The following is a 113,213-nucleotide window of genomic DNA, read 5'->3' as shown; positions in this document are numbered from 1 at the left end:
CCGTGGGCTCGGGTCTGTGATCCCGAGAGCCGGGCTCTGCCTCTGAGGGCGTGGTCGTGGGAAGCAGGGTGGGCGCAGGGAAGTGAGGTCGGGAATTATGGAACGAGAGGTGTGGGAGCTGTCACAAACGGAGGGGAGGGCAGAAAAGCCACGGTGGGTGGGCGGAACAGCTCAGCTCTGGTGGAATAACGCTGAGTCTGAGACGGGCCCCCAGCCAGGGACACGGGCGCGCGAGACGGGGCTGGCGGCGTGGGACCCAGGGACCCGGGCGCTGCGCAGTCTCCAGAACACTCCTCCCTGCCACAGAGTGGGACAAGGGGCCCCACCCAGGCGCGGCGTCCACACCCCACGGCCACGGCCACCGCCCAGACCCCACCGCGGGCGCTGCTCTCGCCGGGCTCTGAGCCTTGGGTTCGCTTGGTTTCCTGCAGCCCGGAATCCTGCCGCCACCAGAGGGCCTCCCAGCCCCGGTCTCAGCAGCCCCCGCGGCTGGAGCCAGCTCCCAGTGTCCCTGCTGTCCCACAGGCGGGCGCTCAGGGGTCCCTGGTGCCTCCCCACCTCCAACCCTGGGCCCGGCTGCCTCCCACCACCACCTCCATCGCACGGCCGAGGTTCTTCTGGGTTCCCGTGTCTCAGAGAAATCAGATGTGTGCAGCGGCCAGGGTGGGCCCTGGACAGAACAGGCAGAGGACAGGCGGGGGGCAGGAGGGGGGGCCGGGTGAGGGGCAGGGGCGGGGCCGGGGCACTCGTTCACCACCCACGGCTCCACACTTCCCACCAGCTCCTCCCCCGCTCTGATAGAAATGTGGAGAAGCAAGGTCATGGAGGGCGGTGTGCCCACGCTCCCTCGCTCCCTGGGACGCATGCTGGCCAAGCCCCGCCCCCTGGGTCCACAAAGCCAGGCTCCCTCAGGTCTGACCGATGGAGGCTGCCACACACCAGCTTCCCTGGGACTTTTTAAAATTTGTTTTACGTCTCCTTTTCCAGGGATTCTCAGTGATGCGGGAAATTAGGCAGTAAGCCCCTGGCGCCTCGCCCGGCCCCGCAGCCATCAGCGCCCGCGTTTGCTGCCTCGCTTCTCATCCTCGTGGGTCATGCCGGGTATTTTCCAGCGAACACTCGGAAGGAGCCGCTGCACCGCCAACACAGCCCCCCGTGCACCACGCTGGCTCCACAGGCGTAACGACCGGGCGTGGGGCATGACATGGTGACTCGGCCACACGGCGCGGCCAGGATCGGGGCTGCCAGTGGCCTCTCCATGGTGGGGTGGGGAAGGCAGCAGTGACACGAATGCCTGAAAGGGTGACGCTATGGGAAGAGCGAGCCCAGGGCTGCGGCGTCTGCCCGAGCCTGGAGCAGCCGAAGCTCCCACCTGCGTCTCCGTTAGAAACCACTCCCAAAAAGCCAACGTCCCTAGGATGCCGAGAGCAGAAGGCACGGCCAGCCCTGCCAGCCACAGGAGCCACCGCAGAGCTGGCGGCGCGAGGGCCCTGGGCCTGGGTGCTGCCCAGGACTGGCTCCTCCAGCGGTGTTCTCGGTGACGTGGGAGACCCCCTGCAGGACAGCCCCAGCTCCCTGCCAAAGGGCTCTAACCACGCACGCTACAGGGCTCCCGGATGAAGCTGGGACGTGGCCCTGAGCTGGGACCCGTGCAGGCAGCGTGGGTGCTGTGGGTCTCTGACCAGGTGCTCCGGCCACGAGCTGGGAGTGACCGGGACTCCAGGACAGGGGCTTGCGTGCAGCCAGGGCGGCACCGGGCAGCGGCTGTGTGGGCATTCCTGAGCTCCGTGGGGCTAACAGGAAAGCCCCCCTGCCACCTCTGTCGTCTGTAGCTGTCCCCATGTCCCTGCCAAGTACTCAAAACCCTCGTCACCCCTTAGCACCTGCACTTCCACTGGCGGCCCACGTTCCGTGCTCGGGGCAGCCCGTGGCCCTCCTGGCCTGGGCAGGGTCACCTTGGAAGACCCTCCCTCTGTGCCACAGTGACTGGCAGCACCACGAGACGAGCCCTGGACAGCCCTGCCCGGAGGCATAGGGGTCGCTGTGCCCAGGGGTCCCCCCGCCCCCGCTGTCAGCTGGGGTTCTTTTTTTAATCTTTTTTTTTTTTTTTTTTTTTTTTGGACAGGCAGAGTGGATAGTGAGAGAGAGAGAGAGAAAGGTCTTCCTTTTGCCGTTGGTTCACCCTCCAATGGCCGCTGCAGCCCATGCACCGTGCTGATCCGAAGGCAGGAGCCAGGTGCTTCTCCTGGTCTCCCATGGGGTGCAGGGCCCAAGCACTTGGGCCATCCTCCACTGCCTTCCCGGGCCACAGCAGAGAGCTGGCCTGGAAGAGGGGCAACCGGGACAGAATCCGGTGCCCCGACCGGGACTAGAACCCGGTGTGCCAGCGCCACAAGGCAGAGGATTAGCCTGGTAAGCCACAGCACCGGCTCAGCTGGGGTTCTAACAGGGCTGTGCCCCCCCCCCCGCTGTCGGCTGGGGTTCTAACAGGGCTGTGCCCCCCCCCCCGCTGTCGGCTGGGGTTCTAACAGGGCTGTGCCCCCCCCCCCGCTGTCGGCTGGGGTTCTAACAGGGCTGTGCACCCCCCCAGCTGTCGGCTGGGGTTCTAACAGGGCTGTGCACCCCCCCCAGCTGTCGGCTGGGGTTCTAATAGGGCTGTGCACCCCCCCCCCCCGCTGTCGGCTGGGGTTCTAACAGGGCTGTGCACCCCCCCCCCCCCCGCTGTCGGCTGGGGTTCTAACAGGGCTGTGCCCCCCCCCCCGCTGTCGGCTGGGGTTCTAACAGGGCTGTGCACCCCCCCCCCCCGCTGTCGGCTGGGGTTCTAATAGGGCTGTGCAACCCCCCCATCGGCTGGGGTTCTAACAGGGCTGTGCACCCCCCCCCCCGCTGTCGGCTGGGGTTCTAACAGGGCTGTGCACACCCCCCCCCCCCCGCTGTCGGCTGGGGTTCTAACAGGGCTGTGCCCCCCCCCGCTGTCGGCTGGGGTTCTAACAGGGCTGTGCACCCCCCCCCAGCTGTCGGCTGGGGTTCTAATAGGGCTGTGCACCCCCCCCCATCGGCTGGGGTTCTAACAGGGCTGTGCACCCCCCCCCCCGCTGTCGGCTGGGGTTCTAACAGGGCTGTGCACCCCCCCCCGCTGTCGGCTGGGGTTCTAACAGGGCTGTGCCCCCCCCCCCGCTGTCGGCTGGGGTTCTAACAGGGCTGTGCACCCCCCCCAGCTGTCGGCTGGGGTTCTAATAGGCCTGTGCGCCCCCCCCCCCGCTGTCGGCTGGGGTTCTAACAGGGCTGTGCCCCCCCCCGCTGTCGGCTGGGGTTCTAGCAGGCCTGTGCCCCCCCCCCCAGCTGTCGGCTGGGGTTCTAACAGGCCTGTGCGCCCCCACCCCGCTGTCGGCTGGGGTTCTAACAGGCCTGTGCCCCCCCCCCCCCCGCTGTCGGCTGGGGTTCTAACAGGGCTGTGCCGCCTGCCGTCGGAAGACGGTGGAGACAGAGCAGCTCTGGAGGAAGCTTCCCAAGCTCAGGGCCCGGCCGGGTTTGCACCGAGCAGCAGCGGAGCGGTGGGGGGGGGGGGAGGGGGGACCCGCGAGCCAGGACGGCCACAGACAGCTCAGCCAGGTGTGTCCCGAGCGTCTCACACCCACATCCTGAGGCAGGGTCAGAGAGACACACACACACAGGGAGGAGAGAGAGGGAGAAACAGAGAGAGGGAGAGAAAGAGAAAGAGGGAGAGACAGGGGAGAGAGATGCACAGAGAGAGACACACACACACAGAGGGGGAGAGGGAGAGACACAGAGACACAGAGAGAGAGAGACAGAGGGAGAGAGGGAGAGGTCCTCCCCCGGGGGCTCACTCCCCAGAGGGCCGCGGCACAGCTGGGGCTGGGCCAGAGGAGCCGATCTTGCCATTTCACTGTCACATTTTCTGCAGGGCCTGGGCACGCGCACGATCACATTAAGGAAGCGCCCTTGCTGTCTGGTTGCCGAGAGCCCCTTGTCTGTCAGTCACAGGATACGTTACATTTTCTGGGCTCTCTCCATCTATGGAGATAACTCAGTCATTTATTTAATGGTTATAAAATATTCACATTTTATCTGTTTTTAAAGACGATTTGTTTAGTTATTTATTTGAAAGAATGACGGAGAGAGATCTTCCATTCAGGAGTTTTTTTCCCAGATGGCCACAACAGCCAGGGCTGGGCCAGGAGCTCCGTCCAGGTCTCCCATGGGGGTGTGGGGGCCCCAGCACTTGAGGCACCAGCTGCCGCCCAGGTGCACCAGCAGGGAGCCGGGTGGGACGCCGAGCGGCTCAGACGGCCCCTCCCGTGTGCAGGGGTCCCCAGGGGCCGTCACTTTCAGGAACGTTTCAAATTTGCTGGCACAGAGTCGTTCAGAAAGCACTCGTGTGCGTGAGAGGGAGTGTGTCAGTGTGTGTGTGTCAGTGTGTGTGTGAGTGTGTGTATGTATGAGTGTCTCGAGTGTGTGTGTGCCAGGGTGAGTGTGTATGTGTGCATGTGAGTGTGTCAGCGTGTGTGAGTACGTGAGTGTATGGTGTGTGTATGTATGAGTGTCTCGGGTGTGTGTGTGCCGGGGTGAGTGTGTGAGTGCCGGGGTGTGAGTGTGTATGTGTGCATGTGAGTGTGTCAGCGTGTGTGAGTACGTGAGTGTATGGTGTGTGTATGTATGAGTGTCTCGGGTGTGTATGAGTGTGTGTATAAGTTTCTCTGGTGTGTGTGTGCTGGAGTGTGTGTGCTGGGGTGTGTGTGCGTGTGCATGTATGAGTGTGTGTATAAGTTTCTTGGGTGTGTGTGTGCGCCAGGGTGTGTGTGTGAGCATGTAGGTGTGTGTGCGCATGTAGGGGTGTGTGTGCTGGGGTGCGAGAGTACATGAGTGTATGGTGTGGTGTGTGTACGCATGAGTGTCTCAGGTGTGCATGTGAGTGTGAGTGTGTGTATGTTTCTCGGGTGTGTGTGTGTGTGCTGGGGTGTGTGAGGGTGTGCTGGGGTGTGTGAGTGTTAGTGTGTGTATGTTTCTCGGGTGTGTGTGTGCTGGGGTGTGTGTGTGTGCCGGGGTGTGTGTGTGCCGGGGTGTGTGTGAGTGTGTGTGCTGGTGTGTGTGTGCGCTGGTGTGTGTGTGAGTGTGTATGTGTGCGTGTGTGCTGGTGTGTGAGGGTGTGCTGGGGTGTGTGTGTGAGTGTGCCGGGGTGTGTGTGTGCTGGGGTGTGTGTGAGGGTGTGTGCATGTGTGCGTGTGTGCCGGGGTGTGTGAGTGTGTGCTGGGGTGTGTGTGAGGGTGTGTGCATGTGTGCGTGTGTGCTGGGGTGTGTGAGTGTGTGCTGGGGTGTGCATGCGTGTGCGTGTGGGACCCTCCCTTCCAGACACAGGCGCTCGGTGCGGTCGGCCCCCTCCTCCCCGTCTGTGCAGTGGGCTCTGAGTTCGCCCTCAGCCCCCGCCTGCTGCCCTGAGGTTTTGCGCTGTGACGTGTCCTCACCGTTCAGTTCCAAATGTGAGGAACTTGTGCTCTGGGGTGTCTCCCTGAGTCGGGGTCTGCAGGAATATTCCGCCCTGGGACGGGGGCTTTCTGTTCCCTCCGCCACGCTCAGAGGACTTCATCCGGTGTCGCCTTCGGGATCTGTTGCTGCTGCGCGGTCGGCTTGGCGAAATCCCAAATGTGCTGAGAAGTGAGCCTGTGGCAGGGCTGGGCCGAGGCTCCCGCTCCAGGCGCCCGGAAAACCCAGGAAAACGCGGTGAGAGAAAACCATGTGGTTTCTATTTTTTTGCACCGGGACGCGCTGATCTCTTTGTCTGTCTCCGTGAGCTCTGGGAAGTGCCCTCGGGCGCACCCGGCCAGGTTTGCTGGTTCTTAGAACGTTCCATGTCCCTACTGACATTTTTGTCTGCGTTACCTAGAATTAAGAAAGGCAGTGTGTTGCCATCACCTGCTGTGGGGCTGGCGCTGTGGCGCAGCGGGTTAATGCTCTAGCCTGCAGGGCAGGCATCCCATATGGGCACCAGTTTGAGACCCAGCTGCTCCACTTCTGCTCCAGCTCCCTGCTGTGGCCTGGGAAAGCAGTAAAAGATGCCCAAGTCCTTGCGCACCTGCACCCACTTGGGAGACCTGGAGGAAGCTCCTGGCTCCTGGCTTCAGATCAGCCCAGCTCCGGTCTTTGTAGCCATTTGGAGAGTGAACCAGCAATGGAAGACTTCTCTCTCTCTCCATCTCTCCCTCTCTCTGTAACTCTGCTTTCCAAATACACAAACCTTAAAAAAAAAATAGTCTGGATGCTGAAGTACAGACGGCCCAGACCCTGAGCAGGCTGTAGGGGTCGCCCGGGGTTCAGGACGAGTGTCCCCAGGTGACAGGCCGGCTCGCTCTGGGGAGGACCTGGGGCAGCGGATGGCAGAGCGGCCAGAGGTGGCCACGGCCTTGCTCTCCACCCAGCACCAGCAGCGGGAGTCTGAGGCCCCCTCTCCTGTGCTCCGAGCCTCTGCCTGCTGTTCCCAGCCCTGCAGGCACCCCGGGCCCTTCGGGGGTGGCCAACACCTACTGTGGGGGTCCCCGCCAGCCTGATCCCCGGGAGTGTGCCATGGTGTGGCGTCATCCGATCACCCATCCCCCAAAACTCAGGGCCGCCTCCGCAGGCCTCGGCAGGTCAGAGATGAGCGGGAAGCTGCTCACTGGGAGCGGCGCCGGCTCACAGCCCCAGGGTCCAACAGGGAACTCCACAGGGCAGAGAGCAAGACTCCAGGGGGAGGGGGAGCTCTGGGGAGGGCAGGAGACTGGGCCACGGGGTCACAGGGTATGAGGTCACGGGGTCACAGGGTCATGAGGTCATGGGGTTATGGGGTCACGGGGTCTGGAGAAGTCTTCACTCCCACAGTCATTTCCGCCGTTCCCCCCACCCCCGCTCTGAGTTCCGAGTCCGGGTGTCTTCCTGGTGGGAGGGGCAGCGGCTGGCCCCGGGCCTCGGGAGGCCGGAGCTGAGGTTCCTCCCCCGGACGAATCCGCCTCCCCCTAAGTGGCAGTGTGCCACGGCGCTCGCTGCTTAAAATGAACCGAAGTCAACCTTCCCGGGAATGGGGGGGCCGGGGTGTTCCTGCAGACAAGGGGTGCCCAGGCCCGGAGCCGCCCCAGGAGCGTGGGCGGGGCAGGGTCACAGGCCCCAGGCTGTGCCCTCTCACCGCCGCCAGGGCGGCTCCCCCACTTCTCAGACGGAGACCACGAGGCTCAGAGCACGGCTGCCCGGCTGAGCCCGCCCAGGGCGCCAGCTCCTGTCTCGGGCACCCTTCTCTCGGACCCGGGTCCTCACACAAATCCACCCGTGGGCCCTCCCAACTCAGACTCCGCCTGGTTTTCCAAAAGGGACTTCTCTGGGCTTTGCAGGGACGCGGGGACCTCGGCACTTGTGACCACCGCAGGGGGGCCACACTGACTCCCCCATGGGCTGTCCCACTGCCCCCGGCACCTTGTCATTGGCCGTCCCGGGTCAGCGCTGGGGTCCGCGGGGGCCTGTGGCTTGACGAGGGTCTTTCCCAGGCTGAAGCTGGGGAGGTGGCACTTTGCCAGCGCGGCCTGGAGGGGAGGCTGAAACGGCCGGGAGTCCCTGGATTAACTCCCCACTCGGGTTGACAAACATGGACTCCACGCCCCCGGAAGCTGTGGGGGTCACCGCAGTGACTTCGGGTGGCGTAAGCAGCTCTTTCCAGCGCGTTCTGTCTACGTCAGGCTGAGGAAGACCCAGTACCTGTGCCTGCTGCACACAGCTCCTGTGTCGCTGGCTCTGCAGCGGGAGGCACAGCAGTAACGGGTCCCAGGAGCGCTCGGCCGGGCCACAGCGCACCCACGGCTCCAGCCCTGTTCTCTGGATACACTATTCCGGCGCAGAGCGACGAACACTAAAACCTGCGCCAGTGCTGTAGCACGGTGGGTTAACCCATAGGGGCACTGGTTCGAGACTCGACTGCTCCACTTCCCATCCAGCTCTCTGCTATGACCTGGGAAAGCAGTAGAGGATGACCCAAATGCTTGGGCCCCTGCACCCCCCTGGGAGACCTGGAAGAAGCTCCTGGCTCCTGGCTTCAGATCAGCCCAGCTCCGGCCTTTGTGGCCATTTGAGGAGTGAACCAGCGGATGGAAGACCTCTCTCTCTCTCTCTCTCTCTCTCTCTCTCTGTAACTCTGTCTCTCAAGTAAATAAAATATATTTTTAAAAAACCTGAAAACATTGACCACGAAGCAGGAGCCCCCATCGGCGGTGGGCGCGTGTGTGCTTGGGTACCAGGTTGATTGAGAAGGGGTCAGAGGTCGTGAGCAGACATGGACGTGGCTGTGAAGTTGATGAAGCTGGTGGTGAACCACCTGGCGCCCAGCCTCCAGCAGCTCCGCAGCGGCTGTCCATCAGGAGCCATGCCAGCTGCACCTGTTCTTGCCCCCGCCCCGGCACCAGTGAGCGAGGCCTCTGAGTACTGGGAAAAGTAGACATTTTATTTCTTCATACACTGCATGTCTGACGCTCTCCCTAGAAAGTTCTACCCGGTTCTGCGCTCCGTCCACCCAGGCCTTCTCCTCGGGCCCTTCGGTCAGCACCGGCCATGAAGCTAAGCGCACAGAGGGGCGCCCCCAGCCTGCCCCCTTCCTCCTCCTCGCACAGGGTCTGTGCCTCTGCCTCAGGCACCTTCCCTACCCCTCACTTGGAGCCGGGGCTTCTCTGCGTCTCTCTCGGCGCTCGTCTGAGGCTGGATCACGGCATCACTCGGGGCCGGCAGACCCTGACTGCTGGCTGCCGGCCCTCAGCAGGGCACTGCACAGCCGGCTCTGGCTCAGGACCGAGCCGTCCTCACATGCCCATTCCCACTGAGCTTGAAGACCTGGCTCCCCACTCCTGGCTGCCGGTGACGGAAGCTGGCGCAGAACCCGGCTCCCACCTCTGTCACTGGTCAGGCGGTGGATAGGGGGTGTGTCCGTGTCCAGAGACAGGACCACGGAGGCTTGGTCCATCCTCTGCCTCTCACTTCACTCGCTCACTCCTCAAACAACAGCACCTGTGATGCACCCGGCAGACCCAGCCCCAGCCCTTGCGGAGTCCCGGTGCGGGAGGGGTCCCCCCGCCCCAGGTAGGCCCAGTTGTGCCAGCAGAGCAGGGCACACCCAGAAGGCAGTGCCAAGGAGACCATGGCTCTGCCCGGAAGCAGCCACACCCCCTCTGCCAAGCAATTCTTTTTTTTTTTTTTTTTGAAGATTTATTTTTTAAAAGAAAACTTCTGAGATTTTCCTTATCTCTCTTTTTAAAAAAAAAAAAAGATTTATTTATCTATTTGAAAGTCAGAGTTACACAGAGAGAGAAGGAGAGGCAGAAAGAGAGAGAAGTCTTTTATCCGCTGGTTCCCTCCCCGGTTGGCTATGTCGATCCGAAGCCAGGAGCCAGGAGCTTCCTCCAGGTCTCCCATGTGAGTGGCAGGAGCCCAAGCACCTGGGCCATCCTCTGCCGCACTCCCAGGCCACAGCAGAGCTGGGCTGGAAGAGGAGCAGCTGGCTCTGCAGACCGGGCCTTCACCCGCTGCGCCGCAGCGCCGGCCCCGGCACAACGCACTCCTGCTGGCACACCACCTGGCTGCTTCTCCTGCCCACCCCGGGCCTCAGGGTGCGGGGTCTTAAAAACACGGCCTCTCCCCTTTCAGCCAAGCTTCTGTCATCCGCATTTCCGTTTGGGGACAAGCCGTCAGTCACTGCCGCCCTGATTTGCACAGCTGACGTAGGGACAGCTGGATCGTGGCTGCCACTGAAGCATGAACTCGAGCTGTCTGCAGGGAGGCGCTGTCCCTGTGGGGTCCGCCCAGGCCTTGGGCAGCAGCTTGGTCATCTCCCCTTGCACTGAGGTGGTCAGCAGCCAAGGTTCCGCTGAGCTGTGTGGAGGGACCCCCATGGCAAGGAGGCTCCACCTCCCAGCTGCAGCCTCCACCCACAGCCACGAAGCCCCCGGCCCCTGGCTGGATCCTGAACCTGCAGCCATCAGCGGCTGGAGGCAGTCAGTGTTTGGGGGCGCACTTTTAAAATGCAGAGTCTCAGGTCCCCTCGCGGGGCCCCCACATCAGCATTCTCCCCTGATCCCCAGCAAACCCCTCCGGGCATTGAGCCCGCTCTGCAGGAGGAACCTCTGTGAGCTGAGGACCGGGCGCCCCAGCTCCCCGCACCCTGCTCCCCAGGGTTTGGAGCACCTTCCCGGGAGCATCTTGGCTCAGAAGAGAAGCCTGACTTTTTCTGGAAACCTTGAAACAATGTAGCTAATTTCACAGCAGTAGCTATCACTCTTTCCCAGCGAAACACAGTTGCGCAATTGCTTTTCCTGCCTACAAGTCTATAGGGTGACATTTCACATGCAACAGCCACCCCAGCCAGACAAGGCGCACCAGCCAAGTCTGCCGGTGCTGGGGATCTGGCCGGCATCTGCTGACAGTGGGTAGGCAGCCACTTCCTCTTAGACGTGGGATCCGTGAGCCAAACCCCCATTCAGGTGTCCTTAACACAAAGGCGAGACAGCAGCAGGACCCAGCCTCCCACCCCTAGCTCCGGGGGTCCCTGCCCGTCCCTCGGGACAGCTGGCCCCGAAAGACGCTAATCACCAGACTCAAGCGGTATTTGCTTCTCCAGTTGCCCAGTGTCACCCGGAGCGGCTCATTTCGGGGACTTCTGGGACCAGGCAGGGAATTCCAGGTGTGGAGCAGGAGTTAGCCACCGCCTGCAGGTACACGCCGAGACTTGTGGGCACCCACCTGGCCCCCATAAAAGTCCTCCCTAAAATCACAGCATCGCTGACCATCAAAGGAAGCTCACGGGCACCGCCCAGCCAGGAGCCTGGACACGAGCCGATCACGCGCCTCGCGGCCCCAGTCCCAGTCTCCAAAAACCTTCACCTCCAAGTCTCGGGGTGCCGGCTCCCCGCTCTGTGCTCTGCAATCGACACCCGCCTTCTCCCAGCCCCCGGCTTTGTTCTGTGCCTCGGGTGACTGGACCCAGGCTCCGGGGCTCCAGATTGACCCGGAGGGGTGGGGGGAGGCTCTCTGCTCCACGCCACTCGGGTCCCAGGGCCTGGGCTCCCACGGGCTGGCCTGGACACGGCCGACTCCTCGGTCTCACGCTTCCGCCTCCTGTACTGGGAGAGAGAAATCAGGGCGTCTGGACGGAGGCAGCCGCGCTCACCCCCGGCGAGTCCTGGGGTGGGAGTTCGGGGCCCCCCCGGCCGGGAGCCTCGCTGGCGGGTAGCACCCCCACCCACCTTCAGATCTGGCTCTCAGGCCAAGCTGGGCCACACCGGTGGGCAGTGCACAGATGGCCTGGGGGGGGCGGGGTTGAGAAGAGGAAGCTCCAGCCAGGCTCCCCTGCCAGCTGCACTCCCAGGGGCTGGGCCCGGCCCACAGCCTCTGCCCCCGGAAACCTGCTCCCCACCCTCCTCCTGGGTCAGTGGGGGGGGGGGTTCTTGCCCCTCTGCAGATTTCTCACATCATTTGCAGGCCACACTCAATGTCAGCTTAGAAATTAGTCTGCTGAGGCCGGCACGGTGGCACAGCGGGTAAAGCCGCTGCCTGCACTGCCGGCATCACACATGGGCACTGGTTCGAGTCCCGGCTGCTCCTCTTCCGATCCAGCTCTCTGCTATGGCCTGGGAAAGCAGTGGAGGATGGACCAAGTCCTTGGGTCCCTGCACCTATGTGGGAGACCTGGAAGAAGCACCTGGCTCCTGGCTTCAGATCGGCACAGCTCTGGCCATTGCAGCCATTTGGGGAGTGAACCAGCGGATGGAAGACCTCTCTCTCTCTCTCTCTCTCTCTCTCTTTCTCTGTAACTCTGACTTTCAAATAAATGAATAAATCCTTTTAAAAATGTATATATGCAGCTAAAAACGTTAGATGGTGGCTAACACAGAAGCCAAGGCCTCTCCAACGGAGCTGCAGCGATTCACCGCGGGGATAAATTTAGGCTGAACTTAAGGGAAGGAAGCAGGAATTATTCCCGTTCTCAAACCTGGTAAGGCGAAGATGGCTTCTTAAAGCTTCAGAACTGTGTTTCCTGCACTAAAGCCAAGGCTGGAAGCGCCAGAATCCTCACATGCAACGCGGAGGGGAACCGAGAGGATTCTGGGCCAGCGAGTCTCTGAGCGTCCAGGACCGGCCTGGTGTCCACCTTCCTCCCTCCCCGCCCCAGTGGTCAGCAGACCCGCCTCTTCCACGCTGAGCCCCTGCAGCACCCGTTCCTGGACTGCGGGGGCACGAGTGACGACGAGCCCCGAGCCCCCGGCCCCCGCCCCCGCCCCTGCCCCCTGCCCCCGCCCCCGCCCCCAGCCCCCGGCCCCCGGCCCCCAGCCCCCGGCCCCCTGCCCCGGGCAGCAGGCCAAGCACCAAAGAAGCTACAGAAGCCTTGTGGAGGTGACCTCCTGATCTTGGCCCAGCCACAGAGTCCAGGCCTCACCTCCAGGGAGTTGACCGCTAGGGCCAGAGATGCTCCTGGGGGCCCCAGGGGGGCCGATGCGCGGTGGGAGTGGCCAGGCAGGGACAGACCAGGGCAGCAGGCACAGAGGCCTCCCCATAAACTCTGCTTCCTGGCGGGCCCCAGGCTCCGCCCCCGGGCCAGCCCCGCAGCCACCAGGAAGCTCCGGGCATCAGAACTGGCCCTGGTCCTGCCCAGTCCCTCCCTCTCCCTGGCCATCCCAGCAGTCACCTCCCCTGCCCATAAGGCCCCCCTCCCACCCCAGACTCTGAGCAGCCTCCTCTCTCTCTCTCTCTCTCTCTCTCTCTCTCTCTCTCTCCCTCTGCCTCTCTGTAACTCTGACCCACGACTGATCCTTCCAGTCACCTGGCAAAGCCGGATTCCGGGAGATCCTTTAGACACTGCTGACATGGCGCAGGCAGGCAGCCAGTTAGGGCCCCTGAGCCGCAGGCGCCTGCAAGCCCCGCCCCCGTCCACGTGTAGTCTGATCTCCTACTTGTCGTTCAGAACACGCCTGTCCAGGGATTCACCTGTTTCCTCCAGGGCTTGAGGGAAGGCGCCGCAGAAATGTGCACATTGAGACCCGGGTGGGATGTAGTGGGGGCGTCATAACCCCCCCAGCTGGCTTTGCACCTGTAGAGGCACCACCTCTGACCTCAGACAAGGAGGGGCTGGGAGGAGCTCTCTCTGTTTCCACTCCCCCCTCCCTCTGGGCCCACCACCCTCTCATGACGGGTACTGCCCTGTGTGGGGCAACCTGCGATCCCATGTGCACGTGTGTGCACGTGTGTGCTCGTGTGTGCACATGCACGGGTACATGTATTATTGCACACGTATGTGTGTGCACACGTGTGGACATTTTCTCGCCTCTTGAATAACAGTGCCATTACGTGTGTCACACCCAGAATTCCTCCCTCTGCATGAGAGGGCCTGGAATGAGAAGTGGGCGGCACTGCCCCGAGGCACACCTCCGGAAGCTGCTCTCTCGTCTTGGGGCCGGTGCCCAGCGTTGCAGCCTTGGCGTCTCCGAGGCTCCGAGGGCCACTCCCCTGGGCCAGTGCAGGCAGCCTGTGGCCTCTGCTCCCTGCCTGCGGCCTGAGTCCTTTCCCTGGGAGGACACCTGCCCTTGATGACCAGTCCCCAGATCCCTCGTCAGGGAAGGGCCGGCTCACGGGTGCCACAGAACACCGCGGGGGGCTCGTGGCTCGTCCGGCTGCAGACACTGGCGCTGTCCTGGCGCTGGCCGAGCCCTCGGGACCTGACTCACCCCTCAGCTGACCCCCACAGCAGGGCCTTCGCTGGCCCACGCGCCCCACTTCCCGGGAGATCTTGGTTAGCGTTGGTGCTGGGCAGCGGCCGCGTGGCAGCAGCCAATCAAGTCTCGTGCCTGCGCCGCGCCTCTGTGATCAATCGCACGGTTCCTGGTTCCCACGTGCACAGCTCATCTCGGCTTCCTCTCGTCTGTCTGCGGCTCTGAGTCCAGAGCATCCCGGGAGCTGGCCTGGGGTCACTGAGACGGAGACCTCGGGGGAACGGCCCACCACCTGGGGCTAGTGTCCATCTGGGTCACCACGGCGGACGCCCTCCGAGCCGGCCATCCCCAGGGCCTGCCAGCCCGACGTCCCGCTGCCCACGCCTGCGTGTGCCCACGAGAGGAAGCCCCCGCGTGCGCCGCTGTGGCTCCCACGGGGCTCCTGCTGCTGTGGGCGGGGCAGAGGAGGGAACGCGGGAAACCGATGCCACCTGGAAACACAGCTGCTGTTGTGTTTGCCTGAAAACGGGCTCCGCCCTGACCTCACGGCAGCTTAATTAGAAATGACTGAAGAACACCACCTGGTGACGAAAATAATGCCACCCGGGAAATCCTCTCAGTTAAAAACGGGCTTAGCCAGAAGAAGTAGACTGGGGAGTGCTGAGTGACCTGTCCATCTCCCGGAAGAGCAGGTGTCCTGGGTTCAGGCCACGCCCACCCCCGCTGTCACCTCCTCAGAGCTGCCCTTGGCTCACGGTGCCCCCCGCCCCGCCCCCAGCCCAAAGCCACGCCCTCCAGGAGCCCACTTACAGAGTCTGTGAGGGTCTCATGAAATTGGGGCGCTGAGGGGGAGACGTGGCCTGGGCTGCCCCGAGCCAGAGCCCCTGACCCCCCCAGGACGTCTTTGAGGCAGAGGAGGCCTGGCATCTGACCGGCTCGGGGCGGGGGCGTCTGTCTCCCTCTCAGGTCTCCGGGTCCCAGCGCCCACCCGCCATGCCATCTCAGAGCCAGGGTCTCCCTCGCACCGGCTACTTCCCAGCAGCAGGGCCATCCTGGGCACTGTAGGCCTGTGTGCCTCTGGGCCACCCACTGGAGGCCAAGAGTGCCCCACACAGCCCTGACAGGTGCCCCAGGCTGAGAGACCAGGACAGGAGGAGGACGCGGCCGCCATCAGCGCCACACCCAGGCCCATCCGGGTCCTGGTACTGCTCTCTGGGGCCCCTCAGCTGCCGTGGCTCTCGGCCTCACGTCAGTCAGCTTCAGCCACTGCCAGAGCCGCGCCGGCCTCTCTCCCACACTGTGCTGTCCCCGGCTTCCACACCTGAGCCAGCAATAAGCCACTTTTCCCACGCTGACCCACGCCCACAGCCACGGCCAGGTGCTATGGCCATGCCTGACTGTGCAGCCTCCTCCCGGCCGCACGTGCGGGATCTCTCGCGGGATCTCCCTCTCCTGGGCCACTCCTGGGCCCAGCTGCCTTTGCTGCCAGGCTCCTGCAGGGAGCAGAGCTCAGCCGGGACCCTTGGGGAGGCGTGGTGCTTGGACAAGGAGGTTGACGAAGCCGTGGGCCGGTGCTGGGGCAGCCTGGCGGATGGCACTGGGCTTGGGCTTCATTGCTGAGGAGCTGGGACCACCCAGGCCACAGGGCCCCTGGCGACTGGAAGCAGCTGGCCACGTGCGAGACGCTGCTGACCCTCAGCCAGGGGGCTGCCAGCACCGCAGGGCGCTGACCACAGCCCCAGCCAAGACCCCCATTGCCCGAGCCAAACCAGCAGTCAGAGAAGGATCCTGCTGGGTGTCCATGAGGGTCAGGCTGGGTGGGCGAGGGGGCCAGAGAGGGGTCCTGTGCCTTTGTGGAGCCCGCCAGTCCCCAGGCCTTTCCACCGTCGTCGCTCTCTGCCCACCTGCCTGGAGGGCTTCCCAACCCTCCGCCGACAGGGTGGTCCCCACCCCTGGAAGGGCAGCCGGTGCAGGCTCACACGGGCACAGCGCCTGCGCAAAGCCAGGACCAGAGACTGTGTGCTCACTGCCTCCCCAACTCCAGGACCCAGTGCGCTGCTGCCGGCCCCGGATGCCATCTCACTCCACCCATTCGTGCAATGGTGCAGCCAGCAACCGTCCACCCACACGCACATAGATACAGAGATCCGTGCACCCAGCCACACAAACGCGTGTGCACAGAGATCCATGCCTCGCTCCACCCATGCATCCACGCACCCAGGCATCCTCCTGGGTCTCCCCATCCACCCGTCCGCCCCACCCCTGCATTGAAGACCCGGATGTGGTTTACAACATTAACCTCGTCTGTAACCCCCCGGCGACTGCTCTCAGAGGCTGCACGCAGAAAACACAGAGAGACGCTGAGACGTGGGTGCCGAGACTGAGAGCCCTGCCGCTCACGGGGTCAGCACAGACCTTGTCCCGCTGGGGCAGAGCAGCCGCGACGGCCACCAGGAGCCCTGCCTGCCTGTGGCCACTTCCCTTCCTTCTCCTCCGTTCAGGTGGAGTGTGGAGAACCCAGAGCAGCTTCCCCGGTCTTCATGCTGTTTATTTAAAGGCGGCCTCTTCCTCCCCCCGGGACAGAGCTGAGCGGATTCAGCCGTGACCCAGAAGGAGCCACGCCTGCAGAAGACCCAGCCAGGCTGCGGAAGGGTTGGGGTCCATCGGGTAACCGGCCGCTGCTGCCCTGGGTGAGAAGTCCCCCGTCTGTCCGGCTTCCCTGAGCCGTGCGATGCTGGTACTGTAACAACGTGCGATTGTGGGGTACATTAATCACCCACTGCACACACAGGCGATCTTCTGGGGAAGCCTTGCAAACCGCGCCGGGGGGCCCCGTGTCCCAGTTTCATGCCACCGTGCATTGCTGTCGGGGGGCCAGCGTATTCCACCCAGCCCTCAAAGGGACGCCAGCTGGCCCGTGGCAGCTCCTCTGAGTGACACACGCAGGCCGGTGTCACCGACCTCCACACCACATTCGGGGGGCTCTGGGCCACAGCCGTAGCTCACGGAGCAGGACAGCCCAAGCCGAGCGTAAGTGTGGCTCCAAGGTGTGCGGGTGCACGTCAGCGTGTGCACATGCAGAGGCCTGGAGGAAGCTCAGGGAATGAGAAGATAACTACCAGGGCTGGCGCCATGGTGTAGCGGGCAAGGCTGCCGCCTGCAGCTCCGCATCCCATATGGGTGCCGGTTCAAGTCCCGGCTGCTCCACTTCCGATCCAGCTCTCTGCTGTGGCCTGGGAGAGCAGTGGAAGATGGTCCAAGTGCTTGGGCCCTGCACCCATGTGGGAGACCCGGAGGAAGTTCCTGGTTTTGGATCAGCCCAGCTCTGGCCGTTGCGGCCAACTGGGGAGTGAACCAGCGCATAGAAGACCTCTCTCTCTCTCTCTCTCTCTCCCTGTAACTCTGCCTTTCAAATAAATGAAATAAATCTTTAAAAAGAATAAATACTTAAAATGCACCTGTTTATTTGAGAGGCAGAGGAATAGATGCTCCCTTCCGCTGGGGCCGACAGGGTGAGACTAGGGATGGGGGTCCCCGAGCAGCTCTCCCATGTGGGTGGCAGGGACCCAGCTCCTGGGCCACCCGCACAGCCTCCCGGGGTCTGTTTCCGCAGGAGCTGGAGCTAAGAGCACTGTTCGGTGCGTGGCTCCGGCACTGTTTGGGACCCAGCGTCTTCACTGTGGAGCAAACTCCCGCCCAGAGGTCGTGGCTACTGCGCCCCCTCTCCAGCTAAAGGAGGAATGGCTCGTTCTAAAGTCAGGGCAGGAGACAGACCAAGAGGAGCCTGGAACAGCTCAGAGAGCCGGAACGTAAGGAAGCTACAAAGGAAAGAAAAGGAAACCAAAACTGATAGCGACGGCGCCAAAGACACACAGACGCGGCGGGGAGGAGCTCCATGGCCACAACCACAGCGATCGAGCAGCCCTAGGCTCCAGCCCTGGGTCACAGTGGGTCCCCATGGGTCCATGCTGGCACCAATCAATGACAAGACACAGTGGGAGGACAGGCAGAGTCCCGCGCAGGGAGAAGCTCCCCACCCTGCAGTCCAGGCGCCCGGTGGACACGGGTGGTAGCACGTCCTGCAGCCAGGGTGTAGGACGTAGGTAGGACGAGGTCTTGTTCCCGGGGTCTTCCTTCCAAACAGTGACCCAGCGTCATCCCAGCTGAGCTGGCCAGATTTCCCAAAACTGTCGGTCCCTAGGAACCAGGTGGCAACACAGGAGCTTGGGTCCCTGCCGCCCACCCGGGACACCTGGCCACGTTCCTGGCTCCTGACTTCAGCCTGGGCCAGCCCCGGCCGTTGTGGGAATCTGGGGGAGGGAACCAGCAGGTGGAAGACCTGTGTGTGTGTGTGTGTGTGTCGGCCTCCTCCTGGCGGAAGTGACCACGCACAACACAGAGCAACAAGGAGAGGCTGAGGCAGCCGTGCAGAGCCCACGGCAGGCTGACATCCCAGAGAAACACGGTTACTGCGGCCTTGGATCTGGAGGTCGGCCTGGGACCAGGGTCCGGCCTCTGGGCAGGCTGGCCTGCTCACTGGCAGGGTCTGGGGCGGCGCAGGCCACCCCACGGGCGGAGGCTGGGAGCCCGTGTCTGTCTGCGTCTCCACGCACTTGAGGTCGCTCCCTCCTCGTAAGGCCCCCGGGACTCAGTCCAGCCGCCCCACTTCACACCTCCATCCAAGGTGGCCACGGCCAAAGGCCCCACGTCTCAATGCCGTCATCGCGCCACAGTTCCATCGCTCCATGAACTTTAACCTCCTGTCTGAGTGCAGTCCATGCCCTGCCTCTGTCTGCCGTGAGCACCAGGGACAGAGGCGTGGGGAGGTCAGGAGCTCCAGGCTCAGCCTCCGCAGCTGCTGTGTGAACCTGAACTTGACCTACAGTGAGCGTTTACTGTAAAAGGATGGGTCTTGAGGACCCCGTGACTCCCAGGTGTCACTGCGGGGGGATACCCGAGCACGGGGGTCAGGGCCGCAGGGACCCGGCGTGGCCCCCCGCAGGCTCTCTGGAAGGCCTGGGGCTGGCAGGCAGCAGGCTCCCCGCAATCCTGGCCGCGTGGACGGCGTCCATTGTGGGGGCAGCAGGGGACACACAGACAGGCGGGGCTGAGTCCCTGGATCTGCTCACGGCTGACCAGACTCCCGAGTTCCGGCCACCTCCACCGGCTCCGGGGACCTTCCGTGTGGGGGCCCGCGTGTGCGCCATCACACGGATGGAGACTTGCGCTGGGAATCCCTGAGATGAGCTCGGATCTGTGTTCTCCCACAGCACCGCCTTCCCCGTGTGCAGGAGTCGCACACACTCAATCTTTGTGCCTGGTTTATCGTGTGACAGAGACCCGCGTGCCCTAACATGACGCTGTAACGTGTGGCCAGTGCCGACCCCGCTCTGCCCCGGCGCCGGGAAGCGGGAGGCAGACGTTGGCCCTGGAACAGCCATGGCGACACCCACACGTGCCCCACATCCACAGTCACCGAGCCGCTGCTGTACAAAAGCCAGATAAATGGGGCCGGCCGGTCACCAGGGAGACGGCCGCGGAGAGTGGCTGGCCCACGTGGTGCCCCCGGGCGTGCTTGGCTGTGGGCCCCGGCGGGGCCGTGTCCAATCCGGAAGGCAGAAAGGGACAAGACCTGGGGTGTCTCGGTGCCTTGGTGTGGGGGAGGGGGTCCCCTTGAAAGGGCAGAGCTGCCCTGAGCACCCCCACAGACACACAGCCGGACGCCACGGGTCAGGGGCACAATGGCCGTCGCTGGCAGATCCCCGATGGGGAGCAGAGGTTTGGGGGGAGGGTTCACGGCACTCTGGAGGGGGCTCTCCAGCGTCCTTACACCTCCACTCCCCAGGGGGAGAGAATTGCGAGCGCCATGGCAACGGGGATCTGGCTCAGGCCGGCTCTCAGCCCCGCTCACGTGGGGGAGCAGGCACACAGCCGCGTGTGGGCTGAGGGCCTGGGGCTTCGCACACCCAGCACCAGGGAGTCTCATGAAGCCCCCGGCCCCCACCCCATGGAGGGGAAACCCGAGGCTTGGGGAGGTCCCGCAGGCTGTGTAGGGTCACCCAGCAGACAGCCTGAGCGGGGCCCCAGCAGCACCTGCCGCCGGCTCCCCGTGCACACAGCAGCTGCTGGGGTTCCTGTGCACCCGCCTCCCCGCTGGCTGCCCCACAGCCGCGCCCCAGCTGCCCCCTGGCCGGCCTCCCTGCCGCTGCCCCCCACCTGCAGGGCTCTCCTGGGAACCCGGTCTGTGCGGGAAAGCGCCGGCTCCTGCAGGCTGCCCCAGCGCCGCAGCCCGAGGGATTGCTCCGGTTTGTTTTCCATGTCCCCCCAGGATCTAGGTCCCTCTTAGTGGGTGGAGCTCAGCTGTCTCATCCCCTGGACAGCCTGGTGCTGACCTCTGCCAGCACCCGCGCTCGTCCCGGGGTGGGCGGTGTGTGACCGGTTCTTGCTGGTGTTTCTGTCCTCGCTCCATCCACCTGCACGGTCTCCCTCCCCCGCCGATGCCCAGCCTCAGGCTTACGGAATGATGGCTCAGGGCTGTGTGCGGTCCGCAGGCCCGGGGACTCCCACTGGCCGCTCCAGCCGGACTCGGCCATCACAGCTCACATGCCAGGCTTCCACCAGCCCCCCGACTCCGCCTACTGCCCCTCACCAAAATTCACAGCAGCAGCATCTTCGAAACCCTCCAGTCTCTTTGGCCACACTGGCCGAGGAACACAGTCCCCGTGCCCGGTCGGGATGAAGGGAGGGGCCTGGGGCATGCTGACGACTCTGGGCTGCCACTTCTGACCCAGCTCCCTGCTATGGCCTGGGACAGCAGCGGAGGACGGCCCAGTGCTGGGCCCTGCACCCGCGTGGGAGACCCGGGAGAAGCTCCAGGCTCCTGGCTTCGGATGGGCCCAGCTCTGGCTGTTGTGGCCAACTGGGGAGTGAACCATTGGATGGAAGACCTCTCTCTCTCTCTCTCGCTCTCTCTCTCTCTCCACTCTGACCCCTGCACCTGCCTTTCAAGTAAATAAAATAGATCTTTTTTTAAAAGTTCATGGAAATGCATATGAAAAACTCATGCATGGATTTCAGTTTTTCCGCACCATAACAGACTTATCCTTTAGTTGCACTTCCCATAAACGCTGTGAAGTGCGCTTGTGTGATCTGTCACTCATGCGGGGGCGGGACGTATTAGCTTGGCTTTGCAAGAGGCAACGGAAGGACCAGACCCTGCTGGGAGGGGCACTCGCCCCCTCCTTGGTCCACGTCAACCCTGGGCTCGGGGCTCTTCTGGGGAGGAGAGAGCGGGACTCCAGCAGGAAGCGTCTCCCTCCTTTGAAGAGGTGGACACTGAAGAAATTAGCCACAAATGCACAAGAGGCACGGACTGAGTTTCCGGCCCCTGACGCCAGCACCGGTGCCTTTAGAAAGCGCGCCCAGGGCTGGAAGGCACCCAGAATAAATGGGACGCGGCCGTGCTCTTCGGGAGCTTGCACCAAGCAGGAGCTACAGATCTGTGCCATGAGCCAGCAGCCCGGCCCGGGGCTGTGCCGGACCCAGCTGAGCGGCTGTCGCCTGGGTCCTTGGGTCAGCCTGCAGTGGCTCCCACAGTCACCCTGGGCTTCCGGGGTGCAGGAGAAGCTGAGAACAGAGCATCAGCACCCCAACAGGACCACAGCCTTCAGCTGGGCCCGGGGCTAGGGGCCACTGCTCTGGGTGACGGGGAGGAGACCGCTACAGAGCAAGGACTCGCTGGTGAGCGGGGCCAGAGGTCCTGGGCTGGGGCCAGAGGGCCTTCTCCAGGTGGGCCTGCCAGCCCGGCCCTGGGGACACACCGGGACGCTTGCTCCAGCGTCCTCTGTACCTGGGAATGACTTCCTCCTCTCTGCTCACCCTGGGCGGCAGGGAGGGCAGTCCACAGACAGGGTGGGGCTTGGGTTACTGTGCACCTATGTGACCTCGAGGCTCCCCAAGGGGACCAGCTGGGGGCCCTGAAGGGGGGCCAGCCCCCCGCAGGCCGGCACGTGAGCTCACGGTGGGAGTGTATCAGGGGCTAGCCCAGCTCTCCACACCACTGAGCGAGGGCCACCGGGGAGAGTGTCCGGCACACAGAGGTCAGCGGGGCCTCAGCGACCAGGTTAGCATTCCAGCAAGCCACGGCCCGGCTCAGAGGCAGGTGCAAGTGGCTGCAGCCGAGCCTAGCACCCGGTGCCTCCAGGACTCGACCCAGCCCAGGTCTGGAGGCTACAGTGCCAGCCAGCCCTGGAAACAGGTGAACCCAGGGTGTGGCTGGGGAAGGAGGCGCCCACGTCAGCAGGGGGCAGCACCTGTCCTCCCTGGGCGGCCAAGGGGCTTTCCTAGGATTGCCCTGTCAATGAGCTCAGGGCCAAAAGCTCTGCACTGGCCCCCACCCCACACGGGGTCACCCTCACGGACGGAGCCCGGCCCTCGCCCTGACAAGTGCAGGCTCAGAGGGGAAGACGAGAGCCCGGCCGCCCGGTCCTCCCGTCGCGGCCAGGCCCCGGCTGAGGGCTGTGCACGCCGTGCCCTGGGCCCAGTCTCCAAAGATGCTTCCCATCACTGCCGACCCCGCCCGGTCAGTGAAGAAGCCCGGGCTCAGAGGGACTTGGTAAACGGCCCAGGGTCACTCCGAGAGGCAGGGCCGCGGGGTCCCAGGGAAGAGCCCCCCCCGACCCCGGCACCACAGCCCTGGGTCTTCTGGGAAGAGCTGACAGTGACACCTCAGTGGGCCGTAAGTGACGAGATGAGCACGGGAGGAGAAAGGGGGACATTGCTCCTGGAAGAACCACAGAGAGTGGACAGAGAGTCTGCTGCCCGCAGGGTGCAGGGTGCAGGGCAGAGGCCCTGAGAGTGGAGGCCAGGAGGGCCACCAGGAGGGGACAGGAGGCCACCAGGAGGGGACAGGAGGCCGCCCGGGAGGGGACAGGAGGCCACCAGGAGGGGACAGGAGGCCACCAGGAGGGGACAGGAGGCCACCAGGGAGGGGGCAGGAGGCCACTGAGGGAGGGGGCAGGAGGCCAGGGTGAGCCATGCTCACGGGTCATGGGAACTCTTAATGTGCCACCTTTGGAAGTAAAGGGAAAAGCAGGAATGCTACCTGGGAGATCACTCAGGGTACAGGTGTGTCTCCCTGGGGGTCACACAGGGTACAGGTGTGTCTCCCTGGGAGGTCACACAGGGTACAGGTGTGTCTCCCTGGGGGTCACACAGGGTACAGGTGTGTCTCCCTGGGGGTCACACAGGGTACAGGTGTGTCTCCCTGGGGGTCACACAGGGTACAGGTGTGTCTCCCTGGGAGGTCACTCAGGGTACAGGTGCGTCACCCTGGGAGGTCACTCAGGGTACAGGTGTGTCTCCCTGGGAAGTCACACAGGGTACAGGTGTGTCTCCCTGGGGGTCACTCAGGGTACAGACGTGTCTCCCTGGGGGCCACTCAGGGTACAGGTGTGTCACCTGAGAGGTCACTCAGGGTACAGGTGTGTCTCCCTGGGGGTCACACAGAGTACAGGTGTGTCTCCCTGGGAGGTCACTCAGGGTACAGGTATGTCTCCCTGGGGGTCACACAGGGTACAGGTGTGTCTCCCTGGGGGTCACACAGGGTACAGGTGTGTCTCCCTGGGGGTCACACAGGGTACAGGTGTGTCTCCCTGGGAGGTCACACAGGGTACAGGTGTGTCTCCCTGGGGGTCACTCAGGGTACAGGTGTGTCTCCCTGGGGGTCACACAGGGTACAGGTGCGTCACCCTGGGAGGTCACACAGAGTACAGGTATGTCTCCCTGGGGGTCACACAGAGTACAGGTGTGTCTCCCTGGGAGGTCACTCAGGGTACAGGTGTGTCTCCCTGGGGGTCACACAGGGTACAGGTGTGTCTCCCTGGGGGTCACACAGGGTACAGGTGTGTCTCCCTGGGAGGTCACTCAGGGTACAGGTATGTCTCCCTGGGGGTCACACAGGGTACAGGTGTGTCTCCCTGGGGGTCACACAGGGTACAGGTATGTCTCCCTGGGGGTCACACAGGGTACAGGTGTGTCTCCCTGGGAGGTCACTCAGGGTACAGGTATGTCTCCCTGGGGGTCACACAGGGTACAGGTGTGTCTCCCTGGGAGGTCACTCAGGGTACAGGTATGTCTCCCTGGGGGTCACACAGGGTACAGGTGTGTCTCCCTGGGGGTCACACAGGGTACAGGTGTGTCTCCCTGGGGGTCACACAGGGTACAGGTGTGTCTCCCTGGGAGGTCACTCAGGGTACAGGTGCGGCACCCTGGGAGGTCACTCAGGGTACAGGTGTGTCACCTGGGAGGTCACACAGGGTCCAAGTGTGTCACCCTGGGAGGTCACGCAGGGTACAGGTGCGTCACCCTGGGAGGTCACTCAGGATACAGGTGTGTCACCCTGGGGGTCACTCAGGGTCCAGGTGTCTCACCCTGGGGGTCACTCAGGTACAGGTGTGTCTCCCTGGGGTCACTCAGGGTCCAGATGTGTCACCTGGAGCTCACGCAGGGCACGGGAAAGCCACTGGAATGGACTGAGAGAGCAGGAGAGCCCGGACCGGTCAGCTCCGGAAAGGCAGGACGTGGGTGCGGCCGGCCGGGCCCGCCCTCTGCACCAGCAGGTCCTCTCAGTCCACGGAACGGCCCGGCCACTCCGCCTCGCGAGGCCTGGACAGCTGCTGCCGTGTCAGCTTAGCCGTCCGTCACTCCCAATCCAGGCAACAGCCTCATGGAGCAACCATTTTTTTTTTTTTATTAAAAAACAAAGCAAAGCAAAACAAAAAAACAATGCCGGAGCCCGCTGCTGTGGACACGGCCGTTTGCTCCTCCTGCCCAAGCCAGCTCCTCTCTGCGGGTGACTCCAGCGCTGCAGCCTGGTGTGCAGAGGGCGGGGCAGGCCTCGCGCTGGCCCCGGGGGGAGTGTGGCCACGCCGTGAGTGCCGCATGGTTTCCGGTTCGTCCCCAAATGCATCTAAGCCCTTCCCGGAATGGGCATTCAGCCGGCGGTTAAGACACTTGTGTCCCAGGTCCCACATCTGCTTCGGGGTCTGAGCTCCATAACCCCAGCCCACCCACCCCCCCACCCCCGCCAAGGCACGCCCTGGGAGGCCAAGTCCCTGGGTTCCTGCCACCCACTGGGGGGACCCGGATGGAGTGCCTGGCTTCTGGCTCTGGCCTGGCCTGGAGCAGACCAGCGGATGGGAGTTGCTCTCTGTCTCTCTGTCTCCCTGTCTCTCTCTCTCTAACTGTTCCGCTCCCCCGGCCTCCGCGCTCTCGGCCTAGTTCCGGGTTTGGTGCCCTTCCAGCAAAGCCCTGCGATTCCATTAGCGGCCCTGAACTCAGAGATCTAGGTCACTTCTTTCCTTTTAATTTTCTGCTATAAATGACAGCCCATTAGTAAGCTGACAAGAAAGTCAGAGAAGCTACAGGCAAAGTCAAAAGTGGTCTGGTTCCTCGGACACGTAAAGCCGTATTATGAAGAAAGCACGAGGTTAAAGACATTGACTCCGAAAAAGCTTGTGAGATATGCAGCAAAGGGACACGTCCTCCTTTTTTGTTGTTAAGTTTACTTATTTATTTTGAAAGTCAGAGTTACAGAGAGGCAGAGAGAGAGGGAGAGAGAGAGAGAGAGAGAGAGAGGTCTTCCATCTGCTGTCCACTCTGAACTGGGCCGGGACGAAGCCAGGAGCCAGGAGCTTCTTCCGGGTCTCCCACGCAGGTGCAGGGGCCCAAGGACCTGGGCCATCTTCCACTGCTTTCCCAGGCCACAGCAGAGAGCTGGATCGGAAGTGGAGCAGCTGGGACTCAAACCGGCGCCCATATGGGATGCCGACCACCCCGGGCGGCTATGCCGCAACGCCAGCCCCTCCTGTCCTCTTCACAAAGGAGCTAGTAAGAGTCAGCAATGAGATATTTTAAATAGCATCGAGGCGAAAGAGACGCATCTCTGGGGAAACACTACCTGCCCTCCAACAGAGGTGCCCCGACTCACTTATAAACACAGAGCTGGAAATCAAAACAACTCACTTCCCTCGCGAGATGGGGAGAAATAGGATCCAGACTCTCGTGCTGTGCAAAGTGCAGCACAGGGGCTTCTCACTGTACGGTGTGGGAGCAAAGTCGCCTGCAGGCCCCTCAGCGAGCTCACAACCCCACGTGCGCCTTCCACGGTGCACGCAGAGAGTAAAGCACCCACGTTCACCCCCAGGCTTCCTCCCAGGAGCCAGAGCCGAGGGGCAGCAGTGGCTTGGGCTTCCGGTGCTGTTGCCGGGGAGACGCACGGTTCCCCTGGGGGAGCTGGCTTGCGACACAGGCGCACACACGTGGCTGCGGGAGAGGCCAGGGCAGGGCTGGCTCCACCTTCTGACCTGCTTGGGACTTTGGCTCTTCCGGTACGTTGTTGAAAAGGTTTACAACCGGCAGTAACTTCGTAATCACGCAATCGGTAAAAGGAGCCAGGCTGAGCGAGCGTGCACGGATCACAGCGCCCGGAGCGCCCGGGAGTCCCCTCCCTGTCACCAGAGCGAGGGCATGGCCCGACATCGGCTTTTGAGCTCGGCTGGTCTTCCCACGGAGCCGGGCATGGGGTGTCCACCAAAGCTTGCTCAGGGGTGCAGAGACGCCGACCCGCCAGCTCACCTGGCTCTGTCCCACGACACGGCCACGTCTACGGCGCGCCCTGCTTGTCTGACGGATTCTTTTCAGAAGAGGTGGCCCAGGAAGGATCCGGATTCTTTTCAGGAGCATCGTGCAAACCGCTGGTTAGATCTCAAACAGAACAGGCAGGGCGATGACCACTGACCTGGTGTGCAGGCCAGGCTGAGGCAGGAGCAGAAGGAGACTTCGTGCCAACCCGCTCTGTCCACACTGCACAGACCCACGCCTCCTCCTGGGCGCCGCCTGGGAGCTTCCCCCAGCGGCTCCCTCCCTGCCTGCTCACTGTAGCTCGGCTCTTTCTGGCTGCCAGCAAGAGACCCAATGTGGGCATCAGCCAGCACGGGCTCCCCACACCCACACACGGCCCCGGTCCTGCTTCCCGGCTCAGCTCCTCCACCCTCAGCTCCGCGACACCTCGCTCGGTGCAGCCGCTGCGGCACTCCGCGCTCCACGTGCAGGAAGCGCCCGTGCGCGCACTGGAAGGCACCAGACGAAGCTGCAGCCAGGGCCGGGCCTGCTCCCACTCCGGGAAGCCAGGGGCCTCCAGAGCCGGCTTCGCCTCCCTTCCCCCTTCCGGTCAGCTCCCTCATGACCGCCAGGCACAGTCACCAAGTTCCCAGAAGGCTGACTCCGTCCCAGGCTCCCCGGCCCACGGGCAGGGCCAGTCAACTTCTTGCATTTGTACCGATTCCACATCTCCAGTGGCCAGGCCAGGGAGCTTAGGATGCCCACTAGGGGACCCGCGGGCCATGTGGTGGACACAGAAGGGCGGCGGCTCCAGGATGAAGGTGCAAGGCTGGAGCCAGAGCAAGGCCACAGCCCGGGAGAAGAGGCCTGGAAGGAGGCATCGGCCCCCAGAAGGAAGACCCCACAGCCCCCCGCTGTGCACCTGCGTGGGCTGGGGGAGTCCTGTGGGTCACGTGACAGGGCTCAGGGGCACCCTGGTGGTGGCTCACACGTGCTGATGCCACGTTTCTCAGTGTCTGGGGGTGGGGGGGACAGAGCAAGGCGCTGGCCAGCCTCTTGCCGACCCCCAGGCTGGGTTTGGCACCATCGGCTCCTCTGCACCGCCGGCCCTCAGGAGCCAGCGCAGGCCTCACTGGTGCCCAGCTCACAGCCAGCAGGCCATGGCTCGTCTCCACTTCCGTCATCAGCCAAGCCCACCCCTCCTGCTGGCTCTACTTCCCTGGCTCATCCCCGCCCACTCCACCCCCAGGAACAGAGAGGGTTGCAGCCGCCCCCCCAGCTCCTGCCCCTTCAGTGGGACCCCTGACAGCCGGACCTGGGGCCGCCCCCGTGCAGGCTCCTATGTGCAGCCCCCACACAGAGCTCCTGCTGTCTCCCCAGCCCTCCCTGACCCTACGGCCCCTCTGGCCCCTCTGGCCCCTCTGGCCACTCCCTCCCTCCACCCCAGCCACGCCAGGGCCCACACCAGGCTGTGTCTTCCCTCGGTGACACCCAGGGACCCGTTCCTCAGCCCCACCGGGTCCTTCCCCAGGGAACCTGGGCCGGTACAGTCCGAGCCTCGCATCCCACACTGCACCTGGGCTGTGTTTCCCCTCGGCCCCATCCAGTCTCTCCGCTCCACCAAGACGCCAGCTCCTCTGGCCCGGGATCTGTGTGCTTTGCTCCCTCTGCACCGCAGGGCTGGGAACAGCCCCCAGCCCCCAGCCAGGAGTCAGGGAAGCCGGGGTCCCTGGTCGGGGTAACCCCAGCTGCCTGGCTGACTGCCCCATCTGTCTCCCAAGTCGGGCAGGGCACACACTCGGCTGCGGGTGACGCCCCTACAGCGCCATGCCCAGCCTGGGCACTGGCCTCTCCCAGGGGCTTCTGAGAGGCGAGAGGACAGCAAGGGAGCCGAAGCCGCGAGGCACCTGCTGGCGGGGAGAGCTCCATGCTGGCTGCGGTTTTCTGGGGACACAGGATCAGAGCTGCCCATCTCCCCAGCCCCCAGGCCCGGGGCTGCCCCCTTGGCAGGCACACCTGCTCATAGAGCAATCTCAGCCCCCCCCCCCTTCATCCTGTGAACCCCAGGTGACCGCCAAGAGCGCTCCCTGCACACGGGCCCTGCCCCGCACAGCAGGAGTCGCTGAAGCCCGCGACTGCCCACCAGGTGGAGGCCGGTGGGGGGGGGGGGGAGGCAGTGACCACTTGGGGCGGCCCTGAGGGGCCGGCTCGGGTCAGGAAGTGGCAGGGGGATGCCCTGGGGAAGAAGCCGCAGCCCCTTCGCAGACCGCGCGGGGGAGGGCGGGGGGGCGGTGGTGCCGGGGCTCTGACCCCCACGGCAGCCCCTCCTGGAGCCGTGCCCCAGGTTTCCCGCACTCCCCAGGGCGAGGGGCCGCAGCCGGCCCCAGAGATAAGGCTGCGTCCGGCTTCCTGGACGCGGACCCACGCGAAGGCGCTCATGCGCTTCCTAGACACAGCGCGGGAGGGGCAGGCCGCCCGCCGGGAGGCCCGGGCTTGGCAGAGCGGCCCCGCCCCGCACCCTCTCACGCTCAGCTTGGTGACTGCGGGCCGCGCACCGACCACCGACCACCACCGACCTCCGACCCACTGCGGGGGCACATGGCCAGTGCCCGAGCGCCGCGGGCGACACGGACGTCCGTCCCGCCCCGAGGGCGCTTAGAGCCGGGCTGCGGGGGCTGGGGTCCGCGGGAAGCGAGGGGGCGACCTAAACCGGGGAGGGAGGGGGAGGGAGGGGGAGGGAGGGGAGGAGGGACGGAGAGGAGAGGCGGGAGGGGGAGGGGAGCGGCGGGGGCGCGCGGGCGGAGCCGAGCCGCGGCGCCGCTCCCGGGAGGCGCAGGGCGGGCTCTGGTTGGCTGCGGGCCCCGGCCCCGCACCGCCCCGCGCCGCCCCGCCCCCACCGCGCCCCGCCCCCGCCCTGCCCGCGGCGCGGCGAGAAAGTAGAGTGAGAAAGTGGAGCGGGGCGCTCGGCCAGCATGGGCTCCGGCTCCTCCAGCTACCGGCCCAAGGCCATCTACCTGGACATCGATGGACGCATCCAAAAGGTAGCCCCCTCCCCGCGCGGGCCGCCCCGGGCCCCGCCGTGTGCCCGCTGCGGCCTCCGCGCGGGCCCCGTGCGGGCAGGTGTTCCCGCACGCCCTGCGAGGGCCCGCGCCTTGTCCCGTCACGGGCCCGTAGGAGCGGCCTGAGATTTCCGGAGGACGGACCCCTCCTCCAAGCCGACCTCCGGCCCCAGGCAGCGCCGCGGGACAGCCCCTGACCCGGTCCGCGGGCGGGGTCCGAGCGCGCGGGGGCCTGGCAGATGCGGGATGCGCGGGGGCTGCGTGCTTGCTCCTGTCCCCGCGGGTGTCCGAGGTCTGCGTGACGCGGGGCCCGCAGGCCCCCTTGGTGGAGACGGCGCCGTCCAGATGTCCAGTGTCCGGGTCAGGCCCTCTTTGTTCGCGGCTCTCCCCGTTCTAAGCCTCAGGGGTCCCTGGACCCTCCTGGCCAGCGGAGAGGAACTGTGAGAGAGCCGGCCTGGAGTGTGTGCGTGGTGGTGGTGGTGGGGGTTCTCTCCTCAGCTCCCCGACCGTCCCGGACCCCCGGGGCCTTCTCCGCTGGGCAGGTGCGCGGGCTGGGGCACTCCCTGTGCGCCCTAGGCCAGCTGTGGCAGCAAACGGCCCTCACCCCTGGCCGGTCCCCGTCTGGAGCCTCAGAAAGGCAAAGGCAGCCCCTCCCCCACAGTAGAACCAGGCAACTTCCAGGGCCGGTGATGTTGTCAGCGCTGGGGCAGGCAGAGGGAAGAGCCAGGCCCCCGGCTCCCAGCAGCAGCCTCCCTTCTCCCAGGGAAGGAGCAGCACAGCCCCGACTCCCTGCCCCAGCGAGCAGGCACGCACACATGCACACACACACACATGCGTGTGCAACGCCAACATGCATGTGTGCTCGCTTTCTCTACCCCGCCAGCGAGAATCTGTGGGAGGATCTGCCACTGGGCCTTTTAGAGCGGCAAGATAAGAGGCCGTGGCCAGAGGGGCGGCAGCGGGGGCCTCCTCGGAACTTCCAGGCCTGCTTGGCGGTGGTTGGAAGAGGAGCAGGTGCACGGGCGAGGAGCTGAGGCCTGCCGCCGGCGGCTGGGCGCTCGGTGAGGCTTCGTAGTTCTGCACAGTTGAGATGGGGAACGCAGCCTGCGGCCGGGGAGCCGGGACAGGCTGCGCCCTGGGAGGGGCAGGTCTGGTGCCGAGTGCGGGCGCCCCACCTCTGTTCTGCCGCCCCGTGGGCTATCTCAGAGGGGATGGTAAGTCGGCCTCAGGGGCCGTGGTGGGAGCAGGTGAGCGGCGGGTCTGCGGAAGGCAGGGGCCTGGGTCTCCCCTCTCTCGGTGGTGTGCGATTCCGTCCCCAGCTGCTCAGTTGCCCTGAGCCCCCGGGGAGCAGCCCTGGGGAGCGCAGGAGCGGGACCCTGACCAGCTGCACATCCAGCAGCGCCCTGGCTGGCGCGCCTGGCCGGGCACTTCCTTCCCCTGCAGTCCCAGACGCCGGGTGAACTCAGAGGCTCCGGCAGGCGGCCGTCCTCTGCGTCCCCTCTCCCGGCTAAAACCCGCGTTTCTCCCAAGGAGAGGTGGGGCGGCGTGTGGGGGCCAAGCCTGTGGCTCCTGCTTTGTCCCCGGAACCGGCTTCTACCAGGAAGGAGCTGAGGGAGGTGGGGGAGGGGGTCGGAAGTGGCCTGAACAGGAGAGCGTGCCTGCTGACTCCCCTGTCCCCGTGACCCCGGAGGCGTCACTCCCAGGGCTCTGAGCAGCCGGCCACTCCTGCTGTACTTTTATTTATTGATTTTTCTTTAACGACGAAAACTCCAGACACAGCAGGTGCCGCATCCCCAGCCCAGAGTCCACAGTGGGGACCAGCGCCGGGAGTGGGGGCTGGGTCTGTGCCGAGGACACGGAGTTGGGGGGGGTGGCGTCTGAGCCGGCAGTGCGGGCAGGACCCCGAAGTAGCCATAGGCTCCCGTCCTGGAATCATGCAGACTGAGGGCTCCTGCCTCTGGTCACTCAGCTATGTGCCTGCTGTTGTAGGCACTACATGGGATGAGGCTCGGCCAACCAGCTGCCATGTGTCCACCGAGTGTGTCCGGGGCCACCAAGAACACCCCCCCTTGGCCGGGTGCCCATGCTAAGCACAGTCTTGGGGGGACACTGCAGGGCCTGGGCAGGTGAGCAGAGCCCATGGCACCCCCACGCGTGGGGCCGGGTCAGCAGCTCCCCTCCTCTGAGAAGGGCTGCTTTGTGGGGGAGGACCCTGTGTGCAGCCTGGGGTGGGGGTGGGGCCCATTGGCGTGGCCTGGGCCAGGAGCTGCCCAGTGGGCAGAGGGTGGCCCCACCTGGCCAGCAGTGTCTCCCTCCTGACCCCCGTGGGGCCGGGCCCTTCAGGACTTCCAGGACAGGTTCTGTGTTCTTTGTCCAGCTCCCCTGGCCTGGGGGCGGGGCAGGGACCGAGGAGCCGTGGCCTCAGCCCCTGGCTTTCTCCCGCATGGACAGAGGGAGTCCTCACCCCAGGACGGCGCTCAGGCGGCTTGAGGGTCTCCTGAGGCGGGAGAGTGGCTGTCGGGCTTGGGTTTGGTGAGGAGCCACATCTGGGCCAGAGCCTCTGCTGTCGCGGCGCCGGGTCTGGGGGCCCCGTCTGGGACGGTGCACCCCCCTCAGCCACTCTCCGGGCTGCTGAGCTTCGCAGCTGGGACCCAGGTCTGGGATGCGAACTGGTGCTGTGGTCCTGGCCTGACCGGGACCGAGCAAGGCCAGAGGGAGGAGCAGTCCGCAGGGGCGCGTCCCTGGCTCTCGGAGGGTTCTCTCCACGGCTGCAACCCGCCCACGGTGGCTCCACCCAGCGGGAGCCCAGGGCCTTGTGCCCACTCCCCTGCCCAGTCTTGCCCTGTTGCTCCCTGGGATCCAGGTCAGCCTGTGGTCCCCACCCCCTGCCCTCTCCTCCCCTCTTTGGCCCAGGCCCTCCCACTGCACCCCGGCCGTGGGCCATATGGCTCCCCCTACCCGGCGGCAGTGGTCTCTGGCTCCAGGCCCTGGGGACCTTGTTCCCCACTTCCTCTTTTGTGTCCCCCCCGCCCAGCTGCCCTGCTCCCTTCTGCTGTCCCAAGAATGCACACGCCGTGGCCTTGTCCTCGTGGCCAGCACGGGGCCTGAGTCCCGCCTGAGCTCACGGTGCCGTCCCCCCTCCTGTCCCTCTCCCGACCTAGGAACGTGTGCACCTGCCGCCTGCCGGTCTCCACTCACCTGTGCAGGTGCGTCCTCTGTCCACTCCCTCGTCACTGCCGAGTGGACGGCGGCTCTCTCGGCTGCCCTCAGCAGGCCCGGCACGGTCCGGTGTCTTGCTGTGACGTGTTTCTGACTGACGGTCTTTGTGTAGCTGTGGAAATGGTGACACACGGTCACTGAAGCGAGGGAGCAGGAGGGGAGGGCCCTGCACTCGCATACCAGGTCCTGGTGGAGCAGGGGGCGCCGATGGCCGGCTAGGGATGGCGCCGCCGTCTGTGCCCGGGTCAGCGCTGAGCTGGGAACATTCCAGAGAGCGTCTCCACCAAGCTGCCAGCCACCGAGGCCTGCCTGCCCGCGTGGCACGGCAGGGGCTGGCTGAGAAGGGACTCCGCTCTAGTCCGAGCGCGGACGAAAAGTTGGGTAGCAGCCGGCCTCCCCCTCCTCCCATCCTGGAGCCCAGGGGCCACTTAGGGGAGACGTTTCCACCGTCCCCAGGCCGGGGAGGGGATGACCCAGAGCAGAGATGTCACAGGCTGGACACAGGGTCAGCTCTGTGCGTGAGGCCCACGCAGCGCCCAGGGGTTCCTGGTGCCGGGAGCCTGTGTGTCCTCAGAAAAGCGTCTGGGTGGTGGCGCCCCGGGGGTGAGCGTGCAGCTCATGTGTGTGCAGGGCAGTGGGCACGTGGGGAGGCTCGGCGAGGCCTCCCGGCTCCGGACACGTCTGCACCCCTTGGCCCGTCCGTCGGAGGCCCTGGCTGTGGCAGGTGCCGTCCTGCCGCTTGGCTCTGTTCGGCGGCCGTGTGCCAGAACAGCCAGAGAGGCAAGGCTGGGGGTCCGAAGCCCCGGGGTCCTGCTGCCTGGGGCCTGGCAGAGGCGGCCCCTGTTGGAAACAGTCAGGGAGGCCTGGGGTCTCAGCAGGCCACCTCGTGGCCTCAGAAACGCGGGCAGCTCTGGTGGCGGGAGACGGGCAAGGGTGCGGAGTTCGGCGCGCAGCACAGAGGGACCGACAGGCACAGGAGAGGCAGGGCAGGGATGCAGTGGGAGGCCGAGGGCGGGGCCAGCAGCAGGGCCGCCTTGGGCAGCAGCCAGACAGCCCAGCAGCGGGGGCTCAGCCTGCGTCCTGTTGCAGCTCCGATGCCCGGGGCTGCCAGGTGTGCCCACCGCCTCTCCCAGCGTGAGCAGCGCTCCCCGACACCCCCCAGGCTCCTGCTCCTGTGGCTGCAGGTGGCCGGTGAGCTGCACTCCTGGGGACTTAGCGAGGTCCTTGGCCAGGAGGACTGGGGGAGTCCCCAGAGCCTCTCAGGCATCACCTGGACTAGACATCCTGCCCGGACAGCCCGACCCGGGCATGGAGCTGTCGCCCTGCAAGGCTCCCGGCTCGCCAGCGGCCCCGGGCTCCCGGGCTGTGGGCCCTGTTTCCCGTCTGCACCTCTGCTTCCCAGGGAGCCCCGGGGAGCGGCTGCAGGTGCCGTGGGAGTGTGGAAGGCACAGGCGAGTGGCCGTGACGCTGTCCCAATGTGGCCGCCCTGGGTCCTTGTGCACCCCCAGCGTGCTGAGCGGGGCTCTGTGCTGTGAACAGACTGTGTCTTGCTCACCGGCGCGGAACAGGGCGACTCCCTGGCCCTCCTGGGGTTGTGAACGCTCAGCTGTTTCCCTGCTGGTTTCCCCGTCGGCAGTGGGTTCCTCGCGGCGCCTTCTCCCCTCTCCCTGGTTGCAGCCGCGTTGACCAGTGACAGTGCCGCGTCCGTGACCCTGACCCCGGACACTGGAGCTGTGACGCCGTGGTCGAGAGCACGACCCCCGGTCAGTCTGGCTGCCCTTGAACCAGCAGTTGTGTGGCCCTCGAGTTCCCCTGTCTCAGCTGGGGAGGAGGGAGCATCCATCTCACAGGGTTTGGGAGATGGAATGCATTCATTTATTTAAAAGCGATTTATTTATTTGAAAGGCAGAGTTAGGGAGAGAGAGGTTTTCCATCCTCTGGTTCACTCCCCAAATGCCCAGAGCTGGGCTGATCCGAAGCCAGGAGCCAGGAGCTTCCTCCGGTCTCCCTCACAGGTGCAGGGGTCCAAGCACTTGGGCCATCTTCCACTGCTTTCCCAGGCCACAGCAGAGAGCTGGATGGGAAGTGGAGTGGCCGGGACTTGAACCGGTGCCCATATGGCCCTTAACCCCAACACAGGCCCCTGACTGCATGCCTGTTAGCCAGGCCGGCAGGCAGCAGGTGCAGGGCAAACATCGTTATCGTCTGTATCGTCTGTTATTGATCCACGCTGTGGGCTCATGTAGCCAAATCCTGTGCCTGGCTGGGAGACGCGGCCCTGTGCCCTGGGCTGAGTGGCCCAGCAGTGTCCTGCCGTCCCTCCCAGGTTGGGCCCACCTGTGACACCACACATCGCACATACCACACGTGATACACACACCACACATAACACACATCACACGTGGTACACCACACCACACATCGCACACACCACACATGATACACCACACCACACAATCACATACACTACATGTCGTACACCACACCACACATCACACGTGGTACACCACACCACACATCGCACACACCACACCACACCACACCACACATCGCACACACCATGTGACACCACACATCACATACACCGCACATGATACACCACACATCACACACACCACATGTGATACACCACACCACACATAACACACACCACACATCACACACACCATGTGACACCACACATCGCACACACCACACGTGGTACACCACACCACACGTGGTACACCACACCACACGTGGTACACCACACCACACATCACACACACCACACGTGATACACCACACATCACACACACCACATGTGATACACCACACCACACATCGCACACATCCACCATACCCCTCGCACACCACACACAGTATACCATACCACACATGGCACATATCATACACAGATCCCACACACAGCACATGTGACAGCACATGTCACACACCACACACATCATACACATGTGACACATGTATCACACGATCCACATAGCCCACACACATCACTTGCAGTATACCATAGCACACATCACACACATACCACATCCATCACTCACATACCACATGTGATACCACACTCTGCACACACATGACACCCTACACATCACACACCACAGGGATCACACACACATCACATGTGATGGCACATGTCTAACACATGTGACACACCACACCCCAAACCCCACACACAGCACATGACAAACCACACCACACGTCATATGCCACACACATCACCATGTATGACATACCACACATGTCACACACATAGCACATACAGCACACACAGCACACCTGCAAACACCACACATGAGGCAAGGGTAGCGGACCAGCAGCCGGGGCTGGCAGGGACAGGAGGAGGTGCTGCCGTGACAGAGAGGCCGGTCCTCCCCCGCTGCCCCTTACACGTTGTCACATGTTGGGGTCCCTGGTGACGGAGCCCACGGCCCACCCAGACGGTGACGCTGTTTCTCCCCAGGGGTCTCCCGCCCAGCCCCTCCCCTCCCAGGGCCTCCCCGGGGGTCTCCTGGGAGCAGGTGCAGGAGCAGCCGCCACGCTCTGGTCCCCTCCCGGCCTGGGGTCTCTGACTCAGCCCCAGTCGTGTCGTGAGCCCGTGGCTGCGTCCTCAGACGGGTGGGCCAGGGAGCCCGCGACCACCCCAGGGGCCCCCGGACGCTTCTCCACCTCCTCCCCTCTGGGCACCAGACTCGGCTTCTGGCTCCAGCCAGAAATAGCAGGTTGAGGGGGAGGCCTCTGCTCGGGGCCAGGCTGTGTGACACAGGTGCCTCGTGTCATGGGATGCCGGCAGCACAGTGCCCGTGTCACGCGTGACACACGCCCCAGACACGGCACCACTGAGCAGATACCCCAATCTGTAGCAGCCGCTTCCGCCTGCCTCCGGTGGCCGCTCCTGCCTGGGCAAGGACAGGGAGGGCCGGGAGGGTGACTGGAGGCACCGCCGTGGGCACGGCCCCACCTGCACCGACGCCAGGGCCTGTCGCCGGCACCCAGACCTCCCCTGGGCCAGCAGAGCCAGGCTCCATTTTCCTAATGAGATTCCAGAGCAGGAAAAGGCAGAGGGTGGCGCCAGGGACACAGACGCCCCCTCGGGCTCTGCAGCTCCAGGCCCCTCCCTCCCCACCCCTGCCGCCACCGAGTCCTGCCCCTGACCGCTGCTGCCCGTTGAATGTGTCTCCCAGATCCGGCCGCCTCCCAGCCCCCGTCCCTGTGCGCGTGGTTTCCCGGGAGAGACGTCACAGCCGGACACAAGGTCGTCCTGGGGGCGGGTGGGCCTCGGCCACAGGGGAAGTGGGGACCAGGCAGCGGCGTGGGGCGCGTCCCTGAGCCGGGGCGGGCGGGGGCAGGGCAGCTCTGCCCACACCTGAGCCCCTAGATTGTGACGCTTGGAGGGCTGGTCTGGCACTTAGGGGGCGGCCCTGGGCTGCCCGTCCTCTCCCACGCTGCCCAAAGGCCAGAGTGACCAGCCTGTTCCCCGCTGCTCGTGAGGTCCCTACGGGGCCTCTGGCCCAGCCTCGCCCATGCTGCCCGACACTGCACCGGCTGCAGCCTCGCCCTCACCGTGAGTGACCTGTCCAGCCTGTGGCATCGCTCCATGCTCCGCCCTCCCAGGAGGCCCAGGAGTGCAAAGCCACTGCCAGTGGGGGAGGGGTGGGCTGCTCCAGCTGGGCGGTTCCTGTTCACTGGCCCCACCACCCCAGCCCCAGCCCCTCTGGCTAACCGGGACCCAGGGGCGAGCCGGGCGCTCCTGAGAAGGCGTTGGCAGCCACAGGACAAACTGCCCAGCTGCCGGGCGGCTGTGCTGCCCAGTGCAGAGCCGTGAAATCCCAGGGAGGGCGCGGGGTGCCATGGGGGGCGGGAGGCAGAGGAAGGGGGCGGCCACCACCTCTCGGGCACCTTCCCGACTGCTCCGCTCACAGAAGCCGCGGCTTGGGGGCTCATGCAGGTCTCCACCCCAGCAGGTGTCTGCCAGGACCTCACAGAGCTGGCACTTCCCTGGGGTCCCTGTGACCCCCCCCACGCAGCCCACGGGAACCTGCAGAACATCGGTTTCTGCCCCCCAGCGGCCCAGTGCACAGCCCTGCCCCCGTGCCTCTCCCACTTGGGGGTGAAGATGCTGCTCGCTTAAACAGCCTGGGACTCCCTGCTCTGAGTTGGGGTAGGGGAGTTGGGGCTGCAGCCCATGGTCCCCCAGCACCTCTCCCTCCCCCGCCCTGGGGTCCCAAGGGAGGGGCCGTCGCTCCCCACATAGCAGAGACAGTGATGGGAGCGGCGGCTGTGCCCTGGCTCGGTGGCCGCCACACAGAGGCCCCAGACCCATGCCTGAGGAGCCCGTCCAGCACCCGTCTTGTCCCCCGGCTTCCTCGATTGTTTTCAGTCCTTGGGATCCGTTGTTCGTAACAGCGGAGACTGACCCCAGACGCCAAAACAGAGGAAACAGCAAAGAGAGGAGCTGGGAGCGGACAGCCGTGGTGGTGACGGAGCGTGCCGGCGGTTCCGAGGGCCCAGGGGCCGGCGGGGTAATGAGCCCCGAGAGCCTGAGCCAGGGAGGGGCCGGGGGCGCCGGACAGCCCCGGCGCGGCTGAGACCCCTGCCCGGCCATGCAGAGCGGTCACCCCCCAGCCCAGGCCACAGCAGCAGTTCCGGGGGCCGGGGGTGCCCTGCAGTCTCGAGGGGTCCTCTCTCTACTCCGCCCCCGCTGGCCCCTCCTCACGCTTGCCCGGCTTCAGACCCCCTCCCCACGCCAGCCTCTGAGCGCAGATGTCAAGGGTGTATCTGTTCCGTGGCCTCTGTCCCCCACGGTCACCAACGGCGAGGCTCTCACAGCGGAAGTGGCCCCTCCCCATTCCGGAGGATCAAAACCCAAGTCAGGGGCCTGGGCCGGGGTGCGGAGGCTGCTGGCCGCTCCTGGCTTGTGGCCACCTCACTGCCATCTTGGAGGGCAGCGCGCCCAGATCTCCCCCCTCCCGCCGCCGCCGCCCGGTTCCATCTTCTGTGTGTCAGATTCTCTGCCTCTTTTTTTTCTTTTTTTTTTTTTAATGCTTATTTATTTATTTATTTGGCAGAGTGACACACGCACACATAGAGAAAGGAGAGAAAGCTCTAACCACTGCTGGTTCTCTCCCCGGCTGGCTGCAGACAGCCAGGTCTGGACCAGGCTGAAGCCAGGAGCCGGGAGCTCCACCCGGGTCTCTCATGTGGGTGCAGGGGCCCAGGCACTTGGTCCATCCTCGGCTGCCCTCCCAGGGGCATTGGCAGGGAGCAGCCAGGACTGGAACCAGTTGCCAGCATTGTAAGTGGCGTTTGAACCCACTGTGCCACAACGCCGCCTCCTCTCCTCCCTTAAACAGGACACTTGGGGTTACGCTCAGGGCCCACCCAGATCCTTAATTCAACCCCACACGCAGGGAATTTGCTGTCTCTGGGGGTGGGAGCCTCCTGCGCCCCCTCCCTGCTTGGCCGGCCGGACGCACACTCCTGGATCACAGGTCCCCAGATGCAGCAGGTGCAGGGGTGGGGCCCAGACTTCCCCTCCAGCCCGCTGCACCTGCTGCTCGGAGGTCACCCCTGTCACCCTGTGCCTGTTGCTGCCCCCGCTGCCCCCGCCTGCCTGCTGCACAGGGCAGGGGGTCTCGTGCCTGCGAGTACTGCCCACGTCTTGGTTGAACTTGCTGGCGCTGCGATCCTTTCTCTGCAGACGCTGTTGATGTCCCTGTGTGCTCGGCCCGAGAGGAGGACCCCAGGGAGGAGCTGAGCCCGTGTCCAGAATCTGGGACTTGAGTGCTGACCATGGGGAAGCCCACCCCTGACCTCAGGGGACACCCAGTGCAGCGGCAGCCCACGCACGTGCTGTGTGGACTGGCTCTGGGTTCCCTGTGTCTCTGAGACACAAATGAATTTGCTGTCCGGACTTGGGTCCCACGATGCATGTGCATGTATTCCAAAATCCAAAATCTGAAACTTCCGGTGGCAAGCGAGTGGGGTCGGGGACACCCCGCTGTGCTTGACCGATGCATATGATTGTGGGGTGAGGGGACTTGGCTCCCAGCCCTGCGGCAGGGGAAGGCAGAGCTGGATGTGAGCCGGGGCGGGCGTGAGCCGGGGGCAGGCATCAGCCCCTGTGTGCTGGGAGCGTCAGCGTCCAGGGCCCCAGCAGGGGCTGGGCCTAGGAGCCCCCGGCACCTGTGGGGGTGGAGAAACAAGGCTTGGAGGTGTTGGGAGACTTGTCCAGGGCGGAGGGTTTGTGGGGGCCTTGGGAGGCTGCACCGCCACGGTGGGCCCCGTGCCCCCCTTCCTGTCTGATCTGGGCCATCCTAGCATGCCGGCCGGCCGGTGAGAACCACCCCCAGACCCAGCTGAGGGCCTTGGCGCAGACTGAACTTGGGCCAGGAGCGATGCCCCCTCCACGGTGCAGCTTAAGGATCCAAGGCCGTGTGTGTGGCAGGAAAAGAGGTCACAGTCACATGTACACACACCACACATACACACTACATGCCTGCATGTATGTGCACACACCATGTGCAGGCGCCACACACACAGACACATGCACACGCCATGCAGAACTGCCACGCCACGCGCACATGCGTGCACACACAATCACAGACACATCATGCCACATACCACATGCCACATGCACACCCCATGCACAAGGAGACACTCGACACATCGCCTGCACCACACACGTGCACACGGCACACTTGGGGGCTCCGAGACCCTCTCTGTGGGCATCTCACCCCCTCCTTCTCTTGCCGTGTGCTGCTGACCGTGTGCTGCCTGGAGCCCGGGAGTGCCCCGGGCACGCGTGACGGTCGGGGAGTGGGGGTGGCGCCGTCCGTTCTCTTTCCTTCCCAGTGCCGGTCTGAGCCAGGAGGGAGGGGTCCGTGTGCCGGAGGGGTCCGTGTGCCCGAGGGGCCCACACTGAACACGGGGGTGGGGGGGGAACGAGCCTGCAAGTCACTCCCCGCGAGGGGTCAGGTCAGGGAGGGCGAGCTGGCGTGGGGTCAGAGGTCAGGGCAGGGGTGGCGGAGGTGGGGGTGGGGCGTCACCGCAGGCTCCTGCCTTGTGCCCGTGGGTCGCTTGGGAGACGGCACCGTTCACTGAGCTATAAGTGGTCCTTTTGTTTCTACTTTATCTTTTTTCAAATGCAGTGACCGGAAAATATCTCCTAACCTGGGAAGGGAAATGGAGCCTAATACAGATTTTATTTTAGCAAACGAGAGAGCCGCGGCTGTGTGGCTCAGACGTAAGCCTTAACGTGACGTTCTCGTTAGGGGTCCTGTGGGCAGAGCCAAGCCTGGGGGGCGAGGAGGGGAGGCCTGGGGGGGAGGGGCGGCCTGTGGGGCACTCCTGTGGGGGGCTGTAGGGTCCTCCTGTGGGGGGTCCATGAGGTCCTCCTGTGGAGGGGTGGGCCATGGGGTCCTCCTGTGGGGGGGGGGCCGTGAGATCCTCCTGTTGGGGGCCGTGGGGTCCTCCTGTTGGGGGGGGCTGTAGGGTCCTCCTGTGGGGGGCTGTAGGGTCCTCCTGTGGGGGGTCCATGAGGTCCTCCTGTGGAGGGGTGGGCTGTGGGGTCTTCCTGTGGGGGGCCGTGGGGGTCTTCCTGTGGGGGGGGCAGTGGGGTCCTCCTGTGGGGGGCCGTGGGGTCTTCCTGTGGGGGGGGGCAGTGGGGTCCTCCTGTGGGGGGCCGTGGGGTCTTCCTGTGGGGGGGGCCGTGAGGTCCTCCTGTTGGGGGCCATGGGGTCCTCCTGTGGGGGGCCGTGGGGGGTCCTCCTGTGGGGGGGTGGGCCGTGGGGTCCTCCTGTGGGGGGGGCCGTGAGGTCCTCCTGTGGATGTTGGCCTGGGGGGTCCTCCTGTGGGGGGGTGGCCCGTGGGGCACTCCTGTGGGAGGCCGTGGGGTCCTCCTGTGGGGAGCAGTGGGGTCCTCCTGTGGGGGGGCAGTGGGGTCCTCCTGTTGGGGGGGCAGTGAGGTCCTCCTGTGGGTGGGGGCCATGAGGTCTTCCTGTGGGGGGGGTGTCCCGTGGGGCACTCCTGTGGGGGGCCGTGGGGTCCTCCTGTGGGGGGCCGTGGGGTCCTCCTGTGGGGGGCCATGGGGTCCTCCTGTGGGGGGGCAGTGGGGTCCTCCTGTGGGGGGGCCGTGGGGTCCTCCTGTGGGGGGCTGTGGGGTCCTCCTGTGGGGGGCCGTGGGGTCCTCCTGTGGGGAGCAGTGGGGTCCTCCTGTGGGGACCCGTGGGGTCCTCCTGTGGGGGCCTATGAGGTCCTCCTGTGGGGGGCCGTGGGAGTCCTCCTGTGGGGGGGGCCGTGAGGTCCTCCTGTGGGGGGCCGTGGGGTCCTCCTGTGGGGGGCCGTGGAGGTCCTCCTGTGGGGGGGCAGTGGGGTCCTCCTGTGGGGGGGCCGTGAGGTCCTCCTGTGGGGGGCCGTGGGGTCCTCCTGTGGGGGGGCAGTGGGGTCCTCCTGTGGGGGGGCCGTGGGGTCCTCCTGTAGGGGGGCAGTGCGGTCCTCCTGTGGGGGGGCAGTGGGGTCCTCCTGTGGGGGGGCCGTGGGGTCCTCCTGTGGGGGGCAGTGGGGTCCTCCTGTGGGGGGGCAGTGCGGTCCTCCTGTGGGGGGCAGTGGGGTCCTCCTGTGGGGGGCAGTGGGGTCCTCCTGTGGGGGGGTGGCTGCACTGGGGAACGCGTGCTTAGTGTGTATATTTCCTGGGTAACAGGAAGGTAGCAGAAAATGGCGCGGGTGTCGGTCCCTTTCAGCACGTTTGGCTCATATTCAGCACTCCTAATGCTTGGGCGCAGGAATGGCCAGGGGAAACCCGCTGGTCACCCCCCAGTATGGCCAGGGGAGACCCGCTGGTCACCCCCCAGTACGGCCAGGGGAGACCTGCTGGTCACCCCCAGTACGGCCAGGGGAACCCGCTGGTCACCCCCAGTACGGCCAGGGAAACCCGCTGGTCACCCCCCAGTACGGCCAGGGGAACCCGCTGGTCACCCCCCAGTACGGCCAGGGGAACCCGCTGGTCACCCCCCAGTACGGCCAGGGGAAACCCGCTGGTCACCCCCCAGTACGGCCAGGGGAGACCCGCTGGTCACCCCCCAGTACGGCCAGGGGAGACCCGCTGGTCACCCCCCAGTACGGCCAGGGGAACCCACTGGTCACCCCCCAGTACGGCCAGGGGAGACCCTCTGGTCACCCCCCAGTACGGCCAGGGGAACCCGCTGGTCACCCCCCAGTATGGCCAGGGGAACCCGCTGGTCACCCCCCAGTACGGCCAGGGGAGACCCGCTGGTCACCCCCCAGTACGTTTTCCAGCCCCCTGGGGGAAGTCGGGCTGTCCCTGGGCGCAGGTGGGACCGGCAGGCGGGCCCAAATACTCCGGGCCGGAGGGCAGGCTCGCCGAACCGTGGCTTCCGGAAGCTCCTGTAAAAGCCATAAAAAAGTGAGTCACAGCCCAGGACAAAGTGAGAGGAATCCGGCTCATTTTCCCTCTGGGGGAGGAGCTGGATCATATTCCTCCCAAGTGTGTAGTGGGGAATGAGTGTCCATGCTGTGAGAGCTGGGCACAGAGGGGTCACACGGCACACGGGGCTGAGACGGCCCCGCCTCCCTCACTCTGGGCAGGTGCACACGGGAGGTGTGTGTCCATCACGGGGTCACACGGCACACGGGGCTGAGACGGCCCCGCCTCCCTCACTCTGGGCAGCTGCACACGGGAGATGTGTGTCCATCACGGGGTCACACGGTACACGGGGCTGAGACGGCCCCGCCTCCCTCACTCCGGGCAGGTGCACACGGGAGGTGTGTGTCCATCACGGGGTCACACGGCACACAGGGCTGAGACGGCCCCGCCTCCCTCACTCTGGGCAGCTGCACACGGGAGGTGTGTGTCCATCACGGGGTCACACGGGCAGCAGGGGCCTGAGACGGCCCCGCCTCCCTCACTCTGGGCAGCTGCACACGGGAGGTATGTGTCCATCATGGGGTCACACGGGCAGCAGAGGCCTGAGACGGCCCCGCCTCCCTCACTCCCGGGCAGGTGCACACGGGAGGTGTGTGTCCATCATGGGGTCACACGGGCAGCAGGGGCCTGAGACGGCCCTGCCTCCCTCACTCTGGGCAGCTGCACACGGGAGGTGTGTGTCCATCACGGGGTCACACGGGCAGCAGGGGCCTGAGACGGCCCCGCCTCCCTCACTCTGGGCAGGTGCACACGGGAGGTGTGTGTCCATCACGGGGTCACACGGCACACGGGGCTGAGACGGCCCCGCCTCCCTCACTCTGGGCAGGTGCACACGGGAGGTGTGTGTCCATCACGGGGTCACACGGCACACGGGGCTGAGACGGCCCCGCCTCCCTCACTCCCGGGCAGGTGCACACGGGAGGTGTGTGTCCATCACAGGGTCACACGGGCAGCACGGGGCTGAGACGGCCCCGCCTCCCTCACTCTGGGCAGCTGCACACAGGAGGTGTGTGTCCATCACGGGGTCACACGGCACACGGGGCTGAGACGGCCCCGCCTCCCTCACTCTGGGCAGCTGCACATGGGAGGTGTGTGTCCATCACGGGGTCACACGGCACACGGGGCTGAGACGGCCCCGCCTCCCTCACTCTGGGCAGGTGCGGCATTGACCTCGGGGCCTGGCACCGGGAGCCCGAGTTCTGCAGGACCACAGTAGCCAGGCCAGGCCCTGCCCCTGTCTCTCCCCCTCCTCTGTGAGGATGAGGGTTGGCCCAGGCCTGGCCTCCGTCACCGATGGTGGCATGAAACCTCAGACACGGACCCAGCCTCCCTCCGTGGCCAGGAAGAGGGCGCCGACAGCAGAGGGAGGGCAGGCCGGCCCCTCAGCCTGCCAACATCTCGCTAGTCCTGCGTGGCCGAGCCCGTGGACCAGCCCGGGCCGGCATCCATGTGCCTGCCGCGTTCCTTGCTTGTTGCCTGTAGCTGGTGCCCAACACGGGAGGTCAGAGGCCGGCGCCCACGGCCTGAGCCTGCCTTCCGAGGGACCTCCGGGTCCGTGGAGCCTTCCGACGGTGTTCTGTGGAAACTTCCAGAAACACCGGTGTGTTGTAGTTAAGGCCACGTGTCCTGCACGCCCCTTACTTGGGAAGATGTCTATGGAAGGGTCAGGAGGAGGAGAATGGCTGGCGGGGGCCCCAGGGGAGCCCCTCACGGAGCCCCCACGTGGAGCAGGCGCTGGGTCCGCCCAGCTGGGCCTCCTGACCCACAGGGCGAGGTGGGACCGTCCCTGCTTCAGCCACAGCGCCGGAGCCTAGCGCCTCAGAAAGGGCCAGGCTGGTCAGAGCAGGCGCCACCGAGCCCTGTGTGACTCCTCCCCACACGCCTGGAGCAGTGCAGACCCCAGCACCTGACCAGGGCAGCCCTGGAGACTCGTGGTGGAGCAGCAGGGTTGCGGCAGCCCGGGGCCCACCCGGCTGGAGCAGGGGTCACTCTAGCCGCCAGCGCCCGCCGCCTCCTCTGATGGCCAGAAAGCTGAGGTGAGGACTCACATGGTCTCAGCAGCCGAGCGCTTTTTCCCGAGTCAATTGTGCGTGTAAGAGAGGTTGCTTATTAGGATCCATTTGCTTTGTAAATCCCCACTGGTGGCCCCCACCAGGAGCTAGCAGGAACGGGGGTGCGGGGTGACAGCTCAGGCGCAGGCTGTGCTCCCAGCATCCCTGTGCTTCATGTGGTCATGGGGTCCCCAAATCGAGAAAGCCCCACCCCGAGCACAGGGCCACCGCTCGCCGTCCCCAGGGCTCCTGTAGCCGTGGAGACCGAGTGGCTCGGCTGTCCCGGGTGTGAGCGTCTAAGGGGCCGTTACGGACGCGCCTGCAGGATGCAGCAGGGGCTGAGCTCAGCCCCTGCCCTGCCCCCGGAGCACCGCGGAGTTGGACGCCTCCTGCCGGGCCCCAGCCAGGCCCCCTGCACCCGCTTTGAGTCCCGAGGCCCCACGCCGTCCCGCCCACCAACCAGAGGCCCCATTGCGGGGTCTCGCAGGTGCGTGGAGCTCAGGAGCTCTGCGGGGCCTGGCCCCCGGGGACCTAAGCTCCTGCCGCAGGGTCTGGGGGGGGGGGGGGGCGGCTCCTTGGCTCCTCCCCTCCCACCTGCAGGCCCTTGGGGCCGCCGGGCACACGGGTGGCTCCAGCCCCGGAGGGAACCACACAGAACCCGGAACCGCCGCCCCGTTCCCTCCCCGGCGGGCTGGCCTTGTCCCCTGTTCTCCATTCTTCCCCAGATGTGGGTTGAGGCTTCCCACGTCTCCCTGGTCCTCCTGGGGCCCCCACCCCCGGGCTGTGTGCTCGCCCTTCCCCCGCCATCGGCTCATTTCCTCCTCTGCTGGCTCGGCTGAGCGCCAGCGTGTTCGGCCCCAATAAAAATGGCGAAGGCGTTTTTTTCTCCCATGAGCCTTTTATGGAAATGCAGCTCCCAGGCTGTTAAGCTGAGCTCTTATCAATCCCTGGAGCCCACAGCTGCGTGGCTGTGAAAGCCTGGCGAATCCTCTGAAAAACGCAGAAAATTGGGAAGAAAATAAGATAGCCCAGCAGCCAGAGGGGCCGGCACCAGCACGCAGGGCCTCCTGGGCGCGTGTGCTGGGCGCGTGTGCTGTGCGTGTGCACGTGTGTTGTGCATGTGCACGTGTGTTGTGCGTGTGCACATGTGCTGTGTGCGTGCATGTGTGTCCGTGTAGCCAGCTTCTCTTGCCCAGTTTGTACCCTGACGGTTTCCACGCTGCGCTGCCCCAGCGGCCGTTTCCAAGAGAGCATTAACACACCGCGTTCCAAACCCGGTTCTGTGCTAACGGGGAGTCCTGCCACCTCACCGTGTACCAGGGCTTCGCTGCGTCCTGTATCCGATGCAGGAGGAGCGCCCCGGGGGGCCCAGGGCACTGACCGCTCTGCTAGTGACCGCCAGCAGCCACCTGCGGCCAGAGGGCTCCTGGGAGTGCCCGGGATGGCTCTGGCCCTATGGAGATGCATCCTTCTTTTTTAAAAAAAGATTTATTTGTTTATTTGAAAGACAGAAAGAGAGAGAGAGAGAGAGGTCTTCCATCTGCTGGTTCACCCCCCAAATGGCTGCAGCAGCCAGAGCTGGGCCAGGCCGAAGCCAGGAGCTCCGTCAGGGTCTCCCATGCGGGTGCAGGGGCCCCAGCACCTGGGCCACCCTCCACTCTCCAGACGCATTAGCAGGGAGCTGGGTCGGAAGTGGAGCAGCCGGGACTCCGCCTGGCACTCAGTGGTTTGCCGGTGTCGTGGCTGCACCCACTGCCGTGTGTGTTGTGACCGCGCCTCTGAGGGTCGAGTGTGCCCAGACCCCATCCCCGTTCCTCCCTCGCCGGGGTCCTCGCACCCCAGCGGCCGTGCCGTCAGCCTGTTTGAGCCGAACTCTCGGTGCCGACAGCAGGTTCGCGGGCAGCCGCAAGCGAGGACACGGAGCCGCTGGGGCCCCTCACCCGGCCTCTCCCAGGGACAGCATCTCGCAAAGCTGTGCTGCAGGCTGGAGACACCCCCACCCCCCCACCCCCGCCCCCGCTCACTGCTGCCCCGATTTCTGAGTGTGCGTTCGCTTCCACACAGCGCAGTCGCTGTGCAGGTTCCCTCCCACAGGGGAGCGCGCTTAACCACACCCAGCACGGTGCGCCCGCCACCCCAGCCCCAGCTCCTGGCGGCCACCAGTCCCGCCTCCCTCGCTGAAATCTGTCCCGAGAACGTGTTGTAAGCAGAGCGGCGCAGCGCGGAAGCTTCGCAATTGGCTTCTCCCACCTGGCAGAGCTCCACGGGGCTCCGTCCGGGCGGCTGTGGGTCTGAGTGACATCCACAGAATGGGTGTGGCCATGTCCCCTCCCCCACTGCGGGGTCTCCCAGCACTCCTTCCATCCGGCTCTGCCGACTGCCTTCCGTCTCTTGGAGCCTGGTCTGGCTGTTTGTAAGACCCAGGACCCCTGGTTTTTGGGGTAGGGGGGGTTTCTGTAACTAATGAGCCTCATCATCAACTCATCAGGTTACAAGAGTAAATGAGAGGCCGGCGCTGTGGCGTAACAGGTAAAACCGCCTCCTGCAGTGCCGGCATCCCATATGGGCGCCGGTTCGAGTCCCGGCTGCTCCTCTTCTGATCCAGCTCTCTGCTATGGCCTGGGAAAGCAGTGGAAGATGCTCAAGTCCTTGGGCCCCTGCACCCATGTGGGAGACCTGGAAGAAGCTCCTAACTTCTGAATTCAGATAGGTCCAGCTCTAGCCGTTACAGCCATTTGGGGAGCGAACCAGAGGATGGAAGATCTCTCTCTCTCTCTGTCTCTCTCTGTAACTCTGCCTCTCAAATAAATAAATCTTACCAAAAAAAGTAAATGACACCGTGACGAAGGACTTGGGGGGGTGAGAACGCTGGTCCCTCCAGCCGTGAGGCCAGCTGAGAGGGGCAGGAGTGAGCCCAGCAGGGGGAAGTGTCCAGGGCCCGAGCCCCAGGCACCCGGGTGGAGGGAGAGGCCCTCCCTCCGCTCGCCCGGGGGGCGGCCATGTACATTCACTTGGGCGGACTGGGACCAGGAAGACTGCTCGAGATTCGGCTCTCAGAAAGCAGCCGGACGCAGGAGACCACAGCGGCGCGGTCATGTGTGCCCCGGTGGCCGCCCGCAGCGTGGCCTGCCCCGCACAGGTGGCCTCGGAGCGGCTTTGAAAGGTGATGGGGACGTGCTCCGTGGTTTGCAGAGGGCTCAGCCGGCCTGGCCTCCCAGCCCTGCGCTGGCCTGGCCAGCCTGGCTTCCCAGGGCTGTGGCTGCACCGGGTGGGGGTGGGGGCGTCGCCAACCTTCCCTGCCCCCGCCAGCCCCGCCCACGCGCTTCCTCTGTGCCACTGGGCTTTGTTCCTTCCCGAGCCCTGATTGCCATCCGGCCGTCCAATGTGAACAGGACGCCGGCGTCTATGGAAGAAACCGCCGTGACCGCCGGCCGCTGGCTTCACGCCAGTCCGGGCCAGACCCTGCCCCAGCGAGATTTTCCCAGCAGCTACAGGCGAAGGCCTTGGACAGCAACGGAGCAGCGCCCTGGGGGTCTCCTCTCCCCGTTAGGGACGGGCGCTGGCGCTCAACCCAGACCTGGAGGGGCAAGGGGCTGCCACGCTCTGCCCCCCGGCGGCAGCTTCCTGCCGGCTCCCTCCTGCTCCGCCGAGGGTGTCACCTCCTGCCCAGCCCTGGTCTTCCAGGCTTGGACCCAACAGAAGCCGACACGAAAGGGCAGCTGGGCAGAGACCGTAAATGGGCACCGTCACACCAGAGCCCGAATCAGGCCTGTGCCGAGTGCTGCTCCCTGTGTCCGTCGTGGCTGCTCCGTGGCCTGACTGCCCACTGCAAACTGCCCTCTCGCCTGGGGAGCCCGGCTCGTGCTGTGCCCCGGGGAGTGAGGAGGCCCAGCCCTGAGCAGTCCTGCTGCTGTGGCCGCTCGGTCACCTGCCTGGAAAAGGGAACGGCGGAGAGTGGACAGAGCAGATGATGGATATGAAAGACCAGCTTTTCTTAAGCTTCCTGGTTCTCCAGGTTGCAAACACGCGTGTGAACTCCATGTCTGGAAGGGGCGCGCAGCTTTACATACATGCTGGAAAAGTCAGCCGCACAGGACAGAGTGGAGCTCAGCACCCCGTCCAGCCAGCACGGCGACACTCGGCCACCGCGTCCAGGAGCAGCCTGGGCGGCGGACAGGATTGACCGTGGACATGAACACAGGTGGACCAGGACGCACGGACGGGTCTGGGGGGCCGGGGCTCTGGGGTGTGGCGTGCTCCCGCCCCTTCCCTTCCTAGTGCCGGGGTCGGAGCAGGCCCCAGCATCCTGGCATTGTAGGAAGCTCAGCCCCCTGTGGTGTGCCACTGCCACAGACCGCCCTAAGCCGGAACACGGGCTCCTGCAGCTCCCTGCGGGCCTCTCAGATCCCGGGAAATGCAGACGGTCCAGCCAGGAAGGCCGGAGCTTCGGCGACCTTGGGGTCCGGGGAGGGACAGGGGGCAGCTGAGTGGGGACTCCCTCCAGGTAGGAAGAGGAACCTTCCTGGAAGACCCACAGCCCAGCCTCCGCGGGAGGGGCCGCCCCAGGTTTCCACTGAGGACACGTGTCGCCCCCCAGGACGTCTCCACTGCCTGTTCCTCCTAGCCCTGCCGCACGCTTTGCATGGGAGTGACACAGCCACGTGCCGGGCGGAGGCCTGGGAGCACCGGGGAACTTGGGGCCCTCATATCCTGTGCCGTGGGCTTACAGGAAGTGCCCAGCCCGGCCACGGCCACACCTCCTTCCCCTGGACCTGGAGAGCCCAGCCCACTGCCCGGCACAGCGTGGGGTCTGATACTGGGCGGTGACTGCTCCCTGTGACAGAGCCGCCGGCGCCCAGCGCTGGAGTGAGGTCTTGCGAGAGGCTGCGGGCTCGGCGGCGGCGCGTGGGAAGCCGCTCTGCTCGGTGCGGTGCTGGCCGCCGGCCCCAGTTCCTCACTGTGGCTGCAAGAAGCGGGTGGTCTGTCTGTCCTGCTGAGCCGAGGAAGGCCGTGGCCAGGAGGGCAGCCGTGGGCAGGCGCTGCCAGTCCCAGGAAGCCAGGGCGGCTGGCTGTCCCCACGGCAGCCCCCCCCCCCACCTGTGCAGTCACTTCCTGGGGGATGGGCATGGTTGCTGGGACCCAGCTCACTGCTGACGGCCTGGACCCGAGTCTCTCCCTGGAAGCTCATGGGAGGGAGTGTGACTGGGCCGTCGTCGTGGGCGGGGCCAGGGCCGATGGGACCCCGGGCATGCGCATGGCACCAGCTCCCCCGGTCATAGCAGGCGCAGGCTGGTCACTGCGGCCCCCCGCGTCTCACTCCTGAATCCCCATGTGGAAGGGGAGCCCCAGAGGGTCCCAGCCCAGCCGCCGTGACTGCCAGGGCAGGAGGCTGCGACCCTGCAGAGAGCCCTCGCTGCTGCTGTGCGACAGGGCCCGCGGTGTCAGGGACGCTGGGCTCTCCTGTCCTTTGATGGACAGTTGCCGCCCGCTCTGAGTGCAGGCCCCTCCGGGCCGCCCTTCCCGCCTGTCGGAAGGTCAGGGGCATCTCCTCCCCCACCCCTGTCATATTTCTGCTCAGACGTCCAGGCGTCCAGCCAGATGCTGTACTAGGTGGCTACGTGGAGCACCCTGGAGGCCAGGGCCAGGTCACCGGACTTTAGGGGCCAGCGGGAACCGTGCCATCTCTGGCCGCTGAGACAAGGAGAAGTGAATTTTGTGCTGAGTCAGCCCTGCTCTGAACACGTCTGAGTCGCTCCCTGCTGTTGCTGGTCCTGAGGCTGCAGGGCTAGGTGGTCAGATGTGGGCGGGGCCGAGGCAGGTGGGCGGGGCCGAAGTGGATGTGGGTGGGGCTGAGGCTGATGGGTGGGGCTAGGCAGGTGGGCGGGGCTGAGGTAGATGTGGGCGGGGCCGAGGCACTTGTGGCCGACAACCCATTTGCAGAGTGGTGAACTGAGGCTGTGGCCAGGAACAGAAGCCAGGGACAAAAGCAGTGACCGGTTAAGCTCAGGACCTCGACCCCCGACCTGTGGCCTTGTCTAGAACATAACCCGGTATCCACAAGGCGCTGCTCTGAACGCAGGGTGGAGGAACTGAACACGTGGGCCTCGCGGGGGCCGCGCTCAGCCTGCGGTCCGGCTGGGCTGGGCATGTCCTGGGCACTGGTGCGTCCTTGGGCGCCTCAGCCTCCTGCGTGATGTCCCAAGACGGCAGCTGCCTGGTCTCACACGGGCAGCACAGGGGCTCCCAGACAAGGAAGTCTCCCTGGGGGGCCCCCTGCGGGGAACGCGGAGCAGCCAACAGCGCTGCCACCCCCTCTGGCCTGGGCTCAGGGTCCGGGCCGCGTGGAGAGGCAGGGTCTGCGCCCGAGCCCCCGGAGCCGGGAGCCCGCAGTACGCCTGTGTTCCCTCAGCCTCCGCGGCTCATGTTTAAATCTCATTGTATCTGTGTTCCCTCATCTCCTTTGTTTCTGGATAAAGGGTTTGCAGCATGAGTCAGCGCGTGGATGGAGAGGCCTGGGCCCTCCCGCTGGCTGCAGCCGCTGCCCCCTCTCCCCCAGTCACGGGTAGGCTCTGGGCACCACCCCATCTGCCTCGGCCCCGCCCACACCTGCTCCCCGCACCCAAGGTGGATTCACACCGCAAAGTCGCGTCCTGACTCCCAGGTGTAAGGTGACCCCGTGTCAGGGGTGGACGAGGGGCCCGGGGAAGGCCGTGCAGGAAGCAGTGGCCGGGGGAGCCGAGTCCTGCGCCTGTGCCGGCCGTCTGTCCTCCCAAAGCGGGTGGACTCTGCGCTCCAGGACCCCCGGGCACCCCGGGCTCTGGGTCTGCAATAAACCCACCTGTCTTCCCTCCTGGGAGGCCGGGGCCCTGGCGACAAGGCTGGCCGGCCCGGAGGACTCGGCAAACATCGGGCCCTGAGCGGTGGGCATCTCTCCCGCGTCCCGCTCTCAGGCCGAGCCTGGCGGCAGGCGGCCTCCCCAGCACTCCCCAGTGACAAGGCACCTTGGCAGGTGACTTCCGGGTTTCAAGAAGTCATGATTTTACGCAGGAGTGTGAGTGTGGGGGCAGGGAGAGCCCACAGGGGAAACCGGGCATCGTTTAAAAATGCGGCATTTCAGTTTACAAAGACGGGAGTTAGGAAGAAAGGGAAAGGGCCTCCTTGCAGAATCAGAAGCCATTGTTATTCTTGTTGCTGAAGATTTATTTATTTATTTGAAAGGCAGAGTTACAGAGAGGCAGAGGCAGGAGAGAGAGAGGTCTTCCATCCACTGGTTCGCTCCCCAATTGGCCACAACAGCCAGAGCTGGGCTGATCCGAAGCCAGGAGCCAGGAGCTTTTTCTGGGTCTCCCACGTGGGTGCAGGGGCCCAGGGACTTGGGCCATTCTCCATTGCTTTCCCAGGCCACAGCAGAGAGCTGGATCGGAAGTGGAGCAGCCAGGACTTGAACCGGCGCCCATACGGGATGCTGGCGCTGCAGGCAGTGACTTTACCCACTATGCCATAGCACCAGCCCGAAACTGTTGTTTTTAAAGATTTATGGACTTGAAAGTTGCAGAGAGGGAGAGAGAGAAAGAAAGAGAAAAGTCTTCCGTCTGCTGGCTCACTCCCCCGATGGCCGCACGGCCAGGCTGGGCCAGACTGAACCCAGAAGAGCCAACCAGGTTCTGCAGAGAAAGTGGCATCGTCGAGTGTGTGGTGGGGACAGGGGAGGCTGCAGCACAGGGTCGGTGCCACCAGGGCTGCGAGGGGACGTGGATGCCACAGAGGTCAGGGACCAGATGACGGGTGGCACCGGCCACCTGCCCGGCAGCCGTGCTGCGGGTGCCAAGGGGAGCGACAGACCAGAACACACAGGTGCGTGGTTTGTCTCTCATCGCCCCTCCCACAGAACACGGGAAATGGTGTTAGTCACAGAAGGCCTCGGCGTGTGGAGAAAAACGTCTCTTTTCTTTGTTTCACTGTTTCTAAATAAAGGAGGAAGCCGTGGAAAACCAGTGTGCTGGGCCCTGGAATATAGCCGCCCCTCAGGCTGGCTCCCCGCCCAGAGCCCGGGGCCCGCGCTCATCAGCAAAGAGCTCTGCGGGGTCGGCACTGTGGCGTAGCGGGTAAAGCCACCACCGGCAGTGCCGGCATCCCATGTGGGCGCCAGTTCAAGCCCTGGCTGCTCCACTTCCCATCCAGCTCTCTGCTGTGGCCTGAGAGAGCAGTAAAAGATGGCCCAAGTCGTTGGGGCCCTGCACCCGCGTGGGAGACCTGGAGGAAGCTCCTGGCTCCTGGCTTCGGATCAGCCCAGCTCCGGCCATTGCGGCCATCTGGGGAGTGAACCAGTGGATGGCAGACCTCTCTGTCTCTCCCTCTGTCTGCAACTCTGCCTCTCAAATAAATAAAATAAATCTTTTTTAAAAATTTCAAAGGGCACTGTAGCTACAAGGCACGGGCACGGCTTCGTCATGTGCCATCCCATGCACGGTGCCGTCCAGTGGGACCTTACTGGAGCAGGATGCCCCGCGGGCGCCGGGAGCAGGGGGTGTCACAGACCTATGCCGTGTGACCGTCTCAGCCCTGCAGGTGCATCTGTGGGAAAGGTCACCTGTAACTTAGGCACAGCCTGAGGTTAGCGACAGTGTTGGTCATGACTCTAACGGTGGCTTGGTGACATTGCCAGCGCCACGAGTGCTTTGCCGTCACCATGTGGCAGCATTCGGGTTGCTTGGTTACGGGCCCTGTGACACGGCCACAGTTCACCAGCCGCCATGTGTAGAACATACGGGAACAGACACGGTGTGTGCACACGCTGGGCAGAGCGGGGATGCCCGTCCCAGCCTGGACATGAGGCACAGCCGGAGGTTTCCTCACGGCACCCAGAACGGCTCGTTTCTGTTCCGAGCTTCCAGATTGCTGGGCAGTGGGGCCCTGTTTGGGGCAGGGGAGGGTGACTGCTGTGCTTGGAACCCCCTCCCTGGGGGATTCTGGAGCCCAGATGTGCAGCCGGGACCCCCGGGGCCGAAGGCGCTGACGCCAGCCGCAGGCCGTCCGTGTGCCCGGTGCCTCGGCCGAGTGTGTGGCTTCCCGTGGACTCCGACGACTGATGGCTGCTTTGTTGTCTCTCTGGTCCCTCCCCGATTGTCTCAGTCCCGCGGTCCCCAGATGCCGACGCCGGAGGCAGTCTGCTGAGTTAATGAACTTGAACGTGTCTTTCTCACACAGCGGCCCCAGGAGGCCGCTGCAGAGGGGCTGTGGTGTGTACACGATGCTCAGGCTGTCAGTCCTGCCTCACACGTTACGAGTGACAGGCCACCCAGCAGCACCGTCACCCACAGGGCATGCTGCAGAAACAGACAGAAGATGGGTGTGCCGCACCCGGTGCCCGCGGATGCGCCGGGCGGCCGGCCCCTCCCCCACGCCGCCTCACCACGTGCGGCTCCTCTGTGTTGCAGGTGGTTTTCAGCAGGTACTGCAACTCCAGCGACATCATGGACCTGTTCTGCATCGCCACCGGCCTGCCCCGGTGAGTGCCTGGGCATCCCTGGGAAAGCTGTGTACGAGAGGGGGTCTAGGAGGGCCTGGGGGGCTCACCTTCTGCACGGGAGCTCTTCCAAGTCAATAAAGCGAACGCCAGAGGAAGCTGGCCCAGGCCCCGCCCACTGTGGGGGGTAGGGGAGGGTGGGGTTCAGCAGGGTCACCTCTGAAGAGCGCGGGGCTCTTGCCTTCCGCTGGCCGGCTCCCCTTGGAGAAGAGAGGGTGGCTGTGCTGGGATCCGGTCCCCAGAGCATCCCTCACCCAGAAATCCAAACTGAAGCCTTCTGCGTGCTGAGCTGACCCTGCAAGTGGAAAACCCCACGCCTGACCGCGGGTAGCGCGGTGCAGCCAGCACCCAGGGGCACCGACGTGAGTGGCAGCGTTACCGGCCAGGTGACAGCCGCAGGTGAGGCCTGGGCTTCGGCACAACCGTGGAGACACCATGTGGATGCCGCATCTCAGAGCACCTGGGGCCGGGCCGAGTCACAGCTCCGCCTCTGGTCCCGGCCTCCTGCGGATGCACAGCCAGCAGGTGAGGGCTCTGGCGCCTCCGTCCTTGCCTCCCGCGAGGAGACCCAGCGCGCGTTCAGAGCTCCGGCTTCAGCCTGGCCCGGCTCCAGCTGTTGTGGGCATTTGGTGAATAAACCAGCAGATGGCGGATCCCTCTCTCTCTCTCCCTCTCTCTCTGCATTTCAAAGGAAAACAAGTAATAAATAGGTGGTGTTTTTGAAACATAACTGAGTTTCGTGTCTAGGCTTGGGTCTGCTCCCTGATATATGCAGATGTGTGTCACCAAATATTCCAAAATCCGGGAGAAAAACCCGGATGCTCTGGTCCCGAGCGTCTTGGGCGAAGGGCACCGGCCGGCATCAGCTTCTAACTGATGTAAAGGGCGCCCAGGACCGCGTGGGCCCGGCTTAACGTGAGAGTTAGGGTCAGGGTGGAGGAAGGCAAGAGGCAGGGATGGACGGGAGCTGCTCACAGGCAGGTGAGCCCAGGAGCTCTGGGGGGGCAAAGCGCAGGCCTGGAGGTGCGGGGGCGGCAGGGCCCACAGCCCTCAGGGGGCGCACCTGGCACGCCTCCCGCCGCGCTCAGAACCACGCTCCGGCTCCGGCTGAGCCGCGCCTCACAGGTGTGGAGAGTGCACACGCGGAGGCGGGGCAGCTCGGCTCCTGAGGGCCCCGCAGATGACAGGCTGGGGCAGGGCTGTCGTGTGGGGGCCCTGGAGGCCCCGCCCCGAGGGAGGTGCTCCCTCTGCCCGCTTGCTCCGGCTCTCGGTGTTGGGCATCTCGGGCGCTGAGACGCACACGCGGCTTCCTGGGGATGCCCCGGGGGGATGCTGACGTAGTGGCTGTCTTTCAGGAACACCACCATCTCCCTCCTGACCACGGACGACGCCATGGTCTCCATTGACCCCACCATGCCTGCCAACTCTGAGCGGTAAGCGCTGGCGCCCCTGCCTCGCTCTGCGTGGGGTCCAGGGCAGGCCTGCCCCACCGCCCTGGGAGGGTGTCTGTGGCCGGTCTTTACGTGCAGCCCCCCTTCACTCTTCATGGGGTCCGGGGCGGGCCTGCCCCACCGCCCTGGGAGGGTGTCTGTGGCCGGTCTTTACGTGCCGCCCCCCTTCACTCTGCGTGGGGTCCGGGGCGGGCCTGCCCCACCGGCCTTGGGGGGGTGTCTGTGGCCGGTCTTTACGTGCCGCCCCCCCTTCACTCTGCGTGGGGTCCGGGGCGGGCCTGCCCCACCGCCCTGGGAGGGTGTCTGTGGCCGGTCTTTACGTGCCGCCCCCCTTCACTCTGCGTGGGGTCCGGGGCGGGCCTGCCCCACCGGCCTTGGGGGGGTGTCTGTGGCCGGTCTTTACGTGCCGCCCCCCCTTCACTCTGCGTGGGGTCCGGGGCGGGCCTGCCCCACCGCCCTGGGAGGGTGTCTGTGGCCGGTCTTTACGTGCCGCCCCCCTTCACTCTGCGTGGGGTCCGGGGCGGGCCTGCCCCACCGGCCTTGGGGGGGTGTCTGTGGCCGGTCTTTACGTGCCGCCCCCCCTTCACTCTGCGTGGGGTCCGGGGCGGGCCTGCCCCACCGCCCTGGGAGGGTGTCTGTGGCCGGTCTTTACGTGCCGCCCCCCTTCACTCTGCGTGGGGTCCGGGGCGGGCCTGCCCCACCGGCCTTGGGGGGGTGTCTGTGGCCGGTCTTTACGTGCCGCCCCCCCTTCACTCTGCGTGGGGTCCGGGGCGGGCCTGCCCCACCGCCCTGGGAGGGTGTCTGTGGCCGGTCTTTACGTGCCGCCCCCCTTCACTCTGCGTGGGGTCCGGGGCGGGCCTGCCCCACCGGCCTTGGGGGGGTGTCTGTGGCCGGTCTTTACGTGCCGCCCCCCCTTCACTCTGCGTGGGGTCCGGGGCGGGCCTGCCCCACCGCCCTGGGAGGGTGTCTGTGGCCGGTCTTTACGTGCCGCCCCCCTTCACTCTGCGTGGGGTCCGGGGCGGGCCTGCCCCACCGCCCTGGGAGGGTGTCTGTGGCCGGTCTTTACGTGCACTGAGCAGGGAGGGGAGGGGCCTGATCTGACTTGTTCCCCTCTCTCCAGGGCCCCTGACAAGACATTGTACAGATGGGGAGCCTGAGTGACAGGCGGTAGAGCCAGGCCCCAGGAGACTCCCTGGCCAGAGCCCCGGGGCGGGCGGGGGGGGGGGGCTGGAGTGCTCACACCCCTGAGGCCGGCCCCAGTGTCCCACAGTGAAGTGTGCCGGAAGGTTCTGCACACAGAAGCGGGGAGCGCAGGGGCAGGGAAGGCCCAGGAGGCGGGCACAGTCCCCTGTGCGCGCTCTTGGGGATGTGTTGGGTAGCGAGGCCGCCCTGTGGCCGAGGAAGGCCGCGGAGCAGGGCCTGGCAGGTTGGCGGCCCCTCGGAGGTGTCTACTCCGCAGGTGTGGCTGGGCGAGGCGAGCTGCAGGCGAGCCGTGCGCCATGGGGTGCCTGCTGCCCCTGCAGAGATGGGATGGAAGGGAGTGGGAGCCAGGGCCAGACAGCGTGGGATAGGCTGGGGTGCGGAAACAGCTGGGGTGTCCTGGGTGGGTGACAGACACAGACGGGTGCTGCAGGCATGGTCGTGGCCCTGAGTACAGCTGTGGGTGTGGACAGATGGGACGGCTCCACCAGCCCCGCCCAGCCCCACCCCCAGCCCCACCTCCGCTTCCCGCAGGTTTGGCACAGAGGCTCCGCCTCGCCCCTGCCATGGAGCTGGGACAGCCCCGTATGCTGGGTGCACTGGGTACACCGCGTGGCTGGTGGGGCCGTGGCTCCCAAGGGCCTGGACAGGGCCGTCTGCAGCACCTGCGTTGGGCTTCTCTCGACACCGCCTCCCGGCTGCAGGGGCTCTGGTCCGAGCACCTCCAGCCGTTGTGCGCGGTGTCCTGGGTGACCCTGTCTCCCAGGGAGACCTTCTGCTTCCTCCTTGCTCACCTCAAACCCCAGTCCTGGCATCTGGCACCTCCCTGCAGGCGCGGCTAAACCCAGTGCCGGGCTCCCGGCTCAGGGCGCTCCCTGCTTTGTGCCCCCTATGGAGGACGATGGGACGGAATGGCCAGTGTGTGTGCCGGTCAGAGGGGGCTGCAGAGCTGGGGCTGGTCGCACGGGGTGACTGGTGACCGAGCAGCACCTGGCTCCTAGTGGCCAGCAGGTGCAGGCAGGCGCTTCCTGACCGGCCACACCTGTGGGACCGGAGCCATGGGGGCGGCATCCTCTTCTCTGGTGGCGGAACGTTCTGGACCCCGGCATGCACGCTCCTCGATAACCCTGCCCCTCCCTTTCTGTCACTGCTGCTTCAGGACCCTCTCGAGGGGGTCACCGCTCGGAAGACCTGGCCCAGGCGGTTTCGGCAGTGGCCACGCCCAGCCTGGCACCTGCTGTGCCGTCTCCACCCCCTGAGAGAGGCCTCGGGGCCCAGGCAGTGAGAACGCAGGAAACAGCAGAAGCAGCGAGACCCCGGGTTTTGCTGTGACCCCAGAGAGGCGAGGTTTCTGCTCCTTGTGTGGCTCAGCTCGGCGAAGCCGGAGCCTGGGTCCCCCAGACACCGGGGCAGTGGAACGGCCCCGAGAGGCACGGCCACTGGAGCTGGGAGCCGAGGCTGCTGTCCCGGCGTCTGGAGCCCCGTCGGCGTCCCGTGTCCGGTGTGGCTGAGGCTGCACCGTAACCTCCGCCCAGCAGAGCCGGCTGGGAAGTGTCCCCGCTGTGTGTCCCGGGGGAATGCCTGGGGCAGTGCAGGTGCACGTGTCCCCACTCGGCCCCCACCACAAACTCCCACTCCCCGGTGGACCATTTGCCACTCACCGTGTGTGGGCTGGAGGAGGGCCCTTGTGTGGACGGACAGCCACCTCCGGCCCAGCAGGAAGGAGCGCGCTGGTCCCCTCCCCCTTCAAGGGCACTAACCCCGTTCTGGGGCCCGGCTCTCAAGACCCCATCCAGTCACCTCCCAAAGGCTCCACCCCCAACCTACCACACGGGGCCCCAGGCTTCATTCATCCTGTGTATCTGGGGTGGGGGGCAGCGGGTCTCAGACTTGCAGACCAGAGCACCACGGTCCCCTGTGGAGAGGCGCCAGGCTGTTCTGTGTGGGGGCCGCGGGGGCGGGGCACAGGCAGTGAAACCCCGAGGGGACGTGTGAGTGCCAGGGCCTGAGGCTTCCCCGGTACCTGGGTCTCTTCTGTGATCCCAGAGGAAGGGGTTCACCTCTGCAGGTGGCCCCGAGGCTGGGGCCGCCCTCGCCCGCCCCCGCAGGTACAGCATCCGCGTCCAGGTCTCTATTTTACCAAACTGCAGGCTGGAACAACCAGGAACTGGCCCGAGGGCCCCTGTGGGCCGTGCCTCTTCCCTGCCTGTGCCCACTCGGCCCTCCCCGCCTGTCTGCCGGGGGCACATACGTGTAACCTCTCGTGTGCCCTGCGTGTGGCCCGTGCGGCCTCCTGTCCACCCCGGGTCTCCAAGCTGACATCATCGAGATGGGACCAAGTTTCCTCCCCGGGGGCTTGGACAGAGCCAGAGAGGGGGCGGGAGTTGGTGCCTGCCATGAGGCCAGGGCCTCACTGGAGCGTTACGGGGGAGGGCGGCGGTGGGTGTGCAGGGTGCACCTGACCCGGCGCCCCTGGGTGCCCTGTCTTCTCTCTTGCAGCACCCCGTACAAGGTGAGGCCCGTGACCATCAAGCAAGCTTCCGGTAAGGGCCTGCTGGGGCTGAGCGTGTGTCAGGGCCCTGGGTGCCCCCACACCCGGCGTTCCTGCCTCCTCACAGGTGCTGGGCCCCCCACCATCACTGGGTTGCTGGAGGCAGCCCGGCCCACCCCGCGGCCCACACACGGTCGGGGGGGGGGGTGTTTATTTAATCACACTCACATGTGATTTATGCATAATAAAATGCTCCCACCTTCAGGCCCACCGTGAACTCAGTGTCTGGGCGGGATCCCCAGGAGAGAGGTCACGGGGGTGTCTCCCCTTCTGTGGCACATGTGAGCCGGGTGTGTGCGAGGTGCATGGGCAATGGTGCTTGGGGGGAGCTGTGCCCCTGGGAGACCACGGGCACCACAGCAGGGGTTGTGGGGACCCATCAGCCCGACAGGTGCCTGCAGGCAGCCCTGGGGGGGCATGGCTACGAGTGTGTGTGGAACTCCGTGAGGAACTACACCCACCCGGCACACGTGCGGGGTCTCTGGGCCGCATTCCCACCGCGCTCGGCGCTGTCCGTCTTGGTCACTCTGGCGGGCGGGCAGCGATGTGTTTCCCTGGTATTTCCCTGGCGATGGGCGTCGGTCAGCGCTGACCGTTCATCCGGGTCCTCCCGCAGTGGGGCGTGGCTGAGCTGCCTTGCTGTGTGTCCATGAGCCATGTGTGGGACTCACGCCTGGTCACATGCGTGCTGAGAACCTGTCCTCCGACGCTGTCATTCAGGAACCGTGGGTCTGATCCTGATTCTGGTTTATCCCTGGGGTTCTGTGTTTTGGATCCTAAGAAGTCCGCTTCGCCCGGAAGTCGTCAGGATGTTAGCTGCAGCGTTTGCGTCCGGGTTGCATTGGGTGTTCGTCTCTGGCTATGGCACGGAAGCCGAAGTTGGTTTCCCTTTGTGAATTTCCGCTTTCCTTCTGTCCGGGTGGGGGTGTGGAATAGAATCCTGGAGCTGCAGAGCCTGCCTGTGTCTGTGCCTCGGTTTACCCACGGGCACCAGGGGCTCGAATGTTTATGTTTGAGAAGATTCTCGACTCAGTTGTTTTGGTAGAGATGTTAGAATAAAATATGGTTTAACATATTCCAGTGTAAAAAAAAGCTTACCAAGCCCTTGACTTAATTGTAAATGGGATTTTTTGCATTACTGATTTTTTTCTGATATATTTGTTTATTTGAACGGCAGACTGCAGAGAGAGAGAGAGAGAGAGAGAGAGAAAGAGAGAGAGAGAGAGGTCTTTCATCTGTTGGTTCACTCCCCAAATGGCCACAACAGCCAGGGCTGCCTCACTCCCCCGATGGCGGCAATGGCTGAGACTGGGCCAGGCCAAAGCGAGGAGCCTGGGGCTCCATCCGGGTCTCCCAGGCAGGTGCAGGGGCCCCAGCTCTTGGGCCATCGCCCACTGCCTTCCCAGGCCGCGAGCTGGGAGCTGGATGGGAAGTGGAGCAGCCAGGACTGGACACAGGAGGCAGCATGGGAGCAGGGGCTCCACCTGCTGCCCCAGCGCCGGCCCCTTCACATTGTCGGAAAACAAACCCCGTACTCTGTTTCCTCGGCTTTTCTCCCAGTGCCTTTGCCCTCCCAGCCTCGCTGGCCATGGTGTTGCTCACTGTCCCACTCCCTGCCCCTCCGGGCGCCGTGGCACTGGAAGTCCAGTGTGACTGCCAGTGCCCTCGAGCCCTGTGCCTGGGGCTGTGGGTCTGGGGAGGGAGACATCGGGGTCAGGCTGTCCACTCGGCGTTGCTGGCTTCTCCGTGCAGGGTGAGCCGGTCCCTCCCGGGACGTTCTGTGGAAGCTTTGACCTCTCGGGTGTGGGTCGTCATCTACCCTCGACCTTCTTGCCTGCGTCTGTGTGTCCGTCCGTCCAGTAGCACAGCGTCTTCACTGCTGTGGGTGGGGAGAGTGAACACCTCACCCGCGTCGACTCTGCCGACTCACGCGTGTCCTAAACCCCTTACTCGCGTTCCCTTTAACGTCCCTCAAAAATGTGTTTATAAATGCGGCGGAACGTTCTGGAATGTGCACCGTTGCTAACGTCATCTCTAAGCGCACAATTTCAGTGCTGCTGCCGATGGGTTTTTACGGTTTCAGCCTTGGGTTCCTAGGAAGACTGCGGGCTGAACCGGTCAGGAGGTCCCCTGCCTTCGTGCGCCGCCTGCTCACGCAAACGCTGGCCTCTTGGATGTCTTTCCGCTCTGTTTGTGCGTCCTGCCCAGCCAGGCGTCCAGTTCAGCAGAGGACCGGGCGCCGGAGCGGGGGTGGACGCTGGTCCTCGGTCTTGGGGGAAGCGGAGGCAGCGTTCCGCCCCCAGCTGAGCCCCTGGGGCTCCCCCCCCACCCCCGCAGGCTGACAGCTCCGTTTCCGGTTTGCTGAGAACTTTAATCGACGTCGGCACTGGACTTCGTCAGACGGGTTTTCTGTACTTGACTGACACTGAATCGCGCGGATGGATTTTCATTGCTGAACTGCATTTGCAGCTCCACTTGGCTACGGTGTTGCCTTCCTGTTTTAGATTCCGTTTTTGGGCATCTCTGTGTTAGGGGGATATTGGCCCACGGCTCTCTTGCGATGTCACCCGGTGTGATGTCACCTGGTGTCTGTCCTGGTGACACCAGACAAAGCGCGCTGGGACGGGGGCCCTGCTCCTCTGTGGTCCAGAACCGTTTGTGTGTGGTCGACAGTTTCTGCCTAAGCGTTTGATGAACTTCGCCAGGGAGCCTGCCCGTTCCGGGAGTGCCTTTGTGCGGAGGCCTTCAAGTACCAATTCTGCGTTTTCCATAGAAAGTGCCCTCCCGTTGAGCTTCCCCTGGGGATGGATCGCTGAGGCTTGGAAAGATGCCCTGCTGTTCCTGTCTGCGTCTGGAGGGTCTTCAGGCCCCGCCCCCTTCATCCAGGGTTGTGATTGACATTTTCTCCCCCTGCCCCCTTCATCCAGGGATTTGATTGGCATCTCCCTTTGTCCAGGGTTTTGATTGGCCTCTCCTCCCCCCGCCCCCTCCACCAGGGTTTTGATTGGTGTCCGCCCCCCCCCCCCCCCATGAGCCTGCCCCACCAGGGAGTCACCAAGTCCATTGCTGCCTTTTCCCGGTCCTCAGTTTGTTTTCTCTCATTGGTTTGTTCTTGGCGTCTTTATTCCCAGTCCCCTCTGCTCTCTCCAGCGTTAGTTCGCTCTGTTTTGCTCGGCTCCGGCGGTGGACATGTAGGTCCTTGATTTTGCCCCTTCCTGTTTGTGTGATATAAACTCTAAGCTGGCGTCCGTCTCGGTGCGCTCGATCTCATACGTGTTCGAGGGTCGTCTGGGTCTCACGCGCTCACGCCGTTCCTCACCCCGTGGTTCCCTCCCCGATCCGTGCGTTAATTAGCCATGTAGCATGTAATCTCCAGGTGTTCGGGTGTTTGCCGTCACTGGTGTGTAGGCTAATCTTACGCCTGTGAGACACGTGGCTCGTCCGGTCCCGCTGTCCCCGTGTGGCGTCGTCTCTGAACGCCCACGGCTGAGCTCCTCGCTGGTGTGGCCCAGGCTTCCCGTGTCTCACTCCTTGTCTGGCAGCGCTGAGAGATGCGTGTTCGGAAGTCCGCCTCGGCTGTGGACCTCGTGTTTCTCACCTCTCTGCGTGTCCCGTGGTTCAGGGCACACTCCCCTCCTTAGGCCTCTCAGTGGGTCGCCCTCCTTCTCCCCGGGCGGCGCCGTGCTGTTCCGGGTTTCACGTCACGCGTGCATTTGGCCCTGCCAATGCGTTGGGCTTAGCGTGCCTGCGCGAGAACCTTTCCCATCCTGCTTACACGCTCTCATTTACTGGAGGGATGGACAGACGGATGGAGGGACAGACGGACGGAGGGATGGACGAACAGAGGGACAGATGGACGGACAGAGGGAGGGACAGACGGAGGGACAGACGGACGGAGGGACAGATGGACGGACAGAGGGACAGACGGAGGGAGGGACGGACGGAGGGACAGACGGACGGAGGGACAGATGGACGGACAGACGGATGGACGGACAGACGGAGGGACAGACGGACAGAGGGACAGATGGACGGACAGACGGAGGGACAGACGGAGGGATGGACGGACAGACGGAGGGACAGACGGACAGAGGGACAGATGGACGGAGGGATGGACAGACGGAGGGACGGACAGACGGAGGGACAGACGGACGGAGGGACAGATGGACAGACAGAGGGACAGACGGAGGGAAGGCTGTCTCCCCGAATGCTCACAGTGACCGAGGCGGGGGCAGGGGGTAGAACTTGAGAAGAGCGTTCCAGGTCTCCCACGGGGGTGGCAGGAGCCCCCGCCCCCACCTGGGCCCTCACTGCTGCCTTGCGGGTGCGTGGGCAGGAAGTGGAGGCAGCAGTGCACCTGTGGGAGGCCGCGTCTCAACCCCCCCCCCATGCCCAGAATGATCCGTGTCTGTGTTAGGAGTGGATTTCCTGTTGACCAGATTATTCACTCTGCCCATCTCAGCCCTGCAACGGAGATCTTAATCCACTTACGTTCAATGTGATTCTAGATGAGCTTGGGTTTGAATCCGCTGCCTTTCCACTCACTTCCTGCTTGTCCCACTCGTTCCTGGTTTATAAGTTTTTAAACGTTGAGACCGGACAGGCAGACCCAGAGTGCCCATGCGCCGGCTCCGCTCCCAGGTGCCTGCCGTGGCCGGGGCTGGGCCAGGATCCAAACCCAGACCTCCCGGGCAGGAGACAAGGGCTCGGCCTCCTGAGCTGTCACCCACTGCCTCCCAGGGTGCACTAGTGGAATCAGGAGCAGAACCCAGGCTCCCCACGAACCCAGGTTCCTGGGTACTGACATTCTCATTCCTCTCCTCCACTCTTTGCGGGCTGCACTTTGTCTCATTTCTTTGTGGTTCTTGGTTTTACAATGTGTATCAGTGACATTGCAATCAACCTTAAAATTCCATCCATCTACTGTTGGATACAACGGCGTACATGGGCACCTCAGAAAGTCTGCGGGAAATGGAATTAAAAAAAGTCCACCCTGGCTAGCGCCACGGCTCACTAGGCTAATCCTCTGCCTGCAGCGCCGGCACCCCGGGTTCTAGTCCCGGTCGGGGCGCCAGATTCTGTCCCGGTTGCTCCTCTTCCAGTCCGGCTCTCTGCTGTGGCCCGGGAAGGCAGTGGAGGATGGCCCAAGTGCTTGGGCCCTGCACCCGCATGGGAGACCAGGAGGAAGCACCTGGCTCCTGGCTTTGGATCTGTGCAGCACCAGCCATAGTGGCCATTTGGGGGGTGAACCAACGTAGGGAAGACCTTTCTCCCTGTCTCTCTCTCTCACTCTACCTGTCAAAAAAAAAAAAAAAGTTGAAAAGTTCATGGGAAATGCATATAAAGAAAAAACTGCTCATAGATTTCAAGTTTGTTTTACTCCAAATTATAGTTATCTTTTTAAAAAGATTTATCCATTTATTTATTTGAAAGGCAGGGTAGCAGAGAGAGGGGGAGAGGCATAGATCTTCCATCGACGGATTCATTTTCCAAGTGCTTACAACAACCAGGGCTGGACCAGGCCAAAGCCAGGAGCCAGGAGCTCCGTATCCAGGACGCCCTCTGGGTGGTGGGGACCCAGGCACTCGGTCGTTGTCTGCGTCCCGCGGGAAGACGGATTGGAAGTAGAGCAGCCAAGATTCCCGCCAGGCATGTGGAGATGGGATGCCGGCGTCCCAGGCAGAGCTGCACCTGCTGTGCCGTGACACCCACTGCTGAATGTCCCTTTCAGCCCCGTGTCCCGCCTGTGTGCCTCCTGCCACGCGGCTCGCTTCCACGTGTGTCTGGACCCCTGCGGCGGATTGTCATTTCTCGCTTCCGGCCATCAGAGCGTCGTCGGCCCCACGTCTTTGGGTGGCTCCAGCCCGGCATCCGGTGCCATCTTCCCCCTGCCTCGCAGGTTTCCCAGAACATTCCTTGCAGGGCCGGTCTGCTGCAGCATTGCTGTGGGCGGGGCACCTGCTCACCGTTCGGTGTCTCGGCCCCTCTTCTCTGTGCTTTCAGCTGGCACAGCCGCTCGGGGCGACCCGGTCGCCATCTCTCTGCCCGAGGCGGCCGTGCTCTGCAGCTGCCCAAGGCTCCCCTCCGCCGCCGGCGCCTGGGGGGTCTTTCGGCGTGGCTTCGTGGATCTCTGATTCTCATGAAACCTGGGCATTTCTTTCTGCCTGGGTGTCGTCCTGGCCGCAGCCCTGGGCCCTCTGGGTGGTGAGCGCCCGGTAGCGCTCCATCTCCATCACCACGCAAGCGCTGTTCTTCGCTGTCCAGCTGTCTCCGATGTCTGGGTGCAGCCTCGGTTTCCCGGCTGTCTGCAGCGTCGAGCTGCGGCTCTCCACTTCCGGGAAGTTCCGTCTCGGAGGCCGCTGTCCAGCGCAGGAGCCCACCGAGCTTGCCCAGTCCCCTGCGGGCAGAGGCACAGAGCGGCCACTCTGCCTTCCAGTGTCCGTGCTCAGCCACGCCTGTGTCCACAGCTCCTCCTCTCTGTCCTGCCTCAGTCTCTCCCTGTGGGCGGACTGCTCCCCCCGCCCCCCACCAAACAGAGTTGGGCTGTGCCCGGGCAACCTCTGCTGCCCTGGAGGCCTGCTTTTTTTTTTTTTTTAAGATTTATTTTATTATTTATTTGAAAGGCAGAGTTAGAGAAAGAGGTAGAGACAGAGAGAGGTCTTCCATCCACTGGTTCACTCCCCAGTTGGCCACAACAGCCAGAGCTGGGTTGATCCAAAGCCAGAAGCTTCTTCCAGGTCTCCCACACTGGCGCAGGACCCAAGGACTTGGGCCATCTTCTACTGCTTCCCCAGGCCATAGCAGAGAGCTGGATCGGAAGTGAGCAGCTGGGACTCAAACCGGCGCCCACTGTGCCACAGCACTGGCCCTAGAGACCTGTTTCTAATCTCACAAGACTGGTGCTGGAGGCCTCACCCCAGGGACCCCTCAGTGCTACCGAGGCGCGGTCCTGCTCCCCAAGCTCCTGGGTGACCACCACGCATTCTGCCTTCCCTTCGGAGCTCGGGCGCTTGGAGAAGAGGCTGAGAAATGCCAGGGCTTGAGATCCGCTGGAAGGACTTCTACGCTGTCAGATTTCTATTTCTAACTAATTAGCTGTGTTTACTTGGGAGATAGAGAGCTCCCATCTGCGGTTCACTCCCCGGATGCCTGTCCCAGGTGGGGCTGGACCAGGCTGAAGCTGGGAGCCAGGAACTCTGTCCGGGTCCCGTGTGAGCGGCAGGGACCCAACCACGTGAGCCGTCACCACAGCCTTCCAGGGTGCCCGTTCGCAGGAAGCCAAGGAGGAAGCAGAAGTGAGGCTTGACCACAGGCGCCGCGGTGTGCGGAGTGGGCGCCCAGCAACACCGGAGCCTCCGGCCAGCTGCCCGCCCCAGGCTGGTAACCAGCGCTCGCTGAGACGGCCCTGCTCAGATCGGCGCCACTGAGCCACGGAGAGGGCGGGGCCTGCCGCGGGGAGGGCCATCCTCCGGGCTGTACCTTGGACTGAGCCCAGAATTCCCACGGGGACGCTCACCGAGTTGGCGCTGCCTGTCCAGGGGGTGTCCCTTTGCCACAGGACCCGGAGGGGCTAGGCCCAAGGACCGGTCTGCACCTGGCCGTGCGCTCCCAGCATCAACGGTGGTGAAACCTGCCCCAGCACGTGAGGGGCAGAGGTCACGGCTCTGCCTGGCCTGAGGATGGCTCCCTGAAGGCCCAGGCCCCAGCACCCTGCCTGGGAAGGGGCTCTGGGGACAGAGCTGCCCTGGGGTGAGCATTGCGCCAGGAGGTGACCAAATGTGTCTGAAGCCCAGCCTCGGTCCCACAGAGACCCAGTGACACCGGATTGGGAAGTGAGAAAGAATTCATGTCAGTTTAAATCCACTTCAGGGAGTACACACTGAGCCATTGCTAGCCGGGTCACTCCTGGGCGGCCATGGCTACTCTGCCGGTCACTGCTGGGCAGCCATCACCACTCTCCTGGTCACTGCTGGGCAGCCATGGCCACTCTCCCGGTCACTGCTGGGCAGCCATCACCACTCTCCCGGTCACTGCTGGCCGACCATGGCCGCTCTCGGTCCGCGGTGTCCTCCAGGCTCAGCCCCTCGTGTGCTTTCCTCCTCTGTCCCCCCCAGGCAGGCGCCATGTGGCTCGGTGTCTGGCTCCTGTCGCCCAGCCTGACGTCCTCGGGGCTCACCCAGCCTTGGCAGGTGCCAGTGCCGCTGAGCCGTGTCCCCTGGTGGGCGGAGCTCCGTGTGCCCATCTGCCCGTCAGCTGACGGACACGCGGGCAGCTTCCACTCGGGCTGTGGTGAATGGGCTGCTGGGAAGTTCTGTGTGCAAGTTGTTGTGTGAATGATTCATCCCGAAATGAGATGTGAGATAGGGAGTGGGTGAACTACGGAATAAATTCTCGTTTTACAGTCTAGCCACCTTGCAGGGATGGCCCCAGAGAAACACCGCTCGTCCACAGCAGAGCGCCCCGACGCTGGGGACCCCGGGCTGGCCGGGCTGGGAGGGCAGCCCCCCACCTCCGCTGAAGGACACCAGTTCTCGGAGCTCGTCTCCGCACTGGCTCCGCCCACTGCCCACTCTCGCCCCCGTGAGCTGTGTGCCTGTCCTTGCTCGGCGTCCCCTCCCCCCCTCCTGGAGCGCTCAGCTCCCGGTCTCTGAGTTGGCTTTCGAGGGTCCCGGGCGAGCAGCCCCGGACGTCGGCCTGAGGAAGCCGCCCCACACGGCATCGCAGCTCCCCTGCAGAAGGGGGCCCGGCACACGAGCTCCCACGGTCCCGGCACACGAGCTCCCACGGTCCCTAGGAGCTCTCGCCGTTCTCAGCGGTATGTGAAGTACCCAGGGCGGGGCCGAGCTCCCCCACTCCTGGTTAAATGCTGGCTGAGGGGCTTTTCCCCAGGGAGGAGTCCCACAGAGGTCGAGGGCCCGGAATCTGAGCGCAGCCGCGGTGTAACAATGTGTCTCAGTAATCACCCCTATTTTTAGCGCCCTTGCCCTGCACAGCCTCTGCGGCGGTGTGAGCCCTGCAGCCCAGCCTTAGTCATCTCTGCTCGCGTTATTTTTAAAACAAAAAGGGCACAGGATGCAAAATGAAAAACAGCGGTTTCTGGAATTGCCCGTCCAGGCTCCCCTGGGTGCTGTGGCCGTCGGAGGCGCGGTGGTGGGTGGTGGCTCAGGGCCTTCGCAGCCGACGCACCCCACAGGGGCTTCGTGTCATGGGAACAGTGACGTCCACTCATCACCACATGGGTCCAGCGTCCAAGCCGCTCTGTGTTCTCCCCGGCCTCAGGAGAGCCGGACAGGCCGGCCCCACGTCCCCGTCCTGGCCAGCCGCGGTGAAACCCACCCATCTCCCCTGTGCCCTGAGTTGTACTCTTTTTTTTTTTTTTTTTGAGGATTTATTTATTTACTTACTTATTTGAAAGAGTTACAAAGAAGAAGAGACAGAGAGAGAGAGAGAGAGAGAGAGAGAGAGGTCTTCCATCCCCTGGTTCACTCCCCAAACAGCTGCAATGGCTGGAGTTGGGAGCTTTTCCAGGTCCCCCACATGGGTGCAGGGGCCCAAGGACTTGGGCCATCCTCCACTGCTTTCCCAGGCCACAGCAGAGAGCTGGATCGGAAGTGGAGCAGCCAGGACTCCAATTGGCACCCATATGGGATGCCGGCACGGCAGGCGGCGGCTTCACCCACTACGCCACGGTGCCAGCCCATGCCGAGTTTTGATAAAGGCACTGCTGAACGTAACCACCACGTCAGGCAAGATAGGGACCATTTCTGCCCCCCCCCCAAGAAAACACTCGCCCGTGCCCCCTGCACATGGGTCCCCCTCCCCCACCACATACCTGGAAACCGCTGGTGCCGCCTCTGATCGCCTTGCCTGCTCACGCGGCGCCCTGTGGCTTGGCATCCGGTGCGCGTGGTTGTCTGCAGCGTGCTCGTGTGTTGCTGCCCCAAGCTCCGATTCTCCTGGGGAGGGACGTGGGTCCTTTCTAGCTGGGCGTGTCCAGCTCCTGCCTGGCCAGCCCCGGCTCCCTCTGGACGGCCTTGCCCAGTGCCGTGGGAACTGCGGAGGAGTGGGCTGCTGGCCGGTGGTGAGCGTGGTTCGCTTGGTGAGAGGAAGCTGCCCAGCCCTGCAGGGTTTTACGTTCCCACCAGCAGGACCCGAGGGGCCTCCCGAGGTCCATGGAAGATGGAATGAATGGACTTTGGAAGCCCCTGGGATGCGTGACCCAGAGGCCCTACAGTCTGCCCAGCACCAGGCCTCTGGCTTTTTAGAAATTCAGACAGGGGCCGGCACCGTGGCTTAGTGGGCTAAGCCTTCTCCTGCTGCGCCAGCATCCCATATGGACACCGGTTCGAGTCCCGGCTGCTCCACTCTCTGATCCAGCTCTCTGCTGTGGCCTGGGAAAGCAGTGGAAGATGGCCCAGGTCCTTGGGCCCCTGCACCCACGTGGGAGACCAGGAGGAAGCTCCTATCTCTTGGCTTCTGATAGGCCCAGCTCTGGCTGTTGTGGCCATATGGCAAGTGAACTAGTGAATGAAAGACCTCTCTCTCTCTCTCTCTCTCTCTCTCTCTCTAACTCTGCATCTCAATTAAATGAATAAAATCTAAAAAAAAAAAAAAGAAAGAAAGAAAACACTTAGGTCTTATTTAAATTCTCACCAAAGTTTTGTGACTTTCAGTGGAGACATTCTACATGTCTTTTGTTAAATGTATTCATAATTTTTCCTGGTTTTACTGGAAATGAGCTTTTCCTTGCTGTCCAGTTGCTTGCTGCCGGTTTGTAAAAATACGGTAGACTTTGTCTGTGGGCCCAGTACCTGCGTGATCCGGCTGTTGGACGCCGGGGAGTTTCCATAGCGACAGCCAGGACGCTCTGCGCATTGCCACTTCTGGGCTTGGGTTCCAGTCTTGCGTTCCAGTCTGCTGGGCTTCGCTGCCGCTTCCTGCCTTGCAGCACTGCGTGAACCCCAGCGCCGCTCGGGAGGCGCGGGAGCGGGCGGCCCTGTCGCCTGGGAGCCGGGTGTCCGGTCTTTCACCAGCGTGTCCGGCAGAAGCCCCGGGTGTGTGCTCAGCCCCGCGCGGCCCCCGCTGCGGTGCCACCCCTCGTGCTCCCCCTGCCCCCCCCCCCCCCCCCGCAGCCCGCGTCTCTGCCTGCTGGGCTCCCGCAGAACCTGGCGGCTCAGGTCGCCTCTGCCTTGCCGGCTGCTCTCCTGGTCACTCCGTGCCCTCCCCTGGCCCTCGGCGCCCAGCGGCACCCCGTTCTCTGCGTGCACCGCACTAGCTGTCCGCCCACCTTTGACGGCCGTCCTGGTGGCCTCCGGGCTGTGGCGGTCACAGGGAAGCAGCTGCAGGGACGTTTGCAGAGTGCTCGAGTGTCTCGTGGAAACGCCACGGAGCAGGACCGGGGGTCTCAGAGAAACGCCACGGAGCAGGACCGGGGGTCTCAGAGAAACGCCACGGAGCAGGACCGGGGGTCTCAGAGAAACGCCACGGAGCAGGACCGGGGGTCTCAGAGAAACGCCACGGAGCAGGACCGGGGGTCTCAGAGAAACGCCACGGAGCAGGACCGGGGGTCTCAGAGAAACGCCACGGAGCAGGACCGGGGATCTCAGACAAACGCCACGGAGCAGGACCGGGGGTCTCAGAGAAACGCCACGGAGCAGCAGGACCGGGGGTCTCAGACAAACGCCACGGAGCAGGACCGGGGGTCTCAGAGAAACGCCACGGAGCAGCAGGACCGGGGGTCTCAGAGAAACGCCACGGAGCAGGTCCGGGGGTCTCAGAGAAACGCCACGGAGCAGGACCGGGGGTCTCAGAGAAATGCCACGGAGCAGCAGGACCGGGGGCCTCAGAGAAACGCCACGGAGCAGGACCGGGGGTCTCAGAGAAACGCCACGGAGCAGGACCGGGCGTCTCAGAGAAACACCACGGAGCAGGTCCGGGGGTCTCAGAGAAACGCCACGGAGCAGGTCCGGGGGTCTCAGAGAAACGCCACGGAGCAGCAGGACCGGGGGTCTCAGAGAAACGCCACGGAGCAGGACCGGGGGTCTCAGAGAAACGCCACGGAGCAGCAGGACCGGGGGCCTCAGAGAAACGCCACGGAGCAGGACCGGGGGTCTCAGAGAAATGCCACGGAGCAGCAGGACCGGGGGTCTCAGGGAAACGCCACGGAGCAGGTCCGGGGGTCTCAGAGAAACGCCACGGAGCAGGACCGGGGGTCTCAGACAAACGCCACGGAGCAGGACCGGGGGTCTCAGAGAAACGCCACGGAGCAGGACCGGGGGTCTCAGAGAAACGCCACGGAGCAGGTCCGGGGGTCTTGGGTAAATGCCACGGAGCAGGTCCGGGGCTCTCATGGTCGGAGTGTGTGTGGTTCTGCAAGGGGCTGCCACACTGCCGGCTCCGGTGACCGGACAGTGTGCACCCCGCCAGCAGCCCACAAGGGTCCCGGCAGCTACATGCACCCATACTCCCCTGAGCAGCCCACGCGGGTCCCGGCAGCTGCACCCCCGACCAGGGGCCCCCACTCTCGCCTTCCTGGCGGGGAAGTGCAGCCTTGCCACTGTCCGCACTCCCGATGCCCCAGCCCAGGGCTGACGAGCAGCTGCCCGCAGGCCTCCTCCCTGTTCAGACCTTTGGCCCACGGTGTAACCACCTGAACTTCCTGCCGTCGGTGCAGGTGCAGCTGCGCCTCACGTGCCCTGCAGCGGCAAGCTGCCCCTCCCCCAGCCCGTGAGCCGCCGCCACCGTGCACGTTACAGCCACGTGCATCTTAGACCCATAATGCAGCATCATGATCTTGGCTTTAAACGGGAGTTGGCTCTGAAGCAATCGTGGGGAGAAGCGAAGATGACGTTCCAGTGGCTGCCTACGCGTTTGCCATTTCCGGTGCTTTTATTCCTCTGTGTGTCCCAGGCTGGTCTTAGCTCCTTCAGCCTGAACGATTCTCTCTTCTTCCACACTTCTCACCGCACCGCGCTCTCAGCCCTCACTTCTCAGCACGGGGCCCTCCTCTCGCCTTCATTTTTTAAAAACATTTATTTATTGACTTGAGAGACAGAGATACAGAGAGAGAGAGAGGTCTCCATCCACTGGTTCACTCCCCAAATGGCCACAATGGCTGGAGCTGGGCTGATCTGAAGCCAGGAGCCAGGAGCTTCCTCCAGGTCTCCCACGTGGGTGCAGGGGCCCAAGCACTTGGGCCATCTTCCCCTGCTTTCCCAGGCCACAGCAGAGAGCTGGATTGGAAGGGGAGCTGCAGGGGCATGAACCAGTGCTCATATGGAATGCTGGTACCGCAGGTGGGGAGGCTTAGCCCACTACGCTTTTGGGGGCAGGTTTTTTGGGGGTCTAGAATTCTTGAAGAAGTTGGTTGGCTCTGTCCTGCCTCTGATCCCGCGGCCCTGTGTGGAAAGTGCCTGCCGCCGGCTGCTTCCCCGGTCTCCCAGGTCCTGGTCGATGTGTTTGTCCTCCTGGGTGTGCGCTGTTTCCACGGTTTGCGAATGCGGGATTTTCTGAGCGTGCGTGTTTGGCCACTGTTTACGCAGACCCCTCCTCACGTTCCCGCGGTGGTGGGCGTGTCCCGGGCTCGCTGTGCTTCTCCTAAGCCTTTTCTCTCTGCTTTCAGACTGGGGGACTTCTGTTCATTTGTGCCGTTTCCCGGGCTTTCTGGTTCTGCTGACTCCAAGCGGCTGTGGGCACGTTGTGAGTCTTTCAATTTCAGATATTATGTTTCTATTCTAAAGCTTTGGCTTGGGCCTCCTCCTTAGATTTCTCTCTTGAGATGCCTCCCCCCACCCCCACCCCCGTTTGCTGTTTGCCGTCTGCTGCCGTCTCTTCGTTGGCGTCTCTGGACGCTCACAAGCCTCGCCGTGCCGCCTTCTGGGGCGGAGCTGGACCAGTGGCTCCCGTTTCTGGCTTCCTTGCAAGTCTGTTTGATCACAGGGACCCCGGCTCCCACCGCCTCCTCTGAAGAGCATGTGTGTCTAGGAGTCGGTCAAGCCACTGCCTGCTCCCTCGGACGGTGGAGGCTCGGTCCTGAGCCGTGCTCTGGGACCTACAGAGCGAGTCTCGGGGGGCGGCCTGAGGTTTTCCCAAGCGCCTCTGCCCGGATCAGGCTGACTCCAGCCAACGTTCGTCTCCCCCACGGCAGCTAAGGGCCCACCCCGCGCCCTCCACCTGCAAACCCCGGATCATCAGAAACGCGGGGGCTCCACGGTTTCCACCTCTTCTCTGACAACCTCCACCGCGGTCCTCCGACACCTCCGCCGGTGCACCTGCCCTGCTCCGAGTGCCAGCCCCCTGCCTGCTGAGTCATCCGGTCGCAGAGCCCGCTCAGTGCCGAGTCACCCCACGTGGGAGGCGAAGCCGGCGCTTCCCGAGGAGCAGAGCGCCTCTCTGTGCGGCTGCACCAATGCCAGCCCGGGTCACCGCCGGGCGTGCTGGCCTCCCAGGCTTCTCCTGGGGCAGGGGTCGGCCGGCCGTGCTTTCTTTCTCTTGCTGCAAACTTGACAGCCGAGTGTGACCGTGAAAATGCAGAGGTAGCCAGACCCTTGGTTTCCAAAAAACACAGCCCCTGCTGCTCCGTGCAGGTGCCCTGGCATTTGTGCCACGAGCCGCAAGTCCACGGGGTCAGAGTTTATCCTGCCAGAGTTGTTCCCGGAACTGGGCTCGAGGCCGGCTCCCACAAAGGCAGAAACCCAGATACTTTCCCAGCTAAACTTTCCCACGGGCTATCCGGTTACGGGGACACCGCCTGGCCGGCAGATCCCACCAGCACTCTCACTGCCGGTTCCCACACTGGGCTGCTCCGGGAGGGGCTCAGGCGCACTTCCTCCCTGCCTGCCCCTCCCCCAGCCCGCGCGCTATCTCCTTCCTCTGCGGGAGTGGGAGCCCGGCTGGGGTCTGACGGTGCCTGGATGTCGCCTGCCCACCGCCGGTCATGAGGGCGGCACTGGACGGCAGTGAAGCCCAGCGCAGGAGTGCAGGGCTGCGGCGCGTGCAAGGCTGGAGGCGGACGCCCTGGCTGCCCTGAGGCCCGGCGTCCTGGGCTTGGCCCCCCGCAGGCAGGCACGGTGAGGAATCCCACCGGGATGTCTGAAACCATGTGGACCGCAAAGCACCCACCCCTCTCCAAAGACGAAAGGTGGAAAATTCCATCCAGTGCCTGGCGCCCCCCACAAGGAGCCTTGTGTCAGGACAAGGCCCTTGCGGACCTCCTCCAAAATCCCCAACGTGGGCCTCGGCTCCTCTGTGCCTTTTGCTCCCCTGGTTATATCCGAGCGGCCAGACGCGGGTCCCCCGACGAGTTCCCCTGGCCGGACGCACACGGCCGGCCGGGGCTCCTGTGCCTTTAAGAAGCGAGGCGAGGTCGCCGTTAATCATATAACTTTATTGTGCTCTTGCGCTGTGGAGGAAGCATCTCCCGGCCCGAACGTCTGGTTCTGACGTCCATGAACAGCGCAGGGCCAGCGGCGGCTCCGCGAGCTCGGACGTCCTCTGCCAGCAGCAGGGCTGCAGAGAGCACAAGTGGCACAGGAGGTGAGTTCACCCCCTCGCTCCCCAGGGGGAGGCCCCGAGCCCCCACACTGCCGACAGGAAGCCGCCAGCCCGGCCCCACCTCGGGAGAGCCCTGGCCCCGGGGAACCTCGTACCCAGGGCCGCGAGCTCCGGTCTCTCTGGGGCCAGGTTCGTGGGTTATTTTTCCCCGATGCTAACACAGCACCGCTTTCCGAGGGGCCGGCGGACCGGCCTGGCTGGCGCTTTGGGAGGGAGGCGCCGTCGATCGCTAGGTTGTCTCTGGTTGGGACTGACAAGGTGGTTCGTGCTGGTTCCATGGCTGTCCACCCCACATGGACGTAACAGCAGCTGCAAGCCAGGGAGACGGGGATGTGGGGTTGGGCTCCACCCCATGGCCTGGTGAAGGGGTATGGCTCCACCCCATGGCCTGGTGAAGGGGTATGGCTCCACCCCATGGCCTGGTGAAGGGGTATGGCTCCACCCATGGCCTGGTGAAGGGGTATGGCTCCACCCATGGCCTGGTGAAGGGGGTATGGCCTGGTGAAGGGAGTATGGCTTCACCCCATGGCCTGGTGAAGGGGTATGGCCTGGTGAAGGGGTATGGCTCCACCCCATGGCCTGGGAAGGGGTATGGCTCCACCCCATGGCCTGGTGAAGGGGTATGGCTCCACCCCATGGCCTGGTGAAGGGGTATGGCCTGGTGAAGGGGGTACGGCTCCACCCCATGGCCTGGTGAAGGGGGTATGGCCTGGTGAAGGGAGTATGGCTTCACCCCATGGCCTGGTGAAGGGGTATGGCCTGGTGAAGGGGTATGGCTCCACCCCATGGCCTGGTGAAGGGGTATGGCTCCACCCCATGGCCTGGTGAAGGGGTATGGCTCCACCCCATGGCCTGGTGAAGGGGTATGGCCTGGTGAAGGGGGTACGGCTCCACCCCATGGCCTGGTGAAGGGGGTACGGCTCCACCCCATGGCCTGGTGAAGGGGTATGGCTCCACCCCATGGCCTGGTGAAGGGGGTATGGCCTGGTGAAGGGGGTATGGCTTCACCCCGTGGCCTGGTGAAGGGGTATGGCTCCACCCCATGGCCTGGTGAAGGGGTATGGCTCCACCCCATGGCCTGGTGAAGGGGTATGGCTCCACCCCATGGCCTGGTGAAGGGGTATGGCTCCACCCCATGGCCTGGTGAAGGGGTATGGCTCCACCCCATGGCCTGGTGAAGGGGTATGGCTCCACCCCATGGCCTGGTGAAGGGGGTATGGCTTCACCCCATGGCCTGGTGAAGGGGGTATGGCTCCACCCCATGGCCTGGTGAAGGGGTATGGCTCCACCCCATGGCCTGGTGAAGGGGGTATGGCTTCACCCCATGGCCTGGTGAAGGGGTATGGCTCCACCCTATGGCCTGGTGAAGGGGGTATGGCTCCACCCTATGGCCTGGTGAAGGGGTATGGCTTCACCCCATGGCCTGGTGAAGGGGTATGGCTCCACCCCATGGCCTGGTGAAGGGGGTACGGCTCCACCCCATGGCCTGGTGAAGGGGTATGGCTCCACCCCATGGCCTGGTGAAGGGGGTACGGCTTCACCCCATGGCCTGGTGAAGGGGGTATGGCTCCACCCCATGGCCTGGTGAAGGGGGTATGGCTCCACCCCATGGCCTGGTGAAGGGGTATGGCTCCACCCCATGGCCTGGTGAAGGGGTATGGCTCCACCCCATGGCCTGGTGAAGGGGGTATGGCCTGGTGAAGGGGGTATGGCCTGGTGAAGGGGATATGGCTCCACCCCATGGCCCGGTGAAGGGGCGTGGCTGCCGCGTGGATGCCCACGCTGGCGTTCGAGGGTGCCCTCCCTTGTCCACACGCCGGGGGCCGCATTTTCCCAGAGCTGCCCTCTCTGGATCAGCTCAGGTGTGCGGAGGGCCAGAGTCCTGTTCCCCGCGGCCCGGGACACAAAGGACGCCTTGTGTTAACAGGATCCTTGGAGTCGGAACGTCAGGTTTCACGCCAGGCCCGCTGCACTGGGTACGCTGCAGGTTTGTCTGAAACAAGTTAACAATTCCTGGAAGTGGTGGGCAGGGCCGGCAAGGCCGGGTCTCGAGAGGAGCTGGGGAGGCACCAGAAGGCAGGGCGCCCGTCCTGCCACACCCACGGCTGAGCCCTGCCTGGGGAACCTGGGGCCGGCAGCCCCATTAGATTCGCATCCGTCTCCCTGGGGGCGGGGCTACCCCAACCCCCTCGGCTCTGTGAGGGACAAACCCTGGGCCCCAGTGTGGCAGATCCTTGGCCCCACCCTAAAGACCACAGCCAGGCTCACCAACCCTCTGGGATGGCATAGAACCGAACTGAGCCCTATCCTGCCAGGAGGGGACCAGGGCAGCCCCGGCACCTGCCCGCCTGTCACGGAGGAAGCCCCCAGCGTGGTCAGCCGCGCGAGTCCAGGCCTGTGTGGCCAGCAGCAGCCCTGACTCGCTGAGGCTGCCACGCCCCTGCTCCGAGCCCTGCTGTGAGGACGACCCTGGGGTGTCCCGGCATGCGCTGTCATTGCCGACAAGGGTACCAGGGAGCGCGGTGGAGCGTGCGTGGGTCCAGGCTCCTGGACACGGCCTCGTGTGGTCAGCTGTCCTGCGATGGCTGCATTCGGAGAGCGGCCGAGTGTCCATGAGCCCCCGCGCGCCCCTCCCGGCTTCCGTCCCCCCCAGCTCGTGTGGCTCCTGTGGGCGTCCCTTCCTCCCACCCTGGTCTCTGCTCCGCCCATTTCTCTCAAAGACCCGGAGGCCTGGAGAGGCCCTGCGATGCACTCGCGTCCTCTGTGACGGCCCACACCCAAGAAGACTCTCAGAGCGAGACCCCCGAGTGTGCTTCGGGGCCAGGAACCCCAGTGGGCCCTGCAGCCGTGGGTGGCAGCCGAGGGGCCCTGGGTCCTGTCAGGTTTTGTTCATGGTCTGTGCTCGGGCCATTGTTGATGTTTGCAGTGCAAAGTGACTTGTTGACCCCAAACCTGGGACTTTCAGGTTCCCTGAGGTCCCCCAGGTACTGTGGGGACAGAGAGCTCATTGGGGACATTCATGCAGGAACCCCTGCTTCTCAGCCTGGAGGCAGTGCCCAGAGCTGGCCCGACTCCCCCACTGACCATGTGCACAGTGGGGGCAGTGAAGTGAGACAGACGTGCCAGGCAGAAGCTGTGACTGACAGGCGGAGCCCGTGACTGACAGACGGAGCCCGTGACTGACAGGCGGAGCCCGTGACTGACTGACAGAGCCCGTGACTGACAGGCGGAGCCCGTGACTGACTGACAGAGCCCGTGGCTGACAGGCGGAGCCCGTGGCTGACAGGCGGAGCCCGTGGCTGACAGAGCCCGTGACTGACAGACGGAGCCCGTGACTGACAGAGCCCGTGACTGACTGACAGAGCCCGTGACTGACAGACGGAGCCGTGACTGACAGGTGGAGCCCGTGACTGACAGAGCCCGTGACTGACAGAGCCCGTGACTGACAGGCGGAGCCCGTGACTGACAGGCGGAGCCTGTGGCTGACGTGGGCTGGCGCTCCATGGGCTGGGCTCCATCCTGAGCTCTGCCTGTGCACCGTCTCGCTGTCGGTTTTCGGTGTGAAGTCCCCAGGGAGGAGACGTGGCCGCGGCAGGCGTGGCTGTGCAGGGTGGGGGAGGGGCTCCGGCTCGGGACCAGGGCTGTGTTGGGGTCGTGTGGGTGTCGCTGGCCTCTGCTCGGGCATCTTGGGGAAAGAACGTACACCGTGTGTTCCCCAAGGAGATGGATACATCCACCGTGCCCACGGCAGAGACTGCGCAGGTGCCAGTGCCTCCACCTGGGCCGTGGCCCCTGGGGGTTCTCACCGGCACCTCGAGCCCTTCTGGGGGCAGCTGACGGCGGGCATGGGCGGCACAAGGCTCGCCGTAGCCCCCGCGCGGACCACAGCATAAATGCCGGCCCCAGCACTGCGGCGGGAAGAGACGGGGCTCGGAATGCCGCTGCTGGTGTGAGAATCTGACAGAGCTTGGGGGGTCCCGTCTCGGGGGCCAGGGAGAGCGCTTCCTTGTCCAGCTCCACTCTGTTTGTCGTGAGGCCGGCGTGGGCCCACAGGCAGCTGTAAAAGCAGGCATCAGAGAGCGAGCTGGTGACATCCCGCGAACCCTCAGCCCAGGGGCACAGCCAGGGTCTGGCAGTGACGGAACTCAGAGAGAGGCCTGGTTTAGAGTCATGAGCTTGAATTTGTTTTCTTTTGGTGGAATTAATGTCGGTTCATTGTAGACGATCCAGACGGCAAGTGCGAAGTTAAAGTCCTGTATGTCACTGCTTTCCAACAAGTTTTCTCTTGACTTTAGCACCGGACACGCGCGTTCCTGAGCCGCTGTGTCTCCCAGCAGGGGGGTTCCCCGGTACCAGGCTGTCATCGCTGTCGACCCCTGGGGTGGCCGAGCACTTTGTGTGGACACGTGTGATTCGTGCCTGGAAATGAGATGCTGGTCCCAACATTTGAGTCTCTGAGTCCCTTTGCCAAATTGGATTCCTGGGCCTGGCCAGGTCCCGTGTGTGTTGCTCCTGGTCGGCGAGCTCAGGCCACACCTGTGTGGATCCTTGGGGCCACACGGCCTGAGCCAGCGGCCGGTGGGGTGTGGGAGCCCTCGCTCCCCCAAGAGCCAAGAATCGCCATGGAGAACGGCGCTCTGAGCTCCTGCCCGTCTGTGGGCCTGGTCAGAGCAGGGGGAGCGAGACGGCTGCCGGTCAGCCTGGGACTGGAGTCTCACAGCTCCAGCCGCCCAGCCCAGGTTCACGGGCCAGGCCACAGAGGAACAAACCCGCCGCACCCCTGCTGTTCCTCCCACAGCCACCCTGAGGACGCGGTGTCTGGCACCGGGCACCTGCCTAGAGCTCACTCTGTCACCGTAATTGCCCCCATAAAACGGGCCCGGACGCAAAGGGAAAACTTCCCGTTCCTGGAGCCCCGGGCCAGCCTGCTGTGTGTGGCTGGAGCCAGGCACGGGGCGGGGGCCGTGGGTGCTGCCGAGGGCCCGTGCACAGGGGTCCGGAGCTTGGCACGGTCCGGAGGCCGGGCGGGAAGACCCCCCGGGGAGGCCCGGCCGGGGCGGGACGGGGCCGTGGGGCTCTGCTTGGCCTCTACCTGTCTTTCCCCTTTGCTTCGTAGAGAGAGAAGAGCTCGTACAGACCCTGCTGGCCCAGGTGGCGGAGCAGTTCTCCAGGTATGCCACGCCTTTTTCCTTGAATTAATTGATGGGAAAGAGTTACTGAGAAGGAGAATCAGAGACAGAGAGATCTTCCTGCTGCGGGTCCACTCCCCAAACGGCCACCACAGCCAGGGCTGGGCCAGGCCAAAGCCAGGAGCCAGGAGCTTCATCCGGGTCTCCCACGTGGGAGCAGGGGCCCAAGGACTTGGGCCATCTCCACTGCTTTCCCAGGCCATAGCAGAGAGCTGGATCGGAAGTGGAGCAGCCAGGACTCGAACCAGAGCCCATATGGGATGCCGGCCCCGCAGGTGGTGGCTTTACCTACTACACCGCTGCACGGGCCCCCTGGAGTCTCCTAAGCCCGTGCTGAGCAGAGACGGGCGCTATCCCTCTTCCTGGCGAAGGTGGCCCCTCGCTGTGTGGCATGGGAGCCGGGTGTGGCCGTGTCACCTGCCTGCCTGGTGCACCGTGGAGCCGCTGGAGTGGAGGGCAGGCTGGCCTGGGTGGGGTCCAGGAAACGCTTGCCTGACCGCGGGGCCCACGCCCAGGGGTCGCCCCGCAGCGCGGCCTGGTGTGGCTGCAGCTCTGCTGGGAGGCAGTCAGCGTCTCTTTAAAAGCCGCCTCCCCTGCGGGGCCTCCCCTTCTTCCGGGCCGGGCCCCCCCTCTGCAGTTTCTGTAGCTGCCCCCTCGGGCCACGGGCCTGGGGGAAGGGCACAGGGACCCACCGATTTCTCAGCCCACACCTGGGTCGAGGCACCCAGGGAGTGACCAGGGCCGGGGAGGGGCTGGGCCGGCCGGAGTCCAGCATCGGAGGACCTCATCCTGCCCAGGAGTGCCAACCGTGGGCAGGCCAGGGTGCTGTCGCTGTCCTGGGAGACACAGCCCATGGTGTCTGAGTCTCTCCTCCAGGGATGCTGTGAGTCCTGCCCCGCGTGGGCCTGCGCTGGGACGCCGTGAGCCCCGCCCCGCGTGGGCCTGCGCTGGCCCGAGCGTGGCCTTGGGAGCTGCTCTCTCACCTTCTGTCTTCTTCTTCCCCAGAGCATTCAAGATCAACGAGCTGAAGGCCGAGGTCGCGGACCACCTGGCAGCCCTAGAGAAGCGTGTGGAATGTGAGTGCATGTTGTCCTCTCCCACTCATGTCCCAGCCTGTGCTGGCATGAACCACGCGTGACAGTGACGGACATGAACCACGCGTGACAGTGACAGACATGAACCACACATGAGAGTGACGGACATGAACCACACATGACAGTGACGGACATGAACCTCACATGACAGTGACGGACATGAACCACACGTGACAGTGACGGACATGAACCACACATGACAGTGACGGACATGAACCACACGTGACATTGACGGACATGAACCACACGTGACATTGACGGACATGAACCACACGTGACAGTGACGGACATGAACCACGCGTGACAGTGACAGACATGAACCACACATGAGAGTGACGGACATGAACCACACATGACAGTGATGGACATGAACCTCACATGACAGTGATGGACATGAACCACACGTGACAGTGACGGACATGAACCACACGTGACAGTGACGGACATGAACCACACGTGACGTGACGGACATGAACCTCGCATGACAGTGACAGACATGAGCCACACGTGACAGTGACGGACATGAACCACGTGTGACAGTGACGGACATGAACCACGTGTGACAGTGACGGACATGAACCACGCGTGACAGTGACAGACATGAACCACACATGAGAGTGACGGACATGAACCACGTGTGACAGTGATGGACATGAACAACACGTGACAGTGACAGACAGGAACCACGCGTGACAGTGACGGACATGAACCACGCGTGACAGTAATGGACATGAACCTCGCGTGACCGTGACGGACATGAACCTCGCGTGACAGTGACAGACATGAACCACGCGTGACAGTGACGGACATGAGCCACACGTGACAGTGACGGACATGAACCACACGTGAGAGTGACAGACATGAACCACGCGTGACAGTGACGGACATGAACCTCGCATGACAGTGACGGACATGAGCCACACGTGACAGTGACAGACATGAACCACGCGTGACAGTGACGGGGTCGGGGGCCAAGGCAGACGCGGCATCTTTTCTCTGTGTGATGCCTGCAAATCTGTGATGTGAACCGAGGCCGGAACGGCGACAACGCGAGCCTCGGGCCGGCCAGGCTGACGCTCTGGGGCGCTGCGGGCGCTGTGGGCGCCGGCTGAGGACGTGGAGCCGGGGCCCTGGGCACCAGTGACGGCGTTCGCACGCCGCGTGCCTCCGCCGCCGTTAGGGAGACGTCGCTGGTTCCCAGCCACACGCGGAGAGCAGAGGCCGGGGGAGCGGAGGGGTCCAGCCTGTGTGGTGGGTCCGTGGCCAAGACGCCCGGGTTCTGGAGGAGAACGGTTGGTGCTCAGCCTCTGTGCCACTGTCCGGCGCCAAGTGGCCGGCGCGTGGCCCCCGTGTCCCAGGCAGGGTGCTCTGTCGGTGCCCAGGCCGGGCCCGCGTCTGTTAGCAGGGGCTGAGTGAGCAGAACCCGGGCAAGGGGCCGGGTGGCGCCAGCCCCAGAAAACCTGGGTGACTGGCCTCGGAGTCGCTCCCCAGAGCTCTCAGTTTTCAAGAAAAAACTCAGAATCGCGAGAAGCTGGATTCATCTGAAATAAGCCGGAAGGTGGCTCAAAACTGGGACTAAAAGATGGGTTTGTTTTGCTGCAAAAATATTCGGAATCCACGTGTAGCTTTTTCCCAGCGTGCATTTCCCGGGGGCTTAGGAAGACCCCCCACGTGCACCTGTGCTGGATCCGCTCACACTGCCCGACCACGGCACTGCCCTCGGTTCTGCGTCCCTGTGGGGGGGGGGGAGGCTGCAGTCGGGCTGAGTCACCCCTCAAGCGCGTTCAGCGTCTGTGCCGGTGCTCGGCACGCATCACCGCCCGCACCCCCGGCTGCAGAGGCCCCGGGCGGCTCGGCTCCGGGAGGCCGCAGTGGCTGCAGGAAAAAGCATTTTTTTCTAAAGCGTTTCTGGGCAGCTCCTGGGAGCAGGCCCGGTGCTCACGCAGCAAGGACGACGTCTGGGACGCACGTGGAGCCGGTGCCGTGAGGACCGCGGTGCAGCCTTCGCCCGCCCCCCGCCACATGGGGCCCCCGCGTCACTGACAGAGCCGGCACACGGAGCCGGTGCCATGAGGACCGCGGTGCAGCCGTCGCCCGCCCCCCACCACATGGGGCCCCCGCGTCACTGACAGAGCCGGCTGTGTCCCTGATAGCCCAGCCCCAGGGAGGCCGGAGGAGTGTGCCTTCCCAGGCCTGCTCCAGCACCCAGAGCTCACCTGCCAGCTCTGTTCTCGCGAAGCACCCAGGTGTGGGCAGGGCCCCTCCCCCTGGAGGCTCTGGAGGCCCCACTGCCCCCTCCCCAGCGTCCCCGCCAAGTCACCTGCCTGTCTCTCTAAAGACCCTGACCCCAGGATGGCCCCATCTCAAGACCTCTGGCTGACCATGGGAGCTCCAGCCAAGCACCATTCTAAAGAAGGCCCCGTGCACAGACACCAGGCTGACACACATGAGCAGGAGGACACGCGTGTGCAGATGGCAGCCCCACGTGCAGCAGGCGAGCTCGGCTCCCTACCAAACCCAGAGAGCAGAGGCCTCTCCAGACTCCGGAAGGGTTTTGGCCAACAGCACAGGAGACCCTGCCCGGTGCCTGCCCACCCACACGGGCGTGAGGCGTCACGGAGGCCCCGCGTGGCCCCCTCCAGTGCCGGCCCCGCCCCGGCTTCTCCTCCTCCATCGTCGCCTGCCCCCAGCTCCAGCGTCTCCGTCGCTCTTCCCAGAAAGAGCCATGCAAGTTGAAGATGCAATTTGTTCATTAATTGTCAGACTCTTCTATGTTTTAAGATTTATTTATTTGAAAGGTGGGGTTAGCGAGAGGCAGGGGCAGAGAGACAAAGATCCTCCATCCGCTGGTTCACTCCCCAGACGGCTGCAACGGCCGGGGCTGGGTCAGGCTGAAGCCAGGAGCCTCCTCCTGGTCTCCCACGTGGGTCGTTTTCCACTGCTTTCCCAGGCCACAGCAGGGAGCTGGATTGGAAGTGGAGCAGTGGGGACTCGAACCAGCGCCCATATGGGATGCCGCACCCTGGGCAGCAGCTCTTAGCTGCTGTGCCACAGCACCAGCCCCGGTTGTCAGCACCCTTACAGAGAACAGGGTGGACCTACACGGGTCTAGGAATAGCCGGGGCGTGGAGTAACCGGCGCACCGCCCTGAACATGTGCCGGCTCTGCCTGCCGCCACCTGTGTGGGAGCCCAGGGGAGGACGGAGGCCACAGCGCCTAGAATTCTCCGGAGCTAGCTCCCTCCCCAGAGACAGGGTGTCCCTGCACGCACGTGGCTCACCTGGGAGTCCCTCTTCGCCCAGCAAGGGCAGGCCCCCTGCCGAGGTCAGCGTAGCCCGTGCTCCCGCCAGCTGTGGCTGCCCTGGGGACCAGCCCCTAGGGGTGCAGTCAGGGGCTTGTCTCTGTGGGGTAAGGAAGGAGTCAGGCTGGGAGTATCCCGGGAGCTCTCCTCACGTCAGCCTGCGGGTGCCCACCTCCCACCCCAGCTGAGCAGGTGCAGCCTCGGGGGCAGCTGGTGAGCCCCACCTGGCCTGGGTCCAGCCCTCTCCTGGGGCCTCCGGGTGACCCTGGGCCACCAGCAGCAGCTCCCCCACACCGAGCACGCAAGAGCACACGGGCTCTCCCCAGGGACGCACACCGGTGCTGAGTCTCAGGGAGACAGCCCAGGTCTCCGTCCAGGAAGGGAGCAGAGGAAGCTCCGGGTCCTTGCAGGTGGAGGTGAGAGTCACCTGCGGCCCAAGGCTGTCGCTGTAGCCGGACCCCGGAGAGCTGCCCAGCCCAGCTTCTTAGGACAGCCCTGCCCTGCATGGGCCGCTGTACCTGGGGCTGCCGGGGGCAACTGCCGTACTGTACGTGCCCGTGTGCTCGTGTGCACTGGGTGTGGATGAGCTGCCTTGCACGGGACCTGTGTTAAGTGGAGCTCCCTGGTTATTCTGCGCCCTTCTTAGAGACGCACCTTGGCCGGCGCTGTGGCTCACTAGGCTAATCCTCCGCCTTGCGGCGCCGGCACACCGGGTTCTAGTCCCGGCCGGGGCACCGGATTCTGTCCCGGTTGCCCCTCTTCCAGGCCAGCTCTCTGCTATGGCCCGGGAGGGCAGTGGAGGATGGCCCAGGTGCTTAGGCCCTGCACCCCATGGGAGACCAGGAGAAGCACCTGGCTCCTGCCATCGGATCAGCGTGGTGCGCCGGCCGCAGCGCACTGGCCGCGGCAGGCATTGGAGGGTGAACCAACGGCAAAGGAAGACCTTTCTCTCTGTCTCTCTCTTTCTCTCACTGTCCACTCTGCCTGTCAAAAAAATAAATAAATAAATAAAAGAAAAGAAAAAATAAAAGAAACGCACCTCAGGGCCGGCGCTGTGGTGTAGCGGTAAAGCTGCTGCCTGTGGCCCTGGCATCCCATATGGGCACCGGTTCAAGTCCTGGCTGCTCCTCTCCTGATCCAGCTCTCTGCTGTGGCCTGGGAAGGCAGTGGACAATGGACCAAGTCCTGGGGGCCCTGCACCCGCGTGGGAGACCAGGAAGAAGCTCCTGGCTCCTGGCTTCAGATCGGCGCAGCTCCGGCCATTGTGGCCAATTGGGGAGTGAACCAGTGGATGGAGGACCTCCCCCCCACCCCCGCCTCTCCTCTGTGTGTAACTCTGACTTTCAAATAAAAAAATAAATCTTTAAAAAGAAAGAAACACACCCCTTCCGAATCGCGCGTGAAGCTCTCCTCTCCTCCTGCCTCCCTGCCTGAGCTGCTGCGCTGCCCCCGGGAGCCCAGGTTCTGGGAGTTCAGCCGTGAGTTCACGGACAGGGAGCACAGGCTGGGCCCCACGTCCTGGCTGGAGATTCAACTCCTTCCTTCCTGGTTTGCTGCTCCCTGTGCCCTTTGGACTGCGCCCTGGGCGTGGGCCAGGGCGGAGCTGACCCCTGGGGGCAAAGCTGACCAGGGTTCGTGCCAACAACCCAGAGGCCTCCACGCGGGGCCAGAGTTTGTCTCCTCTGTGTCACTGGGTCAGTGGGCTTTCTGCAGGTTCTGGAGCGAGCGCCGTCCTTGGCGCAGTGTGGGAGGCAGCTCCGCCCTGCCGGGCCCGGGCAGCCCGAGCCGGGAGTGAGGCCGTGAGCTCGGCCGCCAGGATGGAGCCACTCAGGCCCCTGCTCCACTCTCCGCCCGCCACGGCCTCCTCGGCCCCCAGCGTCTCTCCCAGAAAATCGCCGCAAAGCTTTCCTGCCGGTGGCTGTGGCTCGCAGAAGGTCACCCAGACCCTGGCAGAGTCCAGGAGGACGAAGGAGGCCCGGACAGGGCGGTGTGGGCTGGACTCCAGCTCCGGGCAGTGCTGGGGGGCCGGAGGAGCCTCTGGTCCGAGCCCACCTGTAGCAGGAGCGGTGGACAGAGGCAGACCCGGGCCTTACAGGAAGTAGTGTTTTATTGTTTATGCCGGCAGGTGGAGCCGAGACGGGTGCTTCCTTCTGTGTGGGCGTAGCTTCTGTCTCCCTTACGTGGCCACACACACGCATCTGATTGGTGTTCTAACGTCATGTGGCGGCCACAGGCAAGGATACAGTGCTGCGCGTGCCTACAGGTTACTTACGGTGTTGCTTTCCGCCGTCTGGCCAGGGTGAACGCCATCCCTAGGCGCGAACAGGCAGGAGCCCAAGCAGATAGGAACTTCACAGGCCAGCACGTGACGGCCACATTTCATTCCCAGGACAGGTGCCTGCCTGGGGAAGGCTCAGCTTTAACCAGATCAGTCAGCAACAATTTGAACTAAAAGACAGAGGCCTCTGCACACCCCCGTGGCTGTGGACGAAGCTGCCCTCCAGCCTCCACTCTTGCTGTTGGCTGGGCTGGGCTCCCCAGGCCAGCTCCTCTGGGGTGTGGTGGGGGAGGGGCCGTGGAAGCTTCCAAAGGCAGCCAGAGGCCCTGGGAGGGATGGGGGGGCTCCAGGAGCCCCAGGTGTGCAGTGCCTGCACCTGCCGGCCCCGCCTCCCAGGTGCATCCCCCACCCCCAGCTCCTCATTCCGTGGCCTGTGGCTTTCCTCTGCCACGGATTAGCCCACGCCTTCTGGCATCTTGCTGTTTATCTCCCTGTAGTGGCATCTTCATACACTCAGTGGTGGTAAAGTCCGAGCCTCTGGAAGTCAAACCAGTGGCGTTCTGTGGGGCGCCCAAAACGCTTAATTCTGGCATCACCCCAGGGAGTGTTTAGAGGGGCTGATCTCGGTGAATTCCGGTGTCAGTGGGATCAAACATTACTCATCAGAACCAGAGCCAGCTTAGCACAGCCCTCAGGCTGAAAGCAGAGGGGAGCTTGCAAGCTTGTTGCAAACTCACTGAGCAGCAAAGTGGGACCTGAACCACCCGGAGGCTTGGTGGTTACTTAGAGCAACAGGGGAAAGAGAAGGAGACAGAGCCGGAGGCCGGCTGCTGAGACCCAGCAGGCTGGGTAGAAAGATCCTTGGGGAGAGGGAGAGGGTGGGCAGGTGATGAGGGGGGGGGACGCTGGAGAGGGTGAGCAGGTGATGGATGGGGGGGAGAGGAGACGCTGGAGAGGGTGGGCAGGTGATGGGTAGAGGGGAGGGAGACGCTGGAGAGGGTGGGCAGGTGATGGGTGGAGGGGAGGGAGACGCCGGAGAGGGTGGGCAGGTGATGGGTAGAGGGGAGGGGAGAGGAGACGCCGGAGAGGGTGGGCAGGTGATGGGTGGAGGGGAGGGAGACGCTGGAGAGGGTGGGCAGGTGATGGGTGGAGGGGAGGGAGACGCCGGAGAGGGTGGGCAGGTGATGGATGGAGGGGAGGGGAAACACCGGAGAGGGTGGGCAGGTGATGGGTGGAGGGGAGGGAGACGCCAGAGAGGACGGGCAGATGGCTGAGACAGCTGGGAAGGGGAGGAGGTAGGACGTGGACAGGGTGACGGGGTGGACATCTGGACGGACAGACTGCATGCAGAAGTCGACGCTCGGGAGGCATGGGTGGGGGAGGGAAGCCGGGAGGACGCCCCCAGGAGACCCCTGACATGAAATGAGTCTTCCTGGACGCACGGGATCATGGGTCACTTTTTAAACGTTCTCGAGGTGCTTGGTCTTCCCTCCTAACAGCCTAGTTTTCCGTCCAAGAAAATTAACCTCGAGACTCGGGAGCTGCAGCCGTGGGTCTTGGTGGGTGGGCGTGGTCAGCGCCCAGGACCCTCCCCACCTGCCCGGCTCCTTCCACATCGGTTCACTTTCCAGAATTTCCTGCCTGTCACATGTCTGCTGTCCACTCCCAGCTGCGCTCATCAGCAAACCGCAGGCAGGCGGGGTGGGGTGGGGCTGGGACCCTGCAGCCCGGAGGCCGCCGTGTGCGAGCCAAAGCCCGGTGCTTGGAAGGTGACTGGTGACGTCCCACGGCTTCTTCCAGGTCCTGGGTGCGAGAATGCACCCTCCAAGGGTGGCGTGGACTTTAGTGAGTCAGCACCCAGGACAGCGGCCGCACTGGCTGCCGGGCCCAGGTGCAAACCGCGCCCCCGGGAAGCCAGGCCCTCGCTCGGCCTCCAGCCCTGCAGGTTTCTCGGATGCCCGCCCGGTGCGGGTTCCAGCCGGGCTGCCTGGACCAGTGCCCTGGAGCTGCTGCACTTCCTGGGAAGGAGGGGCTCGTAGGAGCCGGCCCGGATCCCAGCTCTGTTTTTCCTTGGAAGCCGCTGGTGCTTATTTTTAGTAGCGATTCAGAGCCAGGCTTGCTGGGAGACGGACTGGAAGGACATCGTGGGCAGTGTCTGCGTAAAAGCTGAGGTGCGATTGCAGCCAGAGCTCCTGGTCCCTCCCTCCCAGAACAGCTCTGATCCAACAGCTCTGGAGGCTGCCGAGGGTGCCGCTGGCCGGGAGCCGCGTCCTGCCGAGGGTGCCGCTGGCCGGGAGGCGCAGGCTGCCGGGGAGCCGTGTCCGCCACCACGTGCCTCCACGGCGGCCGGCTCGGTCCTTGGTGCCTCCTGGTGAAGCTCCCAGGGGACCCTAACATGAACGGTTTTACCCTAACGCGGGGTTGATCCTCGCTGTGAGCGGGCGCGTCGGAGGCTCGTCTCCCCTTTCCTTTTCTGTCTGGGATAAAAAACGTCTCTGTCCCATGTCCCCGGCCGGTGCTTAGGGGTACAGAGGGAGAAAGCAAGAAGCAGGTGCCAGAGTTGGGGCCCACAGAGGGGAGGTGGGGTGTGGCCTCGGAGCTGTGGAGACAGCACAGGTGGGCACCCTGGTTCCAGGCTGGCGGCGGGCAGTGCCTGCCAGGGCAGAGCCGCGTGGCTGAGCCGAGTGGGGAGTGGGCAGCCTGCACGCAGCCGGTTTCTGCCCAGGACTCGGAGCCCCGGTTGGGACCCTGTGAGGTCCGTGTAACCCCGTGCTGTTTCTTTTTGTCCCCAGTGGAAGGACTCAAAGTGGTGGAGATTGAGAAATGCAAGAGTGACATTAAGAAGATGCGTGAGGAGCTGGCGGCCAGGAGCAACAGGTGAGGGCTGGGCGGGGGAGCCGCGGGCGGGCCCACGTGGGCCGGCGGGAGGGCTGTATGGCTCCCATCTGCTCCGGTTCCGGTTCGGGCTCCGGCTCAGTCGCGTGGCTCTCTGGCTGGAGGCACGGTGGTGGCAGATGGAGGCCCGGGAGGCGGCCTCGTGTGCCGGGGGGACCTTCCCGGGGAACCCGTGTTCCCAGGAATTTATCCAGCCTGAGAGGAGTCAGCAGCAATTTCGAAAGAGAACAAAGACAGGAAGAAGGATTTGGCGCCGGCTCACTGGTGACGACCCCCATGGTACTGGTGGCCACGAGAGAATTGTGGCCTACGGTCACCTGCTCAGAGCCGGGGCTGCTCCTGGGGTCAGTGAGCCTCCAGGAGCGTGGGGCAGCTGACACGGCCGACTCGGTGCTCACAGCCGACAGAGGGCGCAGTGCGGTGGCAGCGCTGACCTGCGGGCAGGGTCGGCACCCACGTCCTGGTGTCCTGCTCCCTCCTAGGTGCCCGGGGGATGGCCCAGGGATGCCGCGGCTCCTCCCTAAGCCTGATGCCACCTTTGCCATTGCTGGGGGCGCCAGTGAACCAGAGCCGCCAGTGCAGGCGCCGCCCACGCCCCCTGGGGATCAGCCCCTGATTTCACGCATTTGGGAGGCATGTGGGGGCAGGAGGGGCGTGGCCAGCCAGTGGCCCCTGGAGGGCCTGGCCTGAGCCTCCCTGGGGTGTGGATCAGGGCACATCCCGGCATGCTTCCCTGTCAGCTAGCTATCTGAGCACCTCCTGTGTGACCTCAGAAGTTGTGACTGAGCTGTTGCCATGTGGGAGGCTCTGAAGGGACAAGACGAAGCCCCCATCTGTGACGGCAGGGGAGAGCCCAGAGGCCCACGGAGGTGCCCACCCCCACGCTGGCCCCGGCCCTAGCCCGGTGCCCAGCCCCTGGGCAGCTCAGCAGTGGCTTCACACGTCAGGCAGTGTGGGCAGCGGCCCCGGCAGGGCCCATGGGTGCAGGGGCGTGGGGGCTGGGGCCGTCTGTTGTGGGGCTGCAGGCTCACGGGAGGAGGCGCTCCGGCTCCCTTTCCCAGCAAGCACGTTCTCAGGGCTCACGGCAGCATAGACGCCGGACAGGAAGATTGCCCGGTGCCCGCCAGGCTTTCATCCCCAGCCGTGGGCTGTGGCAATGCCCCACGTGGGTGAGAGGCAGGTACACGGGTCCTCCCACCCACACGTACACGGCTCCTCCCGCCCGGAGCAGACGGGGCCAGGGGCCTCAGCGTGCCCGCAGGTACACGGCTCCTCCCTCCCAGAGCAGACAGGGCCAGGGGCCTCAGCGTGCCCGCAGCTGCAGGAGAAGCAAACCCTGGGTCGTGCACTCTGGGCAGCCCCCCCCCCCCGCCCACGTGCAGAACAGGGAGCACCAAGCACCGACGATGAGGACAGCAGGGCCCCTGCCATCCAGCGTGGGCCCCGTGGCGCAGCCGGCGTCCCGGCTCGAGGCTGGTGCAAACGCGGCTTCACCAGGACAGGGTCCACGGTGGAGCGGAGTGGTCCCCTCCCACGATGCCGGCCTGACGGGAGCACGTTCCAGCCACGGGCGGGGAGCGGGAAGGAGAGGGAAGGCATCCGGTGAGGCTGAGCCCAGCCCTGAGCCGACCCACGCACACGCACAGCGCGGCAAAGCCCGGGCGTCAGAGCCCTGAGTCTCCTCCGGGACAGCAGGGGGGTCGTGGCCGGGCCGGAAGGGGCTGCTCTGTCCTGAGACTCGGTCATTTCTGTAGCTTTTCCCTCCCTCGGGGTAGGGAGCCCAGGAAAGCACAAACAAGCCCGGAATAGAAAACCCGCGGGGACGTCTGCCCTGTTAGCCGGCGGGTGCCTGTTCCCATGGCAACGGCGCGGCAGGGTCACCGCCCGAGGTGGGGGTAGAGAGGGTGGGATTCGGCAGTAGAAGCTCCTGTCTATGCAGGCGGCCCCAGCTCAGGACACACGCCAGGGCCTCTGGTGCCCGGGGTGACCGTGAGGGGCCTTTGTCTCGTGACTCACTTGCTACGTCTGTCAGAGCCCCCCAGCCACACCGGGGGCCCCAGCGGCTCCGGGGACAGTTGCTGGCCCGGCGCCGAGGGCAGGATGCCGAGAAAGCTGTTCGGAAGGCTTCTGGCCTCAGAGGAGTCGGTCCGTCCCTTCCTGGGGCCCGGAGGCCCCACAACTACCGCCCCCACAGCCCCTGTTAGATCGGAACACAGTCCCTAGTTTTAAAGAAAAACCTTTAAATACTACGTTGTGATCTTTTCACTGTAGCATCACGAACAAAACAGAATACAGTTAGTGCGTGTGCAGCTCACGGATGCTTCTAGAAGGCCCCCGTCCACCGGTCGTGGGCTTTCCTCACAGCTCGGTCTGGCCGGTGCGCGAGGTGGGGAACCTTCCGTGCCCGTGCCCGTGCCCGTCTCCGTGCTGATGGTCTCGTGACGACCTGGCTCAGGCCTGGGAGGGTCATCGGGCGGTGTCCGGCGTGGTTTTGTGCTTGGAGGACAGCCGCTCACCCGTGACGAGGCGAGGGTCTCTGTGCGTGGGGGCTTTGCTCCTCCCTGTCGTCGCGGGAACCCCTCACAGCAGACACGCGGGCTTCAAGGATTCGCGGGTCTTCCTTTCCCGCTGGTAAAGCTTGAAGTGGCTCCCGGGGGCTGCGTTGACAGGTGGCCTGAGCGTCGCCCTGTCTGGTTCCCTGGGGTGCGCGCCCCCTGGCGCCGGCGTGGTGAAGCTGCAGCTAGCCGGACGCGCCCCCACCTTGCCCTCCCCCTGCCGAATGGGGAGATGTTCCGGTCCACTGCGGTCCCCAGGCTGCGTTCAAGGGCAGGAGGTGGTCCCCCATCCAGAGCACACTGGGCTCTCCTGCGGGGACGCCCTGATATCAGGGGGCGGGGGAAGCAGGGTCAGGTGGAAACCCCGCCTGTGCCCACCTCCTGCATGTCCATCGCCGGGGACCCAGCTGATGCGAGCTGTGGCCCCGGCTGCACCTGGCTCCCATCAGATGCAGTGAGCTCTGTGAATGGTGTCAGGTGGAAAAGCCGGCGGCTGCAGGGCATGGCTGGCCCCGGTCCGGGCATGCCCAGGAACGTTCCGGAAGTAGCCACCACGCTGTTAGCAGAAGAGAGCTCGAGGTGTAGGCTTTGCAGGAGAGAAGCGAGGGCTTGGGGCTTTGCAAGCTCCTCCCGTGACTGGGTCTGGGTTTCGTGGGGCGTCTGACTGTGTCACCCAAGAGGAGGTCTCTGAGAAACTCCCGAAGTGAGGCCGCCGACTTCCTGTGTGTGTTCCCGAGCCGAGTGGACGCCGCGGTCCGGGAGGGGGTGGGGGTGTGCTCAGGGCTGGCCCCTGCCTTGGTGACTTCCTCCCCTAACCAACAAGGCCAGACTGGGGGTGGGGGCTTGTTTGCCGTGTCCCTGAGAACACCAAACGCATCGCACGCTGTCTCTTTAGGACCAGCTGTCCCTGCAAGTACAGCTTTTTGGATAACAACAAGAAGCTGACCCCTCGCCGTGATGTCCCCACGTATCCCAAGGTGAGATGGAAGTCACGTCCTGGGGCCATGCCCACCCTGGCTGTGGGTGGTGCCTGATCCTTAGGTGGACACAGAGACGGCCACTGCTCACTGCTGCCCGCCTGGCCCCATGGCTGACGGTGGTGTAGTGTTTGCACTCAAATGTGGCTTTTTCCAAGATTTACTTTATTTATTTGAAAGAATGGTAGAGAGAGACAGGGAGAGACAGAGAGAGAGGTCTTCCATCCCCTGGTTCACTCCCCAAATGGCCTCATCAGTCAGGAATGGGCCAGGCCAAAGCCAGGAGCCTGGAGCTCCATCCGGGTCTCCCACGTGGGTGCAGGGGCCTGGACCTCCATCCAGGTCTCCCACATGGTGCAGGGGCCTGGAGCTCCATCCAGGTCTCCCACGTGGGTACAGGGGCCTGGAGCTCCATCCGGGTCTCCCACGTGGGTGCAGGGGCCTGGAGCTCCATCCAGGTCTCCCACGTGGGTACAGGGGCCTGGAGCTCCATCCAGGTCTCCCACGTGGGTACAGGGGCCTGGAGCTCCATCCGGGTCTCCCACGTGGGTGCAGGGGCCTGGAGCTCCATCCGGGTCTCCCACGTGGGTGCAGGGGCCTGGAGCTCCATCCGGGTCTCCCACGTGGGTCCAGGGGCAGCACTTGGGCCATCATCGGCTTCCTTCCCAGGCTGTTAGCAGGGAGCTGGATTGGAAGCAGAGCAGCTGGGACTCGAACTGGATAGCTGATACGGGATGTCGGCGTCACAGCTGGTGGTTTAACCTGAGCCACGACGCCGGCCCCAGGCACTCAGATTTGCAACTAAATTTTTGGAAACCCGCTCCATCAGCTCTGCTGCCCCTGAACAGTGCGGGGGTCTTCAAGAAGTTCACGGGAAACCCATGAGGAAACTGCACGTGGATTTCACAGTCCTCAGCACCCAGATGCGCTTACCTTTAAACCCCACCTTCCCCCGTCGGGGCTTCTCCGCACGGGCGTTGTCTCAGCTGCAGGAGACGCCGGGCCCTGGGCGGCAGCAGAGCGGGGAGAACGGAGCTGGGTCTCCTGCAGGCAGCCATGGCAGAAGGCGAGGCAGCAAAGCTGTGGCTGTCCACCTTTCCCCCACCCACTCTGTGCTGGCGCTTGGACGGCAGGGACCCCGTGGGCAGGGGCCTAGGCGGTGCACACGGCAGGGCCGCCAGCTGCTCTCTGTCCCAGCCCTGGCACGGAGCTTCGGGAAGCCTCTGCGGGCTGCAGGGCCCGGCGGTGGGTTCGAGCCCCTCACCACACGGCCTCCACGGTTTGCATGTGGACCACTGCTTTTTCTGTAGGAAAATAAGACTCGCGCCTCGGCTCCTCCTGCCCCAGCCCAGACCCACGGAGAGCGCCAGTCCACGTCAGCTGCTTTCCACAGAACGAAAGGACCTGGCGCGCTCTGAACAGCAAACGCTGCACTGCCCCCTGTCGGAAGCGTGGCCTTCCAGGGCCAGTGTGGTGGCACAGCAGGTTAAGCCGCCGCCTGCAGTGCCGGCATCCCATATGGGCACTGGCTCAAGTCCTGGCTGCTCCATTTCCTATCCAGCTCCCTGCTGTGGCCTGGGAGGGCAGCGGAAGCTGGCCCAAGTCCTTGAGCCCCTGCACCCGTGTGGGAGATGGGGGTGGAGTTCCTGGGTGTTGCAGCCGTCTGGGGAGTGAGCCAGCAGTAGCCTTCATTCCTGCCGACAGTGTGACCCAACGCTGGTGATTGGTGGAGCCAGCCCCCGGTGTGAGGTCAGCAGGTGCCGGTGTGAGGTCACAGCACAGGCTGGGGTTCCCGGCAGCCTCTTCGCTAATGCTTGAATTTGCACCGGGAGGATTCCTCTCCCCGACTTGATTACCTGGTGCCTCCTGTCTGAGGCTTGTTGAGCTGTTGTCTGTGGGCAGCTTAACTGTTGTCTCTGGCTGCAGAGTTATGTACATGTTTTCAAGATTTGTTTCATTTTATCTGAAAGGCAAGGTTAGAACAAGGGAGAGACAGACACTGGGAGATCGTCCATCCGCTGGTCACTCCCCAAACGGCCGCCGTGGCCAGGGCTGGGCCAGGCAGAAGCAGGAGCCTGCAGCTCCATCCGGGTGTCCCATGGGTGCAGGCATGGTGAGGGGAAGCGAGGAGGAAGAGGGGAGGGTGTGGGGGCACAGGCCTGGGTCCCGGCTCACGGCAGCCCCTTTCCTTCCAGTACCTGCTGTCCCCGGAGACTGTGGACGCCCTGCGTAGGCCCACCTTCGACGTCTGGCTCTGGGAGCCCAGCGAGGTAAGCGGGCGGCACCAGGGCCCCTGCTGCTTCTCTCCGTGCCTTCCCTGCAGGGACAAACCCCCGGCTTCTCAGGTTTCTGACTCCGAGGAGGGGGCCGGCTTCTGCTGCAGCTGCAGGGGCACAGAGACAGCACCCCGGCTGCGGAGCCAGCCAGGCCTCCATGGGGGGCCTCTGCCAGGCACAGCACCCCAGACAGTGGCAGCAGGGACGCGTGCGCCCCGAGGTGATCCTCAGCTCTTCCCCGGTGCTTAGATGGAGCTCGCTTAGTGTCACCATCTGAGAGCAGCCGCGCCGGCCCTTTCTTTCCAAACCCACGGAGAGGAAAAGGTCTACACACCGGCACCAGGCCCAGCTGCCTTCAGCCAAAGCCTGAGGGACCCGCCCGGGTCGGCCGTGACTCGGAAAGGCAGAGCCGGGCACCTGCTCCTCCGCCAAGGTCACAGCCGCGGCGCAGACGGCAGGAAGCAGGGCGTTGGTGACGCGGGGCTGCCGTGCGGGGCCCGGGAGTGCCCTGAGCACACTGCTGTACACACGTGCCACACCCCACCCCTGGTGCCAGAAGCCCTGGCAGTGCCGCCCAGCAAAGCAAAGGCCACGAGCAGAGAGCCACGAGCGGCCACCCGTGGGGCTGGACCTCAGCGAACCCCGGCAGGCTGCCGTGGCCGGCGAGGGGTGGAGCTTCACAGAGAAGCGGCAGAACCACTCGACCTGGCTGCTCCCGCTGGGGGTCCATCGTACCCCCATCAACGGCCAGGGGCTCGGGCTCCTGCCTCCTGCAGGTTGGCCAGTGCCACTTCTAGAAAAATCCCAGTCCTCAAAGTCATTTTTACCTCAGCCTGCTGGGAGGAAGAGCAGCTGGGGCCTCTGGTGGACGGCCCTGCATGGAAAAGGCCCTGGTGGTCATTCCTGCCGCCCTTGACCATGGAGCCCCTCCACCCCCACCCCCAGCACAGCACTGTGTGTGGCCATAGCCTTGAATACCAGCCAAGGTGGGAGGAGCCGCATGGCCACAGCAGCAAAGCGGCCTCTATGTCCCCTGGGTGGTGGCCGACGGCTCCCTGCAGGGGCACTCGGCTTCTGGGGGGCTTCTCCCCAGGGGGCCTGCTGAGGGCTCCCAGTGCCCCCAGGAAGGACCTCGCTGCCCATGGTGAGGTGCCACGCGGGGCCAGCAAAGCTGGAGAAGCCAGGACATCGGATGCATGAGTGCAGACGGTGGAGACACACCTGGGACCCACCCAGCCTCGAGGGGCAGCTCACGGCCCACAGCTCTGCCCAGCGCCCAGCCGCTCCCCGCCCCCGTCCCCCTGACTGTTAGGGCCCCTTCCTGGGGCTGTAGGTCCCCCACGGTCTCCATCACGCAGCCCACTCGGCCCAGGGCCCAGCACGGCATCTGCAGCTGCCCGGCCCACACTCAGGCGCTCACCGGGGCTCAGGGCTGCGAGCCCGGAGCAGGTGCCACCGCCTTTGCCGTGGAAGCCACACCAGATGGTTCCATCTGCCGACCGTCCTCACCCCTGACTCTGATCCCACAGGGAACGTGTCAGCCCTCGGATTGCCGTGAGCGGCATTGGGCTGCCGGGGCGGGGGTGAGGCTGACCAGACAGCGGACGCCCAGTCCCGAGGGCCAGCATCCAGGATGGTGGGGGACCAGCAGCTCTCCGCATCGAGGCCCCGGGCTGGGTGGCCGAGCAGCAGCAGAGCAGGGCGTGGGAGCCGGCCCTCCCATCCTCAGGCCGGGACCTGCTGTCGGACAGCTGCTGTGTGAGGGGCTCCCTGGACACCTGTGCCCTGCACCTGAGCTGCCTCTCTAGGGAGATGCGTGTGTGTGTGCGCTCAACAAGCTTTGTACATCCCGGCTCCCACACGGGACCCTGTGTGCAGGTGGAGTCTTTGATACCACGGAATTCTCTGCTCCCGGGGCATCGGGACGGAGCAGCGTTCCTGTCCTCCTGTGGCCTCTCCCTGGCTTGTGGGCACTCACGGGGTCAGCTGCGCATCTGTGTCCCGGGATCAGGCCCTCCTAGGGGCCTCACTGACGTGGTCACGTTCAAGGCCCCTGGGGCCCCAGCTTCAACGCTGGACATGGGGGTCAGACCAAGAGTGCATGCAGGTTCTCTGAAGAACACCGGGAGTGAACTGAGCCAACAGAGCCATTGGGGGCAGGGAGGGGGAGGCGATGCGGGGCAGGGCGATCACCAGGCAGGCCAGGAGGAGCGAGCACCGGCAGCCAGGCGGGCTGGGAGCCCCTCTGCTGGGGTGTCCGTGACACAGGCCCAGGAGGGAGGACGGCACCACCTGGCTCCTCTCCTCCTAAGCCCCTTTCAGGCCTGTGGTGCGAGTTCGGGGGCTGACGGTAGCGGCAGCCACAATGCTAAGCAGACAGAAGCGAGCCCGGTTGGTTAAGGTGGCAGGGCGGCCGCCCGTGGGGCTGCCTCTCCCGGGACACTTGCTAGCTCAGCAGCTTCCGGGTTGCTACGATGCAGAAGTCCTTGGGACACTGGGCTCGGCTTGTGTCTCGCCGTCGGCCTGCTCCGCAGGGGCCGTGGCTCGGTGCACAGCGTGCAGAGGTGAGGCGGTCGGGAGGCCAGGCCCCCTCAGGGACAGCCCACCGCCCCGGCAGGTGGCCGGCAGCAGGGGGAGGACACAGGGCAGGCTCAGGTGTGTGGCCTGGGCAGAGCACATTCTGCCACGTGCCCCCAGGGGCTGCCCAGCTCCCTCTGTCCAAGACCGGCTTCGTTCAAGTCGCTTCGTCTCCTACCCCCAGCCTTAGCCCAGTTAGCACCGAAGCCCTGGGTTATGTTTAAACCATCAGCCACGATCAAAATTCTCTTCGGGGTTGAAAACAGAGTCTGCCTCAGCCTGGGCCGGGCCGTGTGTAGCAGAGGGCAGTGGGGTAAGGATTAGAAGGGGGGAGTCGCCACAGAGACCCACCCCCACGCTGCAGTAACATGAGCCCCTCCCACCCACCCCCAGCCTCGGAGCTGTGCCCCTGGACCCCTGCGCTCCCCTGAGCTGGTTTCACCGTGTAGAAATGGGTACAGCCGTGTTTGGTGTGGTCATTCGGAGTGGGGCCCGTCCTGCCCAGTCTCTGCCCCTCCTGCCCAGGGGACCCGGCCGCTCTCTCGAGCCCCCACGCCCTGTCTAGGCCCCTCCCCCCAGGTCTCGCCGCTCAGGTTCCACACTTGGGGGGACCGGGAAGGGGGAGAGCTCGCCAGCCTGTGGACCAGGCCTGCCACGCCCCCAGCCGTGGACCAGGCATGCCACGCCCCCGGCCGTGGACCAGGCCTGCCACGCTCCCCAGGTTGCCTGGCCGTGTTCCCCAGGCCACGCCTGCGGGCTGCTGACCCCCGGCCTCCCGCAGATGCTGAGCTGCCTGGAGCACATGTTCCATGACCTGGGCCTCGTCAGGGACTTCAGCATCAACCCCATCACGCTGCGCAGGTGGCTGGTGAGTGCCCGGGCTGCTCTCCGAGGGGGCGGCGTTGCCTGCGAGGTGGCCAGGACACGGCCTGTCTGTCCTTGTGCACGGCGCCCTTTGTCCCGGAGCCCCCGGCCCAACGCGGGGGAAACAGGGAGAGCCCGGGAGGACCGGGGCGGCCGCTTGGTCTAGAACAGCGGGCGGCTGTGAGCACGTGGAGATGGAGTGTGCGAGTGTGGGGGCCGCAAGTGAGGGGCGTGCGAGGTGCGAGTGCGAGTGTGCGGTGTGAGTGTGCAGGGTGGGCGTGCAGGGTGCCTTCACGGCGGTGCAGGTGTGTCTGAGCCAGTGCGTGAGCCCACAGGGTGGACCGTGCACCTGCAGGCCCGGGCAGTCAGCTGGTTGCTCTGGGCTGGGCGGTCAGCTGGTCGCTCTGGGCCCGGCGGTCAGCTGGTCGCTCTGGGCCGGGCGGTCAGCCGGTCTCTCAGCCTGGGCGGTCAACCGGTCTCTTGGCCCGGCGGTCAGCTGTCACTCTGGGCCCCGGGCAGTCAGCCGGTCTCTCGGCCTGGGTGGTCAGCTGGTCGCTCTGGGCCCGGGCAGTCAGCTGGTCACTCTGGGCCAGGCGGTCAGCTGGTGGCTCTGGCCGGGCGGTCAGCTGGTCTCTCTGGGCCGGGCGGTCAACCAGTCTCTCGGCCGGGCGGTCAGCGGGTCTCTGGGCCCCGCAGCTCTGTGTGCATGACAACTACAGGAACAACCCCTTCCACAACTTCCGGCACTGCTTCTGCGTGGCACAGATGATGTACAGCATGGTCTGGCTCTGCCGGCTCCAGGTGGGTCCCGCCCCCACACCGCCCCCAGGCCTGGGGCGGGGGCTGCACCTGTTCCACAGGACAGCAGAGGCTGGGGGTCCCGGCTGCTCCTCCCTCTGCCAGGGACCCCCATTGCTATGCGCCCATGGGTGAAGCCCCTCGCGGTTAACTGAGCCCCGGGGACCCCACCGCCTGCCCCATGGGCTGGGTGGCCAGGAGGGGCTGTGGCGAGCCCGTGCCCCCGCTCCCCATGCCAGCGGCTGGGTGAAGCGGTTAAAACTTGCACTCTTCCCTGCCCAGGAGAAGTTCCCGCCGCTGGATATCCTGACCCTGCTGACAGCGGCCATCTGCCACGACCTGGACCACCCGGGCTACAACAACACGTGCGTGCTACCTCTCGGGGGCCCCGGCCGCTCAGCCCTCGGCTGCCTCCCTAGGACTTTGTCCTGGGCTCCAGGCCTCCCCTAGCACAAGCCGTCAGGGCCACCAGCATGGTAGGGCGCTGGCCTGGGGTCCAGGCTCAGTAGGTACACGGCACCTCCCGTCTCCATGAAGCAGGAGGCTTTGCCTGTACCTGAGTGACACACGCAGACACACACACGTGTACAATCCTGCTCCCACGGTACATACGCCCCACACGCACACCCTGCCCCACGGCTCCCTCCTCCTGGGGCAGCCCCCGGCGGGAGTGAGGTGAGGCCAGGGGCTACAGATGAGCAGACCTGGGGAGGGGTCCTTGGAGATCTGGGGGGCGGACTGAGCCCCTCAGGACACGGCCGGCCTCCAGCCTGTATCAGCCACCGATTCGCTGGCCGTGGGGCCGGAGGCTGCGTCCCTCGCGGGCATCAGCTGTGCTGAGAGCCCGAGCAGGGGTTGTCGGGGCCCGAGTCCCTGTCCCCATGGTGCCCCCTGCTCCCTCCTGCTCCCCCTGGACTTCTGCCCCACTTCTGCAAGAGGCCATGCTAACTTCCGACACGGGGGTCACAAGCGGCCCCTGTCGGGCAGGACTGAGAGGACGTGGGGGCGCCGCCCAGGCCCAGGAGCAGCTGAGTGCAGGGGAGCCAGCGGAGGGGCCCCCAGTGCTGCCGTCCGGCTCTGGCCTGAGCCTCCCCCGCCGCCTCCCCGCTGTAGGTACCAGATCAACGCCCGCACGGAGCTGGCCGTCCGCTACAACGACATCTCGCCACTCGAGAACCACCACTGCGCCGTGGCCTTCCGGATCCTCGCTCGGCCCGAGTGCAACATCTTCTGCAACCTGCCGCCCGACGGCTACAAGCAGCTCAGACAGGTGCGCGGGCCGGGCCGCGCTCCCATGGGCTCCTGGACAGAGCAACTCCCGCGAGGATGCTGGGAACCTGCCTGTCCCCCTACCCCAGGGCTCTGCGTGGAGCCCCAGGAATGGAGCCCAGACACACTGTCCTACCGACCTGCACTCATGGCCTTTTTGGTTTTTTTTTAAAGATTTATTTATTTATTTATTTGAAAGAGTTACACAGAGAGAGAGAGAGGGAAAGAGAGAGAGAGAGGTCTTCCACTCACTGGTTCACTCCCCAGATGGCTGCAATGGCTGGAGCTGTGCCGATCTGAAACCAGGAGCCAGGAGCTTCCTCAGGTCTCCCATGCTAGGTGCAGGAACCCAAGCACTTGGGCCATCTTCCACTGCTTTCCCAGGCCACAGCAGAGCTGGATCGGAAGTGGAGCAGCCGAGACTAGAACTGGCACCCACATGGGATGCTGGCACTGCAGGCAGCAGCTTTACCCGCTGTGCCACAGCTCCGGCCCCCCCTATGGCCTCTTAGAGCAGCCCGCACGTGGCTTCTCTCGTGGCCAGCCCTTTGTCCTCTTTGCCGCTGGGGAAACTGAGGCTTGACGAGGTCAGATAGTGCTCCCGCGGGCGAGCAGTCCCTGGACAGACACGCGTGCTGTCCCCAGCCCCCCAGAGCTGGCCGCCACCCCATGCGGGCATCTCCTCTGTGGCACTTCCGGCCCATCAGAAACAGCGCCCCCCATGCAGAGGGGCTGCCCGCTGAGCCTCGGCTCCACGCTGCACCCTCGGGCATTTGTGGGGGAGGAGGTCTCGGGGTGACCCCGGGAGAGGAGGAGTGGGGTGTACTTGGAAAGTCGTCTTGGCGCACACCCTTAGGTCTCCAGAGACCCCCTGAGGCCCAGGCAGGTGTCCGAGGGAGGGACAGAGACAAGGGGGGGACAAGACTACATGATGTGGCACGGCCCTGCCTCTGCCCTCAGTGTGGACGCTGGGCCTCCAGCGCTGTGAGGGAGCCGACTTCCTGTTGGGAGCCGCCCCCCGCCACCGCCCGGGGCCTGGAGCATCAGAGCAGGTGCACTCACAGGGGGGGGGGGTCAGCACCCCAGGGGGCCGTCGTGGAGGGCCACCCCCCCATGTGGGATCCTCCACCACAGAGCTCCTGTGTCAGGTGCCCCACCGATTTTAAGATGAGATTTTTGGGGTGTAGTCGCCCCAGTAGTTTACAAAGATTTTTGGCTTTGAGGATTTTGAGGGATAGCTGAATAGATCATTAATAACACAAGTAAATCTTTACCCAAATTGCTGAATTCAAAGTGAAATGAGGCACCCCCCCCCCGTACACATCTGGGATCCCTAAATTCCTGATGCGGATTTTGTGTGATACTTGGGGCTTCTTGTTTTGGAAACAGAGAACAGCACAGCCGATGCAGAGCTGTGCTCTGTAGATACCGTGGGATGGAGGGGGGGGGGGGGGGGCAGGTGGAGGGAGGGATGGGTGCTCATGGTTTCAAATTAATGCTGCTTTTCCTGAGCCAATGTTTGGCTGACAAGGCAGTGAGTTATTTATTTTTTAGAGATCTATTTATTTATTTGAAAGAGTTACAGAGAGGCAGAGAGAGAGGTCTTCCATCCACGGGTTCACTGCCCAAGTGGCCACAGCGGCTGGAGCTGGGCCAGGCTGAAGCCAGCAGTCAGGCACTCAGCCATCCTCCGCTGCTTTCCCAGGTGCATTAGCAGGGAGCTGGATGGGAAGTGGAGCAGCCGGGACTTGAACCGGCACCCATGTAGAATGTCAGCATTGCAGGCAGTGACATTACCTGCTATACCACAGCGCCGGCCCTATTTATATTTTAAAAAAACTCATTGCTTTCTCATTTTACAAATCATTAAGGGTGTCGCTGTGTTGAGACTTCACTCACTCCCAAGCCGTGTGCACACGCATGTCATGTGCAGTTAGATAATAGGGAAGACCCCTGGGAGGCCAGTTACTGGCCGCCCCCCCCCCCCAAGAGCTGGGGACAGACCACACACAGGGCTCCACCAGGTTCCGGGACGTGGAAGCAGGTGCCACAGATTCTTCCAGAATGTCTGAGTGCCCTCGTGGGCCTGGGTTGCTGCATCGAGGGGAGATGTCGGCCGCACAGCCAAGCCCAGCCAGTTACGGGGCCAGGCCTGTGGCGTGAGGGCACCGCACCCAGTGGCAGGCGCGCAGCCTGGGTGCAGCTGTAGCGGGGTGAGGTCGGCTGCCTCCTGGTGCCCTGTGAGCGCTGGGCTGGGGGCTGGGGCGGCGTCTGGGCTAACGGTTAGGACTCCCACTGCAGAGTGCCCAGGCCCGGGTCCCAGCTCCGGCTCCAGGCTCCTGTCCCTGCTGACGCAGCCCTGGGAGGCAGTGGTGAGGGCTCCCATGTCGGGTCCCTGCCACGCGCGTGGAGACCTGGCTTGAGTTCCCAGATCCTGGCCCCGGCCCCGGCCCTGGCCCAGCCCCAGCTGTCATCTGGGGGAACAGGGACCCCAGGCCTCGGCGTGGAGCCCGAGTCAGCGCTTTGCTCTCCCCGCCCAGGGCATGATCACCTTGATCTTGGCCACGGACATGGCGCGGCACGCCGAGATTGTGGATGCCTTCAGAGAGAAGCTGGAGGACTTCGACTACAGGAACGAGGAGCACACGACGCTGGTGAGTGGCCGCGCCGACGCGGCTTCCAGGGCCCCTGCTCCTCCAGCAAAGCCCTCGGCGGGGCCTGCCCTGCACAGCTGCCCTGGGGCTGGGGAGCTCCTCCCATGCCCCGCCCCCTTCTGACCTGCGGGGGGGGGGGGTGGGGTGGGGGCACCTGGGTGGAAGTCAGGCCTCTCCCACGAAGGCACAGCCCCCAGAACAGGAACCGCCAAGGGCCAGCCCCCAGGGACCCGGCAGGACCCCCGCCCCAGCCAGCCTGCGTTTCAGGACTGCGTGGCCAGAGGGGAAGGGGACCTCACAGCTGACCTTCCCGGGGTCTGCCTTTCTGGGGAGAGAAGCAGGAGGAAGTTCCGGGGCCTCCAGAGGAAGCTGGTGGGGTTGGGTCTTGGCCAAGGGCACGCCCCGTGCTCCTTGTGAGACACAGACACCTCCGCAGGGAGGGTGGCCAAAGGTGACAGGATCAGGCCTGGCGAGGGGCGGGGCTTCAGGCACAGGGGTCACAGCAGCGTGGAGCTGGCTCAGGGTCCGAGCCCTCGGTTGGCATTCGAGACCTTGCCGTGAGACAGCAGCGGCAGGTGGCCGGCGTCCCTGTGGTCCAGGGCGGGCAGAAGGTCTAGACGAGGAGGAGTGGGGACGGGCAGGGCGGGAGGCGGGGCCTGCGGAGGAGACAGAGGGCAGCAGGTGGGGGCGTGACCAGCAGTGGCGCCCGGGGCCGTGGTGCAGCCCGGGGGCCCATGGTGCAGCCCAGAGGCCCGAAGAGGCTAAGGGCAGCTTTTTCAGATCCCGCGTAGTCTGAGCGAGCCCCTCACCGAGGAGAGCGAAGAAGCCGTGGCAGAGGCAGGTCGGGCCAGTGCAGGTCTGCTCTCCTGCAGGGACTTGGAGCCAGAGCCGCCCTCGGCCAAACCACATCCCCCTCCCACGGGAGGCCACAGGCAGCTCCAGGGCCACCCTCGAGGCCACCTGACACGTGATCAGCCCTGGACGGGGAGGTCAGGGGTCCCAGGGCCGGCCAGGATGCCAGCCCTGCAGGGCCAGGCTGCAGGCCATTACTGGGCTGGGTCCAGGGGGACGCTTTGGCCGGCCCCACGGCCTGAGCTGTGAACTTGCTGAAGTACACGTGGCCGCCCGCCCCTGCCAGGCTCAGAGGGCACCCAGCCTCCAGGAAAGACGAGGAAGTCCACCATCTAGGGAGGGCTCCCAAGAGGGGGCAGCCGGACCCGGAGCGGTACCGCGGGGGCCGTTGCTGGGGCCCGGGAGGCCAGGAAGGCCAGACGGAGGGCCCCTGCCCGGCCAGGGCCCAGGAGGAGCGCACTGAGCCACATAGCAGGGGCACCTGCAGTACAAGCCCAGACGTCCCCGCCACACACACCCGACCACCCAGCAAACGCACCAGGTCCAGGAGCCGAGGGCGGAGCCAGGGCTTCCTCCAACGGCCTGCAGAGTTGGGTTCTGCCCGATGGACACCCAGCGACCAACAGGGCCCGGCTTGGCTTCCGCCCCTGTGTTCAGGCAGAGGGGCCGAGGCAGGCGCCCAGTGAGCTCTCACAGGAGGGTCTGCTCCTCCCTCAGCACCTGGGCCCTGTAGCCGTCGGCTTGGCAGGTGTCTCCCTAGCTCCCTGTTTGAACCTGTGCCTTCAGCCGATGCTGTCCCTGGCTCGCTCGCTCTCTCTCTCTCTCTCTCTGCCTTCCTGTATCCCCAGCAACCAGGAAGCTGTTTCTGGGATTTGCAGTTTATAGTTTATATGCAGAGTAGCTTGAATCGGCTGCTTTGGGGTGCAGGGTGCCCCCTCCCCCCGCCCCCGGGTGAGGCTGAGACCCAGGTGCCCTCGCTGGAGCGCGTCCTCCCTAAAGTTGGCAGAGCTCGGTCCCCGCCGCCCAGGGCCCTGACGAGCCCCTGACGCAGGGCACCGCCCCCCTCCTCTAACCTCCAGCTGAAGATGATCCTGATAAAGTGCTGTGACGTCTCGAACGAGGTGCGACCCATGGAAGCCGCCGAGCCGTGGGTGGACTGCCTGTTGGAGGAGTACTTCATGCAGGTGAGAGCCACAGGGATCGGGGCCGTGTCCGCAGGAGCCAGCGGCGGGGACGGGCCAGCTCCGGAGAGCCCTCGCACATGCTGAAGAGCCGATGTGGTTCAGGCGCACGGCAGCCTCCTTGGGGCCGCTGGTTCCCGGGGCCGACTTGTCAGGCTTAGACATCAACCAGCAAGAACTGAGCGGCGGGGCCGGGAGAGAGACCGGGCTGGGAACACCCAGCTGTCCGCTCCGCTCCAAGGCTGAGACAGAGCGGCGGGGCTCGGCGCTGGCTGGGGTTCTGTCCCGGGCAACTCCTGGCAGCGCGCCCGGCAGGGACCGGATTGTGGTTCAGCGGCGGCTGCGCAGGCGCTGCCTGCGTCCCAGGTCGGAGTCCCTGCTCCACTTGCTACCCATCTAGTTTCCTGCTGACGCACACCCTGGGAGGCGGTGGCGATGGCTCAAGTCCTCAGGCCCCTGCCCCCATGTGGGACACCTGGGTGGGGCTCCAGGCTCCTGGCTTCGGCCTGGCCCAGCTGCAGCTGTGGTGGGCTTTTGGGGAGTGAAGGAGTAGATGGAGGACTTCTCTCTGCCTGCCTCTCTGTCCCTGTGATTGCCGGCGGTGTGGCCATGGCTGAGCTGGTTGCCGGCGGTGTGGCGGTGGCTCGGTTGGTAGCCGGCTGCCCAGCTGGTTTGGGGCCTCCTCCAAGACCAGTGGTGCTCCCTGCTCTCGGGTCTGGGTCCGGGGGTGTCCCTGTCTCTGATGTGCCATCTTCCGCCTCCCCCAGAGCGACCGCGAGAAGTCGGAGGGGCTCCCTGTAGCCCCGTTCATGGACCGAGAGAAAGTGACCAAAGCCACAGCCCAGATTGGGTTCATCAAGTTTGTCCTGATCCCCATGTTCGAAATGGTGACCAAGGTGAGGCGACACAGCAGTGAGACATGCACATCCGTGCTTGCATGTGCGGGCACACATGACACATGTGCGAGCACACATGGACACACATGTTCATGCATGTGATACATGCGCAGGCACACATGACACATGTGCAGGCACACGTGGACACATGAGCAGGCACACATGGACACACACACAGGCTCAGAAGCCTGCTCCCACTGTGGCCTCAGAGCTGTTTCCCCCCTGCCCCTGCGGCCCTGCCCTGCCCCCCACACTCCTGGCCCCTCCCTCTGCAGCCCTGGCCACCAGGCTGGGTCCTCTGCCCCCGGATGGGCACCCCCAGCCGTTAACCCCAGGCTCAAGGTCCCGTCTTGTTCACCCACCCCCAGCCTTGCCCCTTCCCACATCACCCCCACCCCCTCCAGTGCCCAGAGCTGCCTGGGGCACCTGCCCAAGACCCTCACCTCCAGACAACCCCCACCCCGGTGCACAAAACAGACTCGGCCCCAGGCCTCCCCTCTCTGAGCCAGGCCAAGGCTGCAGAGCCTCCTGGCCCCTCCCCCTGCCTCTGTGGCTCCCAGCTCCCAGGATCCTCCTCCAGCCCCTCCTGGACCCCCACATCCTCCACCTGCTCTCAGGCGTGGGAGGGACCCGTGAGGGAGGGGCAGGGCCCAGTGAGAGCAAGGGGCGCAGGAGACACAAATGAGGTGGGGGCACGAGGGTCCCTGGGGGTGCGCTGGCCACCGTGGATGGCCCTGAAGGCCCAGGCCTGACGCCCGTGGGTCCACAGCTCTTCCCCGTGGTGGAGGAGCTCATGCTGCAGCCGCTGCGGGAGTCCAGGGATCGCTACGAGGAGCTGAAGCGGAGAGACGACGCCACGGGCGAGGTGCGCGGCACGGCAGGGGGGAGGTGTGGGGGGGTGCGCGGCACGGCAGGGGGGAGGTGGGGGGGTGCGGGGAAAGGGCGCCGGCACTGCGGGCAGGGGAGGGGCCAGCAGCCCCGGAGGCCGGGGTGGGGGTACAAACCCGTCCACCACAAAGCCTCCGAGTCACTCGGGAGTGGCCTCTGGACAGGGACACGGCGGCCACCCACATACACGGCAGCTGGTCCCCCCTCCCCGTTTGCAGAGAAGCCGTGTGGCTTCCAGAAAAGGCAGGTTCCCAGGCTCAGAGCCCACGAGCCGCCCTGGCTGTCAGAACCCAGTGTGTGCGAATCTCCCGCCCAAGGCCTGCCAGGTGCCCCACAGACGCCAGTGGCCCCGCCCACACAGGCCCCGCCCCTCACACCTTGTCCCAGGTCTGGCCTTGCCCGGGTGATCTCACTGCCCATGCCTGAAACGTGTCCGAGCTGAGACCCCAGGCCCACGTCTACTGCCCCCCCCCAGGTACTGGGCCCTGGCTGCCCTCAGCATCCTGCTGGCCCTGAGCTGGTTTCCTGGCCCCTGTGTCGGGCTTGTCTCCCCCAGCTGCACCCAAGGCCAGGCATGCAGTGGGCGCCCAATAAGTGCTTAGCAGTCAGGTGTCTGCCAGGTCAGAGAGGCCTTGGGAAGGCCCAGAGGCCAAGAGCAGGAGAAACGGGGGTGGGGTTGGAAATGAGCGGGGGGGGGTCTCCCCACAGCAGGGGGTCTCCCTAGGACCAGGGGTCTCCCCAGGACCTGGGGAGGTCTCCCCACAGCAGGGGGTCTCCCCAGGACCAGGGGTCTCCCCACAGCAGGGGGTCTCCCCACAACAGGGGGGTCTCCCCATGGCAGGGGTCTCTCCACGGCAGGGAGGTCTCCCCACAGCAGGGGGTCTCCCCTCGGCAGGGGTCTCCCCAGGACAAGGGTCTCCCCTCGGCAGGGGTCTCCCCAGGACAAGGGTCTCCCCTCGGCAGGGGTCTCCCCTTGGCAGAGGGTCTCCCCTCGGCAGGGGGTCTCCCCAGGACAAGGGTCTCCCCTCGGCAGGGGTCTCCCCGCAGCAGGGGTCTCCCCGCAGCAGCACGGTCCCGGCCCTCCCAGCTGTCCCGGGAGCCAGGGCTGGCCAGGAGAGATCCTACAGCCTGCTGCCCCGACTCGGGGTGCTGCCACCCTGCCCCCAACGGACAGGAGAGGCCGAGCCCAAGCCAGGCCCCTGCGGCTGTGCCGGCTGCAGCCAGTGGAGCGCCTGAGCTCCGGGTCCAGGCACCAGGCGAGACCCGGCCATTGGGGACAGCCACACAGGCCCAGCTCTCATGAGCAGCTCGCAGGTGGGGCCCTGGGCTGCAGAGGCAGGGCCTGGCAGGCACCTGTGTGTGTGGGTGTGTGTAGGGGTGTGTGTGCAGGCTGTGTGTATGGGTGTGGGGGGGGGGGGTATGATGTGTACTGTGTGGTATGTATTATGTGTGTGTGGGCATGTGTAAGGGTGTGTGTACAATGTATGTTGTGTGTATGATGTGTGTGTGCATGTATGATGTGGTATGTGTGTGTGGTGTGTACGCATGTATGACTGTGGTATGTATGTGTGTGTGGTGTGTGTATGTATGGTGTGTGTATTGAGTGTGGTGTGTGCGTGTACAATGTATGTATAGTGTATGTGTGTACGTGTATGATGTGTGTATGTGTGTGGTGTGTGTGTACCATATGCGTGTATGGTGTGTGCGTGTACATGTATGATGCGTGTATGTGTGTGGGCACAGGCATCTCAGTGGCCCCACTGGCTCCCTGGGACCGACGCAGCCTCTCTGCTCCCTCCTAGGGACCGGAGAGGACGGAGAGTTTGACATCTGGGAGCACAGAACGATCCACACAGAAGAGCAGGGAGGTGCACAAAAGCGAAGGTGGGAAGCGCTGAGTGACAGCAACCCCCTCCCAGCGTCCCCTGCCTTCACCGCCCCCCGCCCTGCCAGACGCCAGGGCCCCAGTGGAGTGGGGGAAGGGTAGGCAGGCGAGGGGGCAGCCAGCCCCACGTGTGGTCCTGTGTGTTTGCTCCATGTGGAGGTGGCGCTCGGGCCGAGGGAAGGGGGCGCCCCCAGTTCACAGCAGAAGTGACCGCGGGGTGCCGGCCGGGAACAGCTCGGCTGAAGCACCTGTAGCCGGGCGGGGTTTGCCCCCTCACCCTGGCCCGCCCACCCCCAGGGTTGTCTTAGCAACCACACAAGCGAGGGCGTGCCAGCATTTCATTTCTAAGTCAGATCATTTTTTGGCTTGTGTTTATTTATTCGAGAGACAGGCAAGAGCCCCGAACAGGGTTCACGCCCCAGATGCCCAAACGGCCAAGGCTAGGCTAAGCCAGGAGTTGGGAACCCGATCCAGGTGTCCCCGGCATGTGGCAGGGCCCTGGCCACCTGTGCCACCTGCACTGGCTCCGGGTGCGCACAGCAGGGAGCTGGGACGTGGGCGTCGTGACCACAGCCAGGCAGCCAGCCCCGTGGGGTCTGGAGGAGTCGCTGTGGTTCCACAGTGCCTGTCCGGGGTCCCTGGCGTGTCCTGGGCGCCGCCTGTGCCGTGGTCTGGGTGTGAGCCCACGCATGCCCAGTCCAGTCAAAGCCGACCCAGGCTCTCCTTTCCCCAGCAGACCGAGCCTGAGGACAGCGGGATCCGGAGGCCCAGGAGCTCGGGGAGCCCCCGGGCCGGGCGGGGGGCGGAGCTCTGGGTGCCTCCCGCCTGCGGCTTCCAGAACCGTGCTGTCCCCTGATAGAACCACAGGAACTCACGACGCTGTACAGAATTTTTATTTTTGAACTGTCTTTTAGATAATATATTCTTATACAGAAATCGGGCCTGGCTTGTTCTCTGCTGCGCTGTGTCCCTGGGGGCAGCCGCCCGGCTCGGGGGTGGGGGGCGGTGTGGTCCCTGGGGGCGACGGGACGCCTGCAGCCTCCCGTGCAGGGCGGGGAGGGGGTGGTGGAGACAGGGCCTGGTGTGGGAGTGGCCAGGACGCCTGCAACCGCGTATGGGGGAGCCAGTGTCCGGGAGGCAGACGCACGAATGCCCACACGGCCGGCTGAGGCCGGAGTCTGTCCGTGGGAAGGCGGGGCTGCAGCATCCATTTGATTGGAGCAGAGGCTGTCACTCCACTGCAGCGCCCTGCCCTGCCCTGCCCTTCCTGCCTCTGTTTTGGGGACAGGCACTGGGGACGTTCTGGGTGGCCTTTTCACCCCCAGGAGGCCCCCGGTCAGGCTTTGACCCAGGCTGGCCTGAGCGACCCCTCGGGCCCCCTCCCCACACGCTGGGACGGTGGCGAGCCTCCGCCAGGGGCCTGACCGTGAGCCGCGTGGACATTCCGTGGTGCGTCGGTTCCACGTCCTCGGCCTCCACCCCCCTTGGTGAATTCCGTCTCCACTCCTTCACTTCCGGCCATAAACCCCCTCCCCACCTGCACCCAGCTCAGCCTGCCCGGGGACTTCCTGCTGAAGCCAACGCAGGCGGCCGCTGCTCCCCTCACCCCTCACCCCTGCCGGCCCTGGCTTCTCTCGGCCGGGTCCCTGGCGAGGCCTCCCTCACGCAGCTGGGCCCTCATCCCCACGCTGCATAGAGCCCACGTGCACACGCACACACTCACATAGGTACACGTGTGGCACGCCAACATGACCTGTGTTCACACGTGCTTGTGTGCACACATGCACGGGCACGTGTACATATGACAGTCGCACATGCACACACATGTGGACACACATACCACACCCCTGCACTCCGCACTGCACTGCCTCTGGCTTCGGGCAGGGAGCCAGGTCCACGGGGAGAGGCCACCTGGGCGGCAGCCCTGGAAGTGGGCCCTGACCTGACCTGGCAGATGTCTGTTAGAGAAGAGGAGATGAGGACACGGACAGGCACAGAGGGAGGACCACGGGACAGAGACAGAGGACATGTGAGCACAGAGGGAGACCACGGGAGAGAGGACACGTGGGCAGAAGGAGGACCACAAGACAGAGGACACGTGGGCCCAGAGGGAGACCATGGGAGAGAGGACACGTGAGCACAGAGGGAGGACCACAGGACAGAGGACACGTGGGCACAGAGGGAGACCACGGGAGAAGGACACATGGGCCCAGAGGGAGGCCATGGGAGAGAGGACACGTGAGCACAGAGGGAGGACCACGGGACAGAGGACACGTGGGCACAGAGGGAGGACCACGGGACAGAGGACATGTGGGCACAGAGGGAGGACCACGGGAGAGAGGACATGTGGGCACAGAGGGAGGACCACGGGACAGAGGACACGTGGGCACAGAGGGAGGACCACAGGACAGAGGACACGTGGGCACAGAGGGAGACCACGGGAGAAGGACACATGGGCCCAGAGGGAGACCATGGGAGAGAGGACACGTGAGCACAGAGGGAGGACCACGGGACAGAGGACACGTGGGCACAGAGGGAGGACCACGGGACAGAGGACACGTGAGCACAGAGGGAGGACCACGGGACAGAGGACACGTGGGCACAGAGGGAGGACCATGGGAGAGAGGACACGTGAGCACAGAGGGAGGACCACAGGACAGAGGACATGTGGGCACAGACACGTGGGCACACAGACACAGCAGGACACTGAGTTGCTGCCCAGGCTGGTGCCTCCTCTTCCCCCTCCTCCCCTTCCACAACACGATTCTCCCTCTCCAGCTGCTGGACCCCCAGTACGTCCATCCCTCAGCCCCGCTGTGAGCTCCAGAGCCCCTGGAGGGCACCAGGTCACGGCTGGAGTGCCCGGCCCCAACCACGTTGGAAGAGCCACAGAGCGAGCCAGAGCCGGTCCTGTTGCTCGCCTCCTGCCCCACTGCTTCCTCCTCCCTCCTGCCCTTTGCTGCACGGAATGTGCCCTCCGCCTCCCCCTCCCCGGGTTGGGCCCCCACCCCCACCCCACCCCTCCCCGTGGCAGTGTTTGCTCCTGGACCCTTGGGAGGGCATTGGCGGGGGAGGGGGTCCGAGGCAGACACTCTCGGTGGGGTCAGTGCCCTCGGGAAACCGCAGGGAGCTGCAGAAAGCTTGCTCCCCCCACAGCCCACCCGGATTTGCATTCCCCACTGTGCAGGACTGGGAGACCCTGGGGGCGGTCCGGTCGCACCTGCTCTGACCTTGTTGCCGATGAAGGCTGTGCCCACAGCAGTGCGTACTGGGCGGGGGACGCACCACACTGGGGCATCACTCATCTCCCACCCCCACCAGGGCTGCACCTTCTAGCCTTCTAGCCGGGGAGCTGCCCTTGGGGCCAGGAACAATGCAGGCAGCCCACT

The 113,213-nt window shown here is 64.7% G+C and overlaps 1 protein-coding gene across 1 annotated transcript; it reads left to right on the top strand.

The window, feature by feature from the left end:
• Nucleotides 1-29,303: 29,303 nt before the first annotated feature.
• On the top strand, nt 29,304-110,641 carry PDE9A (phosphodiesterase 9A). Its single transcript, XM_062175137.1, has 19 exons — nt 29,304-29,386; nt 54,556-54,626; nt 56,000-56,077; nt 59,795-59,838; nt 80,512-80,566; nt 81,590-81,660; nt 90,050-90,134; nt 93,603-93,684; nt 95,880-95,954; nt 99,319-99,405; nt 100,098-100,202; nt 100,482-100,564; nt 101,313-101,469; nt 104,009-104,122; nt 106,054-106,158; nt 106,923-107,051; nt 107,821-107,916; nt 109,742-109,823; nt 110,561-110,641. Exons 1-19 carry the CDS (start codon nt 29,318-29,320, stop codon nt 110,569-110,571), a joined length of 1,599 nt encoding a protein of 532 aa, XP_062031121.1. The 5' UTR covers nt 29,304-29,317; the 3' UTR covers nt 110,572-110,641.
• Nucleotides 110,642-113,213: the final 2,572 nt, after the last annotated feature.

This window comes from Lepus europaeus, chromosome 2 (genome assembly GCF_033115175.1).
Source record: "Lepus europaeus isolate LE1 chromosome 2, mLepTim1.pri, whole genome shotgun sequence".
Taxonomy (NCBI): Eukaryota; Metazoa; Chordata; class Mammalia; order Lagomorpha; family Leporidae; genus Lepus; species Lepus europaeus.
Note: the sequence above shows the minus strand (reverse complement) of the source record. Positions and strands in the feature narration are given on the sequence as shown.

What these genes read in the sequence shown, in the direction of transcription:
- PDE9A (XM_062175137.1), top strand. Translation starts at nt 29,318, where the DNA reads ATGGGCTCCGGCTCCTCCAGCTACCGGCCCAAGGCCATCTACCTGGAC. An exon ending in GACCATCAAGCAAGCTTCCG is followed by an intron (nt 59,839 to 80,511) that starts GTAAGGGCCTGC and finishes TTTGCTTCGTAG; the next exon opens with AGAGAGAAGAGCTCGTACAG. An exon ending in TCTGGCTCTGCCGGCTCCAG is followed by an intron (nt 100,203 to 100,481) that starts GTGGGTCCCGCC and finishes TTCCCTGCCCAG; the next exon opens with GAGAAGTTCCCGCCGCTGGA.